General features: G+C 35.4%; 3 protein-coding genes across 3 annotated transcripts in view; all 3 read right to left on the bottom strand.

Moving 5' to 3' along the window:
- Positions 1 to 4,620: 4,620 nt before the first annotated feature.
- LOC134851346 (uncharacterized) lies at positions 4,621 to 24,177 on the bottom strand. Its single transcript, XM_063867386.1, has 8 exons — positions 23,399 to 24,177; positions 16,312 to 18,090; positions 15,773 to 16,126; positions 11,214 to 11,591; positions 10,116 to 10,423; positions 8,683 to 9,624; positions 5,725 to 7,465; positions 4,621 to 5,240 (listed from the first exon to the last, which is right to left on the bottom strand). Exons 2-8 carry the CDS (start codon positions 17,855 to 17,857, stop codon positions 4,621 to 4,623), a joined length of 5,889 nt encoding a protein of 1,962 aa, XP_063723456.1. The 5' UTR covers positions 17,858 to 18,090; positions 23,399 to 24,177.
- Positions 24,178 to 49,833: 25,656 nt separating this feature from the next.
- LOC134851344 (uncharacterized) lies at positions 49,834 to 118,406 on the bottom strand. The gene is made up of 23 exons (XM_063867383.1): positions 118,325 to 118,406; positions 117,873 to 118,040; positions 98,255 to 98,494; positions 95,296 to 95,556; positions 90,691 to 90,840; positions 90,065 to 90,214; positions 74,158 to 74,295; positions 73,606 to 73,890; positions 68,783 to 68,932; positions 68,114 to 68,275; positions 67,500 to 67,667; positions 64,381 to 64,440; positions 63,075 to 63,212; positions 62,560 to 62,687; positions 61,884 to 62,093; positions 61,271 to 61,337; positions 60,821 to 60,953; positions 60,298 to 60,476; positions 59,601 to 60,019; positions 57,354 to 57,506; positions 56,540 to 56,750; positions 51,121 to 51,897; positions 49,834 to 50,206 (listed from the first exon to the last, which is right to left on the bottom strand). Exons 1-23 carry the CDS (start codon positions 118,404 to 118,406, stop codon positions 50,178 to 50,180), a joined length of 4,458 nt encoding a protein of 1,485 aa, XP_063723453.1. The 3' UTR covers positions 49,834 to 50,177.
- Positions 118,407 to 137,834: 19,428 nt separating this feature from the next.
- LOC134851087 (uncharacterized) overlaps positions 137,835 to 144,179 on the bottom strand; it is a 35,942-nt gene continuing 29,597 nt past the window's right edge. Inside the window, exon 5 of the mRNA XM_063867011.1 lies at positions 137,835 to 138,628. Coding sequence (XP_063723081.1) covers positions 137,908 to 138,628 — 721 coding nt within the window. The 3' untranslated portion in view covers positions 137,835 to 137,907. The remainder of the gene's footprint in view (positions 138,629 to 144,179) is intronic.

Here is a 144,179-nt window from a genome sequence, read left to right as displayed (position 1 = left end):
ATCCGGAATGCAAAAGTAAGAGCCGAATTTTTTGACAATTTGAGACCCATACAGCAAAAAGGACGCAGGGTGCCGATTAGTCTGCAAGATAAGGTGGATAAAGAAATCCATCGGCTAATAAATGAAGGGCATATCGTAAAATTACAAGAATGCTCAGATAAGTATTTCGTCTCTCCCATCGTAATTACAGTAAAAAAAGATGGAAGTATAAAAATAGCACTGGAGTCAAGAGAGTTAAACAAGCAGGTACATAAAAATAAGTACCAAATGCCAAATATTGACGAATTAATAGACGGAGTAAGCCAGATAATTGCGGAGAAAAAAGCGGGGAATGTATATTTTACAACATTGGATTTCACATATGCGTATGGACAAGTCGCTTTAGAACAAAAAACGAGCGAACAATGCAATTTCTCGCTTGTTGGGGGGAAATCCACAGGAACTTATCGTTTTAAAAATGGATTTTACGGGTTGACATCAATGCCGGCGGAATTCCAAAAAGTAATTGATAATTTGCTTAAAGAGTTCCCTCAAGCTAACGCGTTCATCGATGATATCTTAATTTCTTCGAAAGGAACGAAGATCGAACACATCGCATTGGTCGAGAAGATATTGAAAAAGCTGGATATTTCTAATGTTGCTTTAAAGTTGCAGAAATGCGAATTTGCGAAAACAGAGTGCGAGTGGCTCGGATTTCGAATTGGGGAAAGTGGTATTACACCCTTAGTAAAGAAAACACAAGCAATTGAAGACCTGAAAACCCCCAAATCACGAAAGCAGTTGAAATCACTGATGGGTTCACTCCACAGTTTACACAAATTTTTACCCAAACTCGCAGAATTAAGTGCACCGCTAAGGCCACTACTAAGCCAAAACAACGATTTTGTTTGGACTAATGTTTGCGAAAATTCATTCCAACATTTAAAATCGCTAGTGAAAAACATTGTCGAGTTACGACATTTCGACATTCACCGGGAGACTAGAATTATTTGTGACGCTAGTCACGATGGTTTGGGGGCCGTATTAGAACAGTATGGGGCCTCAGGGTGGCATCCCATTTCGTTTGCATCGCGTTACCCAAATCCTGCGGAGAAAAAATACTCCACGAACGAATTAGAATTACTTGCGGTAGTGTGGGCTACGGAGCATTTTCGAAATTACATATATGGCCGTTACTTCACAGTTATTTCGGACCATAAGGCCCTGCTAACGTTATTGAATTCATCTCCGAAAGGAAATAAAACGTTTTTCAGCCGACTAACGCGTTGGTACGATCGTTTAGTGCCGTACGATTTTAAAGTTGAACACAGACAGGGGTCTAAAATGGGAATGGCAGATTACTTGTCCCGATTTCCATCTGCAGCGGCACCCGAGACCAGTCGTTACGATGAAAGCTTTGTAGTAGCGAAAATAAAAATGATAAATGAAGCACTAAATCCTAAGGCTCAAATGAAGCCTAGGGGTCAAAACGTGAAATATCTAAAGCCAATACCGGCGGTAGAGGGCGATCAGTCATGCCTTGACATAACGACATTTGTAGCATCCAATGAGAATTCAAGAACAAGTGATTATGCAAATACTCACAGTGAGAGTACACGCTCACTAGAGGGCGTGTTTTCATGCAACCGACGGTTGACCAATCAGATTGAAGAGATTTGCATACCGGCGGAAATATGCAAATATCAAAGAAGAAAATTCAGACATCGTTCTCGCTACGCAATTTCAAGTCGCAAATTACAAGATATGAATAACATGAATAGTAAAAACTCAGTAAATTCACCTGACAAACACGATCAAATTACTTCTGCTATTGTAAATACATCGACAAACTCTGGAGACGTTAATCTAAACCTTGTACTTAATCGTTTAAATCAGCCCCCCAGTCTCAGTTCTGTCAGTTCGGACTCGGATATTGAGTTAATACCGCCCGAAATTATCGATAGAAAACAAGTTAATTCGAAGAAAACCAACACAATTATCTCATTCCCTCATCAATTCCCAGGGTTATCCTACCCATTAGTCCAGAACGATATATGGGTGTACTCCATAATACCGTCGGACAGTAAAGTTGTCCGAAAATTGGAACATCCGGAAATCTTGAGTCTAAAGTTAGTCGAGGCTAATCTGGAGAAGGACCCCATCATGAAGACCATACGTGACGCGATCAAAGAAAGAAACCCAAGAGCCCGAGAAATCATCACTAAACTAGGACCATATTACGCTCAACACTACAATGACTTCGCGGTACGGGACAACTGTTTGTGGATGGACGGCCGATTAGCTATACCCAAGGACATGTCTTCCGCAGTTCTCAACAGACTACACTTTCAACACCATGGTCGGGATAAAATGTTCGCGGCCGCAAAGGATGTGTGGATCCCTTTGATGCATCGAAATATTGCCGCAACGGCAAAGTACTGCAAATGCTGCGTAGAAGCAGGTAAAAATCTAAAACCAGATATCCCAAAAACGACTTGGTTCAATTAGATTTCTGGGGCCCAGTCAATTATGTAAAGGGTAGAAAGAAATATGTACTCGTAGCAGTAGATACTTTTTCGCACTGGCCGTCAGCATATATATGCTCAAGTAATAAATCTAAAAATGTCCTAAAGTTCTTAAGGAAGTACATCAACACTCACGGACACCCAAGGAAGTTGCATATGGATCAGGCAACGGGGTTTTTCTCGAATGAAATTCAGAGTTTCTGTAACTATGAAGGCATTGAACTAATAAAATCTCCGGTTAAGGACCATCGCGCAACGGGAATGGTCGAAAGAACAATTGGGTCGATAAAAAATTACGTGCTCACTTATCTTCAGGAAAATAAAAGTTACAAATTTGGGGAAATGATATCTCGAGCGCTCAGCGCTTTACGTTTTGTGCCACATTCTAAGACTAAATTAACACCCTTTGAAGCATATCATGGAAGAGAAGCAAATACGGCGTTTCGAAACCTAACAAAGACACCATCATTGAAAAATCTAAATTGGAATAAGGTTGTTAATCAGAAGCTATCTTGTTTAGACAAGGCAAGCAATCTCCCTGAGGTGGAGCTGACCCTGGATTGGGAAAAGAGAAGCGACCTAGTATACGCACCTGAGCAACGAAAAACCCCAAGGATTTTGGATGATAATGAGATAACTGACAGGGATCCCAAGGCCACTGAGATGGCTGATAAAGTTTCAAAACAATCAGGAGGAAAAAAACGGCCCAAGGCTAGCTCAACAACAGTCTACCAGAAAACGGGGAAAACAGACCCCAAGGATCCAAGGAGGTATAAACGTTTACCATTGAAAATCGATAAGTTAACTGACCATACTGTGAAAATGGAAAAAGGGGCGTTATTAAGACGAAGTGGTGTTTCTTTTAGAACAGCGGCTGAGGAAAGCCAAATCAAGGATTTCTACGAAGCGTGCACCCCGGGTCCGAGCAAGTACCGGAAATACACCCCGAGTCTACGTGATATCGGAAAGAGCACCCCGGGTCCAAGTGAATCCGCAATAAGCATCCCGGGTCCAAGTGTACCGACGAAACTCAAACGGAAAGCGGAAAAGGATAGACTTGCAATGGGACAGGCGAAAAAGGCGGCAAACCCGAGGATTGTAGAATATAGCGAGGACGAGAGTGAAGAGAATGACATGAGCGATTGGACAGTCGAGGAGGACGATGCGGACAAAACGGCGGCGAGTAAAAACGTAATCGAACCGTCGGATACAGTTGAACCGTCGGATACATTGGCCACGCGAACGCCAAAGACGGTCGAAGGAAGTCGGAAGAAAAACGCAGAGGGGACAAGAAAATCAACGCGACAGCGACGTGGTGTTGATAAGATGGGGGGTGTTATGATTCATCGTATCCAAAACAAGTAACATAACGCAGACCGAAAAGAAAAGAAAACCTAAACGAGAGGTTTGGCAGGTGGGCCTAAAAACTCTAGTTAAACTGTTTGCCGAAAAACTCAAAGAAAACTGACATTGATCTGTAACATGAATTGGCAAGGATAACATTACAAGTTGATAAATTTTATACAAGTTAAAATTTATTTGTGGTTGCCCGAATGAGATAGGGACCAGTTTTAAGTTTATGTAAATGCCATCAATTGTTTTCTTTCTGTCTAGAGACCTGCTCCTTTGACCTTGTGATTTCTAACGTCTGTTCCGATCTGAAATACAACAGCGCAGTAAGATTTCGATTTAATGCTTTACAGTTGGACTAAAAAATACAACTTATTTATTATCTTTTCATATTACAAACATTCGACTTTAATAAATGTTAACCAGTCTTGTCGACATCGGAACTTTTTAGTACTGAACATGCATTTTTCATTGGCTCAACTTTTACGTTAGGACCTTGAAAAAAGATTAAGTACATTATCTTGCACTTTGCATAAAATGACTAGACTGGGCTAAAACACACCTCATCAATACTTCGACATTAAAACAAGAGTACAGAACAAGTTATATTATAAAATTTCTAGTATTTGATGAGCATCACCATATTTTAGCACCAATCAACTTTCAGCAATAAATTTCATTTACCAAATTTAAACCATACTATACAATACTTTGCGTTCGAATAAAGGAGTTGAACTAATTAACAGACTTAGAGAGGAACTTAGTTTCACACTTCTCCGAATCCCGAACTATTGCTATCGTCTGTTTTTGACCCATTAATGTGCAAATACTGTTTCTTTAATTTAGCCACTTGGTAGCAAACCTTCAACGCCAAGTCTTTCTTAACCTCGCACAATTCGACCAAGTTCGAGAAATTGAGTAAGAGAAAACTTTGCCCGTCAATATTTTCTCGTCTGATGAAGGGCAAAAAGTCAGCACATTCTGTCGTGTTTAAATGCAAACACAATTCTTCAGTTGACCATTTGAGAGGATCCGTTTTCTGCAGCGGATTGGCTGCCCTGGTGCATCTCTTGGCCGCCGCCGCCGCCGACTTTTGCTGCATAGTTTGGGGTCGCTTTCTCGGTGACGGTTTCCCTTTCCTTAAAGCCAGTTCACTTGACATTTTTTCTCCTTCACTGGAGATTTGACGCTGAGTTTTTCTTATTTTGCCGTTTTGCTTCTGCGGCGAAACTGGCGCAGGTCGTGTTCGTTTTTTATTTCTCTGAATTGCCCTCCTCGCTTCTTTAACTGCAGGAACCTTATTAGAGCTAGTTGCAGCTGCTTCTTTCTCTCTTGAGTTGCTGCTACTGTTGTGACTTTGGATCGAACAAGTTTTCTCCGAGGAACCTAGGATTATGCTCAAGGATTATTCCATCTAGTCAATTTACAAAAGAACCCAGAGCAACATATGGTCATATTAACAAAATAATGAAGGATCTCTTAAACTACCCCCACCCCCCAGTAGCAAAAGTGGGAACTTGTTACTTGTAACAAAAGTTGCAAATGCTTAACCGTTGAATTAGTTCTTTAGAGTGGTGGACATTCTTAACTAGGCACCACAGGACTTCAGAGGAGACGCTAACGATAATCAAAATAAACTTAAATCTAAGAGGTATCTATTAGAATCAATTATACTTCTTAAATCCAAAAATATAAGATCTATCTGCAGTGTTTGCGACAGCGCTTATTTACATTTCAAATTTTTTTTTTTTCAACTTTCCCATCTTTAACAACGAATCATATACATATCATGTCTAGGAGCTTTCAAAAATCTCACTAAGTTCATTGCGGCAAAATGCGAAAAAAAAGTTCAAATGAAAACTTAACTCACTTTCGTCAACAGGTGAAATAGGTCTAAATTCTGTTTCCAATCCCGATGACAATTTCGCCAAGGATTCGCCACTTTTAGATATAGTCGAAGTCGAAGCAATTTCATGTACTGCAAAATCCTCCATGTCAATTTCACTTTTGGCAATCATATTCACAGTTGAAAACACGCTTTTGTGTCGCTTGCTCTTTTCGCGTTCCGGTGGGTTCGTTGTGCCAATTGCAGTCACTGACGCGCCTTTTTTTAACTTGACGAAGCCCCGTTTGGGTTCGACAGTGATAAACTTTCCGAAGTCAGTCGTGTCAATCGGCGACTCAGAGTGCGGCGTGACAGGCCGTGAACCGGACACACTACTGTCAGATTGAGACTTCTCTTCAATTTTATTAATGGGAATATTTTTACTATTAACTGGTTTATTGACACCTCGTTTTGGCGAATTTGAAACCAGTTTTGAATTAACGTTGTTGTTGTTACTTGTATTATTTGTTCGCTTTTGACTCGAAAAAAGCATCTTTTTCTTTCTTTTTCTCTTATTTTGGTGCACTTTAACTCTTGATTTGTTCAGATAAGCATTAGTCAGACAGTCCGATTCCTTATAGTCCGTTAGCTCCTGGGCCGTCAACGTGTGGTAGTTCGCCAGACATTCCGAGTCATCGCAAACTCTTTTTGGGCAAAACTGAATGGTGAACAAATTTTCACAGCACCCAAATTTTCTCAGCACCGTTTGAAGGAAATGTTCCATATCGGAAAACAGCTCGGGAATCTTGACAAAAGCATGAAGATTTTTTGTTTTGAACTTTGCTTTTATGTACGCCTGGCTAGTCATTACACTGTCGTAATGCGAACAAATTCCGATTATTTCTCGCAAAACTTGAAATGGTTTAACCGAACACATTATCAGCGAGTTCAAAAGTGTTCGTAGAACGTAAATAGTTAAACCTGGCCCGTACTTTTGACTCAAACATGATAACCGATATCGACTAAAAATTGGATCCTTGCAGCATTTGAAGTTCACATATACAACCGGACACCAGAACTTATTTGTATAATTAGAGTGATGAAGTTTCATTTGCTGCTCTGAAGGTTCTTCTGAAAAACATTTGCGGTCTTCTGTGACAATTCTTTTCAAAATTTTGAGGTCGGAAAACTTAATTCTTGAAATCTTAGAGCTCTTTTCGTCATCGTTTAGAGGACAACCGTTTTGATTCGGCATTAGAAAATGTGCACTGCCGACACTTTTAGACCACATTGCTGGAAAAACTGAAAACCCTTCCGCATCTAAGAAAACCCTCGCAGGCTTTTCCTTTTCTTCATCAATAAACCATCCGTCAATTTCAACTTGTAAAACCCTCCCAGCTACTTTAACTATAGTACCCGGACTCAAGTACCTCGGGCAATACGGGTTAATAAATTCGATCTTGTGGCCGACTTTGAATGTCGTTTTTTCGGGTAACATATGATTATTATTTTGTGTTGATGCGTCCGATTTGACCGATCTTAGCATATTTTTCGGGAAGCAGCGCTTTCCCTTTTGCATGAGGTAGTCGTGCCAAACGAACTTGGACTGAGAATCCTCATTTGGGTTTTTGTTGATTTTTGTTGGATTGTAATTTAAAGGCCAGGTAAGGTCAACTCCATTTTGTTCACTCCAAAGAGCAGGTCTGAGATTGAAAGAGTCTAGAGAGAAGGATTCACTTAGCTCACTTTCATCTACTGATGCACTGCTGCAGTTGTCCAAGGTGACCTAAACAGATTTTCATTGTTGGATAAATTGAGGGCAATCTTTTACCTTCAAACACTGCCAGCAAACAGTTCAAAGTGAAACTTTCGAAATTGTAAAAAAAAATGCAATTTCAAAAATCTTTTATCATAAACACTTTTTTCATAGAATTAACCCAAATTGAGACAAGGATGGCCGGTTACTGTGCAAATAGATAGCATAGAATGCTCCGACCATAGTCTAAAAAAGCAAAAAACAATTTTTTTTTAATTAGTAAGGTTTTTTCTGCGTGGTGTGATAAAAAATCTGAACGAAAAACTAAAACTGAGACAAATCCAAAAGTCACAGTAAAATAAGCAAATTGAGCAACAGTTGTTGAAAAAAATGACCCCAAAAAATATTTTTTCAAATTTTTTGGCAGAACTTTTTTGAATTTTTGATTCCCAAAATGACGGCAAAATAATTTAACCTGCGTAAAACTAAGTTTTTACGCCTGAAATTAAGCATAAATAAGATACTGTAAGCCTGCTCGCTCGCTTAACTCGCTCGAAATTAGACAAAAAATCGACACTGGGAAAAATAAGACTCGCTTTTTGAAAAATTCTCAATTTTCGAATTTCAAAGAAAAAATGGATGGCCTTTAAGCTATCTGAATTTCTAGAAAAAATTATAATTGACACTTGTTTTGATAAACTAACCCAATTTGAGAAAACTAAATAAATCGGTAAATTTTCATTCCATTGAGAAATCTGAAAATTAAAATCAACTTTCGAAACTACAAGTCAGTCGATCACGCTTTTTGTAAAATTTTCTTTTGCTATTCGATAGTTTTCCTGCCTTTTAACAAAGGGAATGAACTGAGCTTCACAAGAAATCAAAAGTGAAACCGGAAAATCAAATTTGAGCCTGAAGAAACTTTCAGGCTTCTCCGGAAACACAAAGTATCACGACTTAAGCAAGAATATTTACTAGGTTCATTGACTCTTAAAAAACAATTACATTAAAACCGATCAGCGTAAATGGCAATACCGACCGACAAGTAGCTAGCCAGCGGGTATTGAAACAATGGTAAAGAGCTCTTATACGAGAAAAGTGCTTAGAGTTTTCAACTTTCAGAAGTATAACGCATTGACAAGTGGAAAAGTTAACCAAAAACAAAATTTTATTGCACCAGTGGCGATGGAAATTGCTCCTCAAAAAAAAGGAATTAGAATATTGCCCTATTAAACTGAAGGACTAACCGTCACTGTATTTTCGTTGTCCACTCTTGTGACAGTTGCAACACAAATCAAGTGTGGGCATTTTGTAAAAATCACTTCCAACTTCGAGTTCTCAAATTCCTGCAAATCGAGCAGTTTTCTCGAGAAACCCTCATGATGGTTTCGTGAAAGATCCATCGATTGAGATTGGTTGAAAAATCGATTCGGCATTCTCACTTTAATCTGCTCATGCTTTAGCCATCCACTTTTGTAAGTCTTCACAACTTGTTCTTGACCAGAAACGAATTCGGATAGTAAGTTAGGGGGCTCCATAATAGTATCGTAGCTTTTCATTGCATATCCAACGGGTCGAAGTTTCTCCGAGGCGAAAAACAACAGAAAGTCGTGCTTTTTCACACTGTCGGGAACACCTTCAAATCTTAGCAACAACAACCCACTATGATTGGTCACGACTTTGACGAGCCATACTTTTTTCGGTTCGTATTCAAACTCGAATCTTGCTTCGTTTGGAATCCTAAACTCAATCGGCCAAAATAATCGATCTTCTATTGCCTGTTCTGAAACGGAAACTCTACCGACGAGGAAATTCCTTAAAAATAGTTTAACTTTCCTTGTCAACATTTCAGGATTGAACTCTACTTCAAAAGTATTTGGAGATATTTTGTGATCTTCTAAAGTGTCTTTTTCGGCTTTGAGCTGCAATGAAGATATCGGTTTGAATATTCCGTTTTTGCCAGCATGTTTATCATCTGCTTCGTGGATCAAATGCAACATTTGAAATGGGAAGTTCTTGGGGGGTTCCAACTTCCTATTATTCTTCTGACACCACCCGATGGAGTGAATGTCTGTTGTTTGTATGTCTATCCATGCATCGTCCAGGGGGTCAGACAGTCCTGCGTATCTGACGAGGATGTTGTTCCGGTTGGAGTAGACCACAGATGCCACCCACCAGGAATCCATACTCTGAAAAGAAAACTTCCTTGAAGCCACAAATGAAAGATGGATGCCAGTTTGGCTCTTCTGCTTCCAGCCTGCAATTTTTACCAAATAAAAATAACATTACCATACCATCGGCCGAATGTTTTGTATTTTGGCGAGCATGTTGATTAACCAATTCTAAACTTAATTGGTATTGATATAAAATAAATGTTTCACGCACAAAGCTTCCATTTGTTGGTGGGGGAGGGTTAAAATACACTGCCGATTTTTACCAAACGGGAGCTCTTTAACGGTCCCGCCCTTCACATGGTCCAAAACACAGTTTATGGTTTAATTGGTGGTTTCAAAAGAGTACAAAAAATTCTAATTTGGAATTGTGTAATGCTTTCTTAATTGTCAAGTTCACAAAAACTGAAAAAAGTTTTAGAGCTTCAGAAAGTTCAAACTTACAACGAGGAGAAACAAAAATGCACCCTCCCTCTTTGCGAAATAAGCATTTAATTGTGCAAACTCACCTCTCCGCTCGGGACTTCTATCACGACGCCTTCAGGAAGCTCCTCCGAGTGAATCGTCCTCACAGTCGCGAAGCAGGACATCGGCGCCATCTCATTGGCCGATACACATTCACTCGAATATCTCGACCAATCAAAATCCACCGGTAGTTTCAGGCGTTCTATTTGACTTTCAACGTCCAATTTAAGCAACAACTCGTCGCAAGACTTGAAGGCACAAGTCATTTTAGTGACTTCTGATTTGGGAGAACAATTGTTGTCGCTGTTTATGCTTGGGAAATGGAGAGCGCGTATTTCTCCATCGGAAGTTTCTAGAAAATGAAATTCAGAAATAAAATTCATTTCAATCTCAAAAATCCCACGTGAAATTTAAGTTTCTCGTGAAAAAAACTAAAATCGCAAGCCAATCGTGTTGCCATAATGAAGAAAATGAAATGTCGAAACGCACTTTTTTCGGGCAAATTGATGTAAAATGGTGGCCGATCAAATGACGGCAAATAAGCATCAGACTTATAAATACATACCAAGTTTGAGCTCAAACGTCTAACAATACAAGACTGCGATAGTATAACAACTCATCTACTAAATTCAGAATTTGTGACTTATATACTTTACTAGAGCAATGATTCAGATAGAAATTTTAATCAAAGAAACAAATCTTCGATAAAGTATTTTCAATTCCACATTATTATCAAGCGAATAGCTCCCGAAAACAAAATGTATGTTGTGTTTGATCCAGTTCCGCAGACACGGAGTTGACTGTTCCGACTTTTTAGATTTAATGAAAAAACAAACTGAGAGAAAAAGGTAGCGTTACAACAAAGATAACATCGCGAACTAATTGATGATAAACGTAATCGAAATCATTTCCCACTTAATGCGTCGTTTCGGGCGCCACTACTAGAGGTCGCAGTTTTAAACCACTTTACCGAGACTAATCTTCACTTAAAAAGGTGTCCTTTTTGATCTCTTATTTGGGCATAAACGTAGTGGTATGAAAATAAGCGAGTTTAAAAAAAGAAATGACAAAATAGACAAACGCTGACATGTCTTAGAATGAACAATAGGAGCTTAAAATATCTGCCATTTGTCTGAACTGACCTTTAACCGACGCAGGCAGAGCTCGTTTCCCCTGCGAACTACTCGAAGTCGCATTTCTAACCGCATCCAGAATTTCCTTCTGATTAAACTCTTTCCAACAACCACTTGAACTATCTCTTGGCAATGACCCTCGTTTCAAACTATCGGCCAATTTCGTAACCCCCGCCGGAGATAATTGCGATTTCTGGACTTTTGGGTTCTGGGCAGCTGGATTCACTATTGTTTTGCATGTGGGTCGTATCAATGGAGGCGGAGGAGGGGGCGGGGCGACTGGCGTTCTCGCGGTGAAGTTTGACCCATTTGTCGGGGTTCCCGGGGTTAAATGAGTTGAGACGGTTGAATGGTACTCACTCAGAGCTGATTCAGCGTCGTTGTTACCTACAAAAAAGAATTTATATTTTTCAGTGAGAAGAAACTGATTTAGAAAAAAAGCAAAAATTAAAATGTTTCAGTGATTTCCGCAAACAATCTACGCTAACAATAAATAATTTCATTGAATTTGAATTACGTTTTAAATTGAGTCTTCTGACCTAACATGATACCAAGTCTGTTTACATTCAAGTACTCTTGTTTCCATTTTTTACAAAAAAAATCAGCTCAGCTTGACAAAAAAGCATCTCTTTTTTTTCCACTTATACGTTCCTAAATTAAGGACTTGATTATACAAAACATAGCCAACCTTAAAGTCTAGGGTCGAGTTTCAGCCGGACCTTGTTTTTGTATGCAATTGAGTTTTTTTCGTTACAAATTAAATTGTCGGATTTTCGTTAATGTGCTCAAGTTTTGTCGGCTAAGTTCCCACGTTTCGGTGTTTGTTTGTATTGTCAGCAACTTTCTTTGCAGTTGAAAGTGCAAATTTTTCAGGGAGGGACTTGAAAGATTTAAATGAAATAAATTTTTTTTTCGGTTCAACTGGTGTCTGCTCAAAGATTGCCGGCTTATTGGCCACATCACTGATTTTTCTAAAGCTGTAAGCAACTCTCATTGTAGTTGCAAGTACTGGTTTGTTCATTGTAGTGTCAATGGGGACCTAAAACTTAATATTTTTATAAAATCATTTTTTTTTTCGGCTCAACTTACGTCTGCTCAAGATTGTCGATTTTTTCCTCATCGTAAGTTTTGTTCCGTTGCTAAATTATTATTCAATTGTCTGACATGTTTGCCTAGATTGAAATTTTATAGAGACATACGAAAACTTAAATGTTGGTTTCTTTTTAATTATTTTTGAAATTTCTCATTTTTCAACGACTTATGTTTTTTATGTTTGTTGCATCGCAACTTCAAACTTCAACTTTCAAAGAAACGAATATATGGCCTTGTGGCTCTTCGAATTTCATTTTCTAACTTTCAAAATTCGATTTATCTTTTTTCGATAAATTTAGAGCAATTTGAGAAAACTTGATCAGCAAGAAAATTTTTTATTCGCTGGGAAATCGGAAAAACAGAACCTACTATAAACAATAGAACTCGATCACGTTTTTTGTGATCTTTTCAGTTTTGCTGTTTAAAAGTTGAATTTGCACTCTTTTGAACAAGGGAAAATAATTGAATTTAAAAAGAAATCAAACGTCAAACCACGCAAAACCAAAACTAAGCCAGACTTTTCTTGAAAAAAAAACATCACAACCTATATAAAAGTCTTCACTACGTTCATCGACTCTTAACCTTTGAGATCGGGAAAAAATTGACCATCGTTGAAACAAAAATTCTGAATCATTGAGTTCTAAACATAAAGCCACGACTAAAACAGCGGCCATGGTTATCTAGGTTATTGTTATATTGTTCAATTTTTCGAAGTGACGAAATATTTCTTTTTTTGTGTGTGTTTTCTTCGGATTATTATCTAGCAGTTATAGCATAACTTTTCTATGCCATCTGAGAAGTATCGACTTAACTGAAAATTGAAAGTTAGCTAAATTGAGATAAAAAAAATTGTGATATAATTGTGCTATTACTACGTAAACAACTTTTTAATATGGCTCAAAAAACATTCCAAATTGATTGAGGTAAATTTGGTCTTATTGAAGCGTTTATAGACGCTAAGTACATCACTTTGTTATTAACACAACCTGTGTGCAACGATATATAAACTACTGAAAAATTTCCTAACTTTTTTGAATCAAAAATTATTTCACAGACACTTAAATGCAGTCACAAAATTCAGTCTTTCGCTTGTGTAGACAAACAATGTGAAACAAAAGATTCTCGCCAGGCTCTACGAATACCCTATTAGTATTCAAGTCGGAATGAATTTTCTGATTGCTCATTTTTCATTACTTTTTAGCTTGATTCAATTTAATTTGTGATGACAAACTTTGAATCCCCATAACGTTACTGGAAAACTTTACCTTTCTGAAATCTAGGAAATTAGATCTTTTATATGTATAATATAGTCAACAAACAGTTTGAAAAGAGTCAACGAACACAAGTAAACCGCAATACTGACTTCTTTTTTTTGAAAAATTTCAGCTTTCGAATTTCAAAGACAAAAATAGAAGGCCTTAAGCTTTTTGAAGTTCATCGACTCTTAAAAAGTATTATTTCGATCTATTAAGATGGCTGAAGAAAAATATCAAACTGCGCATAAACACCTCTCTCATTTCCTCAAAATTTAAACTAAACTAATTAAAATTTTTTGGTCAGCTAAAAAAAATAGCCCACAAAGTTTCAATGAACTCAAGAAAATCGAAAAAACATCCTTGCATTTTTGATCAGTTTCGGAATTACGGGAAAAAAATCACAATGAAACTCTTTGAATCTTTTATGATAAACCCTTGTTCATCAAACTAAACTAATTGGGGAAAACGTGATTATTATCATGTTTTCGAGCTCCACTTTATTTTTGTAATTGATGAGCGTAATTATGAAACGAATTTGAAAGGAACTTAACAAAAAAATCAGAAGTCAAAGCGCGAGAAATCAAACTCAAACTTGAGCGTGAAAAACTTCCAAGACTTCTTCGTAAAAAAACTAATACGACCTATGTAAGTGTCTTCACTCGTTCACTGACATTTAAATAATTCAATTAGAATTGATTGAAATAACAGATGCTATGCTGTAACTAGCAAAATCCAAACTAAAGCCAGTATCATTGGTTTAATACCAAATGAACTATACAATCCATATTAGTGTCTAATTGTATCAAATAGAATTGATTTTAACGAGCAAGTCACTTTTACTAAAATTGTGGAAAGCGAAAATAAACATTTAGAGACGACATAATTTATCTGCATCTAAATAAAATATTCTTTTTGAACTCTAATAGATGATTTTTCTGCCCATACGTTTTGGTTTTTACGGACTATATTCTATCTACACGGGGCGTGTGCAAATGCTTGTTCCGCTTCGCTTTGCTTAGACTCGGGACGAATATTATAATGCGCGTAGTGTGTTATCCTTTTATAGTGGCAGTATATTGAAGTTGTGACACCAGCGCAGAATGAAACAAATCTTAAAAAAACAGGCAGAAAAGAATGAATCGAACCTAGATACGGCAAAAAATTAAAGACGGAAAGTAATTGTTTATATCTAGCGGCAGGTTTTTCCGTTTTGCTTAGAGATCATCTAAAACAGAGATCATCATGTTACAGAAAAATGATAACTTGAGACGTAAAATTAGGTAGACAATTTTTCATAATTATTTTGCAATAATATCTTTTTGCAGTTTATATTTTTGTTGAGCGTGGCAACGGTTCCTAGAAACTATTTTAACCCTACCTTTGCTAATATCCGAATTTCATTATCATAAGCCGAAAAAATCTCCTAACTTTTAATTCTCTAGAATCATTCCCACGGCTTTTCTTTAATTTTTCGAAGTTGATTAGTTAATGGCTCTCTATTTACTCCTACAAAAAATCAATGAAGTTTCAGACTTACTTTCGTAGAAGTCAATTTAATTAATTCGCTTGATAATAAACGCGGGGCTAAAGTCACAGTGCTAAATAAAGCGGGGGCCCAAATATTAATGAATATTTCCGCAATCATCAGATCGGTTCGGTCACTAATGATTATCTAGTTTAATTGGAGGGTTTTAAAAACATAATTTCATGTCAGCTTATGACGAAAAGCAGGAAATCAAAACAATTTTTTATAATTACTGTTAATAACGCCAAAAAATTTTCAGTTCAAAACATCAGCCAATATAAATAATCAAGGGTTAAATCTTAAAAATGTAGAAATTTTTTCTACAAATTTAATTAAAACTCAAAATTTCATTTTAAAAAATATTCGATCGCATATTATTCTTTCTATATGGACATTCATTTAGTAAGTTTCAACATCTTGTAACTATTCCTCTTAAATTTTCACACGTTGAATTTTCAGGAAGGATTCATATGTTGGAATTGAGATAGTCATTAAAAGACAGTTATTAAGATAGTTATAGGATAGTTATTTTAAGAACAAAAAAAATTCTTTCCTATCCATATCCATAACCGAAAATTATTCTATCATCCAATCAGAATGCATTACTCAAAAATTCGACTGGAATAAGAGTTAAAATAGTCCATTTGGAGTTCAGATAACATTGATAATGATGCCTTCGTGAAAACATAGCTTACCATCATATGTATTGTCTCCTTGCTTAGTTTGTATCACGTTAACTTTTGGGGCGGGACTCCTCTGCTGAGGGTTCAGGAATCGAGGAGTCGAAATCGAAGTTGTGCTATATACCATTGAACTTGGAATCAATACTGGTGGTGACTGGATCATTTGGTTCCCAGAAGTATGGGAGCTACTCGAAGCCGTCTGGTAAACAGAACTGGACAAGGAAGCTGCAAACTTCTGTTGCTGAGGATTGAGTTGATTGCCGAATACTGGTTTGGGTTTCGGGGCCAGGGGTCTTACGCCACTTACCACAACTGGATTGAAGAACCGATTTTGAGAAGAACCAGGTCCAGTGATTGATTCGTTGCCTTAACATTGCATGATGTTCTCAACAACAAGAATATATATTTTACAATTATGATACCTTAAAAAAAACTAACTTCTGCGACACAGTTTGTTAGTATTTATATCAACATTTTTTTTTAAATTTCGAGCTCCATATCATTTTCGGCTCAGTACAATAGCGAAAAAGTACTGAATAAAAGGAACTAACCTTTAGCAGTTATATGATTCGGACTGACATTAACGGTTGGTGCCGGAATTCTTTGATTTTGATGAGGAGAAAATCTGTTGTTTTGAACACCTGGTCTTGCTAGTTGGGGTGCCATTGATTGCACGACAGGTGTTGCAACCACTTGGAAGCCTCCTTGCAAACTCTTACTAGATTGTGCCTGATTTACAAAATTGACTTGATTCGCGGGTCTAACTAACCCGCTTGGAGAAGATTTAGGAACAAAAGTGAAATTTCCATCTTGGATACTCTTTGCTTGACTGGTAATGGCAGCAATTTGTTGATTTGATATCATCGGCTGAAAAGACGCGGTTCTCATAAGTTGCACTTGTTGGGGCCTGCTCATATTCTGCCCAGAAGAAAAGACAGGTCTGGGTTGGTTGAAAGGGGCTCTAAACTGGATTTGAGTTTGAGGCGAGGAGGTGACATGAGCAGGAATCGATCTGCCGACCATCTGGGATGTCTGGGGCATTCGAACGTGATGGCTTCTGGGCACTATTTGGGCGAAGTTGGAAAATGTTTTCATTTGGGGTCGGGTTTGAGACGATCCAGCGGGTTGCTGCACGTGAACGAGCGAAAACTCTGGCGAATTCTTGAAAGCAACTCGAGTTTGCTTCACCGGTTCTTGTTTTCTAATCGGGGTCATGAAGGGATTGTTATGTCGCGGCATCGCCTCTTCAGGAATTGCGGAACTCTGAGTCAATGAAGAGCTGGTTCCTTGCATGAATCCACATTGCTGATTTGCTCCTACTCCAATTGAGTGATTGTTTTGTTTGGACACCATAGCATTGCCGTTTGAAACGTGCGGATTCGTGACAAAACGCGAGGGAGCTCTCGGAGTCGGGACCAATAGACGGTGCCCAGGAGCTGTATTAAGGGTTCCAGGAGCAGTAGGTCGAAGGAGGTTAGGAGGTTGGCTAGTTCGAGCAATTGAGGGTCTCGGAAATAATGGAGTAACTCCAGCTATGCTGTAGGGGTTGAAGTTCGCAGTTGATCGCTGAGGATTTTGTCCAATAATTCCTGGATTGATTCTGGGCATCAACTGATTGGGATGCTGATTTTGACCTGCTTGCTGGACTAACATTTGGTTAAATTGCTGCTGGGATTGTTGGGATCCGATATTCATGCCTTGTGGAAACTTTCCTTGTTGCGCCGTTGGTATTTTCAATTGCAACTGAACATTTAGGTTTTTGTTCACATTCGGGACGGGCTGACTAATACAAGTAATCAAAGGTGGGGGCGGGATTTGTCTCCTTACTTTGGGCTGAGGAGCTGGCGGTATGTAAGGTTCAATTTGAGGTCCCTTTCTTTTTAAAGCAGTCGCCGATACTAATGGTATGTTTCGCTTGTTTTCTATCGATTGCTGATCGTTACAGCGATTAACTGAAAAATCTTGAGGCTCATTCGCTACAGTTGAAATTTTAGTTTCGTCTTTTGAAAAATTCGAAGCTTCTGCAAAATCGACATGTTCCGACGTTTCGTCTCTCGGAAACGAAAGATCCAAAATAGACGAGGGGTTGTCACTCATTGTATTTTCGTATTGTAAACAAAAGCTTTCGCTAAGTAAACATGAGCAGAGCTAACTAAATTAACTTTTAGATTTGCGATCTTTAGTTGATTAATTGCCGAGCATTGCTAAGCAATACGGTGAATTTTGAAGTAATCAGTCAATTTGAAAGTATAATTGTATTGCGGGAATAGAATTTCGTAAGGAAGGCACAAATTGCCGCTCTTTTTTTCCATCCATTATTGATGATGCGCCTGAAACGATTCAAAGGTCAATAAAAAGATCAATTCAAGTGAACAAATACTAACTTCCACTGAACTGATTCTTTTTCAGTATTAATAACATGCATTGTAAAATTCAGTTATATAACCCGATTGGTGGTAGTTATTCTAAATACCAGTTATACCAGTCCCAGTTCATAAATCAGAAATTTGAATGATACGCTCAAAAAATTTTAAGTAATCATAGATTGTAAAGTTAAATAGCAAGATGCTCAAAGAAATCTCGCTCTTAAAAAAATCATAGGTCTCTGATATTTCGATTAAGCAGCAATTTGATAAGGAAATAGAATAAACAGGATCAAACATTTCTTAATGCTTCTTAATTTGGCGCGGGCCCGATTGAAACTAAACGATCTCATATCAAAACAAGGATAGCCGTTGGCTGAACAAGTAGCACAGAACGTTCCGACCATATTCATAAAAAATCACAAAAATGTTTTAGTGCTAGGTGCGATTTGGCAACTATACAAACGCGTAGAAACTTAGTGAATTAGACATAATCGACAACAATTGTCTTAAGAAAAGAATAACAAAAAAACTGAAATTTGAAAAAAGATTTATATTTTCCAGCTTTTTTTTCACAATTTGAATTTTTTTGGAAAAAATTTATTGCCTAGAAAGCACAAACTTATATACCCGAAACTAGTTTTCTTTATAGCGAAATTGAGTTTCTTCATGCTAAAAGTCTACTAAATGAAACTTTAAAAAAAATTTAAATGTTCGAATCACGACTGAAAAGGCTTAAATTTTGTATATCACTTGTACCTGATTTTACGTGGAAAAAAGAAAAAACTAAAACACCTAAATACAAAGTTTCTCCGTCGGAGCAAAAAAAAAAGCCAGAAAAGCAAAACGAGGTTTTTGAAACAAGAACAATTGGTTGCTGTGCAATTAACATAGATTGAAATCAATGTATTATACAGAATATTTAAAACAGTAATATCAGTTTATACAAAATACGTACAGAGAAGTTCCGACCAGTAATCTTCACAACGAACAAATGCTTACAAAATGAACAAAAAACTTCAAAACGGAAGTCCTTCGAATTTTTTGAACTAATTGGCAGGTGCACTAAGAGAAGCTTCCACAACTAATTACAAAACAATTTTTAGACTTAAAATCAAAAAATGTTTAAAACAATTTCTTGAATTTAAAACCAAAATAATAAACTCATCAATTAAGTGAACAGTTCTTCTTTGCACTAAAATTATCTATCAGCCAAAATTTCTAAAATGTATCGATATAGCATAACTGAAAAGTCTTTATTATGATATATTACTAGACCCATCTGACATTTATTTGTGGAACAAGTTTCTGCGTATAAAAAACACCTAAAATCTGCAGGGAAAAACACCCGAAGCCATAGAAGTCACCCGTTCACAATTCGTGGTCGGAAAGATAGAATTAGCTGTTTGGTAAGCAAGTATCATATTCTTACAATGTTCCAACTACAATTAAAAAAGCGCAAATTTCTACAAAAAAATGAGGGCGAAAAAATTGACTCGTGGATTATGCTCTAAAAAGTTTTGATGAAGCATTTGTAAGCTTTCACGCTATTGGAGAACTCGGTAAGAAAAATTTGCCTTGGCTTTGAAAATCGATTTATTTTAAAATTTTGGCCAGTATTTTACTAACCCAGGACAAACATTCTAACTATCCACTATAAAAAATCAGCAATGTGTTTCAAAATTCCACTTTTCGACAGAAACAGTAAATCTCAATGTCGTAATAAATTTACTTAAATATATTTCATCGTTTAAACAACTGTTTTAAAATGTTTCACATCTCATGAACATCTCTTTTCTCTTTTTTTTTTAACTCCGTTTATTCGAAAAAAAAACTCACGCCAATTGACAACGTAGTAGATGGCGAAAAATGGCAATTTTGAACCCGCAATGAACTTGTTAGTTCTCGAAATGAAAACTTTCTTGAAAATTTCAGAGGAGGAAGCTCTGATCAATTGCCCTTAATCCATATAAAAGTTTTGTTCATATTCAAGCGTTTTGCGAAGTAACTATGCAAATAAATGTCTTTAATTTGCATTTAGTTTTTCCCGCAAACGTAACTAAAACAGGTGAAAGAATGAACTAAACAAATTCTGAAACGAAAAGCCAATCACGTTTTTCCAATCGATTTGCACATTTGTAATTACAAAAAGTATTTGGATAACAGACATTTCAGGTATTCACATTTTGAATTTGAGTTGAAAATTGTCCACTATTGTATCAGAGCTAAAAATCAGTTTGAAGACCATACCACTTTTTCACGAGTCTGAAAAATCCAATTTTCGCCAAATAAGTAAGCTTTTTCTAAGTTATGAATTTTTGAGAACATCCGAGCTTAGTAAAAATTTCACCTTAAATAAATCAAACTTTTTTGAAAGAACAAAGTTTTTTACCTTGATGATTCGAGAAAAACTAATTACGCTGGAAAAATTACTGCTTATGGTAAATACTGGCATTTACATTTGGTAAGTTATTGAAAATTTGCTCCCGTTCGATATGAAATATTTGTTTATCTTTAAATAAATGTTGGCTAAATTGATCTTTGAAAACAGGTAATTATAAATTAAAATTCCGAAAATTTGCGACTGAGCACTCCTTGTGAAAAAGAGATTGAATGATAGCAAAACACAATCAACCCATCAGAATCGATGTCCGAACATTTAATTACTTGAAAAAAGCTAATAAATTCAAGCTAATAGCAATTTAACTCGATTGCCATCGAACGAAAAATTAAAAACTTGGCAGAGAATGCAATAGAGTTGAACGTGTTGCCAGTTTTGAAGCACCAACTGTTTAAAAAACTCCTGGCGGCTGATGGTGAAAAGCTCCGATGCAGGCAAGGATGGCCTTCGCCCGCATCGCAGCTTTCCACCATTAGGGTCCAGGAGATTTCGTAAACAGTTTGTGCTTCAATTTTGGCAATTTCGTACATGTTCAACTCTATTGCATTCTCAGTCAATTTTTCACTCGGTGACTAGTTAAATAAAAAATGCCTTGAACTTATAAGCTTTATTGAAGGGTTTCAATTTCTCTCGAATGTTTGGATATCGATTCTGATTGGCTGATTGTGTTTTGCTATCATTTCGCAAATTTTCAGAATCAAATTTTCAGTGTTCAGTTGCAAATTTTCAGAATTTTTCAGAAAGCCAGTTTAGTGGTAGTTCATTTTTATTGACCTCTGTTTATGTTTTCATCACTTTTCTGCAATTTCTGTACTTTTCTAAATCAATCAGCAATTAGACTGAGCGAAACTGATCACGCATCATCTAGAATTTCGCCTGAATCTTTCCTCAAAAAATGTTGAAGAATGCTGCGTGAAATCAAACAATATAACGAGTTTTAAGAAAATTTGACAATAATTCAGTAGCAAAACTTACATTGAGTTGAGTTTCCTTTGAATGCTTGAAAAAAATAGCCTCAAACTAACCATGGAAATACAAACTTGATCCAAAGAAAGAATATATATAAATACGGCTTATCCTTCAGTTTTATTAAGTTAATTGAGCGGTTTTTCCAGACCTATGACTTACACAAGGTACTAAAGTAGAAAATCAATGAAATGAATCAGGTAAATTATTTACTTAGTTTCGCTCAAGTTTTTTAAAAAAATAATTAACAGGTAAATTATTACATTCTGTTGGTATCTTTCAGAGCAAGCCAACAGATTTGGCAGTCCCAAAAAACACATTGAAAAAGTTTTTGGCTTTTGTCGCTCATTATGAAAATAAGTTGCGATGTTCGACGTTTCTGGTTGGAGAAAGTGTTCAACTATTAGCTCCTTCAATCATGGGAAGAGACCTCGTTTTTTAACAAATAAATTACCGCACTTATAAAAAAAAATTGTGGATGAATCGTCTTAAACGAAAAAAAACTAGCGCTGATTGAGACTATACGAGAAAAAATTAATTCAACTAAAAATTTTTACTCAAAAAATCACTATGAAACAAACCTTGTGATAATAAAATTTTTCCATTCCTTGTGTGATAATAACACGAATGAGCACATTTTTTGAGTGATTCAATTAAAACAGACAGAAACTTTGAGCCCCTTATATTAAAGGAAAAAATGTCGTACATTTTTGATACGGAATATACCAGTAAGCACTAGAAGTTTCCAATTGGTTTTGTGATAGTTGCAACTTTATATCATATTTTCTTAGGCGGCTTAAAAAATTTTGCAAAAAGTGTTATAGATTTTTCAATTAGAGCTTTAAAAGTGAGTTTTTGTAAATATTTTGGGGAATTTTTGAAATTTTTTCTGAAAATAATTATCTTATGTACATCACAATCTCTAACTTGTGAAAAAAACTAACAGAAAGCTTTCCAACTTATTTTGCTTTTTGAAGAACTTCTATCTTTATTTGTTTTAATTTCTCTAGTTTCGGTCAGTAGCAGATTTAAGTGGGGAGACAGCCCCTCCTCAGAGATTTTACCCCCTGCCGACCCAAATGATCCCCCTTTGTACTATTTTGAGATATCCATTTTCGGCTGACGGAACCTAAAGTTTTTCTGAAGGCGCTTTTGGCGCTAATAAATACTAATTTTGAGGGAAAGTGCGCAAATTTTTAAAATTTTCTAAGCGCCTAAAAATGTTTTTTTTTTCAAAACTTTGCCTGCGGGTCTTTTACTGCTTTGGAAGATCTGGGAAAATCAATTTGCTGGAATTAAACTTTTTTTGGAAAGACCGCTCCCTTCTCGATAAAATCCTTGATCCGCCCCTGGTTGCATTACTTTTTCCATTATGCAAATAGAGAAAAATGAAAAAAATTTCAAGTACACAAAATAAATAGGTTATTTTTTGGTTACTGGTGCCCTGATATTGTGATGTATCCGGTATCTTTTGTGAAACTCACAAAAGATCTTTAAAACACCAAAACAACACCAAAAAAGCTCAAATTTTATAGCTCTAATTGAAATTTCAATTCAATGGTGTAAAAATGCATCTCACAGAAAAAAAAAATGATAAACTTTGCGTACTTTCTGATAATATCCGGATCAAAATTTACACACTTCAGACCTCTGATATTAAGGATACAATATCTGTAAACTTTTGCTGTTTCAATGAGTCAGGCATTAATGTGCTCAATGAATAAAAGTATTTCATAATCACAGGTATTCAAAGGCAAATTATTTGAGTTTTGAAAAATATTTGGTAGCATATTTTTTCTTCCAGTATACTTTATAAGAATCGTCCAAAATTTGTTATTTTAACTCACCAATATTTCGATTGAAGTCTGACAAGTCATTCGCAAATAACCGATTAGAAAATGAACTCACCTCCTTGAACGCTGCAGGGTTCAGTAGAAACAAAACAACGAAATATGGAAGTTAAATTTTCAGTTTGAAGACTACAAATCCATTTTGATACAGTTGATATTATTCAAAAAGCTTTTTAAAGTCACCATCAGACAAGTTTTCAGGCTGGTACTAATTTGTTCACTTGATAAGCTGTCAAAAACTACTCCAATTGGCTGAAAACAATATGACGTAACAAATCGCTGCGGAACAAAAAGTTCAAACTAAACTTCAACTTGACAGCCAAATAAATATTTGTTTCGAAGGTATTTTGGAAAATGAAAATAAAAGAATAGGATAATGATGTTATAGTATATGAGTAGAATAAGTAAACTTGCAAGAGAAATCAAATTAATCACATATACGCTAAATTACAACCGAAATCGAAACCTACCATCAAGAAACGGTAAGAAGTTTCATTGGTTGAAGATTGTCGAAAGAAACCAAACTTACTTTCGTGGTTTTAATTTGCCGAACGGATTGAATTGATAAAATAATTTAAGATCTATCTACAAGAAGTCGATTTTGAAGATAATTTTCGGGTCTGATTTCGACGTTAAACTTTTATAAAAATTGGAGCAATTTAAACAATTTTTAAATCTAAAAGTGTGCGCGGTTTGATTCAATTGTTTTACTCGGTGACCAGCAATCAGAATCGACAAAAAAGAAACTAAAAATTGAACCGGTGTTCATTCAGTCAGCTTAGATTGAGAGATGAAAAGTAAATTGTTTTAAAATCAGAGATGAAGCCGCAAATATTAATAAACATTTATACCAAACATACGAACGAACCTGCTTAACAATATACTGATTGTTATATCTTAGAAACAATCAGTTGATTACTTTTTTGGCAACAAAACAGTGTTTTATTTTTTTTAAAGACAAACAAATTATGGTCTAAAAATATGGCCACTATAAAATATTTAAAATATTATTTATGGATATAATTATAATTGAATTTGATAATTTAGTAGGCGGATGAATTATCAAATGACATCAGATGAAAAAAATACAAATTCAGACCAATGGATTACATAGGGAATGAAAGGAGATATAGGTATTTCAAATATGGTATACTAACTTTTCCAGTAACATTACAAGCTTGTGGTCTTTCTGGGCTGGCTGTATTTTTTGGCGATGCTAGATGAAAAAATTGGGCCCAAAATGATCCTGTCAAGAATAATATAAAACTATAGTTGGGTCTTTCATTCGTTGTTCGACTAGGTGCAAATAAAACGAAACAAGGAAAAAGGGTAGGCAGATACTATTAGTTCAGCAGAATCCCAGTTTCAATAGAGTGGAATCTGAGCTCTTCTTTCTAGCTAGGAGTTGGTTGCTAGGCAGTGGTTGGTGTGCTGTGTTATTTGCTGATTGTCGACCAAATACAGCGAATCGAATACTAGTTCACTTCAGTCGCGGCTCATTGTGAATTTACAAAATTGGGAGCGGACCGGAGCCCATTTCTTTCCTGGCGGCGGCGGCCCGCGACGCGATAGCATAGCAGTAAGGTGAAATGAATATAGTGCTTCGCTTGTGAGGAGCAAGAAATTTTGGGGCTAGCAAAGGTATAAAATCGCTTAAAACGCAAAAAGTCTTTGCTCAAATCCAATTCATTCCAATCCCAATTTTCATTTCATTTCAGTTTGTCTTTTTCTTCAGTTGAGAATAAAGGAGGAAAACAACCACCAGCTACTGCTGACTGTACAGCTCTACTGAATGCTATGCTAGCTAGCGCAACTACAATTCTTCCCATTTCTCTCAATTCACTTATTTTATTTTCCATTCCGATATTCCACCGGTCCCCTTCTCAATACTATTATATTTTCCCACATAAATCCTCATTCCCAGCTTCCATAAACACCGTTCTATTCTTGCCTCTAATGACTTAACATAGGCCATCATTTGATTGGTCGACGAGTGCAATTTGGGACACGAGTTAAGTCGTATCTTAGGAATGATAATAAAAAGTATAATCTGGCAGTCGTTTTTTGTCTTAATTTGCCTGCTGTTGACAACACTACTGTGTAAAGCTGTAGTGCACAACAGTTGAGAAGCTCGAATTCGGAGCAAATGAAATTGAGGCAACAAAGTGCTATAAAATGGGGAACAAAAGATAGAAAAAAGACTGAAATAGTTTTTTAAAATGTGGATTGTAAACAACCAAATAAATAAACAAACAGAGCAGCAAGGTTGTCATGTCAGTTCACGCTCCTAATCTTTTTGGCAAAAAAAAATGTTTTATAAATTATAACTTTTTCAAGCCAATCATGGTGAAAAAGAAGACCAATAAAAAGACCAATCAGCACTTTGAATTTCAACTGCGACATGGGCAACAAGATGTTTATTTTAGGTGCGTAGCGATAAGCACCTGTGCCTATTAATATGCAATAACTGGTTTAATTAAGAGTTCATTCAAACAAAACTCAATTTAGCCCAAATGAGCAAAAAGAAAAAAAAATCAGAAATTCTAACGATTTGTGAACTATTTTCATTCGAATAGTTTTGTTATTTTTTTTTCCAATTTTTCCAACGTTTTGCCAACAAAGCTAAAAGAATTTTTAGCCACATTTTAGTTCCTTTTGGAGCCTTCAACAGCAACCATATTTAAAGCATTGGTCAATAACTTTTGATAAATCACTTGATTAGGTGTTTCTTTAAATTCAACGCAATTTGGACCAAGCTACTACTCAGCCAATAAGAATCAAAAAAATTATACGCAGCAGTAGGCAAATTTATTCTGAGCAAAACAATCGGCGGAGGATATTACCTAGGACCATTTGGGCGGGAGGGTGTTGATTTGAACTAATTATTTAGCCAAAATTATTATGATTTAGAAATCACTAATTGTAAAAAAAAAGGTCTATTTCGCCATATTAAATATTCGACGAAGTGCGCTTAGTTGGAATTTGCAAATTTGAGTCATTCAATCTTGAACTATCGAATAAGTCAATTGTAGTCTTTCACATGGTCATGCTAACTGACACAATTACTAATATGCCGGTCCGCAGGATTTTTACCACTTGAGGTAGAGAAAATTGTTTTAAACAGAAAAGTAGCGGTAACTTTTGCATTTTTCTCTCACAAAACTATTCCGAAATACATTTTCCTCTGTATTACATAATCTTAATTTGACTTTTGTAAAGAAGACTACTCATCAAACAACAACTTTTTCAATGACAACTCCGATTGTTTTTCGGAAACCAACACGTCTCAATAATTGAGATTTTTATGAATTTCAAAACAATCCTTTTGGAAACAGTCCAGCAAAACCATTCCATGATAAAAAACGATACAAAAACGATAGTTTATAAAAAAAATAGCCCGATAAAAAACGAACTCATTTGAGCTAGATGGATTCTGATTGGGCCGGAAATCAAACAAGGCTATTTGTATCAGGGCAAAGCTCTGATTTTGACAGGAAAAAACTCCAGGAAAAAATGACCACCTTCAAACCTACTCAAAATTCGGCCCTGTTAGAAATCGGCTAAAAATAATTGGAAAAAATGTGAAAATTTGGATTAAACTGTTTTTCGTCTGAATGCACACTCAATTAAAACAATTATCGCATGCTAATAGGCACACATGCTAATCGCTACACCCCAATTCTTAAGGTAGTTGTTTTGATCATGAAACAAATATTTCTCAAACTTTCACGCATTATTGAAATTATCTAAACCTTGAGCTTAAAAATCAAATCGAACTATATATACAATCTAAGTGCCAATTTGGACTTTCTGAACTTCGCAGTGCTCCACTTCTATTATTTCATTGTGTCCAATTTTCACCTTTTTCGTGTAGTTGAAAAAAGATTCCATATCAAAATCAATCCAAAATGAATAAACACAAGCTTTAATTGTACGGACTGATGCGTTAATGAATCAATTTAAATCAGATAATAATTAAACGCTCAACAATTTTTGTTAAACTTGATCAAACAAAAAATTTGATAAAACAAATTTGCTGAAATCTACCTTTTTGAAAACTTAGGATTGTGCGTAAAAGTGTTCCACAGAGCTCAACTTGAGCTTTAACTTCGATCAGTTTATACGATCACGGTGCACCAAAGTCGTGCCAACAAACTGACTTACAATCGTACGCAAACAATGTTCACCATTTTCTTTAGTCAAGTAACATTTCCAAAACCTCCTCCATTTAATCAAACTACTTAACTAAGTTAAACCAAATTTCTACGACGATGTCTTTTAGGTTTTTGTTATTCAAAAGCACTCTCAGCCTTTTCTTATAAAAATAGCTTTAAACTGACGCCTACATTGAATTGATCAACTCGCTCCATCCTCCGGAGAAGCACCCAAAAATATTTGGTTTCTCTTCTAATCCATCACTTATCTTCCGAGAAAACTCTAGGCTAACAATCGGCAAAAACTGTGCACATGCTATCAACCCTGAGGAATTTATCTGGCATCAGATGAGGTCATTCTAAAGATGCATTAATGAATACCTACGAATCCTTTGTCATACCAATCATATTTATGCATTTCGTACATGGTCCTATGTCACTAGTAACACGCCTTTAATCAAACCTAATGTTGTTCAAAACACCCCTCTGCGCTCTCTAAAGTGATGAACAAAAAAGAACGCTCGGGAACATTTAAATTCTGAAAAAACTGAACGTCTCCACTACTGCCATTAAACTTTTTCCCAATTTACGCTTAAAACCAAAATACCTTCCAACACCCTATTTTTCTATGTCAAACATGTACCCGAAATAGAAAAGTTTCCTCTGCAAAACAACTTTTGCATCTTCCTCACTTTTATTAGTTCCTACTAGATTAATAACTTTTTTTATAAAACAGGTATTTTTCTTCTAAGTGTCATTTTTTGTTGCGATGAGAGAAATTGATAGAAGCTGAAAACATTTGTAACTTAGGCATAATCGAAAACAGTTGTCTTAAAAAAACAGAATAACAAAACACAAACAATTCAGGAAAACGTTTTTGGAAATTTGACGTTAGGCTTGCGAAATTTTTTTACCACTAGTTAAAGAAATTTTTGAATTCTTGGGACCTTTTCGCTGGCTTTAGTAGCTCGAAATTAGACTAACTCTCAAAAATTTCATACAGGTGTTGCTCGAAAAAAAACTTTTCGCGGCTCATTCAAAATTTTTTTTTAATGTCGTTCCAATTACAACAGAATGGGTTTCACTCAAACTTAAATAGAACTCGCCCGAAGACAAAGTTCCTCTCCATTTTCAATGGGGAACAACAACACTTATTGGTATTAGCTTTAAAAATGTTAATACTGTCAGCTATTTATTTTAGAAAAATACACGAATCCTGCTTGGAACAAAAAACCAATTTTTTCCAAAAATAGGAAAAAACTTTTAAAAAATCCATTTTTTTGTTCTTGGTTCAATCTATGTTAAATTTTTGTTAAAATTGACTGAATTAGAAGAAAAACTGCACAAACAAAAAATGAACAAAAAATGAAGAAACGTTGAAACTAAATTAGAAGTTTATTTACTACTTTTATCCATCGATAAACTCGCTCGAAACTTGACTAAAAGACAAAAAACTCAAACCAGCGGTTTCTCTTGACATTAAATTTTTTTCAAACATTATTGATGTATTTCGACTCACAACTGAAAGAGCTTTAAAATGATAAGCCGCTCGACTCATTCTGATGATTATAAGCGCAACCTGATTTCGCTTGAAAAACAAAAAGCCTACTCGCTCACTCTATTCGCTCGAGTTAGACCAAAAATTTCGAACCACTGAAAAAATTTAAAATAAAAATGTTCTAAAGTGGTTCAAATTGCTTTTTTGATGTTCCTGTTAGATGGAATTAGTTGGTCAACCATGGTTTGATAAATCATAAATCCTACTTTTCCCTTTAAAAAACTGGGCGTGTTCAGGTAAAATTTGGAAAACATGGCCACAACAGGATCAAGTTTCTTCCTTAATTTTTTAAGCAAAAATGATTATTTAACAAACGTAGAATCACTCTGGAATTCGATGGAAAATAAAAAAAAAATCTATAAATAAGATTCAGCGCAACCAAAAATTCATTTTGTTTTATTTGGTTTGGTTTGAGAGTTGATCAAATTGACTACCACTCGGGGGCACTTAGCACAGTGGTAAGGCGTTCACTTTGAAATCGTCAGATCGTGTATTCGATCCCATGCCATGGCAATGATAGTGTGTGAGGACAAGCTCTCACTTGACCTCCAGCTTCAGGTCTACCACAACCTGACCAAAATTGGCTGCAATAGTGGTACCACGTAAAAATTCTAAACGCAAAAAAACGGCCTTGAGTCGCAAAAAAAACAGCTTCGCTCAGCAAAATAACACTGTCTGGAATGTGGGGAGATAATAACAAATGGACTATCCTCGACAGGACTGTTAAGGCCTACTGATAGCTCCTCTGCGATTCGCACGAACTACTCCAACTCAGAAAAATTTTCAATCACTTTAATGAAATGTTTGATGTCTTTCCTATTGATCACCACAAATTCTGAGAAAATATCAGAACAATTTTGATCACAAATTCTATGAAAGTCAATTATTTTTTAATTTTCCTTTTCCAGAAATGTAACGCAGGGAGCAGTATGGCTTTACTAAACTCAATGACCTTTCCCATAGCGGATCTAATATCTATTGTACATAGAACCAAAGGAACTTGGTGCTTTTTTTCTATTATCATGTAATTGAAATAAAACTCGACTAGCACGGAGTTTTGTTCAGCAAAATTAAGTAGCTCAAAAAATGCTAGGTGTTGATTTTTGCAGCAAATTAAAATTCTTGTGCTTGTGATTCAGATACCATAATTCAATATGAAAAACATTTCCGTGTCGAGGAAAATTGGTCTAAAATCTTCCAATTTTGGACTGAGATATGGAGTGGATACCGATCTTTTAAATATATTATTTCAAAAAACTATTTTTCATTTCTTAAAACGAAATTATATTTTCTTTCAAACTTATGAGCAAAGAAACTAGAAACTATAAATGCATTTAAGTTATTATTTTAAGAAAACATAAATTTAAGCCAGTAACTGGAATGAAGTCCTTTTCAAAAAGGAAAATTAAAAATAATTGACTTTCATAGAATTTGTGATCAAAATTTGTTCTGGTATTTTCTCAGATCATTTATAATTTCTAGTGAAACTAGTCTCTTTGCTCAGAAAATACTAGTTGGGCGTTGATTTTGCAGCAAATTAAAGCTCTTGTACTTGTGATTCGGAGACCATAAATAAATTTTCTTTCAAAATCATGAGCAAAGAAACTAGAAATTATAAATGCATTTGGGTTATTATATAAAAAAATAGGCAGTAACTGGAATGAAGTCCTTTTCCAAAAAATCAACCGTAAAAATGACTGTGATAACTTAAAAACCACGCTCAAACTTGACCGAAAATGAAAACTTTAAAATAAAATTTAGCGTTTTCGAAAAAAAAATCGAATTTGGCGATTAATTGATTTTATAGTTTCATTTTGTTTTAGATAGTTTTTTGTTTTACTTAGAGTGCAAGCTGGACAAACTAACCTCGACGATCCACTACACATTAGAAAAACTTGATTTCTTCGAGATCTTCCACTGAAACTTTCAAGGATTTTTTTAAAGTCTTTTCTATCAATTACCCTAAATTGTGAAAAAAGGGTCCAATATTTGATAAAATTAAAACAAATAGAGAAAATGAACCTTAGATAAGACATAAATTTTGCAATCTCGCTCAGGCATAATTAGTTGTTCTCCAGAGAAAACCATACAAAAACCAGCCCATAAACTGGGCATTTGTAACGGATTGATAAAGTGTTATCCCAGAGCAACCCGGGAATTCAACAAAGGTCATATCTCGAACAAGCCACCGACAGGCTTTCAATCTACGTTGCGATTCTCAGTGGCAAACACCTAGCCTGAAAGCATACCAAATGGAAGTCCGAAATTGAAGAAAACCGGCAGGAACCCGAAACGGCACAAAAAGAGAGTACAATGGAGAGCTCCTTAATCATTGTTGCGGCGTCGAGACATCATAGTTGCGGCGCGAATTTATTTCTCGCCGGTCAAGAAGTAGTCAAGGGGCATTTTGAGAACGTACAATGCGTGGTTACCAAATTTTTATACTCAGTTTTTTTTTTACACTCAGAACTTTTTTTTAACAGAAACTCAATTAGCAATTTGGCAATTTTGAGCAGTATAACTGAAAAAACCAAGTAGTCGTTTTTCGATATAACATTTGAACAATTTTATTCTTTCAATTTCTCCTCATCGATCTTTGATTACTTTCAGTAGCGGATTGAGGGGGCGGATGTCCCTCCTTAGGGAATCGACCCCCTGAATAGCCAAAGCGTTCCCCCTTTGTTGCGTACTAGTTCAAGGTTGACCTTACTTTTCAAGGTTGACCTTAAAAATTTTTAAAAGGCGCCTTGAGCGCCAATACATATTAATTTTGAGGGGGAGGGGGCGTTTTCGAATAAAATTTGGCGATTAATTGATTTTTAGTTTCATCTTGTTTTACATTCTTTTTTTGTTTTACTTAGATTGCAAACTGAACAAATTGATCTTATCGCTCCACCACACGTCAAAAAAACTCCATTTCTTCGGGATCTGCCCTGTCTTTTTCTCTCAATCGCCCTAAATTGTGAAAAATTGGTACGAAGTGAAAATGAACTGAGAATATGAATTTCAGATAAGGCGTAAATTTGAGAACGTTAAATTTCGTTAAGGCATACTTGGCTGTTCTCTACAGAAAATCATACAAGAGCGAACTCTAAAACGAACTGGGAATTTGTTATTGCTGAATGCAGAGTGTTATCCCAGAGCAATCCTGGATTTCAAGAATGGTCCAATCTGGAACAGGCGGCCAGCAGGAGGCGTCAAATCTACATTGCAAGGATGTGGCGAACAGTCTCGAAAAACACACCAGGAAAGACACCATATGGATTACCCAAAATGGAAAGAAAACGGATAAAAACATGCAAGTATAATGGAGCGCGTTAATAAGAGACATCTTTGATGTGGCACGACCAGGCATTGCTTTCCCACCAGTCGAGAAGTAGCCAAGGGTCAGTTTGAGAAGATACATTGCGAGGTCACCACAATTATGGAAGCTGTCGGCCGAAGTCTTTTCTGTTGAACGTCCGACAGCTGACCTTTTCGTTATTTCAAACATTGATTGGAATGCTGGAATCTGATTGGTGGAAATTAATTCAGATGAAAAGAAAAACTTTTTTTTTGTAAACCAGGTCCAAATAATTCTACTCCTGTATAAAGAGCGAATGCTGTTGCTTTTTTTAAAAAAAAATTACGTTTTTCTGCTCAATGAAAAAAAAAATAATTGATCATGCGTTCAGGGGCGGATCTAGGATTTTCTCGAACGGCAGATTTTCAAAAAAATCGAGAGTTTTGTCGACCTTTTTTTAGGTCGATTAAATTGATTTTCCGAGCTCTCCCAGAGCACTAAAAAGACCCTATTTTGTCTGCGCCACAGGCAAATTTTTGAAACAGGCCAATAAAATTGTGACTCAAAATCGCGTTTTTTCGGCGCGTACTCCCCTCTCAAACTTAGTGTATATTGCCGCCCCTGCATGCGTTTATTACAAAAAAGTACCGTTTTTATCCTTTTTCAAGAAAAAACGTGTAATTGGAAAACAAACAGAGCACTTAATTTTCAAAAATTTCCTCATCCATCGACACATGATTAAATTATTTGGATCTACTTAACAATCTCCACCCCTTTCAAGATCGATTTCAAAAACTACCAAAACAGCTACAGCTTGGGATGAACGTCCTTTTCTCTCGATTTTATCAGAAATGTTTCTATTCAGAGCAAGCGAACGACCGAACAGGTGTAGGAGGCACTCATCACACTACTTGCGAGAAAATACAGCAGTTGTTTAAATAGAAGCCGCTCGTCAAAGCATTCAATGTTAAATTTTGCACTTTTTGAAAACTTTTTCGAAAACATTTTATTGCAAAAATTGAACTTTGTTAGTCATAAATAAATTGTTTCCGACTTAATAACTCAAATAAGGAAGATGATCTATTTGTAAAATTACAATTACAATTAAAAACGACAAATTTAGGTAGGATCTCTTTAACAATCCCCCTTTTGCAATGGGTGATTCGTTACTAGGTACAAAACTCACATATGCTTAGTCGTTCAATTAGTTCATTATAAGAGTGGCAATGCGTTACACGTTACTTGTTACCAAGGGGGGGGGGGGGTAGCTAAAAAGATCCTTTCGGCATTCCCTGCAAAAACAAGCAGGTAAAAGTGAAAGATTGGTCCATCGAATAACTTGAAAAAGTGAGAGTGCAAGTTAACGATAGAGCATACATCTCTTTTACTATATTTCATTGTCCATAAAATTTTCTTCAGGTAAAGCAATAAAACGTTCTTCAGTTCGGTACCCAAATTATAGAATTTTTATTGCTTTAAACATTTAATTGCTTTTACTTGAAGAAAATTTTAGAAAAAGGTACAAGTATGATAGTTGGGTGTCTAAAATTAAGATGGGTCCCTGTAGAAAATTTGTTAGGCCTTAAAATCTTCGAAAACATGATTGGCATTCGCTTAATTGTTTTTGAAGTTTTCGTAAATTACGTGACCTATATTTCTTTCATGCTTGCTTTTCGAGGGACCCAACTATTATAATAATTTCAAACCTTCTCTTGAAATTTGACTTTTCAAGTGCACCCAAGTATCCTTCTTGAGCCCAACTAATGTCCAGATACTTGAGCATTTTTGAGAATTGTTGCCGTAAAGCGACAAATACAGGACATGTTGATTGATTTTGAGTAACTGTTTGGTTAAAAGTACTTACCGTTTTATAGTTTCAGACATGGTTGAGTGCTGAACTGGGCAATTGAATGGGGCAAATCAGAGAAAGTCGACTGAGCCGAAGAAGTGTTTTCTTCCAAAAGTCAGAATTGGTGGCGAAATGTTCTCAGATTGAGATTTTGATATGATAAACTAGTGTATACTTTTCTCTAAGTCTCTCAGATTTGTTTCTTTGCATCTTTGGTTGTTGAATTTAGGCAAGCCAACTTGATATTTTCACATTTAGAATACATTAGTAAGTGCATTTTACTTACTTAAATGTAGAGCCACGCTGAATATATAAACAATTTAGCCGCTTTATACCATCGAGTCTTTTGTCAGACTCTGTTCACCAATTCACGATTTCATTTCTATCAGGCACTCGTTCGTCCAATCAAATCCAACATATACAATATATCTTGTTTCATAACAACATTTCCTTTGAGACGAAGCGAAGCCATAATGCCTAGTACTTGTATTCATATGAGGATTTTCTGCAAAAAACGTTCAAACAGCAGGCCACTCAAACAGCAGATTGGATGAAGGATTAGTCATTTGAACAAAAACCGTTCGAAAAATCTCACAAAAATAGAGCTGTTTGCAGGAACAATTAAAGTATGGCAGCAGTCATTTATAGGTTTTTTTTCAAAATATCGCACAAGGAGAAAATCCGGCCTTCCCCATTTTACAGCCTATAACGTTCCAACGGAAAAACAAATTTATTGCCAATCTGCGCGTTTGGCATTTAGGGTTCAAGAAGCCAAATTCTTGAGTTTCGTCATCTTTTCGAATATTTCCTCATTTGGTGTCTTAAGGAGAATATCCAATCCCCCTAAAAAAGTTTCAAACCTAAAAACGAGTTTGATCCTTTTTGAAAACACGGGGTATTTTGAGATATATCCGCAAAACGTGTTGCGGTGCTTTCAGAAAAAGCAAAAAAACTGTCAGCTGCGTCATATTTTTGCAAGTTGCTTCAATTTATTTTTACAAATATCTTCTATAGTTATGGCGTGGCGAAGTTGTAATCTAGGTGTTTTTCCTAGTAGCTGTGCACAAAGGTTTTTTCTATTAGCTGTGCCATAAAAGGATCGTGTTTTTTTCTTTACTCAGAAAATACTTGAGTTTTTGTACGCATTTCGCTGCAAGTATTCAGAGTTTCTTTAGTGTGTCTGCTTGTAGAACGGTATGCTCAACTCACTATATTTTTCTCTCTTACAAGCGTTATAATATAAACACAAACATTCATTCTTCTGTGCGACTGGAAATGGTAGCCGAGACAAATCAAGCGTATATTACTCGCTGTTTCACAACGAATAGAAATGAATGCAAGGTAGCATCCAATCAAAACGAATCGTGTATTTTTATAACTTTTGAGTAACCATTTGCTATTGGACAAACGAACCAATTGATATACTAGATTTGTTCATATCCGTCGCTAAGAAACGGACTAGACTAATTTTGGCTGTCTCAATTCGAACAACGCGAACTACACTTGTGCTTGTGCATAATAATATATAATGTAGTATTTTCATGACAAAATGCATTCAGGAGTTGGCTGTGAAATCAATTCAGTCCGTGAAAGGGAGAAGACGAAAAAGGTAGGTGAAGGAGATAGAAGATCACCCAAAGCGTTCCGTAGGACTTTGGAAGGCAATTCTACCAATTTGAACTTGAGATATGCTACACGGCCCAGTAAGCTTTGATCAACTTACCAGCAATGTTGATAAAAATATAATTCATATTATGTTAAATTGTTAATTGATCAAGATGGGGGTGGGGGTGAAATACCGATTTTTCAAAATTGAAAAAGTGGGAAAAATTGATCTAATTATTCAAACATCAATCGATATACCAAATTATGATATTTTTAAATTACGCTATTATGTCGGTCATGACCAACAAGTTATCGGATATGGTTGATTTCCGGATGTGGTTGAATTAATACTTGTTTCTCTACACAAAATTAATTCAGCGTTTGCAGATCCTGCTAAGTGAACTCCTAGATGCCGACTGCGAGGTCAAACGAGTAAAATCCAAGCATGCTGGATTATCTGTGGACCAACTTTCAGTGGAATTAATCCATAGGGTAAAGACATACTCTGGAGGTCGAGCTCGGTGATGCACTCAAAAAAAGTAAACCAACTTGAAGCCAATTGCGACATATGCGACAAACGTGGTCTATAAAGTGAAGATATCAGACGAAAAAGCCGAAGTAAAGCATAGTTCAACAAGTTTCTGATGGGTGATGTCGAAAAAATTAAAAGGATCAAGTTGACATCCTCAAGCCCCAGATAGACCAAGTTAAGATCTTCCACCCCAGCATTTAATTCGCATTGAATTTGCTAAGCACTGCATGTAAAATGCTCGATTCTGATTGGCTGAAAATCTGATTGGCTGATTGGCTGAACCAAGTTAACCAGGTTGAGAGGATGTTAACTTGGTCCAATTAAAATTTAAACTTTGCTTGTCTCTAGAATTGTTAAAAAAAGCCTGGGTGAAATTTTTGACATCAATACACATTCTTGTAATACACATTCTGTTTTATATAAATTTTATGTTCAATTTTGAAATTTTACTCGTTGGATTGTTTTTTGTTAATATCTATGCCTCCTAGCTACTATGTTTGGTTTCTGTCGAAACAAATTTATGGCAATTTGCAGGTGTACACCTTCCGAAGTTTTAAAGTTTTTTTTTTAAATATTGTAAAACAGTGAAGTTCAATTATTTGAGTTCCGAAATTTAATCTTTCAGTTTACGTTGTTTTAGCTCAGATCGACTGGTTTAATTCCATACGCGAGTTTGGCAAACTGTATGAACAATGACCAGCACCTATGACCTTGACAATAAATAGATCACAATAATATAACAACATAGATAACAAAATTACATAGCGTCAATAATACAAATAACTGCAATTGAAGTAGTAAAGACTTTGTTGAATGTCAATGCTACTGCAACCGTAGTACTACATTCCCTTGAAAATCAGGAAAATTTTATCATGTAAATAAAAAAAATTTATAATAGAATATAAGTTTTAATACTCAGTTTTGCTAGGATTTTCAACCATGAGTTTTTTACCGTTCCATGTTCAATGGCACCTTCCACGCTGCTTCCCCAGTCCTAGATATGTCGAGTGGTGGATAACCAAATTTGCGACGAAACAAATGCCTCTCCAGGAGCCCCAGGCCGTTAGTTTGTTTGTCTGCGTTTTAATGCTTCCAACGCAACATTGTTCAAATCAGCAATGTCTGTGCTAATTTCTTTTACCGAATGCTTTATCGGGCTTTCGAGTCTTTTTAGTCCCTAGTTTTTGTTGGCCCGATTGCTGCGTCGAATTTTGGATCCTGACGGGTCTTCTACACGAGACTCATCAGAATATCCAGATGGGGTACTTAGTCCACCTGCGGTAGAGTCTTAGATGCCTATTTTGAATTGAGTATTTCTTCTGCAGTTTACAGTACTTCTTTATTTAAGACCTGCTCCGCTAGTTTCCCCTCTCTTCGGGAGCCATGTCTTGATTTTGAAAGGTATTTAGGATTGTTTTCGGAGACGTGACTCTAAATATTCTCTTCACCTTAGGTAGGCTGCTGGACTTCTTTGGCGTGGAGCTGCTGCTCGGTTCAGTGCTCTCTTTTGGCCGCTCACTCACCGGTTCAGGGTTCTCTTTTTTTATTTTCTCTTGTGCATTTTGCTTTTTCGGTTTTTGCCTAATAGCCACTTCCTCCTGAGATTATGGACCCACTGACGCTGGACTTCCCTTATTGGGTTTTACCCTTTTGACAGCCAAATTAGGGCCACCTCCTACTGCTGTTTCCTTTGATGTTACTATTGTATCGCTGTTTTTGGATAAAATATATGGCCTGATCTCTGTCTTGCTGTTGTTGCAGCGTTTCTTCTTCTGAATCACTCTCTAAGGCTGGTTCAATTTCCTTACCCTGATCTTTACGTTTGAGTTCTTAGAAGGGGCTTTTCAATTTGTCCTTCTGTCCCCCTTTTTATCCAAAAGTCGCCAATTCTCTGACCGGAACTTCGGCCCTAGCTATGTCGCTTTTGCGATAAATTGATCCCGCTGCTGTTTTGACAGTTGAAAGGGTCTCTGACACCACGTTGGCTTTCAGTGGGTTCATTTTCCACTCTTTTCTACTCGCCGTCTTTGCGCAGCAGATTTGGAGAAAAATCTGATTTCGCCGGAATGGGCGTTCCCCTTTGCGTTAGCCTCTAGTAACGCCTTAAGTGTCCGTGCCCTTTCTCTGTCTCGCGCTGATGAAATTTGCTGTTTGAACAGCGGGCTTACTTCTCTACTGTTCTGATCTTTCCGCACAATTTTCAGACTATTCTGGAATTGGTCGATTCGTCTCTTTAATTGACTGGCTGTGAGCGCTGACCTCTCCAAATGCTGTTTATCTAAACGTTCAGAATTTCATAAGAATTTATCCTTCATGAACTCAAATTCATTTCTTGGGAGTGGACCAAAACTTGCTTCAAATGGTGATTGTTGAATGGTTGTTTTTTTGTCGATCTCATGTCGCGAGTTTTTGTACTAAGGCAGAGTTTTATTGACGTTACGTTTTTCCAACAACATGACACCGAGTCTTCTTTTATCGTCTGGATTGTTCTTTCTACTAAACACAATGAATGCCCACATTGTAACTTTCACTGAGTATCAATCGATTGCTTTTAGCAGCTATATTTTTTCTCTCTTTGACCTTCTAAAAGGCCTGCGTTGTCCAATTAGACTTCTTGGAACGGCTGCGTGAGCAGCGGAAGGGCTTTAGCACAACGTTTTGGAATGACCTATTTATCATTCTTAACATATCTAGTGCCTTTTCTACACTCTTCCGCTAAACTAATGATGTCTTTGTGCATGTGAGGCCACCAAAAATAGTTTGAGACGTCAAGCATGGCCTCCTACCCCAGATGACCTTGACGAATTGGCTTGATTACGGCGGGTCTAATTTGTCCCGAAAATGTTTACCGATTTTCGACCAGCATGCAGGCGTCGATGACTGACAGTTCTTTCAATGACACGTCGTAGTCAGTCCATTCATACAATCTCGACAATTAGCTCCGCCAGCAATTTCTTAATGAACAGTTTTTTGATAAACTAATGCGTCCGACGTCTCCGAGCCTTTCTGTCTTCTTAAAGTCCTCCTTCCTAGAATTGTGGCTCACCTTTTTAGTTTGTTGTACAACACTAACCTCTACTGCAGTGGTTGTCCTGCGCAGTTAAATCCATTTCGGTTATTGCTCTCGCTCCTGTCTCAGCACTGTCATCGCTGTTCTTTGGGCTGTCTGTCTTAACTTCTGCAATTAATTCCAGCTCTAGTAGATTCCCAGGACGGTGTTCTGTATCTTGGCTGATTAAGTCCCAAAAAGACAACAAGTTCGTCTTCTTGTGACTTTTTCTTCATTTCGATTCTGACTGTTTTCCTTTCATTCTGTGATTTTTTGCTTTCCATCTCTTTTTGAATAACTTTTGCTTCATTGAGTTAACCGACTGAAATGAACTAGAGAATTTTTATGAACTGTTTTGTTGCAAATTTTAGAGTCGTGAGTTTAGAACGTTTTCGTTCCGGTCGAGCTTTGCTCGTTTTGGAACGTTTTGTTTGTATAGCAACCGTGCCTGGTCCTAATACGTGTATCTGTTTCAATTTGATGCTCAGAAAATCTACAATTTTTTCGTTTGGGTCGAGCGTTGTTGTATCAATAAGCCGACTGTGCGAAATGGTTCGGTTTATTACAGTTTTTGCACGATTTTGACATTTTTGGGCAATTTTCCAATTCACTTTCAATGAAGGGTCTTGCGCGCCTGTTGCATGGTTTCTTTTCTGTGTTAAACTTTTGTTTCGTTTTCCGAAATTGATCACGATTTGATCTTTTGTTTAGCTGGCAAGTATTTCCCACGGCCAAAATTGGCTCTTGTTTGATTGTAATTTGGGACCCCGATTGTTGTATTGCCGATGCAGCACCTGCGTTTTGACTTCAGAAACGCCTGTGTTGTTTGCTTGCTTTGTTCGAATTTTAATGCCCGCTTCAGTACTTCCTGAAGTTAATGTTTCAAAAATTAACGTGTCTTGAAGAGCAGAGTTCCGCATCATTGAGATAAATAAATCTCGTACCAACTCGTCTTCTAGTGCTCCCAAAGCTGGCTTGGCTGCTTATGAAGTTAATGCGGTGTGGAACGCTTCCAGAGTCTCGTATCTTTCATATGTAATACCCTGTTAAAGCTACCTTTTCTTTGAATTCCGTTTTCGAAACTTCCTCGTGCGGATTCTTCTGCACAAACCGTTTTTTTCTCGAAATTTAATGTTTTAGTTTACTTTGTTTTAACTTAAATCGACTTGCTTAATACCATACACGAGTGTAGCGAACTGTATGAATAATGCATTATTTCATACGAGCAGCTATGACCTTTTCAATTATTAGACAACAATATAGATAGCAAAATTACATAGCGTCAATAATGTAAATAACTGCAATTGCTGTTGCAAAGACTATGTTTAATCTCAACGTTACTGCAACCGTAGTACTACAAACCTGTCTGAATGGATTTTCGTCTCATTAGCTTGCAGAAACAATTACCACGAATAATTGGAAAGTTTTCCAGAAGTAAGAGTTAAGCTAGCAATAAACTTTAAGTAAGTTCTAGAAGCAACATTTTTGAAGCATAGAATCAGAGCCAGCTTGAGAGTTGAAAAATTTGAAAAAAGTTTGTTTAGAAATTATTACTTCGAATCAGCTTCTAGTTTTTATGATAGCCCACGAAAAGAAAACACGAATAGTTTGACAATATGAAAAAAACTGAAATTTCAGCGTAGCATAGAGAAACTAGAGATTGAAGAAGATAGGTTAGTTAAAAATCCTGAAAAAAAATTACCGACTTAATTTATGATCACCAAAATACCTTGCCTGATTTATATCAGTTATGTCTATTTGACCTTTAATTAGTTGGTCTAGTTTTTGCTAGCGTCGCATCAAGTGATTGTTCGACCTCAACGACCCCCTTCAGATCGAAATAATTTTAAAAAAGGCCAGGCTTCAACCTATCGGTGTTTGATGATTTTGATGCCCTTTAGCCTTGGTGAGGGCTTTCGTGTACCTGTAGAAAGCATTCAAGTTTCTCACTAGGGCTTTACTGGTTTGAATTTTCCCACTTTTAACTCGCTCTCAAAGAATGTGATACTTTGATGTGCTTCGTTTGTTTCTATATCACAGTTTTTTGGGCAGTTTTTGATGCAGTTTTGTTTGTATTCGTTGATAAATCTTGGCCCGTCACTCATTACACCTATTTCATTTATGTCTGATCGCAATTAGGGAGTTTGTTGAACATCCGGATTAAATGACTGGTATTCAGCTTCACTTGTCGATATCCTTCCAGATGTTTGCGTCTTAACTCTTTAGCTGTCTCTGTGTCCCGCAAATGAAAACTGTAGCCAGTAGTTGATCTTTTATCATTAAGGTCTCCAGCCTAGTCAAACGTTCAATATTTTGGTTAATATTTTAATTAGCTCGCTTTGCAGACACCCAAAATGTGTTAATCAGAGTGAACGAGTAACGGAAAAATTGAAACACTGTAGCTAGAATGTAGGTTTTTGCTTGCTTCGCTATGGCCTTCATTGAGCCTACCATGCCTTCATTGACGCCTTTTCCACTATACCACTTGATTCTAAAGTTTTTCTTCTATGTATAATTAATTGTTTGCTTCATCAATTTATAGCACAAAAACTGGAAACTTTATTGATAACTATAAATTATGATGCCAAAGTTGCTCTCATGTAACCAAAACTGCCACTAGTAAAATTATTTGAGTTCTAATCTAATTTAAGATATTTTTCAAAAAAGTTTTGATGGAAAAAATGCTTATCATACAATTTTTATAGATTAAAGTTATATGTATATAACTTTATTCTATAAAAATTATATGATAGGCATTTTTTCTGTGGACTCTAGATATGAAATTGTATGATAAGCGCTTTATTCTATGGACGTTAACTCGAGCGACCCGAGTAAAAATATTTTCAGTTTCTTTGTTTGAAGAGCTTAGAAAATTGAAAATTGTTTTTTTTTTGCAGTCGAAACAATCAGATTTTTGGCCAAAAAAGCTAAAAACTTGTTTGATCATATCTATTGCAATTTTTTGATCAAGAAATTCGAGACCGTTGAAACGCATCCACTTTAATTTGAACTTTGTTCGACTTAGTTGTTCGAAAGCTTAGGTATGAATCAGTGTTACAAGATACGGTTGTAGTTTGGGAAAAGATGTTTCTTAAGATCAATCCGGTTGATTCGGTTTCTCGTCCAATTATTCTTTCATTTTATTCATTTCCTTTGTTTGTTTCCTTATGTTTTCTTGAACAATTGTAACGATTTTGAAAAAATGTAATATCTTGACAAGATGTCACTGCAAACTGGCAAATGTACAGATTGTGCAAATGTAGAGATTGTTGCACTCAGCAGCTAAAGGACTGAGCACCTTTGAGCTCAACTCTTCAAGTGCCGACTCTCTTCTTCACTTTCTTGATTGATGAAAAGGGCGCCCATGACTCAGGGTAGTACACAAGTCTGTAAGACCAGCCACATTTTCTAACCAGCGCAATATCTGTTTCCAGGTTGACTTTATCTTCTGACTCGCCATAAAGCAAATATGGGTATTTGAGAAATGACGAATATGCAGTCCTCTCAGAAACTTCCGATAGACAGCTGTGCATTCATGAAATTCAGTTGTATAGGGTGAAATCTTCTCAAAATTGAGAGAACTATTTAGTGGGATTTTGTTAAGTGCGCGTATTATGGGTAGATAGTGAATTGTTTCGTTTCTCGTGTCGTCTTCAAAAAAAATCCGCATCGATCGGAAGCTCGCATCTGATACAAAATGGCCACCATCCAGCGCCATAACACATTTCTCCCCATTTGTCTAACAATCTCTCTATGTCTCTGTTCCGTGCGATGTGCATCATACTACCAATAATTGTTTAATATTTGTTTTCCACTTTGCAAATGCAGTTATTTCTTTAATTAGATCGCTTTAATGACAAACCGCAATGTCAAATGCATCAAAAAAGAGTGATCTTTTAAACAGCAGTGTTTCATATTGACATTCAAGTTAAAAATTAGTAACCTGAATTGTTTATGACAAATTGGACTTTGAATCCTTCAAAAATTTTAAAATCAGGGCTGTTGTGAATCATGTTCAGCTCGGCAAAGTCTTTGACAACACTAGATATCACAGCGCTGGTGTTGAAAGAAGTTTTTTAAATCCTCTTATACTGGAAACTGAGGCGCGCCAAAGAACCAAAAATCTGGCGTTTTTTAACGAACAATTACATAGCTTTTTTCATTATCGGGCACTAGATTTTTTCCGTAGATAAATTTTCTTAAAACACTCCCGTTTTCTTGCCTGCTTTATGATTGCACCTGAATAATTTACAGCCTCGTTCCCTCTTGGCCTAGAAGTAAGGTGGTCGCCTTGGCATCCTAAGGTCTGGTGTTCAAGTCCCGGTCGGACCATGTTTTTTCAGCATGTATGAAATTGGATTTTTTCCGCCAACAAATGAATTGCCGGACTTTTGTTCCTTGTAGTTATAGGGGAAATTGCTCCGTTTTTTTGACTGAACTAATGTTTGCTGAAAAATTTTCGGCTTGTTTCCGCTTCAAATTTTTGTTCCGTTGTTACGTTATTATTCATCTCTTTTGCATAAAACCATTTCTCATCGAGACAAACGAAAGTTCTGAAATACTTATTTTTCCACTATTTTTCATTTAATTTGGTATCCAATATATTTTTATGTTTGTGCTGTATCACAAGTGATGCAAAGCTCCGCTTCGCCTTTTTGCGTATATTTGTTGTTTGATATTAAACAAGTTAAATGATTTTAATTGTTTTGCATCAGTATTTCAGCCCTATTAATTGTCAATGATATAGTAGAACAAGCAGTATCATGAAAAATTTTTCCTGACAAAAAACTAATAAAAGTTTGATAAAAGAAGGTTTATTTTTCTCCATTTGTTGTTTTTGCCTGTCGGATGAAAATTACCAAAGAAAAAACTTATAAGGTCAATGACGAACGGAAAAATTTTTGTGAGCCTCAGTCCAATCGATTCCATATGACAAGTTTTCTTTTATTCTAAATCGTCAATAAAGCACTCATTTTTTTGACACCCAGTGAATTACTTTAACTTTTTTTAAATAAAATTCGTTTGCATTACGACTGAAAAATTTGATACATGACTCGATTACAACTGAAAGTTACTTTTTGTACTTGATTTTGCGTAAAATCCTGATACAGTTTTTTTCTAATAGCACTTGGGAAAAGCACGAGATCAAACAATATGAAAAAATGGTGTCGGTATCTTCTATGCGGGGTTTGGTGCAAATAGCAAGAGACAAAATCTTGGAGATTTAGTGATAAAGGTATAGCAGAGTGCTATTTTCAAAAAAAGAGTAACAAAAACAAACAAAAAGAAAGGAGTATCTACACCTTTTTCCAGTTTTGAAGTATATAGTTTAATGTTTTTATTACTACTAAAACTTTAGTTAATGTCTTCCAAAAATGTGTGGTATAAATTAATGGACTTCTACAAAACTTTCATTTGGAATATGTCAGTGATACTTGTTTTGACTAAAAGAATTTGTGGAAAATAATTGCCACGCTTGACGGCTTGAAAGAGGTAAAACCATGAAAGAGCATTTCCAGGATGCCAGCGAAAATTATTGCTTTTGGTTGCAATCACAATACGATTGGAGAAAAATTAGATCATTTTCAACTAAACAAATATCTATTTTTGAACCGTTCACTTTTTTTCTGTAAATGATGCCTGCTTAAATAATAATTTCTGCTCACCGATCGCAAATGAGACAGCAACAGAAAAAAATCTCCTAATTTTTATTCAGCTATTTCCTCATGATGTCTCTTCCTGTTTACTCTATATCGATGAGAAGCTATTTCTGCTTAACTTTTCGATACAATCCTTTTTTGGTTATTCTGCTTACACCTATCAAGCATAACTAGTTTTTGAAGCTTGAAAATTGAGCTTTAAAAAATGGTTTTAACAGTTTTCTTCTTAATTCATTTTAAGAAGAGTAAAATTATTTTCCTTTTATTTAATAGTTGATCAACTTTTTTTGGTATCGATAATGATAATTTATTCAATATCAAAATAACGCTAAATTAAACACACGCTGGCAGTATGTTGAATCAAAAAATGAGTCCGATTTGAATTGGGTTATCTTAGATTTGCGATGTTCATTATTAGCATGAACCTAATTGAGGTATCATCACTCAAGATTTATTTCTGCTTAAACTTCGATCATCGCTTTTGTTCATGGGATTTTTTAAATTGGCATGGGATATTATGGAATAGGCGTTTTTTACATGGGCTCTTTTGGTACGGTATTTTTAGTCATGCAAGCTTTTGATGTGGTATTTTTTTCCTGACATAAAGTCTACTAGCACAAAACTTTGCCAAAAACTGCATCCAAATTGGTCTTCGAAGTCGTCGATTTAATGTTCCACCATTCAACTCACCTATCTGTGACAAATTGAGACGTTTTTTTCCCTGAATCTGTTAATTCTACCTGTCGAGTCTTGATACAATTGCAGATTACTTTTTTCAGCTTTTATTTCGTTTGGTTTGACTCGCTTCGCTTCTTTTGGTTCGTTTGCTTCTTTTTCCGTTGCGCAAAGTCCCACCGAAGACTTTCAGTTGCTCAAAAGCTTGATTTATCTTTGTGGGTCGCGCGAAGTTGGGTCGCACTCAAAGAATTTCGCAGTCGTTCAAAATCAGGGCCGCAATATTGCGCCAGAATTCTCGGTCGCGCTAAGTTTCTTGTGAGCTCTGGTGCTAAGTCGTTCCAGTTATTCGGTCGCGCTCATTTAGGGCACCATGGCATACCTCAGCACTGATGTGATATCCAGTTCACCTTGATATGGAGTTCTATGGTTTTCTATCACGACAATGGACCATGTGTCTGTCAGTCGCTTCCGTTTCAGACGGCGTTTATTATGACGTTTATATAACGATATTAATTGTGCTTAATCGTTTACGTTGCCTTTTTCAAACGCTTAAAATAAAATGTTTATTACAGCTGCTGTTTTCTGTAACAATGAAAAATTCGGGTATGATATCACAGAAGGCACTGTTTTTGAAGTCCTTTTTTAACAACGTTTTCCTTTCTTTTGTGAACCATTTTGAATACTACGAAACGATTTTGAGGTTGTTTCTTGATTTAGCTGAAGCACTCAGTAGACCGGAACAGAGGACTTAAAGGCAAGTTATTTCGAACTTCAAGCATTCGCTTTACCACTACACTAAGTGTGCAGCTGCTCCAAAATATTTATTCATTAAGAGAATCAACTTCTTTTTTTTACCGATTTATAAGAAAAATTATTTCGAGGAAAAAAGAACAAAGTTTAACCCATAAAAAAAGAAAAAACGTAATGAATTTTATGTGCGAGGAAAGAATTCGTTTTTTATATGATAAGATAAACTTGAAATTGTCACAAAAACAAGTTACAAAAGCCCATTTTCAGTTTTTTATTTCTGTGTGAAATTCAATGCATTAATTTAAATGACGAATTTCTAACTGCAGGTCTTATATTAAAATTTTTCAAATTGTTCAATGGGTTTTTCTATCTCGATGAAATGCATGGTAATTATTCTTTTTGGACAAATGCAAAGACAAATGCAAAGTCAGTCGAGACTTTAGTCTCTAAATCCCATTATTATTATTATTATGATTATTATAAAGCTAAATTCAAACGTCTCAAACATTTTTTGGAAAATCTGGTCATACAAATTCATACCAATCGGATTATCCTAAAAAATAACATACTGCTTAAATGCTAAAAAAAATTCACAATGTTTTGTTTTCTATGAATTTATCAGCACTTTTGCTATAATAGGAATTCTTGTATCAATGTCGCAGTTTTTGGTTAAACTGGAAAATTTTACAACATAAATTTTTACAACAGAAATTATACAACATATCTTTTGCAGTTAATTTTGACATCTGATTCTAAATTTAGTCGAAGATCTACCAAACATTCGTCTTTTTTTTATCAACGGCAACAATAATGGCAAACGAGCACTTCACTTATGTAATTAATTCTTCACCCGCCGCATTGATTCCAAAATGAGATTTTTTTTGCTCTACGCCAATTATAAGTTGCTTGTTTTCAAGAACCACTTAAGACAACAAATTTCCAATTTCAATCAAATTGATACATCCACCCAGAAAAAATTTTCTCAGTTATAAATTCTGTCAGCTTCTGCCTATGAAAGTTTATTCCGGGTCTAAAAACACCATTTTCTACATCCTGTAGAAATTCAATTGGCGGAGTCAACTGTTTTTCGAACAATCAAAATCTAAAAAAAAACTTTTTTCGAAAAGTGAAACTTTCTCAGCCAGAAAATTTAACTGTTCAATGTGATAACTTTGCTTAAGCTGACTATTTCTACAAACAATACCCAAAACTTGATACAGAAGGCAAAAATTGTCATTTTAAAGCTAGATTAACCTATTAAGTTTTAAATTAATTATTGCTTTGTGCGTACATAGTTTCTGAAAATGTTTTGTTCGCGGTCTATATAGGAATGTTCAAAATCCAAAGGGATGTGTCCAGCAAATAGACATCTAAAGACTAAAAATTCTATTTTCGCTTAATTTCGTTCACTAGAGTAACACGCTTTAATCAAACCGATACTCAATTGGATCTTGTTGGTCGAAGATTGTCCTGATTTTTGTTCAAATTTCTCGGACAGATGAGTCTTTAGTTCAGTTTGATTTATTGTTCCGACTTTCGTAACGAAAGTAACGAAATATTTGTGCTCGGGGTGTTTTTTTTTCTTCAGACAAATTTCGACTCTGTATCTAGCCATTTTGACGGGATTTTTTAAATATATAACTAAAAAACTATTGTTGTCCATAGCTTAAATGTGAAAAAATATTTTACCTGTGATCGTTTTTTGTATAGTTATGGGGGTTTAAAGATTGCCATTTTGGCCAATTTGGGACAGTTAACGCGCGATTAAATGAGATTTAATTCGTCTTAGAAATCGTTCCAAATTGGTTGAAGGAAGCATATTTGCCATAATTGATTTGGTACTAGGAGCAAAATCTATCACTTTGTATTTTACATGGCGAGTGGGGGATGCTTTCAGCAAAAATGTCAAATTAAAATTTTTTTTTTACATTTATTTTTTCGTGTTATTAGTGCTACATAGACCTTAAAAGGCAGTCGGAACAATCAGGGCCTCGCCCTGATACGAGCAGTCTTTTTATATAACGGCCACTTTTCGAATAATATCACCTAACCTGAATTAATCGCAACCAATAAAAAGCAGTCGTAACATTCAGAGCTTTGCCCTGATACGAGCAATCTTCTAATAGTTTTTTCAAGTCTCACATGGACACTTCGCAAACTCTCACTAACCAATTTTAGAGATTGATCAAAAATGTTGTGATGAATTTTGCGACTTTTTTGAAATTAGCGGATTACAAAAACATTTAGAAAAAAAATTATTCATGCGTGGAATCAGAAATGGTTCAACTTTTACTGAATCCGATTGCTACTATTCAACTTCAACTTTAGTATGGAAAATCAAAATTGAAATGTCATCTTTTGAACGAAATACAGGTACCAAATATCATCGATAAAAACTTTGCATCGTTAGTTTTTACAAGAAAATTGGCATTCCAATCTGCGCGCCAGAAGCAGACAAATTTATCAAACTTTGCTTTGTTTTGCTCTAATTTTACCGAACTTGAATTTTAACTGAAATGGGGTTGACACCAATGGTTTCTGTAAACAACTCACTGCAGCTCTCAAGGGAAGGTTACAATTTGAGCAAAGTTTTTTGCTCACTTTTTATCAACAGTTAAATTTAGAAAAACAGTAATAACTAGGCCGGGGCCTAGGAAATTAGACGACAAACAAATTAGACGACCGTAAAGAAACGGAATTTACAGACAACCAGTATTTACTCAGCCAAAAGTTAATTTAGGTCTGTAAACAAAATTCACGCAATTTGCACGCAAGTTATTGTCTAAATTCCGTTATTTTCTGATCGTCTAATTTGCTCGTCGTCTAAGTTTCTAAACCCCAATTAAGCCGTTTGAAGTATGATTTGACCCTGATTGATCTGAGATTTGATCCTGTCAACTAGAAATTAGACCTCTTTTTTGGCCAGTGATTGGACCCTGTATATTCCATGGTTCAACACTGCTCGGTTATTTGACGTTGTGTTCTACGAAGTGTTTGTTAGACTAGTCAAACGAGAAGACAATATTTTGCATCGGCCAGACTTGAACATAAAAACTCTTTAACTCTCAAACTTAATTATAAATGACTTAAAATCACTTCAGATGAAGTTTATTCATGATTTGGTAATGGATTCTAAATTGAATACGAATTAACATAAAAAGCAAAATTTACAAATAAATAACTGTAATCTAAAACTTTTTGCTTCAAAAACAACACCAAAGTATAGTATGGGGAGTTGATTATTCAAGAACTTTTCGGTCATTTCGAAATTGTGATTAAGGACGATCTTTTCCGTAGCGAAATGCATGCCAATTCAATTCATTTTTCGTAAGTTTAAAAATTGACTTGATAAAAACAAAAAAAGGGGAACCGAATAAAAAAACTAAAAATAACCGAAAATTGATATCTGAGTTTATTTCATTTAACTATTTTTTTAAATAAATGCCGCGCATGATACAACACAATTGTATTTTGAAATCGCTTTTCTGTATAATTACTAAAAATGAATTAGATTTATTTTTTTTCGACGTTGTTGAATGACGGTGAAGAAGAGTGATGATTCACAACTGAATGAGAGTAGCATGATTGCATAACAGTCAGGTGAATAAGAGTGAATGAGTTTGATTGATGGGTGGAATGGTGTGAAAAGTTTAGTTATTCATTCATTCATTTGTTCATTCTCGGCTATTCCTACTCAGAGGTCTGTGGATTTGTCTCGTTCAAGCAATGCCGCCTCCTCGCACAACTGCTGAAATACCCAAGGACTTGTTAGTGATCATATAATGCACAGCAGATGAAGATATTGAACGGAATGGAGCTATTAAAACAATCAAAACCCCATCCCCTTCCAGAAACTGATTGTTTCATTTTCAGAAAAAAGTGGTTTTTTAGCCAAACTGATAATCCGAGCTCTATTAAAGAACAAATGTAAAACAATCATTACTATTGTCTGCATCATAACATCATAATTACTGTTGTCTGCGCTCTTTCAGTAATTGGCCAAAAATTAAAATTTTCCGGAAATTTTGCAAAAGTTTTGACTAAAAATTCATTTTGATTGTTGCGTTCTCAAGATGTTTCAATTCGACCCAAAGATGCACTTGAAAAAGTTTTAAAGTTTATAGGCCGAATTGGATGCCGTTATCAAGTACCATAGGTGTTTTTTGGGAAGGGATTGAGTTCCTGGAAAGAAAGATGGCAAACTATCTTTCCTTTTTGAGAAGAAAAAATGGAATTAATTCATTAAAACTTAAAAGAGTGGTTGATTTTATTGAATTTTCAGCCACGAAATAAGAAAGACATGACGCTTTAATTTTCTTCCAATGTAATGATTTCAGCAATGATGCCGCAAACACAAGGAAAAATGGCCGCCATGATTTTATCCATTAGTGTTAGAACTTAGAAAAATAAGATCAGAAATAAAATGAAAGAAATCACAAAAAAATAAGGCAAACACTTGCCCTCCTAATGAAAATACAACTAAATGGAAAATGCATGTGCGAAGGTTGGTTTAGACACATCTTCAACATATGTGGAAAGTTTTCACAAATAGTTGGGTTTTTTAGTCTAAGTTACAAGAGTGATTATGGATTTTTCAGGCTCTCCAAAATTAAGTTTGACTTTGTGGACATTGTCGGTCGTCTAAGTGGTGCGATCACAAACCTTCGTGGCTGACGTGGTCCTGTCTGTAGCGCCACGGGGACTGCAAACACGAACATGCACTCGGATCATGCATGTGCGAGGAGGGCGAATTAGCCGAACTACTGTTATCATTGCAATACACACCAGCCGAACTCGTGTTTAAATCATCCGTATCTTCAATCGTACCCTCTCGGCTGAGATGTTTCACTGGTGCAATCGGTGTCCCACTTGGCGTTCCGCGAGAGTCCTCATTTGGGTAACTCTGATTGGCTACCTGATCGCCGCAATCTGACTGGCTAAAATGTCCACCCGGTTGTCGGAATTTGTTCGGCGATGATGTGTACGTGTGATATAATGCCGCGGCACTTGTCGGTATCATTGCTGCATTCCTATTGGCTGACGAGACGGCCGAAGAAGATTCGGGCTGGTGTTCGGCGATGAGCGGCGGGGGTGATTGTTTATGTTGCTGTTGATCTGTTAATGTACTGCTGCAGTTACTACTAGCCTCGTCGCTTAGATTATGTTCCACATGCGACAACGAGGGGAAGTGAAAACTAGATGAGGTATAGCGCGGGACCTCTCCCGCTGCACTAGCGTGCGACGGGGAGTAAAAGTAGCGCGGTGAGTCATTTTGGCGAGTCAATAACACTGAGCCCCCGCCATTCACCCCTGCCCCTGATTCCTTCGAGGACAGGGGCAGAATCAAGGCGGAGTTGCCCAGTGTTGCCGCTGTTCTGCTGGTGTAGGGAAGCATTCTCGGGGATGCATTAACAAGTGCATACTCATTCGCAGGCTGAACTAAATACAAAAACAGTCCAAGTTCAACAACTTATTCACGATCACATTTGCAAGTTCTAAAATGTATTCAGTTTTTAAATCAAAAATTCAATTGGAAAAGCAAGCGCGCATAACTTTACTTGCATTTCCGATACAGTTTTTATATAAAAATTTCATTAGATGTCGGAGGCGCCATATCCCCTGTTCATGAGTTCGACCTCTTCCACGCCCAAAGGCTTCTTTAAGTGATTAATGCAAATTATATCAATAGCTGGTGACATATTAAACAAAAGTTCATTCAGTCGTGATTTTGAATGCGATGAGAAATTAAGAAAATTCTCTTTGGTATCGAGAAAAGCGGTTAAAATATTGTTTTTTTTCAGACAAAGTTAGTAGAAAGAATTGATAAAACGATGAACTACTCATCAGTCCGACCTCATAAACATTACACTAGCAATATAAGAAAACTATTATATATTATTCTTGATCAAATTTAAACTTAACGTTACAACTTAATGTACAAAAATTCTTCGAAAAGTTTTATGGCCGATTAGTCTGCCTGATTTTGTTCCGTGTTACGCTTCGAGCATCGTAGATAAAACCTCTAAAGTTTTAAAAGAGCATTTAAATCTCATTAAGATCCTATAGCAAACCCGCTCGGAAACTCGTATGTTCAAGGTTATATCCCCACGTTGAACGTTGTTTTTTTTTCAAAAACTGAACTGATCACGTCAAACAAAAATCACGTCAAGCATGTACATTTCTCACTTTATTCGAATGTCTGAACAATAATTTGTTGCTGTGCAAGTCATATGACTTCAGATACGCTGTGATGTAAAAAGAGAGTTTAAGGCGCAATGAAATTTGTTGTGATTTGTTTTATGACATTATACTTTTGGCCTTCGGTATTGATTTGATATCTGTCAATCGTTATAATGAATCGACCAACCGTCGATCAATCACTGTTCGTCTGAGATTTGGAACAGACATTTTAGCTCACACATTTTTAGTATTCCTTTTTATCTTTAGCTTAATTGTATTTAGAGTTTTACATACTTAGTTAGAATTTTTCAATACTTTAATAAAATTTTTCGAAATGTAGATTTAAATCTATTTCTCCCACTATATTTTTGATTTATTTTCACTGGGGCCGAGACTGAAAAACATTTTAAGGCGAAACAATTTTTTCGGAGCATTAAGAAAACCTTTTACGCTCTAAACAGTTTAAAATACTTAAATTTAAATTTGAAAAAAATTGTGGTGTTGATACGCGAGCTTAAGCGAGGTTTTGAAAGCATGATGTCCAGATAACTGAAACATTGCGCAATCAAAAATCATATTTTGAGCTCGTAAATTTTATGTAAATAGCTCAAATGACTTTCATCCAAAAGCATAATTTTTTTCAAAATTTATTTTTAATTTTGCCAGTTTTAACATAACACAATTTTATAACTCTAATAACAATGTAAAAAAGACTTTTCATTGAAATGTCTCAAAGTAGTTTTAGTGCCCTGTCAAATAACAAAGTAAATAACATTTTTTTCAATGAAATTTCTCAAAGTAGTTTTAGTGTCTGTCGTCTAATTAATTGAGGAATTAGTTCTCATGAAAGATGCAGTAAATGATTTCTTTATAAGATCTTCTGAAGCTGCAGTTACAGTAGTGATTTAAAGTATCCAGACAAAATGCATGAAACTGGAAAATTAAAACGCGTTTTTCTCAAACTGGGGTCACTTTATACAAAAAGTGATGAAGAAAACTTGGTTAAAATATCAGCAGAACAATTATGATGCATGGTGCTTTTTTGCAAAAATTGGGCCCTAAAAATTAGCCAAAAAGGGTTTATTTTATACTTTTCTGTCAATTAAAATTTTTACCGAAACTACAAAATCTATTATTGTCATACTCTGTCAAACGCAAGTCAAAGTGAGCGTTTACGAGGCCCAACAAATTTTAAGAAAAGCATACTCACCGAAACATTTGAAGTTATTTCATTTTTGTTTGAAGCAAAAAAAAAATCATTTTTTTAATATAAAAACCAATATTTTATTTGAAAATTTTTCAAAAATCTTTTGGCGCAATTTTTTGGAGAATATACTCTTACTAAACTTGGTTGGACCTCGGAATAGGCTCACTTTGATATAATTTTGGCAATAATTGATTTCGAAGTTTTGGTGTAATTTTTAATTGACTAAAAATGGTATAAAAACTTTGCGTTTTTGCGGTAGAATTTTGTGCCCAAAATTTGGCAAAAAAGAATTGCACGTTTGCACCATAATAATTCTGCTAAAATTCTAAGCAACGTTTGTCCACATCACTTTTTGTCTAAAATCAAAACAATTTGAGAAAAATTGGTGTAAAATTCATGCGTTTTTTCCGGACAATTCAAATCATAATTGTATGCATGGCATGAAGAAATAAATGGTAAATAAAATATATATTCAAACTAACAAGAAAACTTCCACTACAAAAATATTGGCTGGTTTGCTGGACGGAAGTGTAATTCGATTCAAAATGACGTACATTACCAACTCTGAACCAGAATAAGAAAATAAAAAAAGTGATATCAGGCAAAATACGTTGAGTTTCAAATGTCTGTCAGCTTTCAGCGTCTATAAAGTATATCTGTTTAAAAAAAACAAAGAAACTTACAAAAAAGTTTGAAAAAGTTTAAATCATTTTTTGGAAAGTTTCTTTTCGCAAGCTATGTTAAGAAAAAATAATATGTTTCTCGTCTGGTAAGGTATCACTTGGACCAATAAACATCGTGTCTCAATTTTGAAACATTTTTGAGCAGAATTCAGAATTTTCTTGAGAGGGCGCCGATTTTCGAAAAATGTCGAAAATTTTCTCGAAAATTTGTCCGGAGAAAAGACGCGTTTTTAAAAACATTTTATTAGGTCGTCCAAATTGTTTTTTAGAGCTATCCCAAATTACTATAAAAAATATAAAGACCCCTCCCTTCTCGACCAAATTTTTTCTGCCACAGATAAATTTTCAAAAAAATGCAAAGAGGGCGTTTTAGGCACATTTTGGTAAATTTGACCAAAAAATTGCGTTTTTTCGGCGAGCGCTCACCAATCAAATTAGTATACATTGCGCCAAAGGCCTCTTTAGAAAAATTTTTAGGGTCCGTCAGCCAAAAATGTTATCTCAAAAAAGTACAAAAAGGGAGTCTTTGAGTCGGTAGGAATCACAGGCAATGTTTTTGAAGAAACAGGCCAAAAAAAAAGCGTTTTTTTAATGCAAATTTTGGAAGGTTTTCACCAAAAAGATGCGTTTTTAGGCCCATTAAAGTATGTATTTTTTGGCGCCAAATGGCCTTTAGAAGAATTGTAGAGTCAGTTGACTAAAAACGAATGTCCTAAAATAGTAGCAAAGGGGAGGCCGGCCTTCATTGTCTTCTCCTCAGTCATAAAAGGTTCGAAACTTGATCGTACACTTGAACAGAGTAAGAACTATGATGATAGAGCAAAACAATCAGCCAGGAAATGATTACAGCCGCATTGATATGACATCGAGTTATATAAATAAATATCAAAATGCAAACTGGCAGTGATTAAGCATTAATCAAGAAGTTTTTACATATCGCGAAACGCTGAGATGTTCAAATAAAAGTAAAAACTTTTTGAAGTTTAAATAATTTTAATCGTTTGCTTTCAATGAAAAACATCCAAATCATGAGCTTTGTGCAAAAACAAAAGCATCACTATCAGTGAAGATCTACCTGGGTTGATGAACTCATTTTAAATTGATCCAAAAGTGTTACATATTTAGCTTTTGCAGCATGAATTATCATTCTGCAGGAAAAAGCGTACGCGTATTCGTACCATAATTGTAAAGTTTGTAAAAACTTTTCATATGATAAAAATTTAACGTGGTTTGTTTTTTACTTTTTCTCAAAGTTCGTTTTCTTGTAATACACAATGATTCAGCCACAACATTTGAAGTCAAGGAATTCAAAAAGAAAATTATCGAAATGTTTTCTGTTGTTCTGTTTCGGTATAAGGCGATTGAATTAGATTCATGGGGGGTAATTTTTTATAAACTTTGTGTCTTTACTCTGAAAAATGGAATAGTTCCGACCAGTTATGCGATCCTCGGAAGTGATGCAATTTTTAAATAAATATTTTTTCGGAAATCGAATCACTTCCGATCATGACTAATGTCATGACCACTTTTTTGCTTCAGAATTAACCGAGTTTCTCAACCCGGGTGAAATTATCTAATATGATTACAACATCTCAAGCAATCAGTGTAATTATTGCGTCATCCAGCGCGACAGAAAGGACTCATGACAGAAAAGAAAAATATGTTTATAATAGCCAATCAGTTTTGAGCATTCAAAAATTAGTCTGGACCACAAAAAAATACTCTGCGCTCTGAACAAAATCAAAGAATTCGATTGGCTGAAAAATTTCTGCCATTCGGATCCTCGGTCACAAGAATTAGCCACGTGCCATGAGGATAACTTATTTGGAGATTATTCTCATCACAGAAGTTTCAAATGCGCGGAAACTTTCAAACAATCAACGCCATTTAAACTATCCAAATTGACCAATTTCTCCGCTATTTTTTGAATAGTGAACTCCGATTGGCTAAAATAGTATTCGGGCGGGTTCAACCGGTCCGTCTGACATGAGGGAACCGTGCTTTAACTTACCTCCTCCCTTGGGGTTTATAGTGGCGTAGGGGTGGTAGTTGGACTGGTTGTTGTGGCTGGCGTTGCTGTTGTTGTTGTTGTTGTTGTTGTTGTTGTTGTTGTGGTTGTTGTTGTTGTGGTTGTTGTTGTTTTGGAGTGGAGGGGACGAAACCCCGTTTGCGACCACCCCAATTGGTTCGGACTGTATTGAGGAAGTATTAGAATCATCATGCTGAAATTGAGCGGAAAACAGTCAACGATAGAAAGATAGAAAGATCATTAGCACACTTCTAGGAAGCTCTGAAAGTCTCAAATTTGTACTTGTTCAAACTTTTTGGTCTTTTTCAGCAAATCGATGACAAAATTTTCTCCTCATTTTTTCTTCATGTTTCTGTTCTCCAAAGACATTTGAAAATCAAAAGTCTGTTTTATATACCCGTTTAAAATGATTTTCAATCTTGTGTGTTTCAATCATTTGTATGTATGGACTGCAAAACTTTTGTCGGATCTCCCCTTCTATGCTATGCCTATTAACAATGCCCACTAAAAGAACTAGTTGAACCGTTAATAAAAATTTTGCACATAGTAGCAAATCCCCCCTCTTTGCTATAGGGGAAGGAAGTAGTTAAAGAGATCCATTTTATCTAAAATTAAGTCTCCAATAGGGCCGCGCGAAATATGATGTCAATTGGTTTTCAGTCGCAATCAACTCAAACACCTACATTAATTACGCCATTTGGCATAACAACTCTACAACAGTTGTTACCTCTACTCTCTACTTAAACACTTAAACTAACAGTTCTATTCATGCACTAAAAGCAGCAGCCGGTCAAACCTGTGAGGCAGTGTGTTGATCATCTTCTGTAAGGTGGCTGTTGTTGTTTGTGTTATTATTGTTGTTGTTGTTGTTGCATGTTTCGTAGAGGGGACTTGTCTTGTTGTTCACTCTTAACTGCACCTGCCCATCTGGCATCACCCAAGCACCATCCTTGAAAAGTTTCTCAAATATTTTGGGACCAAGCCAAGTGAACAACCTCCCTCCCCCCCCATCTCACTCAAGTAACGTCATGGACTGTTTTTGGAATCAAACTTCAGTGACTTGAGCTTGTTTCTCGAACCAAATGACTGTGGTTTAATACAAGTTTAGATTTATTCATGTAACAAAACTAACCGCATATCAGATGAAAGTGAAGGAAATATCAGTAATAATGGACTTTTGTGGTCTAAAATAATAACAATATAATCGATTCCCATGTTGCCCTCAGACAACAAGGTGAAATAGAAAATTCATTAAAATCCATTGTTTTATCACATTTAAAATCAATTATAATCTATTTCAAATCGATTAAAATGGATTTTTTTTCCACTTTTTTTGTTTCACGTCGTGCAAATTTTGCAAGAATTTCTGCATTCATCAATTGGGTAATGCAGAAATTTTGCAAAATGAACTACGCCGACCCAGTTTCTATACCTAAGCCTTCTCAAATAGAAAAACAATTCCATTCCTTACTAGATTATCACCATTCGCCCATTTGCCACTTTACCCCCTACCCTTCGTCAACGTTTGAAAATACAGGTCAAACAAGCCATTTTTTGAAAATTTTTGCCAACAATGCATGTCACTGTCAATGTAGTACTTTCATTCTTACATAAATACATACATGCAGAGAAGGATCTAGGATTTAAGCGAGGGGAGCGGATTTTCAAAAAAAAATCGTTTTGGCCAAAATTTCTGCGCAGCAGGCAAAATTTTGAAAAAATAGGCCAATACGGCGTTTTTAAGCACTTTAAGCACAAAAATACGCCAAATTGCGTTTTTTTGGCGCGCGCTCCCTCTTCAAAATTATTATATATTGGCGCCATCACCAAAAATGGATATCTCAAAATAGTACAAAGGGGAGACCATTTGGGTCGGCAGGGGGCCGAATCCCTATAGGGAAAGGGTGTCCGCTCCCGCCCCCCTAAATCTGCCCCTGCATACATGCATACTCAAAAAATTATCCTCCTCTATAAGCAATTTTTAAACGGATGGAAAATGCAATTTTTGGGCATTTTTCAGAAGGTTTTTGTTGAAAATTGAACTTTTTGTGCATGCACTCCCTCTCAAAATTTGTATAACAAACTTATAAAAACAAAAACAAACAAACGTTGTCCGCCTCCAATTTTCAACCACCCTTCGCCCATCCCTTCCTGAATGAAAAAAAATAAGGTTGAAAGCAACAAAATTATTAACATAAAATTAATCACGAAAATCAAAGTTGCTTAAAAAAATTTCAACAACAGGTCACGAATTTTAGTTTAAAAGTGCAAACGGCTTTTAGTTTAAAAGTGCAAAGAGAAAAAATTAATTGTATTGGAGTTTTATTGTCTTCATCTATAGAAATGAAAAATGATCGACTATATTTGGTAGGGCGACATTTCGCAATTAGCGGCAATTCGTAACAAGGCATAGGCAAGTAGACTACGCTTGCCCCACTTTGCTCCGCTGCGCTTACATTCGGCACGAGAGGAAAATTGCGCGTGAACCAGTGTTCCCCGCTTAATCTACTGCTACAAATTATCGCTTGTTACGAATCCTCGCCTGTTACAAATTGTCACCTGTTACCAATTGTCGCCTTACGATTATAATTGATTTTCATAGCAATAATTTCTATAGCAACAAAATCCATTTTCTGTTGATTAGAAATGATTGGTTTTCACTTTTGTAGACAATGACAATGATACTCAAATGCAACCGATTTTTATCCATGGAAACCCAGTGCGGTTAGGTTTGGCTAGAAAACATTTCAGCATTAGCCAAAGATAACCAATCACCACCAGCTATGTAAAAACTCATAGCTAGAAATAGATTTTCATGAAAAATAGAGCTGTTCAAACATAAAATATAAAACGGTTCTAGACAGTTTAAAAAGGATACCAATCTTGGTGGTTTTAAATTTTTGATGAAAATTACTTATAAATTTCCTCTCATTATTAGTCAAAAATTAAACTCCGAAGCAATCATAGGTGTACCATCTTACTTTTAACTCTTGCTACAATTTTTTTCATACCAGTGGTGAATTTTCTTGGACAATTTGATTACCTGCTTGTTATATGCAGCAGGACTTTTCGGTTTGTTCATTGTGTTCATACTCATGACAACCGCGTTCGGGTTGATTTGCTGGTAGACTGAATTTTGACCCCCCTGTTGGCTAATGGCGAAGGTCGACATCCGGTGGTTGTTACTCAGAGTCGCTGCCCGCATTGGGTCATTCACAACCCCCTGACCCGAGTTTGGGTAGTATCCCCCTTGATTATTGGGGTAATTTTGCACGCCCCGGTTGGTGTTCGGGAGAGTCGCGTGTCGTACGTTGGAATGGTTGCTCTCGATTTGGTTCGGCGGAGAGTGCTCGTCGGTGTTTTCTTTGATCGTGCCGTAGATGGAGTCGGTCTCGTTGTCGTGGCGACAGAGTCGAATGGTTCCGTGTGGGTTCAGTTCTTTCTCGCACTTCGGAATACCGTCTGAAACGAAGCTCACTATTCGTGTTTTTTGTTAAAGTTTATAGTCCCTATTTCTAATATTTTGAGGTATCAATTTTTGGTTGACTGATCCTAAAAAAAATTTTCTAAAGGCGCCAATATATACTAATTTTGATTTGCCGGAAAAACCCAGTTTTTTCGGTCAAAATTTTCCAAAAAGTGCTTGGGCCTGTTTTTTGTTTTGTAACTTTTGACGGCCGAAATATAATAGAAACCCTAGCCCAAAACCCTCGCGATCAAGTTTTCCTTGCCCCTCTTACCTTTTGCACTCTTGGTGTAGGGATGGTTTGAAGTGTCGATGGTGAGTGGGGGCTGGTGGTTGAAGTGGTGATTGTTCATCTGGTGGTGTTGGATCTGGTGGTACTTGGCCTGCTGCTGTCTCTTCTGCTGTTGCTGCTGCAGCTGATGCTGACTGGAGTTGCTACGCTTGGTGCACAGTCTGAAAGTATTCATAATAGTTAATTTTAATTTGTTCCTAATACTAAAAATTGGAAGCACAGAAACTGGCAAGTGGGGGAGAAACGGAAGAAGAGCCTAAGCGAGGTATCTTCAGAAAGCTTAAGCTAGAGTAGTTTAGGTTTCAAATTTTGTCCTTTTTTTGTGGTTCATTGGGAGACATAGAACACTGTCATCTCGCGGAAGCATTCAATTATTTAATTCATCATGGATTTTGGGACAAATTACTGTCTATTTTTCATTTTTCCTCGCCCGTTTGTACATGTGCTTGTTTGTTTGCGTGTGTCGGGAGGGGGAGAGGGGGGAGGGGGGGGGGGGTGTACTCACGCGATGATGATGACGATGATGAGGGTGAGGGTGATGATGATTCCGACGAGCACTGCAGATATGATTGCTATCCTCGCGTCTGGAGTGTACAGTCTGGCTGTTCGAGCAGGGCCACGCACCACCGGACACGGAACTGCGAATAGCAAATGGAGCTCAGCAAACAGCTTTTTTAAATAATTGATTCCCTTTGGCGATTGGAGTCCCAATGGTAACCAGTATTGTTTGTGTCATTAGTATACTCAATATTCAATTTTGATATAATACAGCGTTGTTATTGACTGATTTGATAAAAAGCGGTGTTATATGTTTCACATACATCGCGATACGTTTTGTTTCGATTCCCACTGGAAACCTTCACGAGATTTGAAGTTCCGGCTGTTTTGAATTGACTCGTGGAACCTTTCATCGTTTATTAAACCAATGCCAGAGATAGAAAATGGTTTCACTTACCAATTACGGATGCGGCCTTCAGAATATCTGACCATTCGCCCCAACCAGCACCGTTTTTAGCACGCACCTGAAAAAAACTACCGAAAGTCACAAACAAAAACAAAAACAAAAGAAACATAAAATTCCTAATCTGAGGTGGATCTTTGTTGCGAACAACCCCAAAGATTGTAAAAACTGTTTGCAAAAAGTAATTTTTTGTAATTTAAGAAAAAAATTTTGCTATATGATCACTGGGGAGGAAACATTCTGCGCGCGCTTCTGAGAAAATCTTGCAAAATTGTATACAAACCTTTGAAAATAATTCACTGGAAGTCGGAACCGGATGAAAAATTTTCTCGGGGTCACACCGCCTTTGAGAACTGTAAATAATTGGTCCCCTCTCCAAAAACTAGTTAGCTTAAGAGAGCATAAAGTATGTAAAATCTGTTTTGAGATACTACTATATCTCACTCTTTCACTTTAATAACGAAGTTTTGAAGAGCAATGCTTGGAAACCAATGATTATCAGGGGCTGATTTAAGAGGGAGTGGAATTGATTTCTTCTTTTTCCTCAATCTATGTGATATGGAATAATAAATGAAGGAGGTAGAAAGAGGTAGAAATAATAAATGACCCTGAAGTAGAAAGAGGTGTTGGATGGCAGTCCACTGATGTCTAGTGTGTTGCCCCCACTCTCACTCTGCTGACCCCCCTCCACCTCCCCCACCGAGGCAGTCACTATCTGCAGTCCCCAAGTGTCCCTCGAGTCTATCTTAGCCCCCACCAACTGCATGTTCTCCCTCTCCCCCAACAGGTGCGACACTGACTCCGTGTGCTCGTCCACCTGTCCAAAATTTCAAATGGGATCCATACCAAAAGAAAACTATTTGACCATTAACCGATTTAAGTATTCAAATTAAATTCAATTTTGATGTGTTCTTAATTTGATGTGTGTAACAATAAAACAATTTTAATTTATGCCAGATATTTTGAGGCTTGTTCACATTCAGTTTCAGTTAATGCCATGTCGTTGACCTTGAGCAAGTTAATCCGTCAGAGAACGGTGTTTTTTTGGTTAATTAAATATTATTGCATTTTGTAATGATTAAAAACTTTATTTCCGACGTTAAAACGAGTAGTTTTAGAGATTAATTGGTTTCGTTGGGATTTTCAAATTTTCCAATGGGGTCAATAAAAAGAAGTGCCAGTAGCTAGTTACTGAGGCAAATACATCCACACTGAATCGATATCCGGGGATGCTTGAAGAATAGATTAAATCAAAATTCTGATTTTAAAAAAACCTACACTACCTGTTCTGGAAGGTATCTCAATTCGTATTCGGACAGAATGCCTCGTGGCTCTGCCGGCGACTGCCACGTGAGTTTGATGATGGTGTCTCCGGAACACACCACTTCCAAGTTACGGGGGGCACTCGATGCTGTCACAAGAGAAAAATAAACATAAATAAGGGCAAATTATTAGTGTTACTACAATAGAATTTGTCCCTATTCGTACTAATTTATTTTAATTCCTTTGTCTTTTTTTAAAATCTTTACAATTTTGTCGGCTTGGTTAAAACTTTGACCCTAATTTGGCATTCTGAGTGTCTAACGTTAGCCAATGTTTAAATATTACTAGTTTTAGATTTTCAGGTGCATACACCACTCATAATTTTTCATGATTGTTCTATTTTTAAAAAAAAATTAGAAACAATAATTTTGCTTTTTGTCAAAATTGCGATCACTTACTTCAGTTTGTAAGAAGCTCTTTTCGGTTGGGTTGTTTATTTGCTATAGTTTTTTTTCTTATCTGTCACTCAACTTACGTGCTTGTGAAGTGAGTATTGGCAGTACACTACTCCAAGGGCCCACATGTTGACTGCTCAACACACTCCTCACTCGGAAGAAGTACTTGGTGAAGGCACGCAGACTCCTCAGTCTCAATTCGGCACTGTCAGATGAACCTAGAGGAGAAGGGGTCAAAAGGTCAAACATAACAAGTCAAACATCTAAGGTCATTTATATGAAGGTCGAAGGTCAAAAGGTCATCAAAGTTCACACGGTCATCACGATTTAAGAAGGCCAATAAGCTAGTTAAGCTCAACCTATGCATTCAACCAATTTTAAGCACATTTAAATTTAGTCGGAACGTCGAATGATATGATTTTAGTAGAAGCTCCTTAATTGCAACTAGACATGGTAACCTAACGTCTAAATAAATTAGAATATGCGATATTTGATTAAATCATTCGAAGATTGTTGTACAAACTTTGCAGAGATTACCAGCAGGTTTTTGTGATTTTGCTCTTTTAGCTGTTATAAGTTTGTTGTCGTAAATGAAACATTCGCGTGCACACTTTTGATAAGTTCCAACAAACAGTTATATACTTTTTTCACTCGTGTAAGTGCACCAATTGCTTAATGCACTGTCAAAATATTAGCGTTAGAGAATCAATAAAAAAACAGTCCAAATCAAAAGTTTGTTAGTACCTAAAGCATACATTTTACATCCAGATCAGGGGCAGATTTAGGGGGGGGGGCGGACGTTTCCTCTTCAGGGATTCGACCCCCTGCCGACCCAAAGGGTTCCCCCTTTGTACTATTTTGAGATATTCATTTTTGGCGACGGACCCTAAAAATTTTCTAAAGCCGCCTTGGGCGCCTATATATATTAGCTTTAAGGGGCAAACGCGCGCCAAAAAAAATGCAATTTTTTGGTCAAAATTTTCCAAAAAGTGCCTAAAAATGCCTTTTTTGGTCTGTTTTTTCAAAATTTTGCCTACGGCGCAGGACAAAACAGTGCTTTGGGAGAGCTACAAAAATCAATTTGGTCGACCTAAAAAAAAAGGTCGACAAAATTTTCCAACATTCCCCCTCGTGAAAATCCTAGATCCGCCCCTGATCCAGATCATCCATGATTCAGTTCAAAACATTTTCTTGGATGTGTCAACTTATCTAAAATAATAACATTGAAAAATATATCTCCGATTTCAATTACAAAGTCGAGTTTCAGGTTGGTTTCATTAACTTCAATCAATAACACCTATGTCAGGTGGGTTAAGCAGGCACAGATAAAAGAACGAGTTGTGTTCCCTTAGCCGATTGTTGTGTTTAGTTAGTTGGTTGACTTACACACTCCCACTTGTCTGAGTTGGTTGGAAAACGAAGTCGTATCTTGACATTCGGCCAAGTCTGCACAAAACAACTTCAGCTAACATAAAAATTTATACGGTTGATTTTATCTTTTTTTTTTCAAATTTTCATGATTTTAATTTCAAAAGAAGTATTTAAAACTACATCGTTGGACATTAAGTCCAGAAAAATTAACTCTCTTGTTAACCTCAAAAAAATATTTTTCGATGATTTGAAGCCCGAGCTTATCAAAAAACTATGCGAGGATCGAGAGTTCAGCGCAACTGAAACTGCATGCTATGGTCTCAAAAAAGCAACTTATCCATAGAGAGGCAGGAACTGACTTCTTATCTAGGGGTCGAATTACGTTACATGCAATTAGATTATAAAATTCAGCTTTTATTGAGCTCTTTTTTATTAGGTTTTTCTCCACTTATTGAATAGGATCCATAATAAAATCTTTATTCAACAAAATTTTTTGTTGTCCAAAAATCAACGCACAAAATCAATTCTATGAATTTTATAAAAAAAGAATAAAAAAATTGTATCAGCAGAGCAAATATGAAAGATAACTATTATGTCAAGAGCATGTAAAAACTCAATGCAATTAGGCAACCAAAAATCTGTCTCTAAAAAACTTCACTTAATTTTTTTATTCAAAATCTGGACATATTTATGCTTGTTAAAATTATACTAAACCATTTTAGGAAATTTGAATCAAGTTTAAAAGTAATTTATCTGATGTCGAGCTTAAGTTAAAAACAACTTTAAAACCTAAAAGTTGAGTGTTAGTTTTTTTGCGTCAATTGCAACACTACATATGTAGCTTGCACTATGTGAGGTGATTAAATTTTAAACTAAGCTGAAAAACGTTCCGGCAAAAATCCAAAACTTGAGTCTCAAAAAAATCCAAGACTTTCACTCTAAAGCGAACCAAAAGCAACAAATAACTTAAAAATAGAACCATTTTGTTCAATACTTTTAAAAACAAAAACTTTTGCTCATTTTTTGTAATTATAGTGAGGTAGAATTAATTTCGATACTTTTCGGCCGCTAAACATGCCAGAGCATGCTTTTTGAGCATATTTGAGTCTAAAACATAAAAATAAATCCCAAAAAATGCTGGAATTGAATTTGTTGTTAGAAATTGTAAAGTCAGCTACATATTCATTTTTTAGCTTTAGTCGTACAAAATTCTTTTTTTTTTCTAGTTCTGAAATTTTCTTATGCATTTTTCAGTTATGCAACGCTATATTTTTAATCAGATGTGTTAATTTAATGATTTGTTTATTTTGTTTCTCTTTTCACAGTTGGGAAACAGTTTCAAAACAGGAAACAGTTTCAACACCTAAAAAATGGTAGTATCCCCCAGGCTCAAAAAGCATAATACGTATATTTTGCAAACTTTGCGAACTTCACAGAGGTCGCACAAACTTTTACTGTGATTGTTTTTCTAGCAACGATCATGTGGAACAAAGTATTTCAGTTGACTGATGCGTAGTTAAGACAAGGATAGCCGGTTACTGTGCAAGTAGCATCGAAAGTTCCGACCATAGTCTTAAAAAAATACAACAAATCTTTTTCAAACTAATGTAGTTTTTTTCAGCTGTTTGATGTCTGTCTTGTTGTTTGTATTTTTTGAAAACATTTTATTCCAAAAATGTACTAATATGCTCAAAGTAAACTAACATTACCCAAGTAGTAAAACTAAGTTTTACTTTTTAGATTAAGCTATGGTAAGTTTTTAAGCAATTAAAATAAGACTGCTCGCTCGCTTATTTTGCTCAAAAAACGGCAAAAAAATCAAAACTTCAAACCGGTTTTCTCGACACTGGCAAAATTTTTTTGAAATTTTTAAATGTGGCTCGAATCACGACTGTAAGGGCTTTAATATGCTATATCACTCAACTCAGTCCGATCATGATTTTTTGTACCTAATTTTGTGTGAAAAACAGAAAAAACTGAAACAGACCCGAATACAATGTTCCTCCCCATTTTCAATTGTCGGAACAACAAACTTCAATGGTGCCTCCATCTGCAGCTCAATAATTTTTCAAAATTAAATCCTATTTCGAGAAGAAAAGTTGGATTTTTCCTTATTGCTAGCTCAATTTGATCAATGGAGCAGAGAATATATGTTTTTATTGAACAAAGTTGATCGTATATCAGCGCAAAGCCCTGAAGTTTCCGACTTGCTTAAATTGTTCTCGAACGATTTTGCAAAAAAAGTATTTCCAAACCATGACTTTGAGCTGTTAAGTGCTAAAAATTGAATTGTATATGAATTTAATACGACAAATAAGCTAGCATAGTCAACTTGAAGTCTATTTAGTTAGACGGATTCAAGAGCAGCTAAAAATTCTGAGGGAGTGAAGATTCTAGTGGTGAGCGCGACCCTGCTGAGAACTCAAATATCACCGTATCGATCCACCATTCAGCAAATGTTCGTTTTGGAAAATTATCTGCAAAAAATAAGGATATATACTCCTCACTTTCTTCGAAAGTCGGAACATACCGTGGCAGATTTTATGGGCGGACTCCATGTTTTTCACGCTTTTTCTTATTTAAAAATTGAAAATTATATGATTGAAATTTAGACGCAGAATTAGCAGTCGATTTGAAGGATAGAGAAGGCAAACGGCAGGCAACAAGACTGTAAACATAAAATCATATGATTGTCCAATTGATGAAAAATGAATTAATTATAAGGACTCTGATACTAAAAAAAAGGTAGAAACGAAAACAATTTTTACATTTTTCTGTTATGGCTTGTTTTGATGACCTTATTTGAGTTAACGTCACAAAAAACGCCTGAGCAATTGTCAATGATTCTCATTGTTAATCTTTGTCAAAAACAATATAACATTTTAGATTAGTTTTAAGTAATGCAACTATTTGGAATCAATAATCGCCTAATGAAACTGCTAAGTAAAATTTAGCATTAAGCACAAATAGTGGCGATTCGTGGCTTTTTTGGGTAATGGTCCATTTTCACAAGCCTAACTTGTAATGCTTTTGAGTGTTTTTGTATAGTCGGTGGGTATAACTAACTGGAGTCTACCATCATCAGTTTGTGATAATTTTAATAATTTTTGAATGATTGGGGTGGGATAACTAACTGGAGTCTATCATCTGGGAGGGCGAGAATGAGGAGCTGAGTGCTATCTGGTAGTTGTAGCTCTTAATGTACACTTGGTCCTCATTGCAGGGGGCTCTGTTCCACTGGATCATCACTTCGTCAGTGGAGGAGGAGAGGATCTTCAGGGTTGAGGGCGAGAATCGAAGCACTGAAAGGTTTTTTTTTAGTTTTTCAGCTTTATGATGAAGAATGAAGATGTTGAATCTCATTTAGTGACAGTTGTTTATGCTCGATTGAAAGGACAGAAAGAACGCAATTTATCACAATTAGACTTTTATTATCAGAACCTCTCAGTCAGAGGCCACTGGTGCGAATATTGCAGATGTAATCGCGATGCAATATTTCAGTTATTAAAATAAAACTTTTCAGCCGCAGAAGTTACAAAACGTTCATGTTTTACACATGACTATTTTACGTTTTTATGAGAAACTTTGCAAGTTTTAAACGCAATTATGATCTTATTTGCATACACGTGAATAAATCTGATCATAATTAGATTTAGAAAAAAAACATTCGATTGGTTTCATGTAAATATTTTTCCAATTTGGAAAAAACAAAATACAAAAAAACTCGTTGTAGTTTGTTTGAACTGACGGTCGCATTTGGTGGTGATGTTGAGACGGACGGAGGGAGCCCCCACCCCCTTCACCCCCGGGCGACTGAGTCTGATGTAGAAGGAGTAGGGGGTGAAGGGGTCCAGACCCCCCACTGTCACCTCCGGATCAGACATGTCTCCTGGCAGTGTCTCCACCAGGACTGAAACACATGAGACATCGAAACCCTGAAAACTGTCGAGTATTTTAGTCAAATTTACATGTGATAACAAAGATGCGATCGTAAATGAGGCTTTATATGGCTTCTTTTTCTTCTTCTTTTTAATGATCAGAAAAATCTTAAATTAATTAATTGTATGTGATATTTCGCAGATCCCGTTTTTTCGAACTTGTTTTTTTTTCTTCAAAATTCAATCAACCGAAAGTCATACGCTCAGATTTTTGTTACCTAATTTATTACGAAATTTGTCCAAATTCGTAGCGTGACATTATTAACTGAATAAAAATGATTATAGTTGGAAAACTTAAACTCCATTTACTTTGTACCAAAAATAGTATTCATTATTTGAAAGTAACGTGACTTTATCAAGACTTACTGTAGACTAAAAGCTTCACTAAAACCTAACTAACCAGCTAGGATACAACGCGCTTCAGTTTTCATGCAAGTTGAATCGCCCTACTAAAGGAATGTGCAGTGTAATCGACTCACCCTCTGTGTTCCTGTGCACCTGGTAGACCATGTATCCGATCAGAGGGGGATCCCCCCTGTCTGAGAACTGTTTCCACCTGTTCCACCTCACTCGCACACTCGTCTTCCCCACCTCCACTATGCGGGGGGACTCACTCAGGCGCGGCAGATCTAGAGAGAGACACAGAAATTGTTGTTATAAATAACTAAACGGTGACACCAAGTGTTTTGCAGTAGCTGTGTAAATAATAGCCCATAAGTCCCGGGTTGACCCAAAATACTACTCCTACAACATTCATATATGGAAAATTGTCTATGATAAATGATTTTCCATACATTGAAATTGTATGAATAGCATTTGTCAATAAACGCAAAAATTGATTTTATTAAATTTAATTTTTTCTCAACATTTAGGGGCAGTGTTCCAAACCGAATACAAGTGACAAAAACCTTGGTTTACTCACATTTTGTGTCACCAAAGCTTTGACCGTTTTGCATTTACAATGCATTGTAACGACCTGAATTGTCTTAGAGCTGTCTTACACATTCGATAAAATGAAACTATCAATCTTATAGAATTTAGCAAAAAATTTCAAAGATGTTTATTTCAAAAAAATAAATTTTGAGTTAAACAGTCATTGATCAAGGCAGGAGCGGATCTAGGATTTTCTTGAGGGGGGGATTTAAAAAAAAATTCGAAAATGTTTTAGGTCGACCAAATTGATTTTCCGAGCTCTGCCAGAGCACCAAAAAGACCCTGTTTTGCTGTTTTGGCCAGAATTTCTGCGCCGCAGGCAAAATTTTGAAAAAACAAGCCAAAAAACGCGTTTTTTCGGCGCGCGCACCCCCTCATAATTAGTATATATTGGCGCCATTATATACTATATTGGCGCCAATAGGAAAATTTTAGGGTACATCACCAAAAATGGATACCTCAAAATAGTACAAAGGGGGACCCTTTGGGTCGGCAGGGTGTCGAATCTCTCAGGAGAGCCATCCATCTCCCGACCCCCCCCCCCCCTAAATCCGCCCCTGGGGGGAGAGGGAGAAGAGCCTATAAGGCAAATGGCTGAAATCGAACGTATGTTTTTATTAAATTATATTAGTTTTTTTAGATCTTCATAGATACATACAGGGGCGGATCTAGGATTTTCTCGAGGGGGGATCTGGGATTTTATCCCTTTTTCTAGGTCGACCAAATTGATTTTTCGAGCTTTCCCAAAGCGCTGTTTTGTCCCTGTTTTGTCCCTGTTTTGGCCAAATTTTCTGCGCCGCAGGCAACATTTTGAAAAAATAGGCAAAAAAAGGCGTTTTTAGGCAATTTGTGGAAAATTTTGACCAAAAAAATGCGTTTTTTCGGCGCGCGCCAACCCTCAAAGTTAGTATATATTGGCGCCGAAGGCGCTTTTAGAAAAAATTTAAAGTTGGTCGGCCAAAACTGGATTTCGTTAAAGTATCAAAGGGGGGACCTTTTGGGTCGGCAGGGGGTCGAATCGCTGAGCGAAGGGGCGTCGCTCCCCCCGCCCCCCCCCTAAATTCGCCCCTGGATCAAGGCATACATAAACTTACTATACTAGGCGTTTTGAGCATTTTTAAAAAAAAATTATCCAGGGTATTGGAAAAAAAGAAATTTTCTGTAATCTAAGACTACGTTATGCACTCAAAAAAAACTTTGCACCCAAAAAAGGTGCAAAGTTTGTTGAAAAAATTGTAGGGGGCGTTTTTGAAGCAAATATTTTTGTTGTCGCCATCAAAAAAAGCTAGTCCTAAAATTTTTTTAATATATGACTATACACCGAGTTTTATGCCGAAAAAAAAGAAGAAAAAATTTTGAAGTTCGATGACACCAAATTAGCAAAATGGATGAAATTTGTGTGATTAGTATTTTTCATAGACTTTGTTTTTGAAACTGTTTGCTCAGCAGTTTTGTCTGTGGAGGTCAACCCGGGGTTTTATTAGTGACCAGACAAACAACAATGATCCAATCCAACGCCTTGATTTATTTATCCAACGTTTTGATTTCTACTAAAAAGGACAGAAAATTCTCAAGAAGAAAAACAAGAAAATTGAAATTGATTCGGAACGCGTCCACCTAAAAACTGACTTTGCGACATTTTGTTAATCTGTCGATTCGATTTGTTGCTGGTTACGAATTGTCGCCTGTTTAATGTCGCCTCGCAAATAAAGTAGCTTTCAAGTAAAGCATTGCCTTTACAGATTGTTATTAAAACAAGACTGCTCAAATCAGGGAAAAACTTTACCTTTATGCTACTTCTTTAGGCCCAACGAACAAGTGATACTTTACAAAATTCAAAAATTGATTCAACTTCGAAGTAAACAAGATTGCTCGTATCAGGGCGAAGCCCTGATAGTTCCGACTGCTTTTGAAGGTTTATGGAGCAGCAGTAATAACATAAAAACATTATATGAAATAAAATAAAATGAAATTTTTTTTTCTAAAATTTGAAATTTTTTATGAAAATCATCCCCCACACGCCATATATCGTACAAAAAGATAGTTTTCGTTCCTTGTAACACATCAATTATGGCAAATAAGCTTCGTTCAACCAATTTGGAACGATTTATAAGACGGATTAAATCTCCGCTTACGCGTTAATAGCGCGAATTATATCGCGCGTTAATTGTCCCAAATTGGTCAAAATGGCAAAAATGGAAATATTTAAACCCTCATAACTTTAAGAAAAATGATCACAGGTGAAATATCTTTTCAAATTTAAGCTCAGGACAACAATACCTTTTGAATGATATAAAAAGATTCCGTCAAAAATGGCTAGTTAAAAAGTCGAAATTTGTCTGAAGAAAAAAAAACCCACCCCGAGCACAAATATTCCGTTACTTTCGTATCGAAAGTCGGAACAATAAAAGAATGAAATAGAGCGCGCGCTGATTGTTCCAAACTAACCAAATTGGCTTGTTTTAAACTGCCATAATTTTACAAAAAATATTGCATATATATTCTTTATTTAATTGAGCCTAAACAATCGACAATTTTCATATGGTATAGAAAAGACCCTTCAAAAGTAGCCAGTTTAAAAGTCTGCAAAAATGTCTAAATCAAACTGTTTTCATGTCTACAAAAATTTTTCTGTGATTCAAAATTGAGGTTGTTGTTTTGACAGATTTACGTTTATCTTACCATATAAAAAAAAGTTTTAAAAATTGTGACTTGATACAAATCACTTATCAGAATTTTTGACTTTTGTGTGAATTATTGAGTCGGGATTATATTATAGACAGAAATTTCAACTTCCGCTCAAATGTTTTTTTTTCAGAAAGCTCGTGTTTGAGCTTACAAATTAATTTGCAAAAAATTTTTAAGCTTTTTCCTCAATTTTGATGTATTTTTCCGATGGAAAATTGCTGATCTTACATTTTTCGTTGAAAAAAGTGTATGATTTTTGTAAAAAAACGTTAAAAAAAATACAAGTGTAACAAGGAATAACAAAAACACACGCTTAGGACAATCAAAGTGCCCCCAGCTAACAAAAACATTGTTGGGCTGTTTCAAAATTACCCAAAAAAAATGGTTTTAGTTTTTCAGTTATTTTTTTTCGTACAGTTTTCATACTTGCAAACTACGTGAGACACATTTTTCCATCCAATCCTTAAAAATTTTTAATGACCAGGCAAAAAGTTTCATGCCTCTGATTGTAACAATTTCATGTCAGTTTTCATACGTTAAGTTTTTATGATTCGCATGTTTTTATTCAAAAATGCTTATCATTTTTTGAAGACTGAAAAGCTTCACAACCGTCAATTAGACAAAAAGTTGTTTCAAAATTCTTCAAAATATTCGCTAAAATTGAAAATAGCAGGATAACCATTTTCCATAAACTCCAAATGTGGAATTGTATAAGCTTTTTTTAAATTTAGGTTTATCAGTCTAGGTCTGATAAGAACCAACGAAATGTTAAATTTTAGACTTGATACTCATATATTATCATACGAGACATGTCTGGCCTTCATGACATTCTCCTGTTTTTTCGATGCATGTCGAAAGGTTTACATATATATAAGTTCAAGTTAATCTTATATCAAAGATTAATCATCTAAGGTGTTTGTAAGCATACAAATAAAATTTTCGTGAAATTTGATCAACTAGTTTTCAATTCAAGCAAAAAAAAACAACTAAATGTTCACAAAGCAAATGTTCACGAAGCTAGCTGGGAAGATTCAGGCAACTTTCATTTAAGACAAACACTGTCTTTAAAAGTCAATTCAGAGCAGTCTTAAAAGGTTTGATTAAAGCAGAATAAGCTCACGTTGATTATGGCATTAGTTTACCACCTATTCTGAATTAAGATACTCGGGGTACAGGTGACAGTGATTAGAGGGCTAATTTGTCACAGGAATTTGACACCGCCAATATAGCATCGAACTCCACTGGGTGCCATGGGCGACCACTTCGGTCGAATTTGTCTGAGGAATTGTGCCCTACTTTTGTATATTTTGCCCCATTTATTCAGTTAGGTACTTTGGCACACATGGGGTAAATTAGTGAAATAATACATGGAAAGGTTGTTTTAGAGTTTAATAGTTCTAAGTCATAAAACGAAAACGAAGTGTGATTGTGGATTGGATGCTATTTTTATTGAGAAGTTTATTTCAGCTACTCCATAAATAAAATAGTTACATTTTAGTTTGGCTTTCTGATGGGAAGTCAGGAAAACCATAAAAAAGAGTACAAGAAAAATGTCAACTTGGAGTCAAACGCAATTTTTCACGTTTTGTAAACTTTTGTTACCATAATTCCTGTTTTTTTTTTTGCTAAAAATGCATCAACAATTCACGACAACCTTCGAAACAAAACCGCAGATACGCACCGAAATATCTGATTTCAGTAGAAGCAAGCTCCTTGTCATCAAGCATGCAAGAGTAAACTCCAGGCTCGGTCCACTTGAGGTCAAAGTTGAAGTTGCTCGGGTACTCCACCCCCGACCCCAGCAGGTTCAGATCGGCCACACTCAAGTAGGTCTGTCCGTTGGGGGATCGGAGGGTGACTTTGGTGTGGTGGATCTTCTGGGGGGTTTGGATGGAGCACAGGAATCGGGTGGAAGCCCCTGGATTCGTTCTCCTGTTGTAGAAATGGCCAACTCGTGCAATCGTGCCTAGAAAATTAAACATTGTTTTTTTTGCGCAAAACAGAAAAAGTTGTATTGAACTTGAAATCAAAAACTAAAATAAAATTGGAATGAAAACAAAATAAAATTGAAATTGAACAGTAAAATTGGGTTGTTTTGAAAATTAAACCGATCATATTTGAAAATTAAATTGATAAATAATAGCAGTTTACAAACTGAATAGTTTGCATTTCCGAAGAGAGCTCCCAAATTCATCAAAGGTTTTTTAAATGGAATTTGACTCAAACCACTCACTTGTTTGGCAATTAGTTCCCGCGTATCCTTCTGCACATCTATCTCCGGGACACTTGCCAGTGTCCGGCTCGCAGGTTGTCCCGTTGGCACAGTGGCACTTCTGGGAACAGTCTGGTCCAAATGTGCCGGCGTCACAGGCTGAAACAATTTAAAAATGGGTTGACCAAACTAAGGAGGAAAAAATTCATCAGCTCATCTGAGGACAAAACAACTTGAAGAACAGGCCTAGTCGTTTCTAGAACATTCTAGATTGGATCAATTTACTAAGCAGCTAGTGACTACTAGGTTTCAAGTCGGCATTATTCGTCAATGGATGCCAGGACTGTTTTTTACGTTCTTTGCAGAGCACTTTTTAAATTTAAATAAAGTAGCGGAGAGGAAGCTATAGAGTTTAGAGTTTAATTTCGAGGAAGGATGGGGCGGGGTGAGGGTAGGGGTGGGGGTGGTGTTGGGGTGGGGGGGATGATATGCTAGACCGGATACTTATTTGATATGTTTTTTTTTAATCAAGATTGTGTTTTGATAGACTTTAGAGGACAGTTTTCTACCATTTCAAACGGAAGAAAATGTATTTAACTGTTTTAGATTTAATTTTTATTATCCGAGTGCTCCAGCAAGCCTTCCACGTCATAAATTCTTCATTTTATGTACGCAACAAAAAACCTTGAATAGAAGTAGCTGAACAAGAAGCTTTTGGACGCTGCCTCCTCATTTTAGACAAAATCATCAAACCACAAATTAGCGCCATCGTCTCAATTCATTGTTTTGTTTACCTTCTACCGTTCAGTGAAAGAGTAGTCGTCATGTCTGCTTTTTTCAGATTCAAATCCAAACCGCCTCTTGATTTATGATTTATGGTCAATGAGACTCAGTGCCATAAAACAAACAATCCTATCTATGGATCAGTGGTCATAAAAAGACTAAAACCAGGCACGGTTTTTTTACAGAACGCAAACAGCCAGTGTGAATATACCAGACGAATGTAATAAGCAAATCGAAAATGAGCTTATCGAAAATGAGATTGTATCAACCAAAAGTTACGTCATTTTATTGAAATTTGCCTTTTATAATATTTGGGCGACGCCTTTCATTTAAGCAACGCCCCCTTATATCAAGGCAACGTCCAGAATGTTCTGACAGCCCTGTAAATAGTCTCAAATAGTTTTGGTTAAAATTTTGAACAACTATGAACTTTCGATCTGCAATATCAATCGTAAAACAGTTAAACATTGAGTTGCACACGGAATTTAAAAAAAAAATGACTGTCTTTAAATGAATTTGGAACAATTTTGAGAACGGGATATTTTGCTACGCCTAAACATTTCGCGTTAAATTTTCGGCATCTTAAAAAGATCTTCGAAGCCATAAATTAGTCTAGCACCTTATCAAATCCTCGATTAACAAATCGCAACCGTTTTCCCGTTTTTTTTGAACTCAAGCAGTCGATAACTTCTTTCGGGTTCAAAAAAAGGCTAAACCTTATCTATTATTTATACAAAACTTTGAACAATTATTCCTGTTCAGAAGTGTCGGCTGGTTTACAATTCACCTGATTTGATGGTGCAAACAGGGGCAGGTCTAGGATTTTCTCGAGGGGTGGGCGGATTTTCAAAATACTTCGAAAAATTTTTCTACTTCTTTTTTAGATCGACCAAATTGATTTTCTGAGCACTCCCGAATCACTATAAATATCACATTTTGACCAAATTTTCTGCGCCTCAGGCTAATTTTTTGGAAAGTTATTTCGGCGCGCGTTTTTTCGGCGCGCGCTCCCCCCTCAAAAATCAGTAAATATTGGCTCCAAAGGCGCCTTTGGAAAATTGTTAGGGTACCTCACCAAAAAGAGGTAGGGTACCTCACTCATCTCAAAATAGTATAAAAGGGGGACCCTTTGGTTCGGCAGGGGGTCGAATCCTCGAGGGCGAGGGGGGACGGTGCGTCCCCCCTAAATCCACTACTGGGTCCAAACCCGTGGAGTTTATATCAGCTTCTGTAAAATAAGCCTTAAATACTAAATACTAAGTTTTTATATTAAATGCCTGTACCAATTAGAAAAATCAAACAGATTTCAACACAATTCTCTAAATTGCTACAAACTTGGCTGGTTTGCCCAGGCTTGTTTCAGTCATTTGTTGAACAGGTTTTCAAATGGTTATCAAACTGGTTCTTGTCACTCTCCACAAAATAACCTGCAGAGCGTTTCCAAAAAGGTGACGCTTAGCAGTCTCATTTTTTTCAAATGTCTTTTTTGTAGCCTTTCATTTTTCCGGCTTTTGACAAACAAAAACGGACTGTATATGCAAGAGGTAGTTGTTTTTAAGTGTAGTGCTGGTTTGACACAATTTAACATCATTTGAAGAGTTTTTTCAAACCATTGGAAAAGTAACCAAAGCCCTGGGCTCAAACAAAAAAAGATATTTGATCCGCGATTAATTTGTTGGAGTTGTTGGTGTTATAATTATCAGACGAAGGTTTATTTATGCTAACCCAACTTTGTTTAATTCAAACTCGAGCTTCATAGTTTACTCTAAGTATTAATCTCAGGTTAAATGATGATTGAGACTTGTGGGATCGGTGATTCCTATGCATTTTCAGCACACTACAAATTAAACTGAGAGAGTTTTGCGTTGAGATTTGCATGCAGTTTAATAAAGCTAAATGAGTATTAGGTAGCTTTGTAAAAAATAAGTTAAGTTGTAGAACAAACAAAAATGCGAGCTCAAAATAGCTCCAGTTTAAAAAAATATTCCCTCTATGGCTGAAACTCCAAATGAAGTGAAATTGGTGCAACCCCCAAATCGGTCCCACTGAATTTAAAACATGAAACTCATAGGCCACATACTAAAGACGGTTTAATTCAGGCATTGAAAAAACCAGAACTTTCAGTCCTCCTTGGCCCAAGTGATATTAGTTCCGGGTATTGCAACTCCCCCTATAAGACCTCAGCACCTCTAGTGGTTGTTTGGAATGAGACCAACATTTAGTATGTTATAGACCTAGTTGTGGAAACCAGAAGTGTAGAATACCAGAACACCTGGACGCCCACTTCTGTTTTTTTGAGGAAATACTCTCTCACCCGACTTCCGGAAGACGTTTTCTGGCACTCAAGGAACGCAAGAAGCCGAAACGTTGGAATACGATAAGTAGTGAAGAGATGCATCATATTTTACAACTCGAGGTAAATTCTTCAGTTGGACTAGAACTTAATAGGACTTGGATGAAACAGTCACTATACTGAAAGTATACAACTTACGCAAAATAATGAGCAAGAGCATATTGATTTAATGGCGGCAAAAGACACTAGAGACCAACACCGACAAAAGACTTCTAGTAAGGATAACTTGGGAAGATCTAACGGGATATGGATGAAAATTGGTAGATAGCACTCTTTTGTGACCCTTATCCTAAATTTAGGAGATTGTTTCATAGTGACGCTGAAATGATCTTTTTGTGTCAATTCTCTTGCTCGTAATAGAGAGGAAAAATGTCCAATTGGGAAGCACTCAAAACATAACTGAAAATAGTTTTTGAGTTGCAACGACTCAAAGAGACCACAAACAAAAGTCCTTGTGGAAACTGACTGTAAAATGAGTGGGATTTGGGATTTCAGTCTTCTAAATGTGAAAAAGAAAACTTGACGTGATGCTGACTTAGCACCCCAGATGTGGCTCTTTGGCACAACTGGACTCGTAGTACACAACCTATCCTCCCTTGATAGCTAGATAGTCTGGATTGAAACAGATTGCAGATGGCAAGTTTGGAAGCCTAAAAGGAAGTAGCTGTCTGAGAAAGACTTCCTCCTTGCCGGAAGGCTCCCGGGATAACTATATAAAACATTTGGTACGTTGGTAAAGCAAGCTTAACTGGGGTTTAAAATGAAGTTGGATTTGATATTTGCACAACCTTGTTGGATCCCTGTAATAAACTTGGAATCTATAACTAATCTCGTCAGTGGATAAAACTGGCTAAGACCTTGCGCAGTTTACCAGTTTAAACGTCAGGACATCTACCGAGGATCATATCTCTAAATGGAGCTAAAATTCAAATATACAAACAACACAAAGGGATTACATATATCCTAGTCTTGGGTAGATCGGTTACTTCTGATCGAGAGTTTAGTTGGTGCTCAGTTAAAAAGAGTGCAAAAGCTGAGAAGATTGGAAAAAAAACCAGCTAAAACTCAGTTAATTATTCAACAAGTGATTTGAATAGCACAAATTAGAGGTAGGACTCCGGGTAGTTGCAGTTGAAAAAGTTGTTGATGTAACTGATGAGTCAGTTGATTCGTTTTAGACCTGAGTTAGGTACCGGGTGAGGTTAGTTGGTGATCAAGTTACCCTTCTGGAGTTAGTGAGATTGGTTTTGAGTCAAGCATTGTTGAAGAGCAAGTTATCGAGACTGTGGTCAAACGGAACGAAACAATAGCCTTGTAATAGATTTAGTTTAATAGTAGTTAGCTCATTACGGGCTTTGTAAATTATTTTCATGATTAAAAAAGTTTCTACACATTGTGCCCCTGATTTGCTGAACTAGCTAAAAAGGCAAGAAAAGAGTCGGAAGGAGCACAATCCAAGGTGGAATTTGCTTAATCCTTTGATGGGCCAATTTGGTCTGACAACTAGCTTAAGCTTTTCGCCGGATCGTGGTTAATGTCGTGATTTGTGTCCACAGCTATAACACAGTAGAAAAGGGGGAGTACCTGTGGTGACTGTGGATTCGCAAATAGTCAATTTGAATCGAAAACTCCTTCCCGATTTCTACCCTACTTTTGAAATTGGTAAGTAACCTTGTGTTCGAGTGTGTTTCTTTTTTGTTATCCATTTTCACAAAGTTTCAAAAAGCTGTATCAGTCTTGCTTTAGTTCAACGAAACTGGTTGGGCAAAAAGATAGAAAATTAAGAAAATTTCAAAAAATTTTGTTTGCCTATCAATCAGTTTTTGAAGACAAAAGGTGTCGATATTGCCTAGCCCACTAACATATGCGTGTGTTTAGTTCTATCATCACAACTCGCAAAAAAATTAACACCAATTTGAAGAAATCATAGACAAAATCTGTTTGCAGTTTTTCATGACTATGGTCAGGACGTGCTACTTGCACAGCAATCGGTTATCCTGTTTTATAATGTTTTGCTCTTTACACTTTGTCTTGAAGCAATATTTTAAAACAAAGAAAAAAATTTAGACCTTTTCATATTGGTGTCGAATTTAAAAGTAAAGTTACTTCAGGCAGTATATGAGATAGTTGGCGTATTCATGGCTTGTCATGCTGACATTAGTAAGATCTTGTAGAAATCTTGCAACCGATTCAGACAGAAAACTGCATTTAGTTTGCTAGATAACAGTAAATGGCCCGACAACTTCTATAATGGGTTGAGATACTTCTAGAAAAAGCTGGCAGCTGAGTGAAACGTTATCAATCGAGTCGCTTCTTTCACTGAGGCTTACAAAATGTAGTTGCAGATGCTGGTTTACACTTTATGATGTAGAAATGATATGCTAAGTGACAAAAGTTTGAAATAAATAGGAGTATGCTAAGTGAGACATTTTCGATAAATGTTGAGTGCGCTAAGCGAATGGTATAATAGTTTAGTCTATTACTTATCAGAATTATTTTGAGATAATATAAAAAATTTACTTGAAAAAAGATTGTCTAATTTTTTTTGCGTTTAAACTAACCCGATGAGATTTTCTTAAGATCTCCTCTTGTCTCACCAAAAAAATATAATAATTTTAGATGAAATGAAAAATGTATGTTTTCCTCCCAAATCTTATTTTTTTGTTTCCTATTACTGACCGTTAACGACACAGAAAGCTGATTTGAAGTGATCGTCAATTGATAATTCTTTTGAATAATAATTTTTTAATACTCTTCAAACTTCCAGTGTAACCTTTAAAAATCATTAAACCTGATCGCTTTTTACTTGCCTGGAAACGGTTATTCTGAATCTCTAAGTTAGAAGCGTGCACAGTAAATTAATGATGGAAGGCAGGTTTTTAAACTTTCTGTCGAGCTTTTTCCAATGTCAGCTAATTGATTTTTTCAGCTTACAAAGAAAAATATAACAACTTTTTGGTACATTTCTGCCTCAAACTATCAAATTTATGCAATTGAAAAGCAGCGAAGCAGATAGAAACATCTTTTTAGTGGGCTTAACCATGGCGAGACAGGTGTTTTCAACTTTAGCAAAAATTATTACTACTGCACTGCGCAAAAATTGAGACCAGCATCTTTTTGCAAAAAAAACAAACTTTGAATTAGGCTCAGCTGAGATACTGCATATTTGTCGGGGATGGGGGGACGGGGGTAAGGAAATGGGTCTTGGGTCAATCAATAAATTGAAGGACCAAATTGAATCCAACCAGGACAGGCAATAGAGGCACATCGGAGAAGATGGTTGTTGCTTAAAAAGAGAGTGAAAAGCAGAACTAGTTTTGAGCAGAATTAATAAAACTCCATCTCATTATTGCCACGAAATAAACTTTAAAAAAAACTGCTGCTGGCAAAAATTTCTAAAATGTTTGAATCATTTTAAAAATAAAAAAGCATGCTTTTTGTTTGAGTTTTTGGTTTGTTTATTTTAAAAGTGGATATTTTGAAAAATGATAGATTCTCTGAAATAAATCAATCTGGTCTTTTTTGAATTAAGTTGAATCTGCTTCAAATGACTGCTGCACTTGAACTGGAGTGTGTGTATATCAGCACACAGTGTACTCTTGCAGTCTGAAGAACAATATCTCATACCTCGAAAATTCTACCCCGGGGGACCGGGACAAAATCAATGAAGTTTTCCCCTTTGTTCCTGCCTTCCCCTTTCATTCTTAACTTGTCTGCTATCTAGCACCTTGTGCCCTTCCATTCACCCCCTCGCAGAGGGTAATCTGAAAAGAGTGATGTCTTATCTTTTTCACGAGTTTATCTGCTATATTCTGCTTCTTACCTATTGATACAGCAGCAGCCTTTTTCAGCTTTTTACATCAGCTTTTTTGAAGAAGCTTTTTTTTCACGTCTGCGTCACATGTAGCTTCTATTATTTATCGATAACTTGGAATAAAAACAGTTGATCTTCTTTTTTGTTATTTTCCGTAATAATGAAAATATGGTCAATTTTTCCAAAGAGCCACAGGTTGTTCAATTTTGACTTGTTGAATTTTTTTCGGCTCATTTTTATAAGTTTCCCAGTTTTTAAATATTTTCAGTTTTTACCACAATAATCAGCTTTTATCTTTCAAAACTAAATCCGCCCTAAATCCAAGGCTCAGCAAAAGCTAGAGAAAATTCAATTTATTCGAATGCTACGAAAGCAAGTGCCTTAAATTGAAAGTTTTATGTTTCGCAGAGATTCGCAAATTCCTCATGTTGAAATTATTCATATAGCATAACATATCGGTACTAATTTCAGCTTTTAATGAAAAAACACAAGCATGCTTTTGCCTCACAAGGAAAATCAATTAAAATTGACGAGGATGTCGTTTAAGCGCTGCTGAAAGTCAATTGGTTCCTCCACGAACATCAATGATACTCAAAATTAAAGAACTTGTTAGCACTTCACAAACAGACAATTAAAAGACACCCGGGGACATTTTACAGTACTGAATTTATGAAAAAAATTGTTCAATTGGTGACTCCTAAAAGTTCAAGGAGCTTTCGGGTTACAGAAGTGTACCAGGAAAAACCGAAAGATCCTCAGTTTGTATGGCCAGATATTAACAAATGTTTTCTTTGGCAAATTACAGAGAATGTGACTGCCTAAAATTTTGTTCAATTTTCTTCAAGTTTTGCTCGGACTAAACTGAATGATTTTAAGGAGTAAAGCTTTACTAAATTTGCAATTCGAAGCTGTCTATTCTTTACTGCTTACTAATTGATGATAAAAATTGTCCATAAACACTATCAATTGATGAAGCTATCCCATGTGCTTAGAAGAGCTTCAAAGCGACAGCCTCAGAGCTTTGTTTGTTTTGTTTATAGAGTTGGATTTGACCAAGGATTTCCAAAATATCAGTCACGAAATTACTCCAAACATGTCGCTACTCAAGTAGTCATTTAGGATTTTACTAGGAGGGCAGATTTTCAACAAAAACTTTGAAAGTTTTTCGAGCGTATTTTGGTCGACCAAATTGATTTTCGGAGCTCTCCAAAACAGTATAGGGAACTTTTTTGCCAAAAATTTTTGGTCGAGTATGGGTGTAGGAAAATTAGAACCAAAGGGGGATCCAAAGAGAGAAAGATAGAGAGAGAGAGAAGGGATAATGCGTCCAATTAGCTAAAAACGGTATCATCAAAATAACAAGTTTAGAAAATTGACTCCTTAGTCCTGTTTAGTCTCGCCCATTCTAACCTTACATTTCAAACTCAATAAAACACCAGTAAAATTGTATCAGTTTGTTCAGTTACCGCAATAAACAATATTTTGTGAACAGTTTTAGGCTCTTCTCTCCTTTTGATGTTTCGGTAACTCACTTTACAAAACACTATCTAAAGTGACTTTTGCTATTCTAAACAGCCATAAAACGAGTCAGAATGAACAAGTTAACCAATTGTTATGAATTGCAATACTTTATATATTTTTTGTAATTTTACAAAGGGGTGGGAACTAAAGAAGAGCCCAAAGTTAAAGGCTTGTTACAAAACATCGACTTTCTGATTGGTGCCAGGAACGCTAAATGTATATTTTGTACTCCAAGTTTTTTTAAGAAAAGACGGAAAGTTCGGAATAAAAACAACTTCGAATTTTTTTGTTTCAGCATTTTTGACAGAAATTTTGGAAATTTCGCAAAAGCATAAAAACTATAAATTCAAAATTTACAAAAAAGCATAAATTTTACGAGCATTTTTCAAATTTAATTTATAAGATTTTCAATTTGGGACTATTTTGGTAAATTCGGGTTAAATAAATAGCGCAAATATTCTGACTTCTCTTTAACGCGTAGCAAAAGCGCAAAGCTTAAGATTCCAACTCAGAAATTATTCCATATTGAAAGGTGATCTTCATCGGCATAATGTCTTAATAATTGTGAATTAAACCAAATTTTTACTGTAAAACGTTTGCGGGTTGAAGACTTAATTTTTCTGTTATACCTTTTTTCAACAACTTTTTATTAAATAACAATTGAAAATGAGATGTTTTCCATACTTTTTGCTGAAGTAGTATCACCGCCTTTTATGCGGTTTTTAATTTATTGTTCCGACTTTTTTCGAAGAAAATGGCAGAATATTTGTGCTCGGAGTGTTTTTTTCTCAAACAAAATTTCGACTTTTGAATTAGCAGTTTTTCGAAGGAATCTTTTGTATCGTTCGAAAAGTATTGAGACTTTGAGCTCAAATTCAAAACGTTTTTCATCTGTGATCATTTTTCGTAAATTATGAGGGTTTAAAGATTGCCAATTTGGCCAAGTTGAGACAATAAAATTGAAATATATTTCGTGCTATTAACGCAGAAGCGGAGACTTATTCCGTCCTGGAAATCGTTCCAAATTGGACTGAGACGAAGTGTTTGGTCTATTTAAATTTTTATTTTGCAAAATATAGAACATTGTAATTTATAGAGCGTGCGGTATTATGATTGTCAAAAAAACTCGAATTTTTTTTTTAATCTCATTTTCTTTTTCAAATATTCATCAATTGTTTTAATCTGAAAAACGCAAAAGAATTTAAAATGCAATTGAAACATTCGGGGTTTCGACCTGATACGAGCAACTTTGTTAAGCTTTGTAAAAAACTGAAACGAAATAGTTCACAGTAAAATTCAAGCTGTCTTCTGAAATAATCGTTTTTTTCTTGTTTTTCCACAACACAATTGATTGAGCTTTTATGTCCTCGAAAGTTAGATTAAAATTTCTCGTGTAGCTATTAGATACAAACTAATTGAGAGTTTATTCAGGCGAAAACATCATGATATAAGCTATCTTTTGAATGATGATAAACTATTCGCTTTTTTAAAGTTCTTTTTGAACAAAAGGAAAAAATATCTGAACACTGATTAATGTTAAACAAGATATTGAAACAATGATAGCCGGTTACTGTGCAAATAGCGCTGAATGTTCCGACCATAGTCCTAAAAACATATAAAAAAATATATATTTTTTCAATTTAGTGCCGTTTTTATGCGTGGTTTGATGAAGGGATCTAAACAAAAAAAAATTAGAACATAGCAGATTTTTTTTGCAGAATTTTTTGAATTTTCTATTCATAATTTTAAAAGAAATTTTACTCCAGTAAAACTCATAATTTCGCGGATCACACTAAGCATAAATAAGCTATAGTAACCCTGCTATCTCACCTCATTGGCTCAAAATTGGTCCAAAAATCGAAAATTTCAAATGGGTTTCTCTCGACACTGAGAAAAAAGTTTCAACATTTTCAAAAATCGTTCGAATAACGAATGAAAGTGCATTGACATGATATATCACTCGGATCATTCCGATGCTTGTTTGCGGTACCTGATTATCGTGGAAATTAAACAAAAATAAATAAAAGATAAAACAAACCCGAATACAAAATTCCTCTTCATTTTCAATGTTCGGAGCAAAAAATTACTGAAAAAAAATACTCATCGAGTTTGATTTAACCAAGTCAAATAAGAATTAAAAAGGAAGATGAATTTCAAGAACTTTGATTTAGAAAAAGCTTCCCCTGTAAAAGATTCAATTGCGGTGCCAAAAGCGCCCTTAGAAAAATTAAAGATCGGTCGCCAAAATTGGATGTCGTGTATAAGTACCGAAGTCAGAAGAGTGTGTTTGGAAAAGAGATCGATTCCGTGAAGAGAAAGGGGATTCTGCCCCTTCCTTTAAATTCGCCCCTGATTTCTTGTTTTCTATGCACATCGCGTAAGCCTGCGTTACATTTTAATTTTAATTGAATCAACAAACTTTTTTTGATCATTCTGTGCGTTCAAAATGTTCTTACTGTTTCCCGACTTTTCAGTAAAACCATCAATGAAAGTTCGGAAGAAATTGTGGCTTATAATTGATGCAAAGAAGTAGTTTTTTGAAACGCATTTGAATTATTTTGGGAAGTTCCAATTTCTAAAGGATTTTTTAAACTGCAACTTCACATAAAATGGTAGTCGTAGCTTGGAAGTGTTTGACCTGATATTTAGTTAGTAGTTCGTATGTATGTTAATTCTATGAAATCCGTATAAATAAATTGGAGGCTAAAATTCATCGTCAGCACTGCGGTCATTTATTTTTAAAGAGACGTTGTCACATTGCACCTGTTCAGAATATGAATGAGGCTAAAAGAGAGCCTTGAACAAATACAAACAAATATGCTTCACTGATTGCAACCTTCATTTTAAAATCATCGATAATTTCTGAAGAACCATCCTTGGATTTTTTCATCATGGTAGATTCTGAGATCAGAGTTTTCAATAAAAACAAAACAACTTCATTGCATAATACAATCTGATAATACAATGATAAATCAATTTGGTCGACCTAAAAAAAAAAAAAGGTCGTCAAAATTTTGGAAAATCTTTCGAAAATCCGCCCCCCCCCTCGAGAAAATCCTAGATCCGCCCCTGTACAATCATAATTATGAAAGGGAAAGCACATTTTTCAGAAAATAGAATTATTGTCAGTTTCCATGCAAAAAATCATAAATATTTTTTCTAACACTTATTGTCTTTTTAAAACTACATTTGTACCTGTTTTGATAATAAAAGTGAGAACATTTGCTCAGCGGTTCTGTTCTTACCGGTTAACTACCAGCTTCATTCACATCAAATGAAGCATATTATAGCCATAAGATGCCCGAAGACATTTCAACCCCTGATCAGCAGCGCCAAGTACTAACTAGTCCCGTTATGACGAAACTGTTCGATTAACAGAAAGTGCAAATATGCAGGGAAAAAAATAATTTTTATTCATAAAGCCCCCTGGAGAAGAAGCATCGGTGCTCTTTGCTCGCAGAAACGCTCGCTAATTTCAATTAACCAACATAATTTTTTTTAAAAAAATTATGCAGTACGAATTGAAAAGCTTTTCTTAAATTTTTTTTTCGTGTTTTCGTCTAATTGCAACATCGGGGGTTTTATAGGCCCCTATGCTCTGCTCTGGTCCAAATCAGCGCCATTGCGAGCGGAATTCTAATGAAAGGGACCCATTTGCGCCTTAATTGTTCCTCAATTTCCCCCCTAGCTAACTCAGAAGGAATCAGCACTCGCTAATACTGTATGAAAAAATATATGAAAAAAACAGACTAGAAAGTGGAAATTGCGAAATAAGAAAAGTCCATTTATATAGTTATTATGTAATAATAAGTATGGAATAAGGTTGTACTGAAATGGAGATCAAAAGAGAGTCTGCAGAGGGGCGTGGCGTGTATAATAACCTAATTTTAATAAATGAGTTTCTATATTTCAAGTTACCATTCGGAATTCAGATGACATTAAACTGCAATCCGCGCTGTGTTCAAGCCGAGCCTCCCATTTAAACTTTTTCAAATCACTCCGAGTTTTTTTTTCAATTTTTTTTTGAATACAGAAGTTGTTTGGTTGCAGCTAGAGCAAAAAAAGCCTTCTATAACAAATTGCTCTGATAAATTTAGAGATATTATCAAGAAAAGAATTGCTTTGTTTGCCTCGGCAGATTTGACCTCAAAAAAGTCTCAGTTGTTGCCAAAAAGATATGAAATTGGCTCAAGGGAAGAAAAAATCACAACTGAAAAGGTACATCAAACATGTTTAATAGTCTGGGGGCGATTAGATTAGATTGATTAGGTAATTTCTCGCATAACTGTTTTTATATCAATAATCTTAAGTTGTTGACTCGAACTGATATCCAAAAATAAAATAAATCACAATGAAAAATCTTAGCACCGAAAAAGGTAATGAACACATAAATTTAATGTATGCATTTATCGGTGCCGCGGCAACTTGCAAAAAAGACAATGCGCAAAAAAAGAAAACTCGCAAAAGGAGACAACTGTACGTATAAAACTCGGAAGAAAACTAAATTTTTCCTCAATCTAAATGTGAAACAAAAAAAGCGGTAAAACATCAGAGCCATTGAGGGGTCAACATTTTTGTGGTACAAAAGGGTTTTACAGATCAAAATTAAATGAAAGAGCTTCCAGCTGCGAAATTAGATCATTGTTCTGATAGTTTTTAAAAGTATCTGATATCCTTTGTTGCAATTGTTCATATTTAGGACATTTATAGGGTTTTTCTCCGAATTTTAACCGAATCAGGCGATTGTTGGTTAAACTTTTCTCCTTCCTTATTTGCTGAATTAATTTTGGTACAGTGGGGTGAACATAACCCATTGCTAATTGAAAAACTCTATTCCATCCTTCGAATGAATTGTTGTTTTTTTTTATTTCCATTTTTTGAACTGATTCCATATCGCTTCGTGCGCTTCAATTATACTGAATTAGTCAATGAAATGAAGTATAATAACTTAAAACCTAACAACTTCATGATAAAAGGCCACAGGTGAAAGTTTTCAAAAAGTGAGCTCAAGGCGTTGATACTGTTTTAGATCATATAGGGCTAAATAGAAAAAGTCAAAATTGATCTACGTGAAAAGAAACCAACTCGATTTCAAATATATATTTTTGAAAGTCAAACAAGGGCTCAGTTTCTTATGTTTTTTTTTCAGAAAAATGAGAAATCATCGTTTATAATTTGATAAAGTTTTTCAGGGCCTGATGCAACCTTACCAAATGATCGATCGTTCATCCGTTATAAATAGAGAAAAACCGAAAAAATTAAACCTTTCTTACAATGAGTTTACAAAGCGAGATAAACCCCGCCCCTCCCTAAATCCGCCTCTGCTTCAAATCGCAAAACAAAACATTATTGGTGATCGGAACCAATAATTTAGTTTCTGAAAAATCTCGTGACTTGAACTCATTTAAGCTCGCGTATTCTATGTTGAAACATTATATTACAGTTATCCTTTCGAGATTCCTTTTTAATATGCTAAATTGGAACAAAGTAAGTTTATGAAAACTCTCTTGGATTTGATGCCTATCTTCGAAATTTTGAGTTCTGTTTGGTAGACAAAGTACCCGTTTACTTGTAATAATCCATTTGCTCGTAAACTATGGTTGGGATTAACACAACTGGAAGATTAGTTATAATCTGACAGCTGAATTTACCGGTGAAAGGTTGCCCGTCCAGCAATTTATACCCAAGTGCCACACAACGGCCTGAATAAACAAACTTCACTCACAGCCAAAATTGGACTTTAGGTTAACTAATAACTATTCATAACTTCTCCTTCAGGTTAATCTTAACTAGCGGCACTTAACATGACTATTTTTTAGGTTATCTAACAGCTTTCATGTAACTCAGTCTCAAAATTGGTCGCGTCAATTCTTTATATCCGAATTGAGGACTTTTCGTCCTCAATTGGTCGCGAAGAATTCTTTATATCAAATTGGGATCAGTTTATAGCAAGGATTAGCTTATAGCAAGAAAATAAGTGATCTCCCCTTGAGTATGTTTTATTGTCGTGAGAAATCTAGGAAAGGATCTTCTGCTCAAAGTAATCCCAAGTTAATGGTTCCAAATTGACCGTAAAATGACCATAATTTCTGCTTCAGTTGCATTTTGGGTTTAGCAAGGATTAAATAATAAAGCAAATAAAGAAACTGTTTTGCAAGTTGCGACCTTTTTATGAAATAGCGGATTGTTTCTAAGATGCTTACAAATTTATCGCGATTCTTCAAATTAAATTATCCTTTTCGCTTAAAACTTTATTGCCCGATAATGATTTTCTTCTTATGTAGTAAGGGTGTGTGAACTTTTTGCCAGATCTGTTCCCAGGAGAACCTTAGAAACATGCATAGAAATAGGTTTTTTAGGTTTTATGTCAGTTTTTTGTAGTTTCCTTATTTATTTACAATCAGAAATTGCCGCATAAGCAAAACGCGTCTTGCAGCATTGTTGAAGCTGCATCATAAGCTGGGGCGGATTTAGGAGGCGGGGGGAGGGGCTGATGCTTGCTTCTCTTCAGGGACTCGACCCTCTGCCGACCCAAAGTGTCCTCTTTTGATACTTTCTTAAAATATCCGTTTTAGGCTAAAAACGGCTCGGGCTAAATATATACTAAATTTGAAGGAGTAGCGGGCGCCAAAAAATGCATATTTTTTGTCAAAAATTTCCGAAAACTACCTAAAAACGTCTTTTTTGGCCTGTTTTTTAAATAAATTGACTGCGGTGCATTTTTTTGTCTAAATATGGTCCTTATAGGGCTCTGTGAAAAATGTCGAAAACGTTTTGAAAATCCGAAAGTTCCCGTCCCCTCATAAAAATCCTCGATCTTTCCTTGAACATAAGTGTTCCTAGTATTTTTTGCCCAAATTTTTCGATACTTGGTGAATGGAGCTCTTTTTTCACCACTCCGTAGTGAATATTTATTACAAACTTGCTTACAAACTTGTAGAGCCATTAATTACAGCGTAAAACTGAGGTTTAGGTGGGGAAGTTAATGCTGCAAGACGGGAAGGGAGGGGGGGGGAAGTTATTACCAGAAAATGGACCACAATCAATCCAATAATTACTTTATTGCAAATGCTCATGTGACTTTTTTCTACATAAATCGAAAACATCGGTCTTTAATCGCTATTTTACGGCCAAAAATGTAGATTGTGGATGAAGTTATTTTAATTTAAAAAAACATACTTGCCCTTTTTTTCGACATGTAACATGCTATTAGCTGTTTTTAGAAACCATTAAGTGATTTGGGGTTCGAAAGCCCACTCTGAGAGTCCAGACGATTGCGTGTTCGAATTCTAATTTGATGAAATTGGGACAAGAATTCTTTGCGTGAGTGATAAAAATGCACTTACGTTCTTCACACATTGGAGGAAAAAAACGAGACCTGGTTATGGTGGGTTTCGAACCTGCAACCATTTGACTAAGAGGCAGAGCGCTTAGCCACTTTAAATTTAGCTACTTACGTTCTACACACATGAGGTCCTTGAATCCATGACAGGAACATCCGAAGGGGTCCTGCTGGCATAGATACATGGTGGCACATGACACCACTCCACTCATGTGGAAAGTGCATCTGGCCTCACAAGTCTGGCCGAACCAGTGCGAGGCACAGGCTGCAAACAGAATCGATAAAGACATCGGGAGATGCAAATTCTCAGACAACAATTCCCATCCCAGAAAAGTTAACTTGAAAAAAACTGCAGGCATTTTTTAACCAGGGTCATAGCAGCAGTTTAACCTAAAGAGCTGAGCAACTCGTGTTCTCTCTTCGATAAATGGTCTCAAAATTGATTGGGAGGATGTTTTCGTTCTCCAAAATGCAACTTTTTCCCCAATTTGACAAAATACTAAAGACAAGAAATCGAAAGACTTAAAGTTTTGTAAGATGATTCTCAGTTGATTTTTTTCTTAAATAATATCAAGTCTTTATACCGTTTTTTTTTGCTAATTTTTTCTGCATTTTTATAACAAAATATCAAAAAAAAAATTTAGAAAAATCACGAAATGATATGCATGGCATAAACTGTTTAGTGCCTCGACTGTGGAAAAGGGTATTGTTTGTTGGAGAGTGCAATTGAGGATGACTCACTGTTCTCGCAGTTGGGGCCGGTGAATCCGGGGGGACAGATGCACCTGCCGCTGCTCTCCTCACACACTCCCCCGTTGAGGCAGAGGGGACAGCTGAACGAACACTCATTCACACCCCCACTGTCCCCGCCCCAGTAGCCCTGGTGACAACCTACACGAACAAACACACAACACACATGTAGAGAGACTTTAAGAGGCCTTAAGAATTAATTTTTTTCTTTTTGAGACTTTAATTTTATTTAGTCCTAAGTTAGTCCTGAGTTTTTCAGGGACTAGTTTGGACCAAATTAACATCCTCTTCCCCAAAGGGTTCATTTTGTTGTTTAGGAGTTATTTTTGTTTTCAGGATTTAATTTTTTTTTCAAGATTTAATATTTTTTCAAGATTCAACAATTCCCATCCCAGAAAAGTTAACTTGAAGTTTTTCAGGAGTTATTTTTTTAGGAGTTAATTTTGTTTTTAGGGGTTCATTTTGTTGTTTAGGAGTTATTTTTGTTTTCAGGATTTAATTTTTTTTTTCAAGATTTAATATAGTTTTTCAGGAGTTATTTTTTTAGGAGTTAATTTTGTTCTTAGGGGTTCATTTTGTTGTTTAGGAGTTATTTTTGTTTTCAGGATTTAATTTTTTTTTCAAGATTTAATATAGTTTTTCAGGAGTTATTTTTTTAGGAGTTAATTTTGTTTTTAGGGGTTCATTTTGTTGTTTAGGAGTTATTTTTGTTTTCAGGATTTAATTTTTTTTTCAAGATTTAATATAGTTTTTCAGGAGTTATTTTTTTAGGAGTTAATTTTGTTTTTAGGGGTTCATTTTGTTGTTTAGGAGTTATTTTTGTTTTCAGGATTTAATTTTTTTTTCAAGATTTAATATAGTTTTTCAGGAGTTATTTTTTTAGGAGTTAATTTTGTTTTTAGGGGTTCATTTTGTTGTTTAGGAGTTATTTTTGTTTTCAGGATTTAATTTTTTTTTCAAGATTTAATATAGTTTTTCAGGAGTTATTTTTTTAGGAGTTAATTTTGTTTTTAGGGGTTCATTTTGTTGTTTAGGAGTTATTTTTGTTTTCAGGATTTAATTTTTTTTTCAAGATTTAATATAGTTTTTCAGGAGTTATTTTTTTAGGAGTTAATTTTGTTTTTAGGGGTTCATTTTGTTGTTTAGGAGTTATTTTTGTTTTCAGGATTTAATTTTTTTTTCAAGATTTAATATAGTTTTTCAGGAGTTATTTTTTTAGGAGTTAATTTTGTTTTTAGGGGTTCATTTTGTTGTTTAGGAGTTATTTTTGTTTTCAGGATTTAATTTTTTTTTCAAGATTTAATATAGTTTTTCAGGAGTTATTTTTTTAGGAGTTAATTTTGTTTTTAGGGGTTCATTTTGTTGTTTAGGAGTTATTTTTGTTTTCAGGATTTAATTTTTTTTTTCAAGATTTAATATAGTTTTTCAGGAGTTATTTTTTAGGAGTTAATTTTGTTCTTAGGGGTTCATTTTGTTGTTTAGGAGTTATTTTTGTTTTCAGGATTTAATTTTTTTTTCAAGATTTAATATAGTTTTTCAGGAGTTATTTTTTTAGGAGTTAATTTTGTTTTTAGGGGTTCATTTTGTTGTTTAGGAGTTATTTTTGTTTTCAGGATTTAATTTTTTTTTCAAGATTTAATATAGTTTTTCAGGAGTTATTTTTTTAGGAGTTAATTTTGTTCTTAGGGGTTCATTTTGTTGTTTAGGAGTTAATTTTGTTTTTTAAAAGTTCGAATTCAATAATCAATGAGTAAACAGGGTTGTAGCTAATTATTACTAATCTTGTCGAGCTTTTTCTTCTTATGGACTATTTAGTTTGATTTCACTTTCACTGATTTAAATAGTTCAGATTTAAGTTTCACAATTTTGCCCTAGGCTTTTTGCAAATCGAAGACTGTTTCTGGCTGGTAATCATTATATAAATATTTCCTTGAATAGTAAAAATTTAAATCCAACCGGCTGAAAGTTATAAAACAAAACAACATTTTGTTGCTCTATGGAGTTTTCAGAGTTTCAGACAACCAACATGTTTAATGAGTTAGCCAGACAGCATAAATTTTAGTTTTATGGAACAAAATCCAGTAAAGCACCGGAATATCAGGATCCGAGGCTTGATCACGAAGAATTATTTATCCCTATTTTTAATCCCTTCATTTCTAAAAACGTAATTTTAGATCACTTCAAACGAAATGTAAGTGCTCAAATGCATACTTTTTATGTCCAAAAGCTAAAAAGAGTGTGTATTGCTCATATATTGTAATCGGTACTTTATGGTAGAAGTCCTGACAAAGATTGGTATGATTTGAAGTTTGAAAATTAATTTTTTTAGTGCGCATCTGAATTTGTTCACGTATCAATAATTCACAAGAGAGCAGATGCTGCTAGAATCTCGGCACCATTTTTGGGGGTATTTTTTTGTTCGCAAATTGAAAAGCGCTTCCTTCCGCCTATCGTCAAAGTGCATCTTATACATCTAATACAGATAGGAACCACGCTACAGATGAAATATTAATCACTTCTGTTCTGCTGCTGTCGAAAGAACTCAATTTATTAGACAGATCAACATCTCGACCGAATTCTGCATGTAAAATGTAGTCTTTGCTTCTTTTAAATGCAATTTTTTAAAATGAAAATCGCAAAACTGGCCGATGTTTTAACTTTCTAGTATTTTGATTTTTTACCTGCTCAATGTCATCAATATAACAATAAAATTGCCGCGTCTTTTGGACTGTATAATATTCCAAGTAGCATTTGCTTACGTTTCATATGGCGATTACTTGACATCATATTTCCCAAGATGTCAACAACAACAAAATTATCAGTCAAAAATTTCCATAAAATTCAGTTTGAAAAAATTATGGCTGAGCTGATTTTTTTGAAATCACTTATACTTTTATTGATAATATGAACATAAAGATAGTGGTTCCAGTTTTTTTTGAATATAAAGCTTTTTCTAAAAGTATGTTTTATATAATTATACAACAGTTTTTTTCAATGAATAGTCAAGTGACGTGAAACTTCAAAGCAAAAAAAAACGCATTTGAAATTATTCTTTTTGTTCTGTAAAACGACAGTGCTAATTTTGTTTTTTTTTTAAATTAAAAACTACGCTAAAATTACCAGGTCAACTGTTAACCAATTTAGTTTAAATGGAGCCTCTTATGTAGCCCTACAAAACCTCATTAGGGTAATTTATCAAAAAAAATAGAAAACATTGAAAAACATTTATATAAAGTAGATATTTTTACTACACTTTAAGGCTAAATAAATTGTGTTTGGCTGAAAAAATGAGGCTAGAGTTGAAAGAAAAAGAACATATATCTACTTCTGCATTCTCCCTTTTATCCCCCTACAGGTTATATAAAGTACAAAGAGATGTATATGCGCCTCCTAGCGTAAAAATACGTCCAAATGACATGCCTCAATTCAATTTCGATTGTTTTAATCCGTCTCCTACGCGTTTTCTACGAACGCAATTAGTTGCGCAATAAACATCCCAAGTTGGCATAATTAAAAATTATGAAACCCCCATAACTTTACATTATATGTGAGGTATTTCTACATCTAAGCTTCGAACAACAATTATTTTTATGAATTTTTAAAGAATTTTACATTGTCAAAGTGTTAAAAAATTGAGTTAATCCAAATAACGAGATTATTGGACGATGATGATATAGGTGTACTTAACCTAGGACTAGTTTAAGGCTTGTTAAGATGCGGGTTTTACTGCTTATCTGCTTGCTTCCAAAAAAAATGACGGAATTGGAAAAAAAAGACCCCAAGCATAAATATTTCGAATTTTTTGCAAAATTGGGTCAACATTTTTTTAATATATGAAACAAAAACATACAATTTTTGGCTTCCGCTAGAGACATTTCTGATATTTCATTTGACTACATAAGAGGCTCAATTTATAAATTTTGGGGAAAAAAGGAAGCGGTAGCTTAGCATAGTTTCTAATGAGCTGTGAAGGGGACAAAAAGTATTAGTTTTTGAGGCAAATTTTTGGAAAAACATTGAACCATATTACTTCGGGCAAAACTTTTCACTTTTTGTCCACGTCTTTTTATTCTAATCTGTGTTTTTTTAAGTGTGTTTCAGTCGGGCGCAAATAGAGCCTAAAATCAGTTTAATCTGACTTTTAGTGACCTAAACTATCAAAAAATTTTCTCATCAAATAAATTTGCGATTGTGAAGCACCAATAGTATGTTTGGGATATAGTTAACGCCTCCTCCCCTCAGGGATTCGACCATATGACCACCCAAAATATCTCCCTTTGATTTTACTGTACGGCATCCATTTTTCATTGACCGACCCTATACTTTTCTAAAGTCACCATCGGCTCCAAAATGTATAACTTGAGAGAGAATGGTAGGCCAGAAAACCTCTTGTTGGTCAAAATTGTTCAAAAAACCCTCAACACGCAGCTTTTGGCTTACTGTTTTTCCAAAAACAAAACCCACGCTACGCTACAGTTATTTCTCTTAATAAAGTCTTTCGGGCGGTCTAATTATAGCGCCAATTCCAAATTTGTTTTATTTGTTAGAAAATTTTGTAAAACAATTTAGAAAGAACTGAAGAAAAAAACGACTAACGTCTCACAATGACCCTGGTCAACCCGATTCGGCCTAAGTTCCTGTCGGCCTCCTCCTGGTAGAACTCATACACGCCAGCATCATCCGCCGAGGCACTGTGTACTTCTAGATAACTAGCCCCCCAGTCCTCGATTATTTTGCCGTTTCTCCTCCACACCACAGGCAGGGTGGGGTCGTACATGTCTGTGTTTGGAGTGAGCTCTATTCTGAAACTGTCGTCCAAGTTGACTGTTTTGCTCAGCCATTCGGGTTTAAAAGAGCCTGAAAATAATTTTAAAAAACAAGTGAAGGCAGAGATAAAGTTTGTGTGAAGCAAGGGCGGACTACAAACAAGATCAGGTACCACAAACAAACATTGGATTAGATCGAATGATATATCATTTTAAATCCCGTAAAATTTTGATTCGAACAATATTTTTAAAAAATTTTATCAGAAAATTTTTGGTTAAAAATTTCTTATTTTGGAAAAATTTTGGAGGATCTATGAACGGCTATCTAAGGCCTGTCTAAGCATGGTTCGTTTCAATTTCGTTTAAAACTTGGGCTTCTTTTACTGCTAAATATAATCTTGAAATTTTAGTTCTTTAAAAGAAGCTAGCCGATTTAGACCTATTTAAATATCAAATCTGAGTAATGTATTCATACAATGCACTTTTTTTGTTCGTCAAAAAATGCTTAAAATCCGCCATTTAAATTATCTAAATTTCACTTAAAAGCGTTTCTTTTTAATTAAAGACGGTAGCCTTGAGCCTTTGAAAAAAGGGCCGTTCCGTTCATACGTTTTGTTTAAATTGGATATATGTTCATCGGAGATAAAAACTGAAAACTTTCATAATTTATTGCCTGGCCATTTTTCCATTATTACATTAAATGTTTTTATCTTATTTATGAAATTTATAGTTTAACAGAAACAAATGTATTTTGACACGCTTCGTCTGTTAACATCATTGTTGAATTATCAAAGACGTGTTCATTTTATTCCATCCATTGAAGGAGAAAAAAGATGAAAGAAGAGAAAAAAGTCATTAATTCAGTTAACTCGATTGACTGACAGGTCCTGAAATGTGTGTAATAACTTTGCTGGCACATCCACTGAATATGAATCAGCAATCAATATCCGGATATGAAAACTATTCTGCTCCACTTCTGTTCTGGCTAACCAAACAACGAAACACGAGGACCTAGGGGAACCCTCTCTTAAATTTTCACTTTTAGTCAGTTTAGAAGAAAGTTTATCCTGTCGAAAAACTTACTGTTCATGTGTGAGTTTTTTTATTGAGAAAAAAAATTTTTTTTTGCAAAGCTTTTTTTCAAAAAACAGTTCCTGATTTTACAATAAAAATAACTTTAAGCCAGAAATTTATAAACATAAGTTTTTATCACTAGACATTATCTTCATCACCAAAGTGATAACCGGATATTTGTTTCTTATTTCACTTCCTATACCAGTCCACGAATATATTCTGGCTAAAAACAAAAAAGCTCATCTTTTTTCGCCCAATGTTGACAGGCTGAAGGGTTAAGTATTTTAGAATATTTTGATATTTGATCCATTTTTGGTCATTTATGAGTGGAATGTGGTGTCCAGTTTATACATGTCATCATGTCATAAAGGTGCAATGACAAATGCCAATTAGGAAACACACCAGCAGGGAATACCCTGACATGTATTACTTCATAGCCCCCGGATCAGAAAAGGGGGATGAATGAACTTAAAATAACAACCCTAACTTGCTCCGACTGTTGTTTAACTAATTGATTTTGGACATTTTTTCATGACAGCTAACATTTTTACATTGTTATATTTGACGCTAAATGGCAGTTATATTTTTCTGAATGAATCATAAGTCTGGCAGCGTTAACTCAATTTTTTTTCTAAATCTTGTTCTTAATTCGTTTTTGTAATTTAAGATATTTTTGATGCTAGATAGCCTTAAATAGTTCAACTCGATTTCGTATTTCTTTTATTTTTTTTAGATAAGGTTCAACTCCATTTTCTTTCATTCGTGTGATTGAAATCTTAACTAAATTTGAGTTTATTTTCGCCCAAGTGTGTAAAAAATCAATAACCACGATTTTGAATGGAGAAGCGCCGACTTCAAAACGAAGCATTTGATTAAAACTGGCCTTTGAAAATAATCCCGCTGGCTCAACATTCTACAATGGAGGAACACACGCACTTAAGCTGATACATTTGAACTACATTTTAGTGTTGGAAGGCAGGCATTTCACTTTTATCTCGGGTCCAACCCCAGAAAAGGGTTTATGGACCAAAGAGCCCATAAAAGAATTGATAGAAATTATGAGCTCTGTTCACAACAATTTGAAGAAAACGTGAATTCAAGGAAAGTTCGAAATGTTTGTTCACGCGAAGAGGTTATTTGTAAAGCTCTCCAACAATATGGGTGGGGACAATGCGACCAGCTTAAGACAATACTAAAAAGACAATTTATCACCTAAAATTTTGTTTAAATTTGACAATTGTCAATCAGATTTTTCTGAGTTCCACCGTCATGGGAGCAGTATTGTTCCCTTATGTTTTCTTTCAGTTTCAATGCCGCAAAAACATGTGATTTTTAATAACAATTTGTATTGGGATTTTTATCATGGTTTATTTATTTGTTGTATTCTAACCATAGCACAAAATAATCATCCGAGTTTTGTTACACTTGATCTTTAATCTGGTCTTCTTGGAAAAAAAGACATTTTCCAGTTCAATGAAGCCGAAATTTTTCCGATCAACGAACTCATTTTTAGAAGGATAAAGAAGTTCAAAATGTCACTTAACATTTTTAACAAGCAATGACTCATTTTTTTTTACTAATAAGTTTTTTTTTGCTCTGTAAAATGTACAGTCTGTCCATTTTAACTAAGCTTAATCCTTATTCAAGCTTGCATAATTATTGTCAGGTTTAGATTTTTGGGTGCTAAAATAAATGAATGAAAAAAAACTACTAACTTTTTGATGGCATCTTGATCATGTTTATGCTAAGTTGTCGTTTCGAATTAGTGGTCATCCCAAATGGGTTGCTTCTGGCCGATGACCCACGTGACCCCATGCTCTCTCCAGGCACTGTGAGTTTGTAGGCGCCCGTTATTCCGAATGTCCTGTCTGGCAGACTGTAGGCCACCCTGTGGTAATTGCTGGACGAGATCGGTTCAATTATTTTCGGCTTCGTGCCCGTAGGCAGACTGAACCCTAAACACAAACAACAGGGGGGTTTGAAAAGACCCTGTGAGTTTTTCTATTAGTTGGTTAAAAACGGGGTTTTACTAGGGTTTGATTTGTTTTAAAGTTGTTTTTCATAGTTGGTTCTATTGGTTCTCGTCATCTCTAGCTGCAACAACTGAGAAACAACTACAAATCATGGCGAACTTATCACCCGATTTCTTAATCTTCAGCAAGACGATTGCGAAGTGGCTAAATATTCCACCCCACGGACCAAAGGGCGGTGGTTCGCAGTCCAGCTAGATCAGTGCTCACTGCGGTCAATTCAACAACTCTCAGCACATAAAATTAACCAAGAAAATGCATGGATTGCTAATGCAGTGGTCACACAGCGGCTCAATGAGAAGTAAAGAGTTCATTTGTTTGCAGGGGTGGATCTAGGAATTTCTCGGAGGGGGTCAGATTTTCAAAAAATTTCGAAACTTTGTCCGCTTTTTTTTAGATCGATCAAATTGGTTTTCCGAGCTCTCTCAAAGCACTGAATAGACCCTAATTTTACCAAATTTTTTGCGCCTCAGGTAAAATTTTGAAAAAAAAACAGACCAAAAAAGGCGTTTTTAGGCACTTTTTGACAAATTTTTACCAAAAATCGGGTTTTTTCGGAGCACTTCCCCCCCCCCCCCCTCAAAATTAGTATAATTTGGCGCGCAAGGCGCCTTTAGAAAAATTTTAGGGTAAGTCAGCCAAAAAGGGATATCTCGAAATAGCACAAAGGGACACCTTTGGGTCGCCATGGGGCCGAATCCCTGATAAGGGTGCGTCCGCAACCCCCCTCCCCCAAAACCGCCCCTGTTTGTTGTTTTTCCCGGGCGGGTATTTTTCCTTAAACTATAAAAAACCTAAAAGCAAATGCTTCAATCTGATTGGCTGTATTTAAGTACGTTAGCAGTGCATAGGTTGGATATCTCGCTCAATCATCCAATGATGCGCTGTTAAGTTATCTTGGGCAAGATAAGAAAAAAAACTCGGAAAGTTTAGTAATATATAATGTTCGACATCAATGCTCATTTAATAAAAAAAAACCATTAAAATCATTTTTCAAAAAAATAATTGTGAAAACATGATCGAATTAAATTAATTATAGTTTGCAGTTAACTCTGTATTTTTATTGTAATTTTTAAAATTGCTATCAGTTTTAATTGTTTACTGTTCCGACTTTTGAAGAAAAAGCTAAATATCTATGCTTGGGGTATTTCATGCAAACAGTCATTTTTCGACTTTTTAACTGAGCAGTTTTGACAACAAAATTTTATATCAACTGAAAAAAAAATACTGTTTGAAGCTCAAACTGAAAAAATATATCATTTGTGATCTTTTTTGTAAAGTTTATGGGGATTTGAAGGCTGCCATTTTGGTCAATATGGGATAATTAAAGCGCGACAAAATGCGTTCTATAACCCGCGTAAGCGGTGGCTAAAAGCGTTGCAAATAGTGTCATGTCAAATGAGTTGGTTTTTTAATTAAGAAATCAGAGATTAAAAAATCCTTTTTTAGTTTATGTTAGAGTGTATTGGGACAAATCGAAAAAACAGTTCTTCGAATCATTTCGTTAATTTTTTTACAATGTAATGTTTGTATTGGCCTTAATGTGCAGACGATACACTCAGGGCTTTGTCCTGCTATAAGAGCAATCTTGGTATCAATTACAATTGATATTATTCGATATTCATCGATTTTGTTTTCTAATTGTTAGCTTCCTGGACAGTGTGGTAGTTGTACATATTTTAACCAGATATAGTTGCCTGACTGTAACTCGAACCTTGCAGTTTTCAGCATTTTTTTTTTCCAAATTAATTTTTGAACAAATTCATGCTTTGATATTTGAAGAGAGTTACCGAATCCTTTTGCGTTTCTTTTTTTAAATTCAGGCCAATTTTAAATAGTAAGATAACTGTTTTTTTCCGGATTAAATTTATAACACCCGAAAATTTTTAATGCTATGTGCTCAAACTTTAACAATTATATTATTTGCAATTCTATTACAGCACACCATGATTGTAAATTTTGCTTGATAGTTTTTTTGGGAAACAGAAGGATTTTATATTCAATTAAACTTGATTTCAAGAAACTTTTTGCAAAAATTATTATCAATAGTTTATTTTGAAAACGCATTTTTTTTGTTTTTTGAAGTGAAAATAGTTTAAGCATTTAAAATTTGACACTTATAATATACTTTGAGAATGATAAAGTAGAAATATAAAAGAATTTAAATCAATCATTTTTTGAATTGAATATGGGTTTCCCCTTGCGATTAAATCACGCGTGTTTCTTAAAAATTTTTAATCGAAAGTGAGTTTTACTGAAATCCTTTTCCAAACTTCAGGCAATCATTCAGCAATAACAAAACCGATTGTTTTCACGTTTTTCAGTAAAAAAAAAATCAGACAAAATCAGCACTATATATCCGCGATATAATCTCATCGTAATTTTTGATTGAAAATTAGTTTTTTCAAATGACCTAAAGTACTTTGATGGTTTGTTTCTTTGATCAATAAAAGCATCATATTGTAATATTGACCGATTCATTTTGTGAAAAATGAGGAAAATTTATGTCTTGGCTAGTTAAACGGACAAGCCATATATCTATTATGAGAACCATCTGCGGTTTATGTTATTGTGGCTTTACAACTTGCTAGTTATACCAAAAATGGCGGCCGAGTCAGATGTTCCTCCCTGTCCACATAAAAAGAGCAATCAAAGGGCAATAAAAGCCGGGCAGTGCGATGATGGCCGCTGCTCCGTTAGAAACTGGAAACATATTTCCTATTCTTCGGTGGTTTGCAATAAACAAAGCAAACAGCAAACCGGATAAGGCAAAGAACAATGGAGGGGTAATTGTTTTCCGTTTCAAGCCAGGCAGATGAACTGACAGGTTGATAATCCTATTAGATCTGATTCGATGGCAGGGGACTTGCAAGCTTAGATGTCTGGACACAAACCAGAGTTTATTGCAATGGAGCGACTCCGAAGCTAAAGCAAGTCTGGATAAAGAAAAGCAGTCTAATTTAAAGAACTGACGCCAAATAGGAATACAAATCTCCACCGAGAAGCCGTTCATCAGTTTTCGGTGATTGGCGCTTTTCGATTTGATTCATTGGTGACTAAAAAAATGTTTCTCCGAATAAAACCTCGTTAAGAAAATTATTCATCAAAAATTGACCCAGAAATAAATTTTCAACAATCCAAAAATTTCAGCCTGAACGGATCCAATTTCATTTTAGATATGCTATTTTAATTTTTTTTATAAGTTCGCATTGACCATTAACAGGAAATTTTTCCAATGAAACCTTTTGTTTCCATTTCAAACACTTGCCGTGCTGACAAGAACTCGATTGCAATCGATTTTTTACAGGTAAAGTAGACATATTTGTTTTGATGATTGGCCTGAAAATAAACTATGAAGATAACCAATATCTAAATATTCTGCTTCAAAATGAATTTTTATAATTTGATTTTTTTCCAATTCTTTGTTTCATGGCTATCAAGAATGAGCCTAAAAGGTTGATAATGAAAATCACATTAAAACAATGTTGCATAGTTTCCCCGCGGGAACTCTTAGTTTTGCACAATACGCAATAGTCTGTGGTAACAATTTCTCTTCGAGTGACTTTTGCTCTCTGTAGCTCTGATGGAAACTTTCTTCAGTAAACAATTTTGCTTAAGCTTCAAACAAAAAGATTGAATAATTCAGTTTTGTTGAAATTTTGATGATTTTTACTACCTTGAAAAAACCCATATAAAATGATCTGAATCCAATTTTTATGCAATATAATTAGTTTTTTTTCTACCATAAAAATCCATGAATCCTATTCAATCGATTTATGTATCTAATTGGGTTATCGTAAATACCTCAAACTTTTCTAAAATTTGCTACTTTAGAACTTTTCGTACAACACTCGTTACAAAACTAGGCTCTAAGAATGTTACGAGATAGGCACTTTTTCTTCCAAAATGTTTTATTTTCAAACTTTTTTTCCTATAGCCAGTTCAAAAGTTCTCCGCTGACGAAGATTACAAAAACGGAAACTCTGAGGCCTAACGACTCGTTTCGCTACAAGACTTTACTGAAAACTTAAGCTAACTAACATAATAACTAACTTAACTTAACCACTAACTTGAAAACGGTAGTTTTTTGCTGATAAGCAGAAATTTTGCCGATCTATATTTGAACCCGGCACACAACACTTCTGCAGCTATATGACATGAGTGGTCAAACATAAATTTCTTTTGTCTGGAAATTGTCTTTTAAACCACTAATTACGTATAATTAGGAGATGCGTTGAAAAAAAAATCAAATTTTTGTTTCGAAAATTTTTGTTCGAAATGCATATCTAAAAAACTTGAGATTCATATACATTTGAAAAAAAATAATTTTCCAAATTTTTAAAAATCCATATGAAGATATAGAAACATATTCACTCTTTTCGGCAATTTTTTGAATATTGGTAAAAAGTTATTACCTTAGATTTTTGCTAATAAGAAAGTTGTAGGATAAGAAAGTTGTAGAAAAGTTGTACTTCCTTTAAATCTTATAAGAAGTTTGAAGATAGAAGAATTTTTTGTAGGCTGGTCAACCTTAGCTTACCCCAATGTGTTATCTTTATGAAAATTGATATAAATCAAATTTGTCAGTGCGGGCAATAACAAAGCAGAATATATCAACGACTCGCCTTAAAAACTTTTTTTGAAATAGAAATTGTTTTTAATCCTGGAAGTATACTGATTTTCTCCCTAATCTGAGAAATATTAATTGTTTTTTTTTTCATGCAAAATTCCAGATGACTCGGACTTTAATTAATGTATGACTCAGATTGAAAAAATATTTTTTGTACACAAAAAGTTTACCTGATTGAAAACAAATTTCTTGTAACATTTTTTATGTTTTCTAACCACCCTCATTTCAAACAATATCTGAATCTACACATATGGAAATGAAAATCCATACTTAAGCAGGACTTCTAAACTGAAAAAAATATTTAGGACAAACCTATTTAACTGTTTGTGTTTTCTGTAGATAAAGAGTGATTTTCTTATCTAACATAGAAAAATCATAAATCCTTTAGGTAAATCTAAAATCAGTTCCTCACTGATGCAATGCATACTGAATCTAGATAAAAATGGCTGTTAATTGACTAAACGTTGCAGGCAATAATTGTGAAAGAATTTTATAGCAGCCAAAAAATTGTTGCTCTGAGCTCAAATTAAAAAAAGATTTCATGACCTTTTTTCGTAACGTTATGGGATTTACAGATTGGCAATTTGGCCAATTTTTGGGATCGGAACGCGTGACGCATTCCTTGTTATAAATGCATAAGCGGATATTTAACTTAGAAATTGTTCCAAATTGAATTGAGGCATCATTATTGGCCTATTCAATGCTTGCTACAACAGAAACAAGACTGCTCGTATCAGGACAAAACCCTGAATGTTCTGAGCGCCCATTAATTGATCTCGAATAGTTTTTGGCAAACGAAATATTGACAAACTACAAAATTTGGATGATGATATCAAAATTTAGATGACAATAAAACAAAATAGCTTACCTCAATTCAATTTGAAACGATTATGAGTGCAGATAATTAGCCTAGCAAAAAAGGTGCGTACTGAAATAAACTATTAAAGTTTTGGATCCATCTGCACTTAAGTCTAATGGGAGCATACTCGCTTGGCACTCCAAAAGTTTCCGGATTGATACCCATACGCAGTCAACTTTTCTAAAATTGGTCGAAAAAAAAACACCCCGGGCATATATATTCCTCACTTTCTTCAAAAATCAGAACAGTTATTACTTTTTCTGAACAAAGCGACTGGGTGATTGTCAGGTTTTCCAAAAAAATTTTCACAAAAATCGAAAGATTCGTCATTTTTTTGAAAAGCGAACAGAGCTCCACAGAATTTAAAAGGGAATAAAAACGTTCAGGTCTTCGCCTTGATATGAGTTTTTAATGCCTAAAAATTTCGCAAATTCGAGTTTTCATGTTTTGTGAAACATTTGCAAAATCGAAAACTAAAAGTTTGACTTGCAATTTCATATCGCGCGTTTTAATACAGTTTTTTAAGCCATCTTATCATATTTAACACATTTTATTTTCATATTTTTTATACCTTACGCTAACTTACATTTAATTTAACGCTGCTCTAAAAACCATCCGAATACAGCAGTTCTGTTGTCCACAAAAGCTTTTGGCTAAACTGGATTTTTAGGAAAGGATTTTAAGTTCATGCTGTTAACTGATCCATATTCCCATAAACATCCGTATTAAAATCCTTTCTATCAGAGTTAATTGATTCTGTCATTCTGCTTCTAAATTGCTCTGCCTTACTGTTTTATAACACGAATGTGGAAAAAACGCATCAATTATTAGTGTAATATCAGCCTACCTAACCTATCATTAGGCTTAACACTTTTGAATTCCCCGAATGTTGCATTTCGCCGCACGTTGCTCTCAGCCCCCGGGGATATTTCCAAATGGGATATTTCTACAAATGCACGAAGGGGATTGTATAAAGTGATAAACAACCCTGATTAATATTATGACTCATTCACAAATGGAGTAAGAGTAAAAATTGGAGAATTGGTTGCTCAAATATGTTCTGGCTAAGGGTCCAGATAATTTGACTTTTTAATACAATGAAAATTCAAATTGAAGCCTTTTAAAAATTAAATGGGCGTATAATCATATTTCACGCTCGAATTAGTGTATACAAGACTGCCTTTGTAATTAAGGGGTGCGGCACGCAAGAAGTTTTTGTTTAACTGGACTTCGATTCCAGTTAAAATGTTTGCTTTCATTTTCTTACCATTAAAACTATTCATGAAAAATCTCCAAAAAAGGGCTTCAGGCCAATTTTTCGCTGAAAAATTAATGCAAGGAAGTCTTTTCTTGGTGATTAAAATATTGATTAAATCCTGAAATTCACGACCATGTTTGACCCCTTATGATTTCTCTTCAGCACTTCCTCTTTTTTCTTTCCAGGACGCGAGATCTATCAGTTGTCCTTCAAATTTTGACAGCCAGCAGCCAGAAGACAAAAGATAGGGAGAAGACACCTGGCTGAGAGAGCGAATAGCAGAAAACTGAACTAGCCAAAAAAGAGTCGGTTTTCAAAAGTTTGAAAGAACAATGGGTGTTATGAGTTCGTCAGTTTTAGAAAGTTTGAAGGTCGTTGACTGGTTGAAACTTTTCGTTCATATACTTTTTCGGCCAAAAGAGCTCACAAAAAAATACATACTAGCGTGCATAATTTGACTACTGACTGAAAAATGAAAAGAAGATTTATTATTTTTGTTCTGTGTCAAAAAGGTAGAATACCGATATTCGATATTAAGATCTGCAAGCAAGGGATTATTTATGCGTCTTAATGGAAAAACTGTCTCTGTTTATGGTGTGAAAAATGTAGGAAATTGGAGGAATATTTAAACATTAGACAGGTTTTAATGCGCGAATGAGGTCTCATATAAGAGGCTTAATATATTTTTCAGGGGGCATTAAATCAAATCATTTTGGTTGAGGAAGTTTCCAGATAGTGTGAGTTTTGACGGGAAATCATCGGAGCGAGATGGAAACAAATGATATGATATTTTGTGGTAGAAAGAATATTAAAGTTTTGATTAAGTCGGCAAGATAGAAAAAATGACATATTTCACAAACAGGATTTTACAATAAAAATGGGCTTATCAAAAGGTTATAATTTTGTCAACAAAACAGGCGAATTGATCATTTTTGATGTCTCTTATGAATTTTGTTGTTAGTATTTTGTATAAACTCTTTTTTTGTTATTTAAGCGCATTTTTTTTTCTGCTAGTGAGATAACCTTACAAAATAAGTTCAAATACATTCCCTCTATACCCTCATTTTTGTTCCGATCACTTTTTATTTTTTCATTTTTATTTATAAGTTTTTCTATGAAAAATCACGAAATGGTATATGCTAACAGTCCTTCCCTTCCCCCTCAAGGACGTGGCCCTCTCACCAGTCAAAGAGTACCCCTTCGTTACTATTTTATGACACCCATACTAAGCCAACCAACCCTAAAACTTTTCTAAAAGCCAATATATACTAAACTTAAAGGGGAGCGCTCGCCAAGAAACGCAACATTTTCGTCAACATTTTCAAAAAAAGTGCCAAAAAGTAGCATTTTTGATCTGTTTTTTTTTCTTCAAATCTTGCCCCCCCCTCAAAATTTGCTGCCTCTTTTTTGAAAATCGGCTTCCACTTTAGAAAAACCTAAATCTGCCCCTGACCCAAAGCATAGATATTCCGTTTTTACTTCGGAAGTCGGATCAATAAACAACTAATACTGATTATAACTCTAAATTTTAATTTAACGTTACAGAAATAACTGGAAGTTAAAATTAATTTTATCGATTTTATTTTCACGACTTTAATATTGCAAGAGCATTGATAGTGAAACAAAATCGATGATGTCACACTCTTTAACCCCACGTTATTTAATCATCAATTTTTACAACTCCTACTTTATAATCCCGTAACAAGATAACCCCACAACCATTAACCCTCTTTTAATACCGATAGTTTGTTTCGAATTAAGTCCTTTTTATACATACAGGAGTATTTCAATTAGGTGTACTAATTGAGTCCTGAAAAGCCAGTCTTAATTCACTTGATGCCTCTATCATCTCAAAAATAATTGCATTTCAATTAGCTAGAGAAAAACTCCCACATTCACGCGTTTAGGACAGAGATAACCTAGATGGTGCTATTTAAAACAACTCAAGAATTTTAGAAATTTTACATAAAATCATACTACCTTACACTTGACTCAATTTTTTTACCATTCTTTTAGCTAAAATGTTTGAAGAGTCCTTCCATTTTACTTTATCCTCCAAAGACAACTAAAAACTAGAAGTATCAGGCCACGAGTATTGTCTTAAGCGTAAGAATAAAACTCCTACTAACTGGAACTGCTCAGAATACAAGACTCATAAGTACCGAGCAACAGCAACTACAGATGGCTAAATTTTTATTCAAACGAGCGGTAAGAATACTCACGACATATCTACGGGAAAACCTGATGCTCGACTAGTTTAGAAAAACATCAAGGAACTGAGCGAGAGTAATACTGCGACTGTCGCAGTCGCCACAATAATTCAGCCCATAACAGACGATCTTGCCACTCAATTAACCAAACCTTTAAGGAAAGTTTAGTTCAAACTGCACAACGCATTTGCAAGCAACGAGAACAGGTTTTACCAGTCTCCCCAGCAACAAGAAACTTCGAAAAACCAAAACTATTTCAGAACTTTGTAAGATTTGGCATTAGATACAATGATCAGGAAAAAAAGATTTTGTTCGGCGACCCAGAAATGTTACGTATGCCTAAAAAGTCAAATTTTTATTTGGCTGACGTAACTTTCAAAGTTACTCCTAAAGTGTTTTTTCAATTCTACTCTTTACATGTTAGTTTTTCAGGATTAGCCCCAGCTTGCTTACTTTTCTTCTTACCAAAAAAAGAAAAACATACCATCGTACTTAGAAGCCCTAAAAAACCTACAAAAAACCTGAAAAAAAGTTTGCTGGATTTCGAGCAGGCCGCTCCTCAAGCCTTTCGAGTAATTTTCCAGGAGTCCAAGCTGTCTGGATATTTTCTTCCACCTTTCTTAAAACTATACGAGAAAAATTGCGGACCTCGAAATAAGAAAGGTGACCGGAACAAACCACGAGTTTGCATTAGCACTTGTAAAAAATACCCCGACTGGATTTCGAGAAAGAAGACAAAATAGAAAAGTCGTACGATAAAATAGTTCCGGAAATTCAAGTCGTACGCGATGGCACCATAAAAGAGTCGGAAGAAATTTTAAAAATTGACGAGTTTTGCCTGTATTTTGATCTAATTACATAAAAAATTTAGTCCCGAACCGAGAAGTCCTATTCCCCCTTTTCACTATGGAACTATAGTGATGCGGCAACATCCGGTTTGACAAGAACAAAAATGCTGTGGAGGGCTGGCATTATGGCGTTAGTTCAAAATTTAGCTGTCATTATGGCGTTTCTGGCGTTTCTGGCATATGGCGTTTCTGGCAATTTGACTTTTTAGGCATACGTAGCATTTCTGGGTCGCCGAACAAAATCTTTTCTGATCAGGAAAAAAAGATTTTGTTCGGCGACCCAGAAATGCTACGTATGCCTAAAAAGTCAAATTTTTATTTGGCTGACGTAACTTTCAAAGTTACTCCTAAAGTGTTTTTTCAATTCTACTCTTTACATGTTAGTTTTTCAGGATTAGCCCCAGCTTGCTTACTTTTCTTCTTACCAAAAAAAGAAAAACATACCATCGTACTTAGAAGCCCTAAAAAACCTACAAAAAACCTGAAAAAAAGTTTGCTGGATTTCGAGCAGGCCGCTCCTCAAGCCTTTCGAGTAATTTTCCAGGAGTCCAAGCTGTCTGGATATTTTCTTCCACCTTTCTTAAAACTATACGAGAAAAATTGCGGACCTCGAAATAAGAAAGGTGACCGGAACAAACCACGAGTTTGCATTAGCACTTGTAAAAAATACCCCCGACTGGATTTCGAGAAAGAAGACAAAATAGAAAAGTCGTACGATAAAATAGTTCCGGAAATTCAAGTCGTACGCGATGGCACCATAAAAGAGTCGGAAGAAATTTTAAAAATTGACGAGTTTTGCCTGTATTTTGATCTAATTACATAAAAAATTTAGTCCCGAACCGAGAAGTCCTATTCCCCCTTTTCACTATGGAACTATAGTGATGCGGCAACATCCGGTTTGACAAGAACAAAAATGCTGTGGAGGGCTGGCATTATGGCGTTAGTTCAAAATTTAGCTGTCATTATGGCGTTTCTGGCGTTTCTGGCATATGGCGTTTCTGGCAATTTGACTTTTTAGGCATACGTAGCATTTCTGGGTCGCCGAACAAAATCTTTTCTGATCAGGAAAAAAAGATTTTGTTCGGCGACCCAGAAATGCTACGTATGCCTAAAAAGTCAAATTTTTATTTGGCTGACGTAACTTTCAAAGTTACTCCTAAAGTGTTTTTTCAATTCTACTCTTTACATGTTAGTTTTTCAGGATTAGCCCCAGCTTGCTTACTTTTCTTCTTACCAAAAAAAGAAAAACATACCATCGTACTTAGAAGCCCTAAAAAACCTACAAAAAACCTGAAAAAAAGTTTGCTGGATTTCGAGCAGGCCGCTCCTCAAGCCTTTCGAGTAATTTTCCAGGAGTCCAAGCTGTCTGGATATTTTCTTCCACCTTTCTTAAAACTATACGAGAAAAATTGCGGACCTCGAAATAAGAAAGGTGACCGGAACAAACCACGAGTTTGCATTAGCACTTGTAAAAAATACCCCGACTGGATTTCGAGAAAGAAGACAAAATAGAAAAGTCGTACGATAAAATAGTTCCGGAAATTCAAGTCGTACGCGATGGCACCATAAAAGAGTCGGAAGAAATTTTAAAAATTGACGAGTTTTGCCTGTATTTTGATCTAATTACATAAAAAATTTAGTCCCGAACCGAGAAGTCCTATTCCCCCTTTTCACTATGGAACTATAGTGATGCGGCAACATCCGGTTTGACAAGAACAAAAATGCTGTGGAGGGCTGGCATTATGGCGTTAGTTCAAAATTTACTGGTTCCTACCCTAGTATTTGGAAAGTAATCGCAAACTTGCAAAAAAAACGCCTCCCTTCAAAAACTTACTTTCTTTAACGCCTCAAGCGGGCACCATTTTACAAAAAAGAAAACGTACCGAGTCTTAAACGAAAAAGTGCAAAATATTAGGCATGTTTTTGAATAGAAAACTAAATTGAATTTCTTTTGCATTTTAGCGAACTTAAGCTAAACATCTGTTCATTTGTTTTTTGTATATATTTTAAAATTAAAATGTTGTTTGTCATTTTTTGAGAAAAGAGGTCTCCTTGCAGCCTCCCGGAGACGTAGAAAAAAACGCATTGACTTGACTCGAAAAATGCTGTATCTAGCAATTTAATCCCAGAACAATCGCTCCGTTGGTGGGACGCTGGGTTGGTAATATGGGCTGGCAAAATCTTTATACATTGCGTTGTATGCCAACAATAAAAAAAAAATTGAAAGTTTTAGATGGTTCGAAAAGTTAGTTAATTTTTCATTAAATGATTGCCATTTGTAGAAAAAACTGAGATAAGATCGATCAAAGTTTGGTCAAAACCAGGTTTTCATTCCATAACTCATTTAATTAAATTCAGCCAATTCGATTGTTAGCAAGTTTATTTTCAAATCAAGTTCAACTTTGCAGAGTTCTAATCATTTTTGGTTAATAATTTGAATCATGCCGATCTGATTGGTTTTCATATTAATATCAAAATCTAGACTCTCAGCAAGGTCATCATTTTTGTTCAAACCTAAACCGTTTTTAGCAGCTTGGATGTTATTTCGTTTTGCTTCGCAAAAATTTTCGCAATTAAAGCTGTGATGTTTACCAACGCTATGGTTCCGAATTCATTTCCAACAAGTTTCACTTTGATTCTTACAATTGGTATTAAAAAGAGGTGAAATTGTAGCGATGTTATCTAATTCTGCGGTTATATGAGAGGGGGTTAAGAAAAAAGGGTTTAAAAAGGCGGGTCGGTAAGCTTAGGAATCTAAACGACTACTAAATCTTTTTTTTTGGCTTATTTTGCCCAAGATAACTTAACAGCACATCAATTGGCGATTGAACGAGATACCCAATCTATGCGCTGCTGTCGAAATTTCGACCAATCAGCATTTGGTTTTAGGTTTTAGTATTTTGAGGATCACAGTTTTGCTGTATAAAAAAAGGACCAACAAATGCCGAAAAAAAACAATAAATGACCTTTTTAGTTCTCAATGGGAGCAGCTGCTTGACCCCTACATTAGCAGCCCATGCATTTTCTTGGATATTTTGTGTGCTGAGAATTGTTGCATCGACCGCAGTAAGCAGCTCCCACCCTCGAGAAATTCCTAGAGCCGCCCCTGAGTCTAGAACTAATCTTGCCTACTATTTAGGATAGTCAAAGCAGTGGAACAACCCATAAAAATGAGGTTGTTTCTTTTGGTTTTTTTTGGAGCGTCCTTAACCAAATGATAACACGTGATGTCTGTCAAACAACGAAAGCAGCGATTTGAAAGGATTGAATTGCACGCAGAAGCCTTGTGTCTCTCCTTTCACAAGAATGCAATTCAAAATTTGTTCAAAATTTTAGAAAAAAAGGGCATTTAAAAAAAATGTGATGTAAAACATTCTGTGTAAATTTGTTCATCAAACTGGGGAAAACGATCAACTGAATCGTTGAAAATTTCTGAAAAGTGCTAGGATAGATCTAAGTTAGCTATTCACACACTAAGCCTAGCATGAGTGCAGTTTTTCCAAGGAGCCATAAACTGAAAATCTTTCAGACTGATTTCACCGACGTTGATTGATCGATTGTCGCAATATACCATAATTATTAATTCATTTCAAAGTTAAACAACCATTCCATTGCCAGGAAATATTTCATTCCACAAATGTATAAACTCAAACCATCGCGGCTGATTAATTTTTGATACACTTTCAACTCGTATTGTAGTGATATTTTTGGGAAAATGGAAGTAATTTTTGCATGTTTCTATGCGTATCTGTTTGCACAATTGATTAAACCTCATCACTGGCAACAGTCAATGCACAGCGGCAGGTGGTAATACTCTGGACTAAACAGCCCCGAGACACAACAAGCATGAGAACAAACAAACAGAGCACGGAGAGGAAGATGTAAACAAGGTAAACAAGAGGGGAGCATCAGGAGAAAGAGAGAGAAAGAGAGACACTTTTGAGAGGCGGCATGTCACGCTCAAATCTTGTTTGTTCATCAATTTATTCATCATTTGCTCCACTACACCGCAAATCAAGCAGTGGGGAAGTTAAGGAAAAATATAACGAGTATTAGGATCATATATTATAGCCTTTTACTTATATATATGTAATATGTATACGGATTACTCTATTTTCTTACAACACTCTGAAATATTTATCAGCTGATTTTTAAGCCTATTGACTATCTACGAGGCCCAAAAAATGAGGTTTGATTAAGGTGAACATAATAATGATCCCGTAAAAAGTAAAATAAGGTGTAGAGGATAGTGACACAATTCAATTTTTGACCTGGAATTTGATCGTCATGAAATTAACACAGACTGATTCAAAGTGAAATAGAGTTTCTTCATAAGTATTTAGTTTGTACAATCAGAGAATGCAGGGGCGGATTAAGGGGGGGGGGCGGGTTGGCGGATGCTTTTCCTTCAGGAATTCGACCACCTGCCTACCCAAAGGGTCCCCCCTTTGGACCACCTGCCTACCCTTTGGTCCCCCCTTTGGAAATCCATTTTTGGTGACGGACCCTAAAATTTTTCTAAAGGCGCCATTGGCGCCAATATATACTAACTTTGAAGGGGAGCGCGCGCCAAAAAAAACGCGTTTTTTTGTGAAAATTTTCCAAAAATTGACAAAAAAATTTTTTTGCCTGTTTTTTCAAAATTTTGCCCTAGGCGCAAAAATTTTGGCCAAAATAGGGACTTTTTACGGCTTTGGGAGAGCTCGGAAACTCAATTTGCTCGATTTAAAAAAAGTCGACAAAAATTCGAAAATTTTTTGTTGAAAATCCGCCTCCCCCCTCGAGAAAATCCTACATCCGCTCCTGAGAGAATGTATAATAAAACTGCAAGGAAATGCCTCCTGGAAGGAAATGACTATTTTTCGCGGGAGTTTATTTTGGTAATTTTCAGATCTTTTTTGATGCTTCACTTCAAAAACAAGGTAAGAATCTATTTACAAAATAAGAAAATGTGCCATGGCCTAATTGGTATCTTCAAATATTTCATCAACCCAGTTTAGAAGGGAAATTAATCCGCTTAACAAGAGATAAGACTTCGTGGTTTTGTAAATTCAACCTTGGTCTATTTTAATCAATTTTCAACTAGGAAAAAAACAAGAGATTCTGACAGTTCAGATCTATATAGATCACGGCAACAGCTTAGCCTCGTGTTGAGTATTTGGAAACTGAAAAAAATAGTGATTTTCTTATTTGTGAAAAAAAGTTATATTTTAAAATTCATTTGTATTAAAAGAAATTAATGTGATCCTGAAATGATGTTTCGAATCTTCTTTTGAATATAATGATTCAAATTTCATATGAACCTGAGTATAAATTTTTACATATATGCCGACAGGCTTTTGTTCATATTAGACTTTTGCTTTGATAATATTTTTTATTATCACAGGCATTAAGTGTTCCAGCCCCCTTTTCACCTGTCGATGATGATTATTGTCTGAAAACATTTTTTCATCACATTTTTAAGCCTTTGAGCTAAGATTTCAATACTTATTCTGCAATTTTTAGCAAATATTTCAACAGTTCTGGCTACTTTTTCACCTGTTTTTTCACGTCGATTCAAATCAAAGGAAATTTGGTGTATGACTCAAAATAAAAGCAATATTTGTCAAAAATGCATTTTGAGCCCAAAAAATAGTCCTTTAAAGTGGAAGCGCTGTAGGAATAAAGTTTGATTTAATGGAACTTTTAAGGTCACTGGGCAGTTTCCAAAAGAGCCGCATTTTCATTTGTGAGCTGATTACTTTTTCTAGAATTCAAATGTTTAGATATTTATTCACCCAAGAGGTAATTTGGAATTGCATTCAAGAAATATGTTTAAATGCCTCACACAAAAATAATATAAAATTTATGTTTAAATGCCTCAAACATAAATAAATTCACAAGTTGTGGTTATTCTTGGTACTAAAGTACGACACAAAGCATTTCAAAATGAATTGCGACTGTATCATTTTAGCATTTTACCAAGCCGGATGACAGAAAGAGTTTTTCATTAAATAAAAACTTCTATTTTGAGTTACTTTGAATGATTCATTCTAAATATCCCCCTATTTTTTTCAAATTTTTGTGACGATCAGATCAAAAACTGGAAAGTGTACCCTCAGAACTCTAAACATCAAAGAGTGTCTTCCAAATCACAAACTTCATTTAATTTGGGGAAGAAAAGGAAGAAAGAGAGGGTTTTCATTTAAATAAGGGTTCACAATATGTGGCCGAAGAGGGGGAGGGGGGTTTATATTTGTTTCTGGTGAGGTAGTGGTATAGTAGTGTTGAAGTTGGGTGCTGAGATTACCCCCTCTGTCGTCTGATGAAGGTGGGGAGAGAGAGAGAGAGAGAGAGTGTGTGTGTGTGTGTGTGTGTGTGTGTGTGTGTGTGGTGTGTGTGTTGGGGAACTGATAAAAGTGATTGACATCTGATCCCATTTCTTGTCCGATCAGTCCCAGGCTGATCCACAGAAGACAAGAGAAGAGAAGAGAAGAGAAGACAAGAGAAGAGAAGAGAAGAGAAACTGGGACTGAAGAACAGTCTGTTTCAACTGACACGTGGGACAACAAATACCGAGTCAATCAGCTACAAGTACTTTCAGTCCCAACATATCCCCCAACACCCACCCCCCGCACCCACAGCCCAGCTTAACACCCCCTTCCCTGTACCATTTAGATTCATGTACCCTTTCTAAAGTTTTTTGTGGAAGTAAGAGATAGTCAATAAAACGAATGAACCTGCTACAAAAATGGTAAAACATTTCAAACTGAAATCCGAGATCCGAGAATTTGACTTAAATCTGTAAAAACAAAGACTGTAAATATGTATAAATCTGTGTTATCAAAGACTAGAACAGTTGCTCATTTTTTGAAAAAAGGAAAATTGAAACACTTACTTATCCATAATTAAGTTAGAAATTATTTTTTAGAATAATATACCAGTTTTTTTTTAAAGAAGGAAATTAACGAACAATATTTGAAAGTTTTCTGTTCGATAAAAATTTGTTTTCTGAACCGTCTGTTAGTTACACGCATCAAATATGAAATTGACCTAAACTCATTTGATGGCCAGGAGAGGCAAGGGGGTGGGTTGGGGTGGGGATGGGGGGTTGTGTTTTTCTTAAATCAGAGCGACCGAATAGAGTGTATATTGTATGTAATAGAGATTAGGGAAACATGGTGTTATGACAACTGGAGTAGCTGAGTTGTCTAATTCGATTAACACCTCCTCTGTTGGTGTTTAGAGTGAATGTTGACAGAGGTAGAAAAGAAACAGAACTAGTTTATCAAGTGACAGCCGGGCTAATTTAACATTGCTTCTCTTTCAAATACAACCAAAAACCATAATGTATTTTTCCTTTTAAATAACAGTTTTTGAGCTCAGAACTGAAAAATAAACAGTTTTCGTACTAGTTTTTCACAGAAAAAGAATTTCAAAAAGATAGATAGTATGGAAATAATTTCTTGACAATCGTTTTTTAGGAAACGTTTTTTTAAAAAAAAAATAGTTTTTTTTTGTAAAGCTCGTATTTAACTTGAATTTAACTTGTTAAATATTATGCATCTACTCCCAAATACTCAATCAGATTATATCAAAAAAGAATAACGAATTTTCAAAACTCACAGCACTATAAACAGTTTTTTAACCCTGAATGCTTTTTTTTGAAGTCATGGAAAATTTCTTCACAATATCTAGTTAGCATGACTGACAAATTGTAGCTCTTAATACGTGCTATTAATCAGAGCCATAGTCGTGACTTTGAGGCGAACTTTTAGATCTCACAATGACATTGAAACTGTTCTGGGTAGTTAATATTGCACTTGAGCGCTTCAAATTCCAATAAATTGCTTAACACCACCTAGTCTATAAGCATAAACAGACAAGAAGACGGGTCTTAATAGTCTAGAAACCCTTTCTAATTCCTTCAGCTGTCAATTTGGTCATTTGATTTTCGCACAATCCACAAAATTGGGAAAAAATTTCACCCACTAGCCGATGTTGTAAAATACCGATGGAAAATCGATCCTCTTTAAAGAAGTTTAGTTTTTTTGATAGGGTAATTTACATTTTTGACTGTTGTGATTAACTATCATTTTTTTTGGCACTGCTAGACTTTTTTGTGTGCTGTGAGCAAAACTCAGCAAATTGAGCTCAGAAACGGTATTCAAAATTAAGTATTTCTAGATTCATAACAAAACATCCGCAAAGATGAGGTCTTCTCCATTGAAAGTTATCCAGCTCCTGTAATTAGTGGTAAATAGGCCACGAGGGTGAGTCAGTTTAGTTTTTCCTCAGGGTGCAAATGCAAATTCTCATTCCCACTGGTAAACAAGGGTTCACATTAACCCACACTTAGTTAGCAACACAGTTAGGTGTGGGCTCATAACAAAGTATCATACCACACTTGAATGAATTGAATCTACCAATTTTCAATCATATCTACATATTTTTTCAAAAAAATGGTTGAAAAAACTATTAGAAAAAATCATTTCATGCTGACAAGGCTGGTTAAGATAATCTTACTTGAATATTTCACGTTTCGTTGCGTGACCAAATGAGTCATTCGGGTTGAAAAACATGGTAAATGTAACTGTACATTATTGATAAGTTAACATTGATTTGGTAATACTAGCCATTCTTAAATACTTTTACTGTTGAATAAAACAATAGTGTCTTGTTGCAAAATTAATTATTTATTCAGAATCAGGTTAAAGACCTCCTAAGGTAAACCTGAATAATAGATGATGATGGTGATTTTATTAATCTCACCATTAGTGTTCATGAACTTTAGAAATTTAAAAAATATGCTCCAATGAGCCGCTAAGTCTTAAAAGTGAGGGTATTTAAAATGGGATTAAAAAACAACAATGGGTTTGTTGGTTAATTGACAGGTATTCCAGATTTTTTGTTGAGTTTAATCAAAACTATTTCTGTCACTTACTTAGTCGAGACATTATGTCCAAAGACATTTGCTCACCAAATACTGTTGTAATGGTATTTCATACAGACAATTTAAAATGGGTATAACCGACATGCAAAAAAATTCATCTCAATTCCAACATTGCTGAAGCTGTCGTTGGTTTTGACAAAATCAAGATGAAGGATTTGTTATTTTGAAAAAAGATAATGCACACACCTTTTCAAAATCAGTTTTTCATTTCCAAAAATTTGACAAATCAACTGCAGGCTTGAAACAACTGATTGTCTAATCATCAACAATCAGTTCTGACTTAAAAAGTACCAGGGACCTTGCAAGCATCAAACTTATCCTCAATTAATCTATGCATCGATTAAACATTAGTAGGATAAAATTAAAATATCATCGTTTGCAGCATAATATCCTAGAAAAAATGTGTCGCCGTCATTGGTTTTCTCTCAATTTTTAACAAAATAGCTTTATTAATTTCATCACTTTTGATTAATTCTACTCATTGTTTTGATGAAAAGGATGAGGTGACTCATCATTATTACATTGAAGACATAAATAATTCTAAAATAGGGAAAAGAGTGACAGACCTAGTCCGGTGTCTGGACTGCGGGTGAGTGTGGTCTCGTTGGGGGTCTGTGGCCTGTCCTCCCCGTAGATCCAGAACTCACTGTTGTCTCTGAAGTAACCCATCTGCTCCTTGTAATACACAGGGTACTTGTTGTACACCACCACATCTGGCACAGACGAGGAGGCGCCTGAAATAAATGACCAAAGTCAACGTCAATTGGACCGAGGGAGTTGGGGGAATGAGTTGGAGTGAAAACATCAATGGTGTGAATATTTTTTCTAACGCTAGTTAGTCTAATTATAATTGAATATTGGCAAAAGGGAGATAAATTGCAAAGTCAGACTTTTGCAAGAAATGCATATTATTATTTGTCGTCAGTAAAATTTCAAATTGAGCCTTTATGACCTTATATAAATTCATGACTTGAGTTTTATTGTGAGACGACAACTCGTATCAAGCGACAGTTAGTACTGATAGATTGAGTGGGGAACACTGATTCACGGGCAGTATTGTATTCCTCTCGTGCCTGATGGAAGCGCAGCGGAGCAAGCATATTCTACTTACCAATGTCTTGTCAGGAATTGTCACTTGTTATGAATTGTCGCTTGATACAAACTGCCGTGGGTTACAAGTTCTATATTATTTATAAAAACCTATAATCACGAACAAAATTTCCGAGAAGCTGAATTAGTATTTAATTAGTATTAAATTAATATCATTGATATAAATTCGGCCTGAACTTAGTATTTTTTTCGGCCTATGTTCCATAGGCTAGACGGCCAGTACCTTGGAGAGACGTTGATTCAACCCAGCTAATACTAACAAATATGTATATTATCATACATAGGCCTTTTTATCAAAAAATTTCTGAGGTCACATCATTTCCGGATTTTGTTTTTGAAAAAATCTTCAAAAATTTGAAAAAAAGCAACGAGATCAACTGATACGCGCACATTAAACCGGTAGACTTAACCTATAAAAATTCCTCAATTGTAAAGTTCGTTACAACAAAAGGACCACCTGTCAAACCCAATTGATTACCTCATGTCAAAAGTCAAGTCACTATGATAGACTGAAATTGATAAGTAGCACTTATAGTAATCTATGCAATGTCACTATTGGTATAGATTTTTGAAGCATTTGAGTATCATAGTGTTAACATTCGAAGAAGTAGAGTTTTATTTTCGGAAATTTGCACTTCACGATAATTTCCTAGAGCAATGCGGAGAAGAATACGTGCCAGTGATCTACATAAAACGATGATCCAAACTTTAGCTATCACAACAAATCTGCCAGACAAAAAATAGGCATATGTTTTTCAGTTTTTTCGCTGTACTTTAATCGATGAGATTCATTTTGCTTGGGCTCTTGATTTTTCGAAAACTTGTTTCGTAGTAGTTAGAGCAGTGTTGTAACATGCCCGAGGCCATCTTCAACTATGTTCTAACTGTTGAAGAGTATATTTCTTGCTCTTTCTGAAGGAAAAATACCGGAAAATTGTGAAAAAGCCCGGAAAATTGTGAAAAAGCCTGGAAAAATGCGCGAAACTATGCAAATGATTTCTTTTTTCATTCATGCGTTCTAATATTTCATTTTTCAATCATGCCTTGTCGTGAAAGAACATGTGTGAAAGAGCAAAAATATACTCTTCTATTTAAAAAGTATCGTAAAAATGTGCTCAAAAGCAGATAATACTCAAAATAGCCAATAAAATGGGAATTTACTAGTCGGTATTCGAATTTCGAAAGAAAATAATCTCTTGATCGAAAAAAAATAGCTGCTTAGTCGACCTTTAAAAATGTTCTAACCATAATTCTGCGACAGAGGTCTCGATGATAAAAAACACAGACAATATCAGCTCGGTAGTTGTTTTGATTCATTTAAGTTTCATTAGAATCGATATTTAAAGTCTTCTACCTCCAAAAAAAAAACATTGAAGATCCGGATTTTAGAATTTTTTTGTCTTTTTATCAATGATAATTTTGTGTGATACCCCTTAATTTGCTTAAGGAGATCAATTGGATTTTCGAAGCAACAAAAATCATTTCAATAAAAAAGAGTGCCGAAAAATGTATCAGAAAAAAAACAGATCTTTCATAATTTGAACCCAAAATTTCTACTTAAGGCAATCTGATATGGTTTTAAAAGCTTGTTAGGGTAGTTACAAAACTTCAAACAAGATGGCACACAAAAAAACTTGCGAAAACTGAAAAACCAAAACGCAAGCAGCTGAGAACAGATTTGCTTAAGCAATTTTTTTAAAACTTTTGCGTAAAAATACGGGTTTAAGGAATTGTCAGTTTTCACAATTTGCAAAATTATCATAAAATGTCACCAATTTTTACCAATTGGGGTCGGAAACCTATTCGAATTGAATTGAGGCTGGAATTTGTAACCTAACCTTGCGTTGAAAGATACAAAATTGTACCTTATACATTGGACAAGGTTAATGGATGATGATATTAAAATTATAATTTTGAAAAAACTCCTGGGGTTTTTCGAAGCTTTGCTTTGATACGAACAGTCTTGTTGATTTGAAATATAATAGCCGCAAAACTTTTGATTTTGTACTTGACATTGCCTGTGGGTAAAAGTTTTTTCAAAAAAGAAAAAACTCAAAATTTTTATATCATTTTTTGGAAATGTCATGTCAAAAACATCTTCAGATCCGCACAGTGGCCCTCGGATTATCATTCAGAATTTCGCTCTGATACGAGCAGTCTTGTTTTTTATATTTGCTCACACAAAATCCATATGCAAACATTGACTTACTTAGTACCATCTCCAGAAATGTGCCCATTAAAAGTAAAGAGGAGCAGGTATAAAAGCTGTAAACCGCACGGAATATGCAGGGAAAAAGTGGCTTATTTTTAAGGGCGGAACTAAAAGCCATCGCTTGACTTCAAAGTAAGTTGTCTAGTTCAAGTGTCACTTGCACTTAGCCCAATTGATTTCAAGTGGGTCGGGCAGGGACGAAACTTCTCAGAGTAACGGATGTTTACACATGTAAAAAATAGACCGCACACTAATGTAAATACAAAAATAATAAAAATACTGAATTTTTTTTCGAAAATTTTTTTCCGTCAAAAATACAAAATAAAATAACTTGAAAGTGAAGGAAGAATAACTGTCGGCTTTTGTATTGGAATGTTGAGAATATTCTTTGTTTTCTGGCAGAAAAAGATAGAAGTGGGTCGATTCAAAGATAGATTGGTATCTCGTGGGACAGACTGGCCCAAACGTTGCCTAATTGGGCGTTGAAATTAAATTAGGCGTGGACTAAAAGCGCCCCTAGATATTCTCCAGAATTTCAGAGAAAAGAACTGACTCGTAACTTTTGGCGATTTAAAAGAAAGGCAAAAATTATTCAGCATTCGAATAAAAAAGATCCGAGATAGCGAAATGAAAAAAGTTAATTCTGTTCAATAATGCTAATGGGAATGATCGGTAAGAATAGTTAATAATCACAACACAAAATAATAACAAAAAATCAAAAAGTTTCTGTTTAAATGTTGAACTAAATAACTATTTTGGAATCCAGTTTTGAAGTTGGTTGTTTTGGAGGCGGTTGTTTTGTTTTATTTGCTGTTTTGAATCCAGCTTAAAGAGTAAAAGGGCGGGTTATTATTGGTTAAAATCGGGTTAACTTTTGGTTAAATTGAACAAGTACAAAGTGGCACTAAGTAACTGATATATCGCCTCTCTCTTTTGTAAAATGTTCCTAGTCCATTTAATCCTCCGTGCCGAGGAATTCTCTAAATTGCTCAGCTTCTAATTCCTCCCCTTGTCTTACAATATTCCGCCGGCCGCCTCATTACCGCTGCGCTGAATCCCCCTTTCCAAAATAAAGAATTCCAACCAATCACATTCAAACTACTTTTCATACATACGTACGCTTTCAATTATTTTTTTTAACAAAAAAGCCGAAAAATGTTTTTTTTTTTAATTTACTTCTGCTGTTGTTGTTGTTTTTTTTCTCTGAATGATTGACAATAATTCAGTCAGCTCGTTTGAGTATTTGTCAATAATACTTTTCAACTTGTAAGTTGCGTTTTTGTAAGTCGGTAACAAGTTTGGTATTTGAGAAAAAAACCGTTCAACTTGACTGACTGTTTTTTTGTCAACTTTTATGCTGATGTGAGTGAACAGCCTAACAATTAAACATGAAATATATGTTAAGCGAACGTTTTTCTTAGAGCTATCTTGAAAATGGAGTGCAAGCACGTCACTTTGAGAGCTTCACAGAGCTTTTAATCATTATTTCAAGAGAAAAAAAAACACTTAAAAAACAAAAAGATGAAATAATTTTTTGAAACAATTAAAGATCAGATTGTAGTTTTTCGGCGCCATCTTTAAATAGAACTCAAAAACACAGTTTTAGGACAAAGTTGACCCTCAAATCATCAGAACATAAACTATATGAGAAAAAAAAACTTTATCTAATTATAACCAGCTTTCTATGAATAATTGTATTGTATCGTTAGGGTAAGTAAAGCAAAACAAAATTCAAATAAAAGTTTGTTTTTCTTTATGTGGATTGAGTTAGATGATAAACTTCAGAACTCGAATGAATCAAAATTAAAATTGCGTTAGAAAATTTAAGCCTCTCGTCCAGTTCTCCCAGCAAATTAGTTTTAAAAACGCGAAAAAAGATGCAATTTTTCAAATTCAAATTACGACAGATAGAGTTTTGATATGATATTGTGCGTGACCAGCAGCTGTTTACCTCGAGGTATCAAAAATGGCTGAAAAAGAAAAGTAAGAAAATTTCTATTTGAGATTTTCTAAAATTTCGGCTGTGATGAGTAAAGCACAAAACATATTGTTTGGAAAAACTTGATTGGCGAAAATTAAGTTGGGTATTGAGCCTTGCTAATTATAGTTTTTTATTTGATAGATTCTCAATATTTTTTTTATTAGTTTGTATTTTCAAAAATTTTTAAGATTTGCAAGAATTAGAATAAACTGATTTTTGAGTTGTTGTTTTTTTTCTCGAAACAATGTGTTTATATTAATTAAATCTTAAATTACTTCATTTCTTAATTTAAAAATGTTTTGAGAAGGGGAAAAAACCAAAAAAAACAAGACAACCAAATGCAATGCATTTTGCATTGAACTTGTTTGTCAGAATAAATCCAAAAAATTATTGTTTTTTGCAAGATATATTTAACAAAACTCATTACACAAATACAAACAGCTTTCGGACAAAAAAATGTCTCCTGATCCTGATAAACTATTCAAGTTTCACAAAACTGTTGTTTACTGCAAACTATTTAGAGTTGCTAAAAAATTTCTAATGTGGAACCTCACAAAAATTATACTGGAAATTCAGAATGCTTTTGTAGTTTCAATAAAAACATGAAACTAAGGTAAATTTTAGAAACGTTTTGATTAATTATTAAAAAACTTCAATTTTATGATATGGCATTCTATCATGTTTTAGAAATTAAAATATACTCAAATCACTTGAATCAAAACTTTTGAAATAAGAACGAAATAAAACAAGCAATTTTCTCGTCCTGATATTTATTGATACTATAAGTTTTTGTACAGTTCGAATCACATAAGCAAAATTTTTATTTGCTTTCGTGTTTGACAAGAAATTGAGCGTGCAATAATAAAATCATTTCATCAAAGTTTTAGAGTAAAAAAGTTTTAAAGTAAAAATCGACATCAACAGATTTAGAAGAAAAATACTTTATTGTTTATAGAAGAAACGCGCGACCGCTTCTTGTGAGCGTCCTTTTTTAATTCTATAACCCAATTTGATGTCAAAAACTGTAAATTCCCAATTTTTTTCCCAAATTTTTCAAAAACAGCCTCGACATTCTTGAGTAATTTAGTTAGTTACGCTGAGAAGCAAAACTCCCAAACCATTTATCCCTAAACATTTTTAATGAAATTTTTTGAAAGGTATTTTCAATTATCACCAAATGAATCATATAGTTTTGACTAAAGATTTATCCAAAGGATTCTCGAACTTCTAATTGCATAATCAACTCGGATATCATTTTTTTCTTGTCAGTTATTATTTGCTGATTTATAACCTGATTGAAAAAATTTTTGCATTCTGAAATGACGCCTGCTTTTTCAAGTGTAATGTTCGTAATAAAAAGTGAATTGAATTAATAAAATCTGAATCTCAGTAAGTTGAACTAAGTGAAATCGTTAATCAATTTTGATAAGTTTTGACTTGAGAACTATTTAGCGAGTTAAATGCAAAAGCAACAGTAAAATTGAGTTTTTTATCAGAGTTTCAGAGAAACTATAGAATTACATAGGGAAATTTTAAGTTTCTTACAGACATTTGGCAATGGCTTGACTTGGTTTTTTGACAATGGCAACTCAATTTTTTGACTTGGTTTTCTTAGCTGAAACTTTTACCACCCGGAAAAGTTGACATCTTAGGTAAAAAAACGTTTGTGAGTTCAAGTTATGGGGGTCTGAATGAACATTGGAATGCTTTGATCAGTTTGAGATATTTAACGCACAATACATTACGTTCTATCAAACACTAATCAGCAAAAAATTTAAAAAAATTTAGCGAACTAGGCATGAACGACTGCAATTGTTTAAAAAAAATTACTTTTTTTTCAATTATTGTGTATATTTTCAATTATATTTTCGAAAGATTTGAGTTTGCCAGAGAAAGGTTATTAGAGGCATCGAAAACCATATGCTCCTCTAGTAAAATTATCATTTTTTAGCCCAATTTGGTGATTTTTTTTAGAAAACTAAGGTTACTCGATCGCTTTACTGGCTCGAAAACAGACGAAAAATAAAAAACGTCAAACCGGTTCTTCTCAACACAATAAATTTTTTGGGATTTCTTAAATGTGAATCGAATCACGACTGAAAGGGGTTCAATTGTTATATAACTCAACTCAGTTCAATGATTATCTGTGGGACCTAATTTTGCGTGGAAAACAAAAAGGAACAAAAAAATAACTAAAACACACCGAAATACAAAGTTACTCCCCATTTTTCAATGATCAGAACAACAAGGATAGACAGACTACATTCATAAAAATATACCTATATATTTTTTTTTCATTTTAAAATTGTTCTTTTTAGTGTGGTATGATGAGAGAAAAAACAAAGACGGGTAACACACCCAACAAAAAAAACTGAAGTTTTTTTTCAAAAACATTTCTTTTTCATTTTTCTTGACTCTGTAACAATTTTTATGTTTTTGGAGTAGTTTGAATCCTGATTAGAAAATCTCTAACACGATATATCACTCGACCAATACCAATTATTAATTATTTATGCTACCAAGTTTTGCGTGGAAAAAAAATCACCGGAATACTCATTTTCAATTGTCGGAATAATGAGTCAATCAACCAAACATAATCTTTATCCTTTGAATTGGGACACGTAAGTTCTAATTGTATGTTACCAGAGAAAAACAATATCACTTTGTACCCCCACGTAGCGTGAGTGGGATAAAAACAAGAAACAAAAACAAAACAGTTTTTTTCTTATAATTTACTCGATCATATTTCATCATATTTCATCATTATTTAACCACAAGTTTTTCATCGAAACCAAAGAGGAGTCGGATCATTCAGGATCTCGACCTGACGCGATCAGTCTTTTTACTTACAATATCAAATGTTGGAACAGAAAGGAAAATGTTCGATTCTAATATATTGAACTGGAACATAATACTGCAGCATAGCTTTAACAATGCGTTAAAAGTAGCGATGAAACGTATTTTGGGCACTATAAATTAAAAGACCCGTAGTACCTAATCATGCGAGTATATCTAGGTCTGTTTTTACTTTTTTCTTGTAGTTTTACGGCTGGGACTTTTGCATGTATCCTGATTATTATTCTTAATCACAGGCAAAATTAAGAGGGTATAGGCGGAAACAAAAACATTGATCAAAATGGTCTGAAACTGAGTTTTGTGTATTTTGAGGTGGAAAATTTATTGAATTGATTTTAAATCTTTGAAAGTTTTTGCACACATGAAAAACATTTCCTGTTTAATTAGAACAAAAACCCTCTAGTCATCTAGTCCCTGGATAAACATGTTTTTGAGGGAAAATTATCAATTAAATCAGTAAAGTGAAACTGTTTCAAGATTCTTTTTTGATCAAATCTTGATGATAGGCTGGAAGTGCATCAACGGAAACGTTTTTATAGTAAAACACTCTCGATGCATATCATTGCTTTCAAATGGTGAGAGCAATGGTTAAGTTGACCTCTGTCAAATGGTGAGAGCAATGATTAAGTTGACCTCTGTCAAATGGTGAGAGCAATGGTTAAGTTAACCTCTGTCATATGGTGAGAGCAGGGGTTAAGTCGACTTCTGTCATATGGTGAGAGCAGGGGTTAAGTTGACCTCTGTCAAATGGTGAGAGCAATGGTTAGGTTGACCTCTGTCAAATGGTGAGAGCAATGGTTAAGTTGACTTCTGTCAAATGGTGAGAGCAATGGTTAGGTTGACCTCTGTCAAATGGTGAGAGCAAGGATTAAGTTGACCTCTGTCAAATGGTGAGAGCAATGGTTAAGTTGACCTCTGTCAAATGGTGAGAGCAATGGTTAAGTTGACCTCTGTCATATGGTGAGAGCAATGGTTAAGTTGACCTCTGTCAAATGGTGGGAGCAATGGTTAAGTTGACCTCCGTCATATGGTGAGAGCAATGGCGTAGTTGACCTCTGTCAAATGGTGAGAGCAATGGTTAAGTTGACCTCTGTCAAATGGTGAGAGCAATGGTTAAGTTGACCTCTGTCAAATGATGAGAGCAATGGTTAAGTTGACCTCTGTCATATGGTGAGAGCAATGGTTAAGTTGACCTCTGTCAAATGGTGAGAGCAATGGTTAAGTTGACCTCTGTCAAATGTTGAGAGCAATGGTTGAGTTGACCTCTGTCAAATGGTGAGAGCAGGGGTTAAGTCGACTTCTGTCATATGGTGAGAGCAGGGGTTAAGTTGACCTCTGTCAAATGGTGAGAGCAATGGTTAGGTTGACCTCTGTCAAATGGTGAGAGCAATGGTTAAGTTGACTTCTGTCAAATGGTGAGAGCAATGGTTAGGTTGACCTCTGTCAAATGGTGAGAGCAAGGATTAAGTTGACCTCTGTCAAATGGTGAGAGCAATGGTTAAGTTGACCTCTGTCAAATGGTGAGAGCAATGGTTAAGTTGACCTCTGTCATATGGTGAGAGCAATGGTTAAGTTGACCTCTGTCAAATGGTGGGAGCAATGGTTAAGTTGACCTCCGTCATATGGTGAGAGCAATGGCGTAGTTGACCTCTGTCAAATGGTGAGAGCAATGGTTAAGTTGACCTCTGTCAAATGGTGAGAGCAATGGTTAAGTTGACCTCTGTCAAATGATGAGAGCAATGGTTAAGTTTACCTCTGTCATATGGTGAGAGCAATGGTTAAGTTGACCTCTGTCAAATGGTGAGAGCAATGGTTAAGTTGACCTCTGTCAAATGTTGAGAGCAATGGTTGAGTTGACCTCTGTCAAATGGTGAGAGCAATGGTTAAGATAACCTCTGAGAGCAATGGTTAGGTTAACCCCTCTCATATGGTGAGAGCAGGGGTTAAGTTGATCTCTGTCAAACGGTGGGAGCAATGGTTAAGTTGACCTCTGTCAAATGGTGAGAGCAATGATTAAGTTGACCTCTGTCAAATGGTGAGAGCAATGGTTAAGTTGACCTCTGTCAAATGGTGAGAGCAATGGTTAAGTTGACCTCTGTCAAATGGTGGGAGCAATGGTTAAGTTGACCTCCGTCATATGGTGAGAGCAATGGTGTAGTTGACCTCTGTCAAATGGTGGGAGCAATGGTTAAGTTGACCTCTGTAAAATGGTGAGAGCAATGGTTAAGTTGACCTCTGTCAAATGATGAGAGCAATGGTTAAGTTGACCTCTGTCATATGGTGAGAGCAATGGTTAAGTTGACCACTGTCAAATGGTGAGAGCAATGGTTAAGTTGACCTCTGTCAAATGGTGAGAGCAATTGTTAAATTAAACTCTGTCATATGGTGAGAGCAGGGGTTAAGTTGATCTCTGTCAAATGGTGGGAGCAATGGTTAAGTTGACCTTTGTCAAATGGTGAGAGCAATGGTTAAGTTAACCTCTGTCATATGGTGAGAGCAGGGGTTAAGTTGATCTCTGTCAAATGGTGGGATCAATGATTAAGTCGACTTCTGTCAAATGGTGGGAGCAATGGTTTAGTTGAGAACACTGTGAGCAAAATGATTTGTAAATTGCTTTTAAAAGGTTTTTATATCAATTATATGTTTTTCAAAAACAAAACGGGGATCTTATTCTGCTTAACTAGCCCTCCTCCTCTATTGCAAAGGGATGAAAGTCGGTACAAGGTGCCAATTTTGCATAAATTGTTGCTTTAATTCATTTTTTGGGGTTTCTTTAAGGTTTTTGGGGTTTTCTACTTTTCTAATTTTTTGGCAATTCTTAGCTAAGGGGTTAACAAAATTTCAAAAAATGGTTGGAAAACAAAAATCATATTGAGAGGAACACAACCCTGTTTTGAGATAAAACAGATTTTTCCACCCCATTTCGAAGTTTTATGGGTAATAATTGATTATGTTTGATTTTCCTAGTAAATCTCTATTAAATTTTAAAAAAGTCTATCAATATTTTCCTAGTAAGTCTTTATTAAACTTCAAATAATCAATTATTATTTTTTCAAAAGTTGCTCCCAACCAGTTTTGAAATTTTGTTTCTCCCCCTACCTAAGAATTGCCAAAAAAGTAGAAAAACACAAAAAAATAGTCATTTTAATTTCTATTTTCGTCTTTAAAAGTTTTGATTTTCTTTCCTTTTCCCCTACCTGCAAATATCCATGAGAATTTTTTTTTCGCTTCGTCCGATTATATAATTTGACATGATAGATTACTTGTTACCACCAGCCAAATAACCCCCCCCCCCCCCCCCATCACCACCCTCAAGGATTCGAGCCCCTGCCGACCCAAGGGGTCTCCCTTTGTATTTTTTCAGATCACCAATTTTGACTTACAGACCTTAATATTTTTTTCTGAAGGTACCTTCGGCGCCAATATATACTAATTTTGATGGGGAAGCGCGCGCCGAAAAAACGCAATTTTTTTTCTAAATTTTCAAAAAGTGTCCAAAAAACGCCTTTGATCAAATTGGGGTCTTTATACCGATTTTTGAGAACTCAGAAAATCAATTTGGTCAACCTAAAAAAAGTTTGATTAAATTTCGAAAGGTTTAAGCAGGTTTTAGAGGCACTTAGCATAGTGGTACGGCGTTCATTGTGAAATCGTCAGACCGTCGTGCATTCAATCCCATGACATGGCAATGATAATGTGCAAACAAGGACGAGCTCACACCTGACCTCCAGCTTCAGGCCTACCACAGCCTGACCAGTTTCGGCTGCAATAGTGGTACCACGTGAAACTTCTAGATGCAAAAAATGGCCTTGAGTCGCAAATAAGAGCTTCGCTCCAAAAAATAACACACTAAACAAGAACTATTTAGTTGTCCTTATCCCTTATCCACCTTCTTTTTTCTCCAATGGTATCAACATTTAGCAAACCAACCCACCTCCCATGCATACCCCCACCCTCCAACACGTTTAAACCTTCCTCCCCTAATTTTACGTCTTCCACAGGGTATTAGGGCGAAAGATATGTAGGCTAAAAATTGGAGGATCATAATAATGGGGAGGGGGTGCACGAAAAAGCGTGAGGGAGGGTGTTGTTGATAGTAGATTTTTAAAGAGCATAAATTGAGGTGGTGGTGCAGGGACTGGTCTTACAAGAAATTAACCGCAGTTCACGTCGCAGAATTCGAGAATGGTTAAATAGAACTTTCAGGGCTTTACCCTGATGCGAGCAGTTTTGTTCATGTTCAGTTCGTTGTTCGGTTTATGCATAAATTTCGGTTTTCAAACACCTTGAAATCTGCGGTTTTCTTTTAAAATAAAAAAATTTGCAAAGCTGAAAACCTATAAGTTTTTGCTCGTTCAGATAGCTCTAAGCAAACTAATGCAGAAAAACAATCAAAATCTATGGATTTTTGTGGCCTAAAATCATGAATAAGAAAATCAAATATAAAAGAACTTTTAAAATAATCGTTTAAAATCCTTTGAAATTCCATTCTCATGGTTAAATGGATCATGAACATTGATTACTTTGGTAATTTTTAGTGCGATAAAATCCAATAAAATCGTTTTGTTCCCATAAAATTCCCTGTGGGAGAATTAGAAAACAAGGGTGCTGTCGCTATGTGTTTGATTGGGTTGAGCCTTACTTGAGACTATCAAAAAATTGAATAATTTTAAGTTATAAATTATCGATCAGCCAAAAACCGCGGCAAACTTATTTGGTTGAAAAAAAAACATCATCGGCGTTTTGTCAAAAAAGTGAGAACGATTTTTGAATGTTCTAACCTTATCTAAAAACTTGAAGTCAGAGCAAAGATACTTATCACTCAAATTATTGCAGTGAAAGATCATTCATCGCATTGCTTTGACGCCACGCAATACACAGTAAAACTAGAGAAAAATTCAAGGTGACTGCTTATTTTGGTCAAAAAAAATTGTTGTTTCCGCTTCTTTTGTTTCCGACTTTCCAAAAAAATTAAAAAAATTCTACTCTGGAAGTATTGATCCCTAAGTATTTGTGTTCTCAGTAGGGTCGCGCTCACCACTATACTAAATGACTCAACGGTCGCTGTAAAAAAAGTCTATCTAAACGGCTCTTTTTAAACTTTAATGCTGAGTTTTGTCGTGGCAAAAAATCCAGCCCCACAAAATTGTTTTTGCCTGAATTGAGGCAAGCTAATTGGTTCTATTAACTCCATACATATTATCAAACTAAAACTCATGCTTTGTAGACATTTCATTTACCAAAACTTTTTCGATCCCAGATAATGGGCAGTCGGAACAATCAGGGCTTTGCCCTGATTTGAGCAATCTTAATCATGATCAATCTAATAAGAGACTCATTCCAGCGCGTTCTAGTTTGAATCACATCAGAAAAATGTTCAATTATGCTTTTGAAATCCACCTGTATCAGATACTATTATTTAGATTATTATACTACTTGATAGACTATACTGGCCAAACGTGTATTTGGTCTCAAATGCATGGCTCGAATGATGCAAGGCACAAACTGCAAACAGAGATGACAGCACGACAAACTCGTTCTCAGTAAAAAAGTTGTTTTTGTTTTAGAATTTTTTTAAATATCCTTTATGAGAGATTAAGAGATCTTATTTTGCCAAATTGTTACCCGGCACAGAACAAAATATAAGATTTTGAAAAATTTTTGATGATATAGTTTTGTTGATATTTTTAAAGGTAAAAACTTTTATCATATTTGATTCAACTGAACACAAAATTATACCACGAAACAAAAGTTTTTTGCAGATTCCTTCAAATTAACTGAAAACCTCCCGCGGTAAGTGAAAGTACATAAGCCAAAAAGTTATCAAATGGTCTGATATTTTGGTGGTAGATGAAAACAAAAAAAAATGCATCATCAACTTATTTCATCGGAGAAAATAAAAAAAAGAAATGTTACATAGTTGAGTTGAGTTCAGATTTGCTGAAACGGTTTTTGAAATTTTTTTGCTAATCAACGTCTATGAAACAACTAAAAACCAAACAATTTAGATGCAAAAAAACCTAAGAATAAGATAAAAACATACGATTAAAACTATATAAAACTCAAGAAAATGTTTGTAAATTTATTATAGACATATGGATTGGAATCGATTAGATTTAACAATTATCGAATAATTATGGATTTATCTAACTGAAAACAGTTGCAGTTTAATCCAATTTTGATCAATTATAATCAAATATTATCAAATTTACAGAGACAGTCCGCAAAAGTTATCAACTATTTTAACCGGGTGCAAGAATGAACTTTGATAAAATGTTAATTAGTTATGCGCTATTTCATTCAATTTGTTTTACTATGATTCATTTTTTTTTAGTTTGAAAAACTCTAAAGCCATAAGAATCAAAACTATCAGTTTTCATACTTTTAATGGGTCCCGACCACTAGCAAAAAAAATCACTCCGCAAAAAAAGACAGCTAGTAAAAATTAAGAAAGCGACAACTCGCAAACTTTGAAGTTTGTTCAACACGCTTCAAATAGAAATCGCCCTTTCTGACGCTTCATGAGAGTTTTTTGCCACGCCAGTCGAAGCTTACACCTAATTTGTAAAATTGTTTCGACTTTCGAAGAAAATTAGAGAACACAGTACTTGGGTAGTTTTTGTATTCGGACTAACTTCGACATTTCAATTAGGAATTTTTTCAAGCCATCCGAAAAAATATCAAGGCCCTGAGCTCAGGTAATTTTTTTACTCATAAATATGATTCTTGAAACTCAAGAGGTTTTAATATTTGACTAATTTGGACAAATTATATTAAAAAAATTGAATGACCTTGACAATTTTTTAGCGCAAACTAAATATGTTGTTTAATCCAGCTCACAAAAATCTAAGTTGAGTTATGGCTCTGCAATTGGTCCAAAGGTTTTAAATAATGCAAAATGCGTCTCTTTGTACTTAACATTGGTCGGAGGAGGGAGAGAAATATATTAAAAAATCATTTTGGCTAAACGACAGTCAAAATTGAGCTCATAGTTTTTGAAAACTTTCTTTTTTCTACGACCTTGCAGCAAACTTTTTGGTTTTATGAAATTATATCTCTGTATCGTTAATTCTTTTTCATCACCAGTTTGTTAGGTTGCTCAACGGTTAGGGGTTTCTGGTTGCTAATTAAGTACTTTAATCTCAAGTACCTGCATCTGCTCGATCAAAATGACCTGGAACTTGGCAAGTGGCTTAATCACTTGGTTGATTTTGTGAAAAAATTTTGCTTCAATTCCACTTTCGCTATTTTTTTTTCTTCTTTTCGTTTCATTGGTAACATATAATATTTATTTTTTGAGTTTTGGACAAACCTTGCAGCAATCCTCAGCCTGGGTCATCGCAAAAAATAAATTCGGCAGAGATAAGTTGAAACCGGTGAAGTTGCAGCAACTCAATTTTCAATGTTCGAGCAGGCAAACAGATGCAAGAGCAAGATGGTAAGAAAAAAGCAAAATTTTGATGCAATTAAACAATAAGAGCTCACGGATAAAAAAACTCTGAGTAAAAAAACGATTCAAAGGCTCGAGAAGCTGCGAGGGAGATCAACTGTTCATCTTCTCAGACAACACTAGGATCAAAAAAATCAATATTTCAAAAGTCCACATGTATCGAAATCCTTGCCGGGCTTTTGAAATCCTTGATATTAGAAAAATCTGGAGTATATTAAACAAAACCTGCACCAAAACATCAAACATATTTTTTTGGAACGCTACAAACTCAGTATTGAAAGCCAGTTTTGAAATACTTGAGATTAGAAAAATCTGGAATATATTAAGCAAAACCTGCACCAAAGCATCAAACATATTTTCGACGAACGCTACAAACTTCGTAGTCGCATACAGGGAGACGAAAAGTTCTACAAACAAATTTGAGGGGCAGAGACGCACTTTGCAAGATGGTCGAATGGTTTAGAGATAGTCTTAATCTTCAAGGGAAGCAAGGATCTCTAACGGAACCTTTTCTATGCAACATATTCATTCGGAAGCTATAAGTTAATTAAGATTAATCAAAATCAACATAAAATCATAAATTGTTTCCAAATGATTTCAAATTAAAGAGATTTTTAAATAATTTTATACATGACGAAGCCAACCTGAGCACTGGATAGGCGCATTATTTGGTGTGTGCATGTCTCTGAAATGCAGAAAGAAGACTTTAAGCAAGATAAACAAGATTTTGGAATCCAGAAACAAGACTTTGAGCAAGACTTTAAGCTAGACTTTTTTGTTCTTTCCTTTTTTGTCAGAACAATCAAAGAAAACCAAAGAACAAAAAGAGACCCGTACTGAAATTTCATAGATAGTAATCGATTATATCGTATTTTTCTTGCCGGTCTCCGTAAAATTTAAAAGTAATCGAATATAATTGATTAAAAATGGATGAAAAAATAACTTATGTCAAATCAATAAAAACCATTTTAGTCAATTATAATCAATCACAATAGATTATAATCCATTTTTTGTATTTTTTTCAGAAAATTTTAAACACAGTGAAGTAAATGCAAAATTTAGCAGTTGGTTTTTGGCTTGAAACGTTACAGATTAAGCAAAATTTTATTTGGCTTAAGATTACTTTTCGTTTTTGTGGGTCTTTTTTCTCCCTTTGTCATCCTCAGTTGTCTTTCCAGTATATACTCCCCCACATTTACACCCACACTCCTCCCTTCCACGCGTAAGCCTACTCATTGACATCCCAACCCCTACCCCGTTTAGACCCCCACCACGTTTTTTGCTTCCCCGTTTACACCACCCCCGGTAAACGGGGAGGGTGTGGTGTAAACGGGGAGGCGGTAAACTGGGGGGATTTGGGGTAAGCTGGGGGGATTTGGGATAAACTGGGAGGGGGGCGAGTAAACATGGGGAGAAAATGAACTGGGAAAGGGTAATTGTGTTTGGAAAAAATAAGTGGTAGGGGAAGTAAACAGGCATTATAAAATTCATTAGGTTTAGAGTTCGAGTAGGCCGTGAGCATAGCAGAAATTACTGAAAATTTTGCAAATAAATGTGTCAAAAAAAATTTAGAGGTTATAATCCTTAATAATTAATTATGATGGACTTTAAATGGCTTATAATCCATTATCAAGGATTTTCCTTGATTGATTATTTTTTAAATAATCGAACCTAATGACAATATAATCAATTTCATGGTCTAAATTGCAATAATAATGGATTATATTGGCGATGATTTAGACAGCATTTTTCTCTGATTTAGACTCAATTTTTATCCATGAAACTCATGTGTGGGGCGTCCTTGTTGCGGATTCCGATTACAATTTAAAAATTACACAGTTTGGCCTCGTAATGCAAAAACAAATCTGAATCATATAGGAGAAGACCATTGAGTCAGCCCGTCCAGATTTCAGGTGGTGTCTCCTTGGGCGGTGATTTAAAAAAAGGTTCACTTCCTTGGTTATTGGCTCGTACTATTGTTAACAAGTTATTTAACGTAAATTACTTTGTACCCTACTTTTAACCCTTTTTTGTTTTAGGAAAAAAATGTAAGAAACCTGAACGTAATAAGCTCAATAAAAGTGTGGCACTGAGTATAGCAGAAATTACTGAAAAATTTTGCAAATAAATGTGTCAAAAACGTAAATTACTTTATACCCTACTTTCAACCCTTTTTTGTTTTAGGAAAAAAATGTAAGAAACCTGAACGTAATAAGCTCAATAAAAGTGTGGCCGTGAGTATAGCAGAAATTACTGAAAATTTTGCAAAAAAATGTGTCAAAAAAATTTAGTGGTTATAATCCTTAATAATTAATTATGATGGACTTTAAATGGCTTATAATCCATTATCAAGGATTTTCCTTGATTGATTATTTTTTAAATAATCGATCATAATGACAATATAATCAATTTCATGGTCTAAATTGCAATAATAATGGATTATATTGGCGATGATTTAGACAGCATTTTTCTCTGATTGAGACTCAATTTTTATCCATGAAACTCATGTGTGGGGCGTCCTTGTTGCGGATTCCGATTACAATTTAAAAATTACACAGTTTGGCCTCGTAATGCAAAAACAAATCTGAATCATATAGGAGAAAACCATTGAGTCAGACCGTCCAGATTTCAGGTGGTGTCTCATTGGGCAGTGATTTAAAAAAAGGTTCACTTCCTTGGTTATTGGCTCGTACTATTGTTAACAAGTTATTTAACGTAAATTACTTTGTACCCTACTTTTAACCCTTTTTTGTTTTAGGAAAAAAATTTAAGAAACCTGAACGTAATAAGCTCAAAAAAGTGTGGCACTGAGTATAGCAGAAATTACTGAAAAATTTTGCAAAAAAATGTGTCAAAAACGTAAATTACTTTATACCCTACTTTCAACCCTTTTTTGTTTTAGGAAAAAAATGTAAGAAACCTGAACGTAATAAGCTCAATAAAAGTGTGGCCGTGAGTATAGCAGAAATTACTGAAAATTTTGCAAATAAATGTGTCAAAAAAATTTAGTGGTTATAATCCTTAATAATTAATTATGATGGACTTTAAATGGCTTATAATCCATTATCAAGAATTTTCCTTGATTGATTATTTTTTAAATAATCGAACCTAATGACAATATAATCAATTTCATGGTCTAAATTGCAATAATAATGGATTATATTGGCGATGATTTAGACAGCATTTTTCTCTGATTTAGACTCAATTTTTATCCATGAAACTCATGTGTGGGGCGTCTTTGTTGCGGATTCCGATTACATTTTAAAAATTACACAGTTTGGCCTCGTAATGCAAAAACAAATCTGAATCATATAGGAGAAAACCATTGAGTCAGCCCGTCCAGATTTCAGGTGGTGTCTCCTTGGGCGGTGATTTAAAAAAAGGTTCACTTCCTTTGTTATTGGCTCGTACTATTGTTAACAAGTTATTTAACGTAAATTACTTTGTACCCTACTTTTAACCCTTTTTTGTTTTAGGAAAAAAATGTAAGAAACCTGAACGTAATAAGCTCAATAAAAGTGTGGCACTGAGTATAGCAGAAATTACTGAAAAATTTTGCAAATAATTGTGTCAAAAACGTAAATTACTTTATACCCTACTTTCAACCCTTTTCTGTTTTAGGAAAAAAAAATGTAAGAAACCTGAACGTAATAAGCTCAATAAAAGTGTGGCCGTGAGCATAGCAGAAATTACTGAAAATTTTGCAAATAAATGTGTCAAAAAAATTTAGTGGTTATAATCCTTAATAATTAATTATGATGGACTTTAAATGGCTTATAATCCATTATCAAGGATTTTCCTTGATTGATTATTTTTTAAATAATCGAACCTAATGACAATATAATCAATTTCATGGTCTAAATTGCAATAATAATAGATTATATTGGCGATGATTTAGACAACATTTTTCTCTGATTTAGACTCAATTTTTATCCATGAAACTCATGTGTGGGGCGTCCTTGTTGCGGATTCCGATTACAATTTAAAAATTACACAGTTTGGCCTCGTAATGCAAAAACACATCTGAATCATATAGGAGAAAACCACTGAGCCAGCCCGTCCAGATTTCAAGTGGTGTCTTCTTAGGCGGAAAACAAAAAAAAAGGTTCACTTCCTTGGTTAATGGTTTGTACTTTTGGTAACAAGTTATTCAATGTAAACTTTTTTATACCCTTCTTTGAACCCTTTTCTATTTTAAGGAAAAAATTGAAAAAAACTGAAACGTAAGCTCGATAAAAGTGTGGCACTGCGATTTCAATAATATTGATGTATGATATCTATGTACACGGCCAAGGCCAAATAGTGCCAACCACAGATATATTAAAAGAGGGAACATTACGTCAGCCATATGTAGCAAACGTTAGTAATCCAGGAAACCTGAGCTGCAGAAAAGACTGAAAAGGAAGATGAAATAAATTCTTGGAATTCTCTGTAATTTTATTCTACCAAACTAAGAATTAGTTCCTTGAAAAGACATAACCTGTTACGTTTGTAAAGATGCGGGTCACTTCGGAAAACTCTGTAGATCTAAATCTGAAGGTGTGAATAAAAAACCCTTCAAAGCTGGTATTTTTGGAGATGACAACATTTTTATCTATGATGATTCTCCGTGGGAATCGCACCCTTCTCAGATTGAAAAACAGTCTCAGCAGTTATCAATCGATGCTTTCCTAGTTGCGTGAATGCTGCAATTCTCTTATTTTATGTTTCGTGTGGTTTTTTTCTTCAGTCAATCTTTGATTAATGTCCATCGGACTTTGAGTCTCAGTTAAGTTTTATTTAAAACCCCGTTGAATTCGACTAAAAGTTTTGTTTATTTCCTTTATTATTACCGGTGGCATTAGAATGCACTATACTAAGACAATCAAAAAAGGCAGAAATCAGTTTTCATAAAAACTTATTAATCTAAGTCGGAATTTTCAATTGATATGTAGTGAAATCAAGTTAGTAAAAAATTTACGAAACTTTCAGTGCAAATCTTCAGGCCACAAATTAGGATATTTCATTTTCATCAGATTCTTTGGTGATTCCAGGAGGAACCCAGCCGGTTTTTCCAGTTTTTTGCCTCCTTGCCAAAATCCATCCGTTGGTTGGCTCTTTGCAAACTTGCAAAACTTCGTCTTTTTCCACGCTGATTTCATCGCCGTATTTTTTTTCATAGCTCTCGATAACTATTAGAGTCTTTGGCTCTATTTTGGTGCTAATTTTGTTATCATTAACTGGGGATGTGTAAAAGTTCTCGCGAATCTCAAATGAGCTGGTTGCAGATTTATTTGAACTGTCGCTGCTAGTTGAGGGAGATCGGAAACGTAACGCTTGTGGCTCTGACCTTTTCCGCAGAACCGCAATTGATGTGTCTTTAATAATGGACAGTGACCCCTCCTCTATTTGCCGATCTTCAGACATTTTGACAACCTCATTTTGACGAGTTTTGCTTAATTCTTGTCTAATTGATACAATTTTGTTGTCGTTTTTACTGGCTAAATTGTCAACCGATCTAAAAGATTTCAGGAAATTGCCAAGCGCTGAGTAACCTTGTTTTTTAGGTTTGGTTGATTTTGGGTTATTGGATGCACGTAATAATTGAAAGGTGTGTGCAGATTTTGAGACGGATAGGTTGAATTGGGAGGCTCTTCCGTTTGAGTTGGGTGATTTGAGAAGTTGGGTAGCAAGCAAGAAACTACAATTTGCATCCGGTTCTGGTTCTGCAGGCCTGAAACATAAATAGACAGACTAAAAACGCTCTAAAAAAGAATCAAGTATTTAAGTTCGTGAAGTTACTGCAGTCGAATATTCGCTAAGTTATTTGTACATTGAGTCAGTGTCGATTTTTTTTCTTGGGGGGGGGGGGGGGGGTGTGAGAGAAAAGCGCAAAATGCCCATTACAGATTAATTAATTAAGACCATTTATCCACGGGGGAAAGGACCAACACAAGAGCTGTACAGCTCTTCACGACGAACCGCTGTTGTGCCCCTTTTTAAGAACTACATGCAATTTTTTTGGTTACTTTTCTGGGCTGGGTAAAGTTGCTTCACCCTCAAGAAATTCAAGCACTCCTCAATTTAAATAATTGAATGCGTAATGTGGTGCTGATTTTAATGATCCGGATGAGAAGCGCAAAATTGAAAATTTAAAACGCGTAATATCACGTAGCCCAGCAAAATTTAAGAATATCAAAAGCTCCAAAAAACTATAAATTAAATTTATTTTTGTTTGTAGCTAATATCATTTTACTATACAAAATTTTATATAAAAATTTTAAACCATTTTGCGCATTTTCTTGGCAATTACACCCCGCACTAAGTGCGCAAGGATTCTAACCGATTCTAATGGATTCCTGAGACAAAAATTATCCATTATAATTCATTAAAGATGTCAAATTCAGACCACGAAATCGATTATATTGCCAGTATGATCGATTATTTTTGGAAAAAAAAATCCATTGAAAACCATTTTAATCGAATATAATCCATTTTTTTAGAACTAAATTCGATTATTTTTGCAGAAATTTTGCAAATTATGTAGGAAAATTGCAACTGTATGTCATGTCATTTACTAAATGTCATGTCTCAATGACACTCCCTCAAGTTTTTCTTACCTGCCACAATTAAGGAAGGGGCGGTTTCACTCAGCCATAAAGGTATATTTCAAAATAGTACAAAGGGGTGACCCTTAGGGTAGGCAGGCGGTCGAAATCCTGAGGGGAGGAGGCGTCTGAAACTCCCCGCCTCCAGCCGCCCCTAAATCCACTGGTGAAATCTGCTGAAAATTTAGGCTAGTTTTGTCTTTTAAATTTTTCGCCTAATGTCAACTCATTTTGAAACAAACGCTTTTTTAAATTTGAAGTTTTAGGCTTTTCGTCCGGACAAAAGAAAACAGCACTGTTCAATCAACTCAATTCTTTGTACGAAACTTTCACAAAACAATACTTTAAGCACGACGAAGAGTTGAAGAGTGCTTAACTCCTTGACTTTTTAATGATACTGCACTTGCTTGGAATTACGGAGGTCATGTACTTGGTCGGGCTTGTCAGCGGACTTCAACGTCATCTTTAACCGCAATCGCTTAATGTACGACACAACATTTTTTAAATAAGCGTTTTTCGATCCAACGCTAATGTTAAAAAATTAGGATACCACTCGTGTTGTAAAGAGTGACTTAAACTAAGAATAGATTAAGACTGTGGATGATTAAGATTCCTACTAAAATTGTAGGCTTTTATTTAAGACTAAATAAAAGACGGGGATTCTATCTAAGTTAAGAGAGGTTTAAAAGATTGAATTGGTTGCGATTGATTTGTTACGTATCATAAAAGATAGTGTCCAATTCAGAGTCTACCAAAAGCCGTTGCGCTTTTGGCAGGTATATAAATTAACAACTTAAAGGTCGATGGTAAGTTAAGATCAGAGGTTAAATAAACAAACCATAATACTTTTACATTCCCCGCGAAATTTTATCTATAATCTATCCCTTTCGCCTCACCAGAAGGGAACAAAACAAAAATGATTAAGCACTAAGATGAATGAATCAGTAGGCGCATTGTCTAGGACCCCCGAGAGTGGATCTAGATTCGTAAGCACACAGATTTGATAAAGGGCCCAAGAGGCGTATTATATACTAAGTACAATTACACGGTTATCAGGTCGAAAGGGTGGGTGTACAGTACGGGGAAGACCGGTGATCGGGCCCGACGGGCCGGACGGCATGTTCAACAAACAAAAACAAAATTCCAAAACAAAGCACCTTAGATCGAATAATATGTATTCGTCGGAAGAAATAACTGTAGACTGGTGACTATAGGCAAGCAAGAAACTGAAATAGCACCAGGGTGAATAGAGTCATAAGGTATGCAGGGAGTTATCCTTAGAATAAGCGAAATAACTGGGTAGAACCAAAATGGATAAATCTAATGGTTATCCGGTGGTAGCGCCCCATGGGTTAACAGAACTATAACGAGATTCGGGCTGAATTCTATGGCAAAAGCAAGGGTATAAATGTTACCAATCATCACTATGGCTTAAAATAACAGCACTGGAGGTTTGTATGACTCTAGGGTCATGGAATGTTAGTAGCATTCAACAATAAACAGGACATACAGGTGCTAAAAGTTTTACAATGGAGTTTTGGTAGATCAAGAATGTTTTTGATAACATCTGTTTTGGAGTTCCTACGTCTAATTAGATTCCCGATTTGCTGCTTTATTTATTGTCCATCTCCTTAACTCCTCCAGCGTCATTGGCCGTCCAAGGAGTTCTATCGCCGAAATGATAGAGGAGGTGTTCAGCCAGTCTGGGTCAGGTACGATGGGGACAAATGTGGAAGTTGAACTTTCGTAAGATAGGCCCGATGGGTTAAATCGCGTGGAGCAGACATCAGGGCTAAATTTGACCTTCTTGTCAGGACTCTTTTGATCGTCTGTTTTTAAGGGCTTTGGGTCACTTGGGTACGCATCGTTTTCTTCTCGCAAGTGAACTATAGTAGGCCGTGAAGATGAAGGTGGTGTTAATGTTGTCAGGTCTACTAGGTCGACATGATGGCTTTCCCTTTCTACCGTAGTTGCTTCCAACGTTGAACATACTGAGACTAAACTAGGTGAACCGAATTCTAGGGCATCACGATCTTCCTCAGTTAGGTCGACTACACTGGTAAATACTCTCTCGCCTAGCATCTTGGGAGGCTGCCTAGTTCGCATAGGTCTGGTGTTCTGACGTGTAAAAATTTCTGACAGTTTTTTCGAGGGTGGTGATTTCATTGGAGATGACGCTTTCCTTTTAGCAGTACCGGACAATTTCTGTGTCTTCGTAGTACGGTCAGAATGTGTTTGTTTGGGTCCCGTCTCCGCCATGGTGGTTTGTTCTCCAGTAGGTTTAGGGAACTCTCCTCTGGGATTCTCTGGAAGTACCGGCATTTCTTGGATCGCTTCATCGCCCTCCTCCCTAGTGTCCAAGAGAATCAACTGTGGGGTCGCTTGAAAGTCTCTTTCATTGTCACCGGAATCCAAGTCGATCAAAGGAATCTCATCTAACTCGACCTTCTGGTCGGCGTGGTCTGATGTTTATAGCTTAGGATCTGTTCGGTCGGACATTAGGTGTTCGTCTCGTTTCGTAGTTTCAAGTGTTTTCTCCTTGAGGTCTCTTAGTGTAATTAAGTCACTAGCATTATCGTCTGACATCTCTTCATGTGGTTCGATCGTCACTCCGGGTTCATTTAGGTAACTTTTAAGAAGTTCGGGTTTGCCCGACGGGCTTGGTTCTTGGTCGCTCTCGAGGCCAATCGGTGTTCTCAGTCTCTTTCTCTGTTCTTCTTCTTCTCTAAGAAGAGTTTCCCTAGAACTGTTCATGGCCGCGTTTCGTCTCGCTATGTCAAGCTCTTCAAATTTCCACTGAGGATTTCGTTTCTTTTGGGTAGTTTTTGAGCTTTTAAATCCGATATTTCTTGGAGGTTTTGCAGTTTTCCTCAATCCTTTAGTCGCATAAAATCTAACTTATTGGTCTCGTTTTCTCGGACTTGGCTTCTTCTGGGTGCACTGTCTTTTAATGGCTAAATCAGATTTACGTATTATTTTACCATTTTTTAGAGTCACAGTGTGATCTGATTCCCTTACGATTTCGTCCTTAAGTACTCTATAGTATGGTTCATTTTTCATTCTATCTTGGATTTTTCGATAAACAATGGTCTTACCCGACGGGTTGTTCAGAATTGAGTCCTTTATGCCCAAGGCATCTCTTTTTTCTGACCGGGAGAGGACTTTTACTGGGGATCCAGCACTTGTTGGTACATATCTCACGGCATTTGAGATATCCTCCGAGGATGATGAATTTTCATCGACATCTCCATCTTCTATGTCGTCAGGGGCATCCCAGTCATGTCTTCGCTCTCGGCTCATTAGTTTTTTGCCTTTATCTATACATAACAAAGTTTTATTCCAATCAAGGTTATTCGAAGAGGGTGATTTGACCAAATTATGCCAGATAGTGTTTGGGGATCTACCGAAATGTGCTTCGAAAGGAGAGCAGTTAAGCGACTGTTGAGTTACTGTTCTTAAGCATTTTATTATTTTCAGGAGTGCAGATTCTAGTGAAGGTTTTGGACGTTCTTGTGCCATAACCAGGAGTCGTTCCTTAATGGTCCTGATTAGGCGTTCCACTAATCCCGTAGCTCTATGATCACCCACTGGGCTAAATATCACCTTTATGTTGTGATCGTGGCAGAATTCTCTAACTTCCTTGGAGATGAAACCAGATCCTTGATCTGTTCTAATTGTTCTAGGTATCCCGTGTAAAGCAATGTATTTACTAAGGAAGTTAATAATAGATTTTGCCGATGTACTGGATGTTATTTGAGCTGATGGGAATTTTGAAAATCTGTCTACACACACCAATATGTATTTTTTGTTCCCCATACTAAAGGTAACGGACCAGCGAAATCTAATTCCATTTCTTGGTTTGGTTCTTCGACCATTGGGAGTTCCCCTAGGGTATTGTGTTTTATAACAGGTTTCAAATTTTTACCTGCTTTCACGCACTCTATACAATTTTCGCCGTGGACTTGGATTTCACGGTAAATTTTCGGCCACCAGATGTATTGCGTTGCCAGGCTTTTCATTGCGAACTGGCCGGGGTGGGCTTCGTGTAGTCTGTTCAGCATAGTCGATCTTAGGCATGCTGGGATTACTAAACGGTTGTCCAAATAGAGGCATCCTCCACTGACATGTAAGTTATTCAAATATGACTTATAATAGTTTCCCAGTTGTAGGATATCCTGTTTTCGGTCTTCCTCGATTGCCTTGATTATCTTTTTCAGAATTAGATCTTGTTTCGATAAGAGGGACATAAATTTAGAGTCAAATATTTCCGGCCAAGAGAAAGGGAATAAGTTAACTGTTTTCTTTTTGCTAGGTGATCTATTCTCGGGTTTGTCCGACGGGTTACTAGTATTTGGTGTTAAAACGTCCGTGTTTTCTTTAGTAGTAAGTTCTTTTTGTTGGTTAAATTCAATTTGTTCTGCCATTTCTTTCAGGATTTTAAAATTCGTAAAAAAGTCGTTAGTTTTGCAAGATGAGTCACACAGTTCTGTACGCGAGTGAGAATTTTGACACACTGAAATGTTGGAATGGTTAGATATCGCTTGGAAAGTTTCAGCGGCATTAGCAATTCGTTTCTCACGTTCTATTTCTTGACTGGTCATATGATCTGTTGACTGGCCAATAGCATTGCAAGAAGTGACGTCATGTGCTAAGAAATGTTGAGAGAATTTATTTCTT

This window comes from Symsagittifera roscoffensis, chromosome 7 (genome assembly GCF_963678635.1).
Source record: "Symsagittifera roscoffensis chromosome 7, txSymRosc1.1, whole genome shotgun sequence".
Taxonomy (NCBI): domain Eukaryota; kingdom Metazoa; phylum Xenacoelomorpha; order Acoela; family Convolutidae; genus Symsagittifera; species Symsagittifera roscoffensis.
This window is presented reverse-complemented; position numbering and strand designations above follow the sequence as displayed.

Coding starts and splice junctions, on each gene's coding strand:
- LOC134851344 (XM_063867383.1), bottom strand. CDS start 118,406: ATGCTTGCTCCGCTGCGCTTCCATCAGGCACGAGAGGAATACAATACT. Junction 73,891..74,157: donor GGGAACTAATTGCCAAACAA/GTGAGTGGTTTG, acceptor TTAATTTTCTAG/GCACGATTGCACGAGTTGGC. Junction 64,441..67,499: donor CTCCCAGATGATAGACTCCA/GTTAGTTATCCC, acceptor TGTTTTGTGCAG/ACTTGGCCGAATGTCAAGAT.
- LOC134851346 (XM_063867386.1), bottom strand. CDS start 17,857: ATGAGTGACAACCCCTCGTCTATTTTGGATCTTTCGTTTCCGAGAGAC. Junction 11,592..15,772: donor AGGAGACAATACATATGATG/GTAAGCTATGTT, acceptor TCTTTTTTGTAG/GTAACAACGACGCTGAATCA. Junction 5,241..5,724: donor TATTTCACCTGTTGACGAAA/GTGAGTTAAGTT, acceptor GCATAATCCTAG/GTTCCTCGGAGAAAACTTGT.